The following is a 144,179-nucleotide window of genomic DNA, read 5'->3' as shown; positions in this document are numbered from 1 at the left end:
CATGTCCCCGCATGAGGAGCTGGAGCTGATAGAGGGAGATTGTCTGGATAGAGGGTGACTGTCAGGAAAACTATCAATAGCATTCAGTTGAAATAGTTTTGTGTCACATTTAAATAAATGTCTTACTGATACTTTAAAAACCATAATGGCATAAATTTGGGGACTATGTGTTTTTATAATAGCAAGATCATCTTCGTGGAAAGCACTTTACCAAATAGTTATGGTCACTCTTTTTTTAATTGCTGCAGCATCATGTGTCAATGAGTTCCATTGAACAATTACATACTGTGTGGAGAGAGAAAAAATCGTCAGCTTCCAATATTGCACACAACCCCACCTCATTCCGAAAGCGAAACCTTTAAGAGTGTTTCAACAAGACAGATGGTATGGGATGGATGTGAATTGATTTGTACTGTGAGCAATTGATTTTGTACTGTGAACTGTTAGGGCAGTTAGTGATGGGGAAATCACATCAACAGCAAAAGTGGATCAAAATGCAACAAGCACCTACTGTTTGATGTACACATTCTGATTACATTGTGTATGTGCTATTTCAGTTTCCAGTCCCAGTTTAAAGGGTTAGTTTTAAAGGGCACAAATAGCCTTAGAACAGAGTATCACAAGGGGCATCTCTTTGAGCCTGTCTGTAGGGAAACCAAAGCCTTCTCGACTGTCCCTGAGATTTATGGCTGGGGGAAAAGCAAAATAGGACTGTAGTGTCAGAGCCAGATTTCCCAAACCTGATGCCCTCCAGATGTGCTGTACTGTAGATACTACAATTTCATGTTGGTTGGGGATGATGGAATTTGCAGTCTTATAGATTTGTTTGGCACCATTTTGATAAAATCCTGCATAGACATCCATGTAGCTAGCTAATCTTAGAACATGGACACCAAGGACTTAGGGGACTCCCTGACAGATGACAATGTGAATTATTTCACTTTCTACTTCTTCATGCTAGAGAATGAATCCACTTTAAATCGGGTTTCTGTCTCCTGCAGAATTCTGGGGTTTGTAGTTTACTGAAGCTGTTAAAGTTTCCTGTCTAAACTACAAACCCCAGAATTCTGCAGGAAGCAGAAACCCAATTTAAAGTGGATTCATTCTCTAGTGTGATGAGGTCATTGGTGAAGTATACAACTAACACCCATCTTTTCCCTTCCAAGTTGTTGTTGTTTATCTTCAGATCATTCATTACAAATGGTGACCCTGGGTTTGTTCAGAGTGTTTGCATTGATTTCCTCTGAGCCTATAAGAGTGTCCAGAGTCACCCACTGAATTGAACTTCCACGGATTAATGTGTTTTAGTCCACAAGTTTTAGTCCACAAGTCAAACCATTTGGAGTGTTCTGTGCTCTCAATTTGCTTTCACATTCCTGATAGAGCAATGAGCAGAAAATAATTAGCTACCTGAGATTTTTTTTTTTTTGGAAGCAGAAACATAAATATATACTCTGAGTTTCTCATAGTCACAATGGTGTTGATTTTCCAACACCATTGTGACTATGAGAATATAATGAAGCCTGATTCTACTAATTTGGTGATAAACACATATATCTGAGAATGATAATGATATGGTAAGGGTAATAGATTTTTTTTTCTAATACTCATAATAAAAATGTGCATCTGTCCCCATGTTTGTTCCTGCCCAACCACTCCTTGACAATCAAGATTTGGGTGTTGCTGTTTCTTTTAAAAACGACAGAAAAGATGCTGCAATGAACAGACTCACTCCCATTGGGCGCTGGGATGCGGAAAGGCTGATGCTAGGCTTGTATGTCATTCCCTCTATGTGTAGGGAGCTTTGATGCCAATCTATAGGCCTCAGGCCCAATTTCCAGTCTTAACTGCATTACTACAATTGAGTTATCAGTACTATTTCCCTGGACTTGAAAACATTGTGTCTTTACAACTGCACATAATGACTCTATATGATTTGTCCGCTTACGTCAGTATTATCTATTAATATCTCTTTCACTTATTGATTCTTTGGATTTACAGATTGTATTTTTTCTTTCTCTTGGAGCAAAGTGCCATAACTCAGTGGCAGAGCACATGTCTTGACATAAAAAAAGTCCAAGATTCAATTACTGCTTGTAATTCTAGGCAAAATTAGATAAGATTCTCAATGAAGACCAGGGTGGGCAAATGTGTGGGAACAGGACCTTGTTTCTGTCAGTATTTTAGCTGAGAGTGTAATGACGTTAGGGCAGGATTCATATAATAAGGCAGTGGTTCCCAACCTTTTTTTGACCAGGGACCACTTGACTAGGGACCACTTTGACCAGGGACCACTTTCCAACATTAGTACCAAAAGGGTTACGAATTAGTTTTTGGTTAACTTTAGATTCGATGTGGTTATTTGGGGTGCTGATTCAGAAAATTGCATTGGATTGACCACATCAGCTCTAGTTTCTGATACAGAACATAGGCCATCCAGTAGTCACCATCTGCTTGCCCACAGATAACCATATTCAATAATCTAGAGCTGATGTGGTTGTAGTAATATTTTGTGGGCAGTCAGTCTCTCCCCTCCTGACACCCCCATTGCCTTGGCACTGTAAGAGGGGTTTTGCAAGACCAGTCGCTCTAGTTGCTGCATGGATTTGAGGCAATGATGTAGTAATGGTGAGGCCGTGGACCATTTTTCCATTCTTGTGGACCACTGGTGGTCCATGGGCCACAGGTTGGGAACCACTCTATTAGTGACATTGTCGGTTGGGAGATCTTCAAACTGCCTCATTTGCCAAAAGCCTTGATTTAAAATTTGGACAAGGTGGGTGGTTTGGAGGTCACCAGGGCTGCTTCAGGGGTAGGATTGCCAGATTTAGCCCCAGGTCTCCATTTTTCATGGGTCATTTCCAGACAGGAGGTGAAGATGCAAATTCTCTAGTTTTGTTAGCATCCGCTCTGGGCAAGAAAAAAGGGCCATGTGCAAATCTCCAGCTTAGATAGGAAAACAGCAGCTTGCTACCATTGATCTATGTAGTTCCTTAATTGGCATCTTCCTTCCTTTCCCACTGTTGTGAAACTGGGGTTCACTCTCCACTCTTCTCCACATCCACTTGCTGGCTGCAAAAATGTGGGCTAGACTGAATATTACTTAACTTGTCACCCAAAGTAAACAAGAAGGGATAATCCACTCACTTCACTTTGATCTGGGGAAAGCCTTTTAATTAAGATTTCCAGATAGGAAAATAGGTTTCTTCTTTCTGTTTGGATGATGGTTTGCACATAATGCTTAATGACATCAACAGGGTCCTTCCCTATGTCTCCAGTTTTGGCTCATCAGTATTGGAGCCTGGGATTATCCTGGCAACCCTATTCAAGAGCCACAAAAATACATAGCCAAAGAGCCGTATTTTTCCTCTTTCCTTATGCAGATGGATAGAGATAGTGTAATCTCTGTTGTTCAAGTGATCATAAATTAACCTAACTTTTTTTCTGGCAGGATTTCCCCAGAGGAAGGTTTGTATTTGCTTTTCTCTTAGGGTGAGAGGGTATGATGCCCAAGGTCAACAGTGGGTTTTCATGGCAAAGTGACTTCTCCAGGGCCATGGTTCAGTGCTCGAACTGCTACAGCATTCTGGCCTTTTGTCAATCTCTGAATAGCTATATAATTTTCAACATTTCAGTATAAGCTGCCTTCAAGATCATCGATGTGAAGACAGGATAAAGATGTTCTAATTAACTAACTAATTAATTATCACCCATCCCTTTCTTTGCTCAAATTGCCTTGCAGAGAACTGCAGGAAATTCAAAACTCTGTTTCATAAGCAGAAGGAAATTGTAATCTTACCTGCCTTCTGCCTTTTCTTGTCAGAGATACATATGCAAAATTGTGCCCAACCAAAGTAATAACAACTGGCACTCCCAATGAGCTGTTCAGCCACTAGTTGGAGGACCACAATTCTATTCAGCTTAATAGATCTATAGCAGAGAAATAGTGACTAATCCTCTTGGGTGCTCCTTCCTTCCCTCCCAGACATGCACTGACATTTGCTTTAGAAATCAACTCAAATAAACAAATGCAAAGTTCAGAATAACACAATACAGGATATGTTGGGCCTCTGGGGAGATGTTTCTTCCTTCCTAAAACACTTGCAGAAGTAAAATTAGAATCACAAGTTTCAGTCTCTTGTTTACCTACAGATTTATGCATGGGTGGCTCATCTAGCTTTCTCATTAAAAAGTACCCAAAGAATGATGTTTAGCCTCCTGTAAGTCTGTACCAAGGGCTGGGAAAGCAGAGGATTTCAACTCTTGAACTATATTTCTTATCAGCTCTAGTAGAGCCTTTGATAGTACAATGGTTAAACCCTTGCGCTGGCAGGACTGCTGATCAAAAGGTCAGCAGTTCGAATCTGGGGAGCGGGGTGAGCTCCTGTTTGTCATCTCCAGCTTCTCATGTGTTGAAATGAAAGCAGCCTTCCACAAGATGGTAAAACTGTTGGGTGAGTGGGCTTATCAACAAAGACCTTCCTCATAAATGCACAGCAGAGTAACTTATCAGCAGCAGTGTGACCCAGTACCAGTAACCAAAAGTGATAAAACACCCAAAAACACACAGACCAAAGTTATATCTTCCTTAGGAGGCTTTTCTTTATAGCAAAATAATATGGTTGCACTATTTACAAGAACAAGGTTTCCACGACACAAATAAAGTTCAACCTTCACACTGGAGCTTCACACATGAGGCCTTCTCATACTGAGGCTTACCTGACACACAACCTTCTCTCATAGACTAAGGCCTCCCTCACACTGTGAGGCCTTCTCACAGACTGAGACCTTTTTCTCACGGAGGCATGCTAACAGAGGATATTGGAAATTTTTTATAGTGAAAAATATCCAGAGCTGGATAGTACAGAAAAGGCTGTTTTGGGAAATAACCCTTTTCTTCTTCATATAAGAGTACACAATGAGGATGAGGCAAGTATTTATCTATGCACAGTGTTCCCTCACTTATCGCAGGGGTTACGTTCCACCCGCGATATGTGAAAAACCGCAATGTAGGGATGCTATACTGTATATGTATAGTATAGCTCTGCCCACTCCTCTCCCCCCTCCCCTTCTCTCTCTTTCACTCACTCAATCCCTCTTTCCTCTCCTCCTTCCCCCTCCCTTCCTCCCTCCTTCCCCTCTTGCTACTTGTATTTTTAATTCATTTTTTAAAAAACCTGCGAAACAGCAAGTCTGCATGGAGTGAACCGCGGAACAGTGAGGGAACACTGTATTTCCTTATTAAAACATTTATATTGTTACCTTATATCTGAGGATCTCAAGGTGGTATACAATTAAATCAATGTCACATTTTAAATGACTAGAAATATTGCAAAATATTTCTAAAAGCAAAAGAATTTAAAACTAATTAAAACAATGAATGTTTGCCATGTGTATGCTGTGCTCCACCCTGAGTCCCCTTCGGGGTGAGAAGGGTGGAATATAAATGTTTTAAACAAACAAACAAACAAACAAATGTAAACTATAGTGCATGTGTAAACTGGATAAAATTAATTAGTGTAGATATTGAAGGCTTTATTAATTACATGTTTTGACATGATGCTGGAATGACACGAGAGTTGATGCCAAATGGACCTGTGAGAGGAGCATATTCCATGATTGTGGTGCCACAACAAAGAACACCTTCTCCTATCTCTTCCAACATTGGTGGGATACAAGAAAAGAACTTTCAAACATATCTCAATTCTTAGGCAACTGTATAGATAGAGAGGTATTTCCTTAAGTACTGAGGTCTCAAGGGCCTTCAATGTTATTATTGACACCTAGAAGTATACCAGCAGCCAGTGTAATTTCTTTAAAACCACTGATAGATATTTTCTATAATGGGCACGGGCAAACTTTGGCCCTCCAGGTGTTTTGGACTTCAATTCCCAACAGGTGATAAGCTGCCTGAGAATTATGTGAGTTGAAATCCAAAACACCTGGAGGGCCAAAGTTTGCCCATGTCTGTAATCTATAGGATGTTCCTGTTAGGAATCTAAATGCGGCATCTTGCACCAGTTGTAGCTTCTGAGTCACCTTCAAGAGCAGCCCCAGATAGAGTGCACTGAAGTAGTGTAATCATGACTTTTCTAGTACATGGAATACTGTGACTAAATTAACCATATCCAAGAAAGGCTGTAGCTGGTGAACTAGGCAAACACTCCAAATCAGAGTCCAAGACAGATCCAAGATGATACCCAATGAATATAACTGCTCCTTCAAGTCATCAAAATATTAAGAATTAGCAAGAAGATATATGTATGTACATTACAAGCCACTGGAAGCAGTCTCTGCTTTTAAAATGGGGGAGAAAACACATGAAAGGCGAGATGTGGAACAGATCCCAGCTTGAAGCAGACAGTTCCAAGACCAGTTTGGAGCCCATTGATCACAAGCTAATTCTATATTCATACCATGCAAGTAGTGACAGCAAGCAAGAATAGCCCTGAGCTAAATTTACTCTGTGCTGCTGCAACCAGAAGAAAAAAAACTGCCATGTCTGCACAGATGCTGATATGTTCACTTTCTGCTTCTTGTCATTCTAAGATGCCAGTGATGAGATAGTCTGATCCTAAAGGACAGGAGAAATAAATGCTTGATGCATTAGGAGAGCATACAATCAGAGAACCATAGGCAGAAGATACTGGAGTGAGTTTGCAAAAGTTCCTTTGGGTTGTTGTAAGTTTTTTGGGATATATGGCCATGTTCTAGAAGCATTCTCTCCTGACGTTTCACCTGCATCTATGGCGAGCATCCTAAGAGGTTGTGACCTCACAACCTCTGAGGATGCTTGCCATAAATGCAGGCGAAACATCAGGAGATAATGCTTCTAGAACATAGCCATATAGCCCAAAAAACCTACAACAACCCAGTGATTCCAGCCATGAAAGCCTTCGACAATACAAAAGTTCCTTTTTTTCGACAGCAACTCTTGGAATTCCCCACTGCTGGCTAGGGGATTCTGGGCATCATAGTCAAAGGAATATGTTTGCCAAGCTCTGCAATGCCTTAATAAACAAGAAAAAACCCATACTGGTAGAATGAAAGGCTTTCTTGCACAGGAGGGAAGCAATCTGAATAGAGAAGCTACAGACAGGGGTTGCCAACCATTCAGCCCAGTGGGGTTCCTGGGTCTCAGAAAGTTGCTTGAAAGACAGTAAGGCAGCAGGAAACAGAGAGGCAATGATTTGTATAAACACAGTTATTTTCTCTACTAATGACCCTTCCTTGCTCTGTAATATTTGTGGATGTTGGCAATGCATAAGTGCAACCAAGCATGGCCATAAAGCTGACCTTTACCATTTTCCAAGAGTAAAATGTTCAATAAATACTTGGGGGCTAAGACTGCCGCTTTGTTGCAGTGAAACCACCACATTATTCTCTTTCACTCTCTCAAAAAGAAATCCTTCATTGTCTTTTGGGTTGAGAGTCACAATTTTCATGCCACAAAACCTAGAAGTGAGCCAGCCATTACATCCTTAAAACTGTGCCCCTCAAAAGCCATGTGCCCATAAGTTCAGCTTGAAAAGAAAACTTTTTGGGACAATAAACTCACAGAATTTCCCAGCTAGCACATCCTAAAAAGAAAAGTTGCTTTTTTTCTTCCTTACAATATTGCTATCTTGTTCTCTATTGTGAGAATTAAAGCTTTATAAACAGCTTAAAATAATTCCAGATAAAAACAACAAATAAGTTAAATGTGACAAAAGCATATTAAATAAATCACCAGGTCAATATGATAGAAAAGGTTTAAGCCATTAAATCCATATTATTTATTTACCGTGTCAGAAGTGAGTTGAGGGTAGAGTTAAAGTGCATTTAAAAACACAAACAAAGTTAAAATAACTCAGCATTATGCTAAATGTCCTTTGACCAGAAGCTGGCCACTTAGAGTGCTTTTGGAGTCGCTGTGACAAGGTCCTCCATTGTGCACGTGGCAGGACTCAGGTTGCATTGTAGTAAGTGGTCTGTGGTTTGCTCTTCTCTGCACTCACATGTTGTGGACTTCACTTTGTAGCCTCATTTCTTAAGGTTAGTTCTGAATCTTGTGGTGCCAGAGCCTTCCAGTTCACCCAATCTTCTGTGTGCCGAGGAGGGAGTTTCTCATCTGGCTTCAGCCACTGATTAAGGTGCTGGGTTTTAACCTGCCATGTTAAGATTTGGTTTAAAGGACTAATAAGAAACCATGTTTTAACTCTGTGCTAAAAGAGAACAGTATTGGTACCAATTGGACATTCAAGGAGAAGGCCTGCCATAAATGATACAGGTGTGTATCCAAAATACTCAGAACCAGAAGTGTTTTAGATTTTGGAATGCCAGTGTTTGTATATCAAGGCATATCCATCCATCTTGGAAAAGGGATCCAAGTCTAGACAAAACATTCATCTATGTTTCTTATACTCTCTCTCTCTCTATGTGTGTGTGTGTGTGTGTGTGATGTTTTGTAGACTATATATTGCTAATTTTGTTCATGAAATGAAGTTTTGCAAACACTGAGAATGGGAAAACGTCACTACTGCACCCTGTCATGTGGACAATTTTGGAATATTTTGGATTTAGGAATTCTGGATTAGGAATGCTCTGTAGCATAGCAGATAAGGTCTTCTCCTAAGTCCTTGCATGAAATATCATTCCCACTATTGAGACGGAGGGCAGAGACCACAATGTTTTGATTATGGCTCTGCAATTCCTCTATCCAAAATGGCAGGGAGATGCTGGAGACTATCCCTCCCAAAACAGATTTGCAAACTCTGTCCACCTATGTTCCTCTGAATAAAGGATCCACATCCTGTTTAAAGATAGTGAACTACATGCATTTTCAAGTTATGGTTTCTTCCCCAATCAAAACTCGGACACAGCTTCAGCATCTAGGCACACAGGCAACTTTGTCACTGTCAGATGTATTGTGTTCCCAGTTGAAGTGTAATCATACTTTCTCTCAAAATTTGCATCTCCAATAGTATATACAAATTCTATGCAAATCTGTGTCCTCTTTTGTCTCTTTTTTTGCTGATGCAAGAGTGGGCACCATCAATTAAACTCGAAAAGATTCAAAGCAAATACATACGGAAAAATAACTAATCTATTAAAGGTCTTCCATGTATAGCTTTGATTTAGCTAATGGTGGCTGCAGGGCAAGGCAGGGAGGGGAGCACCAGCTCTCCCTCTTCATGCTCTGGCGAGGGCCTAACACAACAGCTAGTATATTTCTCCAGGCTAATGGCACACAAGCATGGTAAGGGGCAGTGAAGTCTCTCCCCCCCCCCCCAAATAATACAGGCGGTGACAGCTCTAGTATGGAAAACAATATAATGGCACAATAGAAGGGGCAAGCCGTCTTGTGTGCATGAAGTGTTGTAGAAATTATCATCTCTGGTAATTTCTTCCAACCTAGAGATCTCCATTTTTATTGACCACTACATTGCCCACTATCCTACCCATTGCTAATAGGCGATAGTGTTATTTGTAGTCTGACACATCTAGGGAGTACCAGGTGGATGATGGCTGCTGTACAGTGTATGAGGGTGATGCAAGGCAGGGCAAATTATTTTTAAGGGAAATACATGCCTTCCTTCACCCATCTGCAGTGCTTCTTTGGTGAATCATCATAATGACTGAACCAATGACTAGTTACTACTCCAATTCTGGGGTTTCTACGGCTACTCCAGGCCTTTGTCTATGCAATGTTTTTGAAACTCTGCTCTTCCATTAGTTCTGGTCATTGGCCTAGACAGCTGAGATTTCTGGAAATTAAAGTTAAGAAGTCCTGGAGGACTAGAGTGATATAGAGGCTCTTTCTAGCTTCATATAAAATGTTGTCTTTCTCTTGGTAGACTACAGACCAAATCTCATGGTTGTGCAATAGCACTGGACTACCTTTGTCCCAAGTTTGGAAACTCCAGTTGGTTAGGAGCCAGGTTGGTTACAGGAACATCCAAGAGTGAGCATATTACACCTATCGTAAAGTCACTTCACTGGCTGCCAATTAGTTTCCTGGCAAAGTATGAAGTGTTGGTTTTGACCTTCAAAGCCTTATATGATTTGGGTCCAGGTTGCCTACATGATCACCTTCTAATATACAATCCTCAGCACACACTTAGGTCCTCTGGGAGGTGGCTACTTCAACCAACCAGAACCTGACTAGTCACCTTCCTCCAGAGGACCTTTTCATTGGCTGCCCATGACTGTGGAAGATATGGTAAAGTCACTCCACTGGCTGCCAATTAGTTTCCTGGCAAAGTATGAAGTGTTTTTTTTGACCTTCAAAGACTTGCATGATTTGGGTCCAGGTTGCCTACAGGATCACCTTCTCATGTACAATCCTCAGCATACACTTAGGTCCTCTGGGAGGTGACTACTCCAACCAACCAGAACCTGACTAGTCACCTTCTTCCAGAGGACCTTTCCATTGGCCACCCATGACTGTGGAATGACCTGTCGGAAGATATTCGACAGCTAAACAAGGTGTTGGAATTTAAGATGTAATTGAAGACCAATCTCTTGCAGCAGTCCTTCCTAGTCAGTTTAAGGACATCTTCACATAGCCCAAAGAGGCCGTGCTGTTTCGCTGGTGTAAAGGAAAGTGGATGGGGTTGCTCATGGTGCCCCGCGCACCCTCCCTCCTCCCCTCATCACACGGAGGGATGGGGGGAGGATCCTTTGGTACCCTTTCCCACTCCTCATCATATGGGAGAAAGGGCAGCAATGCGCATTACCCTGCCACCCTTTCAGCCCCATGTGAAGAGATACCTAATCATGAATTTTAAACTCGCGTCTTGTGTTCACTACATTTTAACCTTTGTTCTGTGTATTTCAATATATGTATTTGTAAAAAATATATTTTACTGTGTGTATGTTATAATGTTTATGACAATTATGTGTTTTTAGCAATGTTGTAACTTGCTTTTTGTGGGCAAGGCAAGGAGCCCACAGTGGGTTAAAGTGCTGTATTGCTGAACTTGCTGACTGAAAGATTGCAAGTTCGAATCTGGGAACAGCGTGAGCTCCTGCTGTTAGCCCCAGCTTCTGCCAACCTAGTAGTTCTAAAACATGCAAATGTGAGTAGATCAATAGGTACCATTCCTGTGGAAGGTAACGGCGCTCCTTGCTGTCATGCTGGCCACATGACCTTGGAGGTGTCTATGGACAATGCTGGCTCTTTGGCTTAGAAATTGAGATTAGCACCAACCACCAGAGTCAGTCATGAGTCATTTTGAAAGAATATGCCATCTGTCTTTTAAATTTTACAGTGTGAAAGCAATTTTGCAAGCAAAAAGAATATAAATAAATGTTAATATGCAAAATACTGGTAAATTTGTCATGGTGTGGAGTAGTATGAAATGGTTTCTTCTCTCTTCAAAAGAAAAAAAAGCAAAGCATGTTACTAGAACAAGGAGTTGGGGAGAAACAAACACATAGCAAAGACGTTTGTACTAGAAGGGTGTGTGGGAAAAGAATGCAACCAATCGTGCTTGATATTTTCAGTCATAGGAATCTGCTCTGCAAACACGACCACAGAATTCCACAAAAGTCACCCATTTTCATTAAATCTTTGTCAGGAAGACCTGCCCGATTTCCCCAACTCCCACCTGCTTGCGTTTCTTTATTCATTTTCTTGAAAATGGAAACAGTGCCAATAATGGCAACACTTCTTTTGGAGGCTACACTGGAGAATCTGCAGTTGCCTTCACACAGATGTACGTAAGGTCCAAAGACAACCCTAACTCATGGCATCATTGCCATGACCGTCCAAGTATACAGAGTGCATCTTCAATGTAGAATTAATGCAGTTTGACACCCACCTGAAATACTGTGTCCAATTCTGGGCACCACAATTGAAGGGAGATGTTGACAGGCTGGAATGTGTTCAGAGGAGGGTGACTCAAATGACGAAGGGTCTGAAGAGCAAGCCCTATGAGGAGTGGCTTAAAGAGCTGGGCATGTTTAGCCTGCAGAAGAGAAGACTGAGAGCAGATGTGACGGCCATATATAAATATGTGAGGGGAAGTCATAGGGAGGAGGGAGCAAGCTTGTTTTCTGCTGCTCTGGAGACTAGGATGCAGAACAATGGCTTCAAACTACAGGAAAGGAGATTCCACCTGAACAATAGGAAGAAGTTCCTGACTGTGAGAGCCGTTCAGCAGCGGAACTCTCTGCCCCGGAGTGTGGTGGAGGCTCCTTTTTTGGAGGCTTTTAAACAAAGGCATCTGTCAGGATGCTTTGAATGCAATTTTCCTGCTTCTTGGTAGGGGATTGGACTGGATGGCCCACAAGGACTCTTCCAACTCAGTGATTCTATGATGCTATGACACTACCTTAACTGCTATGGCTCAATGCTATGGAATCCTAAGAGTTTTAGTTTGGTGAGGCATCCATTCTCTTTGGTACAGAAGGCAAATAAACCTTGTAATTCTACAACTCCCAGGTTTCCATAGCATTCAGCCATGGCAGTTAAAGTGGCCTCATTCCACAGTATAACTGCACCCACAGAGGGAAGTAGACGAAGGTGCCAGGTCTGGGACGTTACCCTAGCCTTAATTGGAATCTTCTGGTATTAAAACAAGCAAGCAAACATCCTCCTTTCCTGAGTTCAAAAAGTCAAAGTTAGTCCTGGAAATGTCAAAATACACCAGAAAAATAAAGTTGAATGGTATGTTAGAATATATCCCTCATCATTGTTGTGGATCTTTAGGCCCTTGGTCTAAATCTGACCTTTAAGATATTTCAGTGCAGTTTTGGTTAGGGGTTATCTCCATATGTTACCTTGCATTCTGCTAAGAATAATTGAATTTGAACCTAGGAACCAAATGTCACCTTTCCTAGCCTTCTTGGAAGAAGATACCGCATGGTCTCCAGAACCTAGCAAGTTAACAACTAATTAAAATATGTAAAACCTGCTTCTGAATGTTAAGATTTTGCCTATAAAACTGATATAATTGCATGATTTGACTTAGGATATGAGTGAGGTTGAACCAAAGTCAGTCAATAGGGACAGTGTAAATTTGCTCCCTAAGAAAGTAGGTAACTTTGTCAGAAAGACTGCATGTCATTATCCAGGTTTAGAGTATTACAGAAATAAAACACAATAATAATTAGTTCAAAGAGTGTTGATGATTTCATATTAATTATTGAGTAATGGTCTTTTTGGTGTCTACCATGCAGCTCCTAGTGGTGCAGTGGGTTAAACCACTGAGCTGCTGAACTTGCTGACCAAAATGTCACCAGTTCGAATCTGGGGAGCAAGGTGAGCTCCTGCTGTTAGCCCCAGCTTCTGTCAACCTAGTAGTTTGAAAAGATTCAAATGTGAGTAGATCAATAGGTACTGCTTTGGTGGGAAGGCAACAGTGCTTCATACAGTCATGCCAGCCACAACACCTACAGAAAACGCCGGCTCTTTGGCTTAGAAATGGAGATGAGCACCACCCTGCAGCGTCAGACACAACTAGACTTAATGCCAAGGGGAAACCTTTACCTTTTACCATGCAGCTTTGCATCTTCCAATTTTCGTTCCTCGACTCTGAAGCAAATCTGCCTAGAAAAATCTTATTTATGAAAAATTTAACTCACGTAATTACATTTTTTTCAAATGACAGTCTGGACTATTTTCTTCTTATCAGAGTTTTATTCAAGCTTAGCATTGCTTTATTCAAGCCTGGCATTTAGTAATAAAAAACAGCACTTCTCCTGATTGCACTAAATCAGCTTTAAAGGTCTCACTGAAACTGGGGCATCCGTCTCCTGCAGCATTGCCTTAAAAATCAGGAGAAATTGTCCCAAATTAACCTTATTTCCCCCCCCCCCCCCAAATATATTATACTGAATGTATTTCAATACAAATTGTTTCAAGGTTGAATAGAACTGCTGCCTTCCTAGTGGGACGAATTACAGTGATTGCTTTTTTGTGATTGCTGTTTATTTTGAATATGCTTAGGATTTAACTGCACATTGGTCCAACACAGATCAGTTTAAAGATGTTGGCCACAAAAAAGGCACCTGGGGTGGAAGGATAGTAATCCTAGACTGTTTTGGTATTTTCCCATGTAATCAGCAGTTTGTACCAACTAAGTATATCCGATTTCTAGGCAGGAACTCAAAAAGATGCTTGTTTGAAAGCTGTAACTCAAAAGGATACTGGAATAACTCAAATTCCATGTCATAAAGTGATGACTTTAGAGATACTGTACACAGCAAGGGTCAAAGCTCATCTAGATTATGGAGGAATGTGGAGACACTAGGGAAACGTGCAATGAAGAAGTCATCAGATTTCCACATTCCACTTAAAAAGTAATGCAGATATGAGTTCTCACATAACATTTGCAAGTATTTTTTGTTCTTTCTATCTCACCCTCCTCTTCAACTCATGGAGTTCTTTACTTTCCCCTCACCAAATCTGAAGTATAATATTAACATAAAAATTAAAATAGTTTGATACCATCTTAACTGGCTCAGTCTGATGGACTTCTGGTATTTGTAGAATTCTTTGCTAGACCATCATAGAGCTGTAATACAGGGCAATGGACTAGAGCTTTCTAGAAGAAAAGTCTAACAACCTCATCAGAGAGCCGCTGGAGGCACTCCGCTTCGTAGATGAGCATGGGGAACCCAGTGCCCCACTCCTTGCATCTGTTGAAACCTGGTCAGATTCTGAGTGCTCAGAAGATGAGGAAGGGGATGCTGGGGTAGATTAAGAGGGCTCAGAGTAGGGTAGAAGTGGCCTAGAGAGAGTTGTTTTGGGATCTCCTGGTAGTTCCCATGAGACTGGAGAAAGCAATATCCATTCTCATGAGAACCTTCCAGAAGTGCAGTCTGAGCGAGATGTGGGAGGAAAATGTTCGTCTAGGTCAAGGCACTTGGAACTGCAGAGACAAAGCATGCAACAAAGACAGACTTGCTTTTCCCAGAGGTTTAGAGATAATGACAGGAAAAGCAGGTGTGTGAGAAATGATGTTATGGGAGGGACAGAAGCCTTTTAAAGTGGTTCGTGCTGGTACAATCCTTTGTGAGAACAATGTTGCATTCAGGTGAAGAGCTCATGGTTTTTGGGTCCTATGTTCTTGGAATTCATGTATTCAAGTTTCTAAGTTTGTTCTTGCTTCGAGTTCATATGTAGCATAAGTTGCCTGCCTTGGATTCATTCTAACTTGTTCATGGATATTTTGGGGGATAGACTCTGAACACTGTATTTAAAAGGATTTTGGATTCTCAGCTATCATGGAAATAACCATTTGAACTTTTGAATTTTCTCATTTTGATATACTCTTCTTTAAATAAACTTTTACTTACTGGATTATCTGGACAGAGTGTGGTTTATGGTGAAAAGGTGTTTCAAGGCTCTAGTGCAACAGCATCACTGAGCTCCAGCTGAGGGAGATCAGATGTAGGGAAGCGTGAGCATGCATGGTGCATGTGACTTCCCCCCATGCATTCCGATGGCAACACAGGCAACACAGGAATCCTCCTGTGTTGCCCTGGCAGCGGCATGTGCTAGTTCTGCCCTCTTTCATCCACAGAGCTGTGCCAGTGTCATCTGATGGAAGTTGGCCGGCTTGGTCAGTGACTGGGGCTAAATTGGTGTGTGCTGCCGAATTTAGCCCCATGTAAAGAGGTTGTAAATAACGAACTAAACTTCAAATCCCAAGATTCCATAGGATGGAGTCGTGGCATTAAAACTGATAACAGACTGTTGTAAGTGTGTAATATAGGTTTACTCTTGTTCTACTTTCCCTTTGCACAAAGCCCTGTCTCTGAAAAGGAGGATGTCTTATGACGATGGTCATCCTCCTGTCAGAACCCAGAAGCCTTTAAACATGCCAGACACAGTTCAAAGGTTCAAACACAGCTTTATTGTCAACAAAAAGTCTTGAAAAGCACTTAACTGCAGTGCTTAAGTCTGCTGGAGCAGTTTGGCACCAAAACCAAGTCAATAGAAGAAACTAAAATATAATCTGGATTATAGCGCTGCCTCTTAATCCGGATTAAACTAAAAATGAAGCAAATTGCTTAAAAATCAAAATGTAGCAAGAACACAGACTATAAAGTTGAAAGAACATTGTTTCAAAACTGAAAGTTGTTAAAGTCACAAAGATATTAACAAACGAAGTCCAGAAGTCTAAAAGCGAAGTCAAACCAGTCCGTAGTCAATTCCGTGTTGAAGCAAAGCAGGAACGTTGAAGTCACTCAGGAAACAGGAGCACAGGAACACACGAGGCTATAGCCCAGGACCCAAGGTGAAAGTTGGCAGATACAAAGACTTATGTCCCCAAGAAGACACTTTGCCTTCTGCAACTTGCAATTCAAACTGAACCCCCTTATATCTTACAATTTGTCGTCGGAGCTTGATGAGCTCCCCACCCTCTCATCATCACTCCCAGCTGCTTCCAAGCCTGCAGCTGAATGCCCATCCCTCCACCTCTGCCAACGAGTATCAGGATTCAGATCCTGCCAAGAGTCCCCTGGCTGCCAATCTTCAGTGAACCCTTCAAATTCCTCACTAGAGGTGGGCTGGTTACAGATATCCCTTATGTTTTGCACATGGGTCCAATTTAACTCTTCATCCTCATCCATGTCACTCCCAGTCCCAGAACTCCTTTCAAACCCAAAGAAATCTTCATCCTCTGTTGGTGCACAAAGTATTTCCCGAATATGCTTCCTTTGTAATTCCCCTTCAGACTCTGGCTCTCGAGCAGCCCTCTTTACACCTCTGCTCCCTTCCCCATCCCCCATTTCCCAATCAGCGAAACCTGGGAACGTGTCAGTATCGCTTGGAGCCATAATGATTTCTCTAATGTGCTGATGCTGCTGTTCCCCTTCTGACTCTAAAGGAGACCCGTTCTCCCTGCTACTAGGAGTAGCAACTTGATCAATATGCTGAACTACAACATCTCCTGTAAAGTTTGCTTGTAATTTATTAGGAGTAATTTGTTCGAATGACTCATTGCAAACTTTGAAAAGTAATTTATTATTCCTCATCACAATGTTCAAAAATAGTAATTGCATTGCTTGTTGCCCATGCTCATTAGTTTTCTGTTGCTTTCATTGTTGTGGAGAAAAACACATAAAGTTAGGATTGAATAGAGAATGGCCCAAAACTTGGAATGCTGTCAAAATGCTTCTAAATATGCACACAGTGGTCCTTAAAGGTATCTTCTGAAAGTCACTAGAAGAGTTACTCATTGCATTTATACAGCACAATGAGCCTTTTGTGTCTGCTGGGATTGGTTCCACAACCCTCCATGGCCGCCAAAAACTGTGGATGCTCAAGTCCCACTGCATCTCGTGGTGTTGTAAAATTCTGCCCCTTGTATAAAATGGCAAAATCCAGGTTTGCTTTTTGGATTTTTAAAAATATGTCCAAGCCAAGGATGGTAGAATCTATGGGTGCAGAATCTTATACAAAGGACTGACTGTATAATTGTGTTACCCTTGTCATGTTCCTACATCTCTGTGACTAGAGAGCCCCTGATCGCACAATGGGTTAATCCTTTGTGCCGGCAGGACTGATGACAGACAGGTCGGAGGTTCAAATCCAAGAAGAGTGGATTGAGCTCCCTCTGTCAGCTCCAGCTCCCCAAGTAGGAACATGAGAAAAGCCTCCCACAATGATGGTAAAACACCAAAATATCCGAGCATCCCCTGGGCAACATCCTTGTATATGGCCAATTCTCTCACACCAGAAGCGACTTGCAGTTTCTTAAGTCACTCCTGACATGAAAAAAAACTTCTGTGACTAAAAAAGTATATGTATTATTGTACTTGTACTTCATGCTTTCCAGTTCTGCTCTCTTATGGCTAGCTAGAGGCCAGAATGTTCCTGGACACAAAGGCAACTATACCTCTTGACATGTACTAAAGATTGATCTCTGTTCACCCACTGGCTGTTCATCTTGCTAACAGGAAGTCTTGGAGACCTGTTCACACAAGCTTGAGCATGACCTAAAGTTTTTGGATTGTTATTTTTCATCTAGTAAAGCAGACAGCAGCGCCCAGATATATCCACATAGGAGGAACAACAATCAGTGGCAACACTGCCCGAGGCAGGTAGCTGGCTCAGAAGGATGAAGATGTGACTGGCATGCAAGACGTTGCCAAAATCCTCTGGAAAAAAAAGCTGCAGATTCAAACACACGTGTGTGTTTATCATAGAAGCAGGGCATGTCTTCATTACCATCACTTTTGTACAACTCCAAAGGTGAATAAAAAGGAATGTGCGTTTTCAGTTTTATTTCTATGCAGATAAGTGGTCTGACCCAAAAGTAATGAGAATGATTTTTTTGTTGTTGCAGTGCAGAAGGGCCAGGAAAGGAAAGGAGAATTTGAGGCAAGTGGAGAGGGAACCCAGGCATACAGTTTGATCTTTCTCAGTTGAGACCGTACTTTTGTAGTAGCAGGTATGTTAGTTAAGTACGTAATAGCTTATGTGTCTTGTCATGGTTGAAAATGCAGAGGAGTCTGGAACAGCATCCTTTGACTACAAGACATGAGAACAACGTGGCTTGTGTGAAGGCTGTTCTGCATGCTTCTCCACCCGCTTTCCAATCCTGACTTGGCTCTGTATCATTTATTTCCCCAAGCTCAAAACCTACCCCCCCCCCCCAAAAGATAATTTTTGGGCCTTATTTCTGAAGATGTCTAGGCAGCTGCACAAGGGCTCTGAGCAACATCTCAAGTCAAGACTTCTGCCACTCTTATGAAGAGTGGCACCAACATTGTTCACAAGGAGCCTATTTTGAAATGAATAAACTGTATGTTCAATAAAAACATTTTAATCACTTTTGGTTTGTTTATTGTTGCTGCATGTCTTCAAGTCAACCCCAACTTCTGCCAACCTTATCCTAAAGTTTTCTTAGCAAGATCATTCAGAGAAGCTTTGCCAGTGCCTTCCTCTAAGGCTGAGAAAGTATTTCTTGCTCAAGGCTCTCCAGTGGATTTCCATGGCTGAACCCTGGCCTCCCAGAGTCCCAGTTCTACATCAAGATCACTCTACTCCACTATCTTGTGTGTATATGGTTGTACATTTAAAAGTAATGACTATAGGGTTGTTGTGTGTTTTCTGAGCTCTGTGGCCATGTTCCAGAAGCATTCTCTCCTGATGTTATGCCTGCATCTATGGCAGGCATCCTCAGAGGTTGTGAGGTCTGTTGAAAACTAGGAAAGTGGGGTTTATATATCTGTGGAATGTCCAGGGTTGGAGAAATAATTCTTTGTCTGTTTGAGGCAAGTGTGAATGTTAAAATCATAGAATGATAGAGTTGAAAGAGACCTCATGGGCCATCCAGCCCAACTCCCCACCAAGAAGGAGTAAGATTGCATTCAAAGCACCCCCGACAGATGGCCAACCAGCCTCTGTTTAAAAGCCTCGAAAGAAGGAGCTTCCACCACCTTGATTAGCTATGTTTTGCAAGGCTAGTGAATGTTGCAATTGACCATCTTGATTGCAATTGAATTGCCTTGCAGCTTCAAGGGTTAGGGTTTGGGTTAGGGTTAGGTTCCATGACTCCCATTTCAAAAGGGTGGGTGATGTACTCTCTCTGTGTGTTTTCCCATAAAAAAGATGCACATGTCTAACTCCTGCCAAGGCTGCCTACCTACAAGCAGAAGCACTGCAGCCACAGCCCATCTGTTAACCAACCTCCATGCCAGGAGGGTATCTTTGGTGCCTTGGTGCCAAGCCTGCAGTATTATCTAGGCAGAGAAAAGCAACTCACCTGTGTTGCTATGAGTTTTCTGAGCTGTATGGCCATGTTCCAGAAGCATTCTCTCCTGACATTTTGACTGCATCTATGGCAGGCATCCTCAGAGGTTGTGAGGCCTTTTGGAAACTCGGAAAGTTGGGTTTATATAACTGTGGAATGTCCAGGGTGGGAGAAAGAACTCTTGCCTGTTTGAGGAGGTGTTTTCAAAATCTGGCTTCTTACTGCCTCGGGGAATCCTTTGTTGGGAGGTGATTAGTTGGCCCTGATTGTTTCTTGTCTGGAATTCCCCTGTTTTTGAGTGTTGTTCTTTATTTACTGTCCTGATTTTAGAAGTTTTTTTTAAAAAACAAAAACTGGTAGTCAGATTTTGTTCCTCCTTTCTGTTGAAATTGTCCACATGCTTGAGGATTTCAATGACTTCTCTGTGTAGTCTGATATGGTTGTTGTTAGAGTGGTCCAGCATTTCTGTGTTCTCAAATAATATGCTGTGTCCAAGTTGGTTCATCAAGTTCCCTGCTATGGCTGACTTCATAGAAACGTAGAATTATAGAGTTGGAAGAGACCTTGTGGGCCATCCAGTCCAAGCCACTGCCAAGAAGCAGGACAATCACGCTCAAAGCACTCTCAACAGATGACCATCCAGTCTCTGTTTAAAAGCCTCCATAGAAGGACCTCTCTGGTTGAAGTAGTTTGCAGTGCCTTTCATGTTCCTTGATTCGTGTTTTGGTGCTGCATTTGTGGTATAATGACTATAATTTCAATAGAAATACAATTGAGGTTTCCAACAGTGGTGGCTTCTGTGCTAGTGGAGTCTGCTGTTTCCATTGTTGATAGGTAATGATGTAGCCTTCCTACAGCTCCCAGTAGCTTTCATCTGCATAACCACTAACAAAGAATGATGGGAGCTGTGATTTGTCAACACCTGGATGAAATACAAAATTCTCATCTCTGTTCTGCATCCTGGAACCAGGACAGGCCTAAACAGTGCTTCCAGTAAGGACAGTTCTCGAAAAGCTCTTTAAATAGAGGACTGCTTCACTCTACATGTAGTCATCCTACAGCCCCTTTTCTCCTCATATCATAAAACACACTGCGCTGAGTGCATTGCCCTGATCAATAAAGAAGAATTGATTGTTCCTGTCCCAAAGATAAGATTTATGAGATTGTTCTGACAGACCAACTAAGTGTATAAAATTAGGTACACATTTCCAGGTTCCACGTAATACTTCATAAGCTGGAATCAGAAAGGAAGAGAGTTTTATGTATATTCTAAGGCATGAGTCAGAAAACATTTACATTACCAACGATGAGCATTTTATAAAAGCGGACAAGCAGCCTACATCCATAGAATATTTGCAAAGCTGGGTCACCTGGGACGTGCTGATGATAGTGGATATTTTACAAGATGTTCAGAATTTGCCAACACCAAAGCAGAAATAGTCCCAGTGACCCAGAAATACCTGTTCTTGAATTAAACCTTTGTCTTTAGCAAGGTCACAAAGAGCTGACTTCAGCTTTGAAGTGGTTTTTAAGCATCTCTCTCTCTCTCTCTTGGTTGAGCTAATGAAAAAATAGCTAATAATGTATGGAAAATAATGGAATTACAGTTAAGTGTCTTGCATTAGAAGGGATATAGAGCCAATTTTATGGACAAGTTGGCATGCATTGCTTCTGATCAGGCTAAATCTATCTAAATAAAAATGTAATGTTCGTTCGTGGGATTAACATAACTCAAAAACCACTGGACAAATTGCAGCTAAATTTGGCCACAAGACACCTACTAACCCAGGAGTGAGCATCACTCAAAAATGATTTTGTCATTTGGGAGTTGTAGTTGCTGGAATTTATAGTTTACTTACAATCAAAGAGCATTCAGAACTTCACCAATGATGGAATTGAACAAAACGTGGCACACAGGACTCCCATAGCCAACAGAAAATGCTAGAAGGGTTTGGTGGGCATTGACCTTGAGTTTGGGACTTGTAGTTCACCTACATCCAGAGAGCACTGTGGACTCAAACAATTATGGATCTGGACCAAACTTGGCACAAATATTCCATATACCCAAATATGAAGACAGATGGAGTTTGGGGGAAATAGACCTTGGCATTTGGGAGTTGTAGTTACTGGGATTTATAGTTCACCTACAATCAAAGACCATGCTGTACCCCACCAATGACAGAATTGGGGCAAACTTCCCACACAGAACCCCCATACTTAAGGCCATCCAGTCCAAGTCCCTTCACCAGGGCAAAAAAATGTAATCAAAGCCCTCCTGACAAAGAGCCATCCAGCCATAGGTATAGATAGATATATATGATTCACACACACAGAGATATAGTATCCTAGATTTGAAAGGGACCCCTAAAGAAGGGCAATTATATGTTGCATGTTCCAGAGTAGGCAAACCAGACAATCTCCACATCGACACTGACAAAGAAACAGCAAGAAATACTGTTTACTCGCAAGCATAAAGATATTACATATATTAGAAACCAACACTTTCTCATTACTTTATTTTCCAGATCACCAGACTGGGCCACAGCAACGCGTGGCAGGGGACCACTAGTACGGTATAAAGAGTATGTCAAGATGGCTGTGCATTCTAGAAAACAGTCCTCTTTGGTAGGACTGTCCAATCCAATCGTTAAAGACAAAAAACGGTAAAAAGGGAGAAGAGACAGTGGCTTTGAATAGTCAGCAATCTGAGCTGACACAGAGCCACCTAGTCAAGGTCTTCCATCCTAAGCTGCTTTAGGAAATTCAGCCATTGCATAAAGCTGTTGTTCAGGGTTTTAAAAAAAAGTTTGGCTTAGGAGCAGTGAGACAGAGTTGTGGGAGGAATATTACAGTAAAAAATGATGAAACACTTCCAAAGAATTTGCATCGCTTCCTTTATGCACACAAAACAAACCAGTTGAGATCACTTAAAATAACTTGGGAACATAAAGAGCTGAATGGTTTCCTGTCAAACAACCCAGTGAGACCCCAAAACATGGCAAAATTGTCCTCTGGCCCCTCTAGGGTGGGTTGGGTTGTTAGTAAAAACATATTTTTAATCTCTTAAAAACAATGTATAGCCTTCCAAGGCCTTCCAAGGTCCTATAAAAGGCCAAATTTATTTATTTATTATTTATTTCTTGCACTTATTGACCGCCACTCTCAGCCCTAGGGGCGACTCGTGGCGGTGAACAACAACATAGAAAAGACAGTGTACAGAAAATCACGACAATACATACCAAACTACTACTACATAACATATACTTATGCTAAAAATCCGCTTCGTCCAATCCTGGGGTCATAGTCGATTTCGTAGTCATAGTCCATTCCAGAGTCGTTCCAATGATAACACTCAGTTGAAGGCCTGCTCGAAGAGCCATGTTTTCAGGCTCCTACGAAAGGCCATCAAGGAGGGCGCCTGTCTAACTTCAGCAGGGTGGGTGTTCCACAACCGGGGGGCCACCACCGAGAAGGCCCGCTCTCTCGTCCCCGCCAGACGTGCCTGTGAGGCAGGCGGGACCGAGAGAAGGGCCTCCCCGGATGATCTCAAGGTCCTCATGGGCTCATAGGCCGAGATGCGGTCTGCAAGGTATTTTGGGCCGGAACCGTTTAGGGCTTTGTAGGATAACACCAGCACCTTAAATTGGGCCCGGTAGCAAATCGGCAGCCAGTGGAGCTGGGACAGCAGGGGCGTTGTATGCTCTCTGCGCCCTGCTCCTGTTAACAACATGGCTGCCGCGCGTTGGACTAGCTGAAGCTTCCGGGCCGTCTTCAAGGGCAGCACCACGTAGAGAGCGTTGCAGTAGTCGAGGCGGGATGTGACCAAAGCGTGTACCACCGTGGCCAAGTCAGACTTCCCAAGATACGGGCGCAGCTGGCGCACGAGCCTAAGCTGTGCAAATGCTCCCCTGGTCACCGCTGAAACCTGGGGCTCCAGGCTCAGCGATGAATCCAGGATCACACCCAAGCTGCGAACCTGCGCCTTCAAGGGGAGTGCGACCCCGTCCAGCACAGGCCGTAACCCTATACCCTGCTCGGCCTTGCGACTGACCAGGAGTACCTCTGTCTTGTCTGGATTTAGTTTCAGTTTGTTCGCCCTCATCCAGACCATTACAGTGGCCAGGCACCGGTTCAGGACTTCGACGGCCTCCTTAGTAGCAGGTGGGAAGGAGTAACAGAGTTGGACGTCATCTGCGTACAGGTGACACCGCACCCCGAAACTCCGGATGATCTCACCCAGCGGCTTCATGTAGATGTTAAACAGCAAATTGGATACTGATACTCATCATTTGCTCTCCCGATTCCAAATCCTTACTGTTTTGGAAACCTATAAAGTGAGCAAATGTAATTCAGAATGCATTGTAATTTTTGTAAATTTTGTTGTTATCTTTCATGTGTCCTGAAAGAGATTCATGTAGCACCGGGACTGTGGCGCAGCTGGCTGGGAGTCAGCTGCATTAAGATCACTACTGACCGAAAGGTCATGAGTTCGAAGCCAGCCCAGGTCGGAGTGAGCTTCTGACCAATTTGTGTAGCGTGTTGTCGACCTTTGCAACCCAAAAGACAGTTGCCTCTGTCACGTAGGAAATTTAGGTACCGCTTATGTGAGGAGGCTAATTTAACTAAATTTACGACACCATAAAAATCTCAAGGAAGCATGCAAAGAATGAGGAAGTACTTCATCAGTGTCACAAATGGACAGTGAAGCGACAGCTCCCTTGGTGGCCAGAATACCCTCAGGAAAAAGGTGGAATGTTAAATAGCCTCTGTGTGTCTGTCTATATGTGGTGTGTCTATGGCACAGAATGTTTGCCATGTATTGTAATCTGCCCTGAGTCCCCTATGGGGTGAGATGGGCGGAATATAAATACTGCAAATAAATGAATAAATAAATAAACTTGACTTACTATCTTATAATGCTATCACCTTTCTCTCTCTCTCTCTCTCTCTCTATATATATATATATATATGAGAGCCCCCAGTGATGCAATGGGTTAAACCTTTGTGTTGGCAGGACTGCTGACAAAAGGTTGGTGGTTCGAATCCGGGGAGTGGGGTGAGCTTGCATGTGTCAGCTCCAGCTTCTCATGCAGGAACATGTGAGGAGCCTCCCATAGGATGGTAGGCAGTTTGAATCTGGGAAGCGGGTTTTTAAAAAAATATATTTTATGAAATACTAGACATCCCCTGCCACGCATTGCTGTGGCCCAGTCTGGTGAACTGGAAAATAAAGTAATGGGAAAGTGTTGATTTCTAATATATATATAATTTGTTTCTGCTTGTGGGTAAGCAGTATTTCTTGCTGTTTCTTTGACAGTGTTGATGTGGAGATTGTCTGATTTGCCTACTCTGGAACATGCAACATATAATTGTCCTTCTTTAGGGGTCCTTTTTGAATCTAGGATACTATATCTGTATGTGTGTGCGAATCATATATACTGATCTATATCTATGGCTGGATGGCTCTTTGTCAGGAGGGCTTTGATTACATTTTTTTGCCCTGGTGAAGGGAGTTGGACTGGTTGGGCTTAAATATTTTCTGTTGATCATGGAGGTTCTGTATGGGAAGTTTGCCCCAATTCTGTCATTGGTGGGGTTCAGAATACTTTGATTGCAGGTCAACTATAAATCCCAGTAACTACAAATCCCAAATGTCAAGGTCTATTTCCCCCAAACTCCATTTGTGTGCATATTTGAGTGTATAGAATATTCATGCCAAGTTTGGTCCAGATCCATAATTGTTTGAGTCCACAGTGCTCTCTGGATGTAGGTGAACTACAACTCCAAAACTCAAGGTCAACACCCTGCAAACCTTTCTAGTGTTTTCTGTTGATCATGGGAGTCCTGTGTGCCACATTTGGTTCAATTCCATAATTGGTGGAGTTCAGAATGCTCTTTGATTGTAGGTGTACTATAAATCCCAGCAACTACAACTCCCAAATGACAAAATCAATTTTTGAGTCATGTTCACTCCTTGGGTTAGTAGGTGTCTTGTGGCCAAATTTGGCAGCAATTCGTCCAGTGGTTTTTGAGTTATGTTAATCCCACAAACAAACATTACATTTTTATTTATATAGGTATCAAACATGCAAATATAGAAGAACATGAACAATGTTAATTTCAATGTTACCATCTGTAAGCTCCAGCTTCCCATGCAGGGACAGGAGAGGAGCTTCTCATAGGATGGGTGGCAGTTCAAATCTGGGAAGCAGGGTAAGTTTCTGTCAGTCAGCTCCAGCTTCCCATGCAGCGATATGAGAGGAGCCTTCCCAGGATGGGAGGCGGTTCAAATCTGGGGAGCAGGGTGAACTCCCGTCTGTCAGCTCCAGCTTCCCATTTGGGAACATGAGAGAAACCTCCCACAGGATGATAAAACATGTGGGTGTCCCCTAGGCAACGTTCTTGCAGACAGCCAATTCTCTCACACCGGAAGTGACTTGCAGTTTCTCAAATCGCTCCTGACACGGAAAAAAGAACCCTATATATACGAACAAGTGGCATTAGATTGTTTTTGTATGATTGTTTTCATTTCATGGTGACTCTAAGGCAAATCTATGATGTGGTTTTCCTGGCAAGCTTTTTAGAAATGAAGATGTGCATTTGCTTCCCTGTGAGAGTGAGTGTGACCTGCCCAAAGTCACCCACTGGTCTCCAGAGCTGTACTCCAACAATCAAACCACTACACCACACTGTCTCCTGCATTTTTCCATGGAATAAAGAAGTAATAAATTATGTATACCACTTCTTTATTCCATTTTTAAAATATGCGCACAAACAGATCTTACTGATTTGCATTGCCACGTATTTTTCCAGTCTCTTTTTCTGATGTTTACATTGATATATCATTGCCATATTAACTGGTAGCATAGCTTATAGACAACATACCAGTTGCGTAATACAACAGCTAAAGGCAGAAATAAATAATGAAAATACTTTTTTTTAAAATCATACTTATCCCTCCTTACCTTTAATAGTTCTTTATGCCTTCTTCAATAATCATTTATGGATTTATGGGCTGATAAAGGTAACTGTAACTAATGTTTGTCTGTTTGTTTTTAAAGTACACAAACAGATCTGTACCTTTGCTATAGTTTATTTTGTAGTTTCTTAAAAATTGTAGGTCATATTATGGTCCGTTCTCTACAATGTTTTGTTTTAAAATGCTAAAAAAACAGTTAAACATTATAACTACTAAAATCTATCACTGATAAACATCAAAAAAGTTTTTTAAAAACAGTTTTAAGGGAAATGGCTTATTCACTCTCTTCCTGAAAGCATCCCGAGTGGGAATTGATGGCACAATCTTCTCTCAGTCTTGCTCAGCGTGCTGAGCCTATGTATTCCTAACCCATCACTTAACAGCACCATATGATGACATTTTCCCAGATAATAGGCTGAAAACATACACTGGCTCTACAGAGGCTTTCAAACAGTGGAAAGTTCTCTAGCCTTCTTAGGAATGGGTCATGAAGGGTCACTGATGCATCAACCAAGAACCCGGAAACTTGCCAGTTCTTTCCCCCCCCCCCCCCCCCCGCTGCAGCTTGTCCGCTACCACTTTCTGATGTACCCAACCTTTCCCTCTTTCCTTTTCTGAAGTCCCTCTGCCCAGTTCATCACCTCCTGCAAAAGCTTTTCCAGGCAAAGCACCAGATTTTCCTCTTTGATTTTAAAACTTCAGTAAACTATAAGACTTAGTTCAATTGATCCTTTTACTTCATGTACTCTATAGTAAAAGAGTATTACTCTATAGCAGCTGTTCTCAACCTGGGGATCAGGATCCCTGGGGGGGGGGGAGCGGGATCTGAGGGGTCACCAAAGACCATCAGAAATACATATTTCTGATGGTCTTAGGAACCACTTTGCCAGAGAAGGCTGAAGATCGTTCCACCTGTCCTTCTCTTCCTTTTTAGAATACTCCCACCAAAAGCCCTCCTCCACTGTGATTGGCCAGCCTCTCAGCTGCCCTCTCAGCCAAGGGGAGGGCTGCTTCTGAGGCTCCAAGTGAGGAGGGGAGAGCAGGCGTGCTCAGTGCATGGAAGTGTGGTGAGCATGTGCGGGCGAGGGAGAGTGTGCAAGCTGCAGGAAGGCTTGAGCCAGCAAGTCCCTTCAAGGGATGGGGGTTCTGTATGGGTTTGATCCAATTTTATCATTGGAGGGGTTCAGAATGCTTTTTGATTGTAGGTGAACTATAAATCGTTGCAACTACAACTCCCAAATTGTTTTCCCAAACTCCACCAGTGTTCACATTTGAGCATATTGAGTATTCGTGCCAAGTTTGGTCCCAATCCATCATTGATCATCTCTCTAGATGTAGGTGAAATACAACTCCAAAACTCAAAGTCAATGTCCACCAACCCCTTCTAGTGTTTTCTGTTGGCCATGGGTGTTCTGTGTGCCAAGTTTGGTTCAATTCCATTCTTAGTGGAGTTCAGAATGCTCTTTGATTGTAGGTAAACTATAAATCCCAGCAACTACAACTCCCAAATGACGAAATCAACCCCCCAACCCAACCCCACCAGTATTCAAATTTGGGCATATTGGGTATTTGGGCCAAATTTGGTCCAGTGAACGAAAATACATCCTGCATATCAGATATTTACATTACAATTAATAACAGTAGCAAAATTGCAGTTATGTAATAGCAATAAAATAATGTTGTGGTTGGGGGTCACCACAACATGAAGAACTGTGTTAAAGTGTCATGGCATTAGGAAGGTTTAGAAACACTGTGTTAGACTCTCAATCCAAAGTAAAGATGGTAGGACTGCCTGTCTTGTATGACATGTTTTGATCGATCTTCTCTGTCTGGTACTTTTACATCAGAGAGCTGTTCACTGGTCTGTGCGAAATGAATTAGTTGTCTTTTCCTCATTGCCTAATGGGATTCATGTTTCCATAACAGAAACTACCAGCACAATTAAACCTAATTGGTCCTACTTATCAACAGTCTCAGAAGAGCAGTCAAGGATTAAACAGGAAGGTCATGATGAATAAACTTCTCCTTGACCACCCCATGGTGTAGTACTAATAATGACCATGACTGAAGAGTCTATGGTCTAGTTATGAATAGAGTTTTGCAAAAATCCCTTTTTCAGACTACATATTTCTGGGACATTCTGGGGGCCCTTCCACACAGCCCTATATCCCAGATTATGAAAGACAGAAAATCTCACAATATCTGCTTTTTTATCTGAATCCACACTCAGATAATGTGGGATTTTCTGCCTTGATATCTGGGATATAGGACTGTGTGGAAGGGCCCTAGGAGTTCTTTTATCATATCCTAACTTGAGGGGGGTTTTTTTTCATGCCAGGAGTGACTTGAGAAACTGCAAATCACTTCTGGTGTGAGACAATTGGCCGTTTGCAAGGACGTTGCCCAGGGGACACCAGGATGTTTGATGTTTTAGCATCCTGTGGGAGGCTTCTCTCATGTCCCCACATGGGAAGCTAGAGCTCGACAGACGGGAGCTTACCCTGCTCCCCAGATTGGAACCACCAACCTTTTGGTCAACCAGTTGAGCCGGCACAAGGGTTTAACCCATTGTGCCACTGACGAATCCACTTAAGGAGGTGATCTCCTTGGCTAACATAAGAGGAGATGACTGTCAAGGTAACAAGTATCTGAATAGCCAAAGGAAGTTGATGATCATATTATAGCATTGGCAGAGAGTGGACCATCCCAAAAAGCATCTGAAGGTCAGGAGGAGGAAAGTGAGGCTCTTCACCTTCTGGCGCAGTGTAAATTAAAACGCCAGGAGCAAAGGGCCAGGAAATACCCTGCTTTACTTTAAATGGAAGCTGCTGAGTCAATGAGGCCAGCTGGATTGATTTACTGCTGGTTATAAATTAGTTTGACAAGGCTATTCCATTGCTGCAAACAACTACAACATATGGCATTCTGTCTGAAGTGTCCGGCTTTGTGGATCTCTGACCTTCAGCCTGTGCTTCAGAATAAATTTTCTGGCAAGTCTCCTCTTGGGTCCTTTCCACACAGCTGTATAAAATCCACATTGAAGTGGATTACATGGCAGTGTGGACTCCGATAATCCAGTACAAAGCAGTTATTGTGGGTTATCTGCCTTGATATTTTGGGTTATATGGCTGTATACTCAAGTATACTTCCAAGCCATAGCTGTATAGGAATCTGGAGTATGGTAGCATATGGAGACATATGCTTTTTTAAATTCAAAAGTCTTAGTGCAATACTTATTACCAGTGTTTCTCAGCCTTCCTAATGCCGCGACCCCTTCATCCAGTTCCTCATGTTGTGGTGACCCCCAACCATAACATTATTTTAATTGCTACTTCATACTTCATTACATTATGAATCGTAATGTAAATATCTGACATGCAGAGTGTATTTTCATTTACTGGACCAAATTGGGTACAAATGCCCGATATGTGGGTTGTGGGGATTGATTTTGTCACTTGGGAGTTGTAGTTTCTGTGATTTATAGTTCACCTATAATCAAAGAGCATTCTGAATTCCACCAACGATGGAATTGAGCCAACCTTGGCACACATGACCTACAGAAAATACTGGAAGGTTTTGGTGGGTATTGACCTTGAGTTTGGGAGTTATAGTTCACCTACATCCAGAGAGCACTGTGGGCTCAAACAATGATGGATCTGGACAAAATATTGGCACAAATACTCAATATGCCCAAATGTGAACAGTGGTGGAGTTTGGGAGAAATAGAGCTTGACATTTGGGAGTTGTAGTTGATGGGATTTATAGTTCACCTATAATCACAGAGCATTCTGAACCCCACCAACGAGAGAATTGGGCCATGCTTCCCATGCAGAACCCCAACAACCAACAGAAATATACTGTGCTTTCTGATGGTCTTTGGCGACCCCTCTGACACCCCTCGTGACCCCCCCCCAGGGTCCTGACCCCCAGGTTGAGAAACACTGTGTTAGTCTCATTTAGGCTAGGGGGTGCTGAGAGCTGTAGTCCAAATAAGTAATTTCTTAAGGGGCCTTGGTTTCAGACTCTGTTAATGAGCCTGAACTTGTACTTCCACTGAGACCCTCTATTTGCCTTTGGGATGGACTTGGTTTTCTCCTGCCAGTTCCTGCCAGTTCCTGCCAGTTCTGGCAAGTGCTTAGCAGGCACTTGCCAGATTTGGAGATGTCAGTTTTAATAATTTTTTAAAAAAACAACGTTGTCAAGTTCTGTTTGATATATGCATGGAGGATGGAATATGGGATATTGATTGTTATTTATAATAATAAAATAGCTGGACTGTGTCTATAACAGTCATAACTCACTGAGATAACAAGCTAAATAACTCAGAATTTGTTGTGCTTTTGGTAGCCAATAATGCTAGGAGTCAAGTTGATGTTCCAAATTGGGGAAGGGTAGGCAGCATTAGACACAGAAAAGGATCTGTCATAATTCATCAGAAAATCAATTCTGCACAATTCTGGTTTCACTCACAATCACTTGATTGTGTTGTTGAAAGCTTTCATGGCCAGAATCACTTGATTGATCCTTCATTGGCTCTTAAGAAGGAAAATATGTCCTTCCCACATGAAAGGTAATCTTTGACACTTCCCTATATCCTTACATCTGATCCCAGATGCGTTGGACTGGATTATATGAGTCTACACTTCCAGATAATCTGGGATAAGAAGATAATCTGGGATCAGATCCTGAGATATAGGGCAGTGTAGACCCAGCCCTAAAGGATCTCATCCACAAAGCATAATATTCTTGTGGTCATTTAAATAAGGTCTCACAATAGTTTTATACCTCTTCTTACAACATTTCTGAAGTGCTTTTGTATTATAATTTGACTTGTATCTTTTTTTTGCAGCTGAAAGAAAATAAGATGAAAAAGGAATCATTTACTGGAACAGTAATTGTTGAAAAGGTTTCAGGCATTTCTAGCCTCACAGAACTCTTATGGAAAAGAACAATGACCTCTGCCAAAGAAAAGCCACGGCTACCGCCATACGTTAAAGATAATAAACAGAGCCACTATAAATGTGAAAGAAACCAAGATTTTCAACTCTGAACTTCAAAATATGTGTTTGCGCTGATGTTTGGATTTTGATATTTAATACTTTAGAGGCATGGAAATTTATCTTAGCTCAAAAGAAATTTGTTTTTCAACCAGTTCAGTGCATCCAAAGTTCACACTGCTTTATGGGGTGATATTGTGGTGAAGCATCTTACTTGCCAGTTTTGCATACTGAGAAGAGAGGAAGTAGCAGATTCAAGTAACACAATATTTGCAAAACGTTCTTTTCTTTGCAAGGAGGACGGACTCATATTACATTTCAAAAGGAATCTAAGATGTGATAATATTAGAGGTATCAACTTCCAAAAGATGTTTTAAAGGGCATTTGCAGGCATTTTTAGGTGTTTGAAGGATTTTCCTCCCCACAAATTGCTTAAGCTTTTCTTGCTTGCTTGCTTGCCTGGTTTTTGAAAGGAAACTGGACAATACTCATGTTGCCATGGATGGACGGGGGCGTAAAGAAGAAATGCAGCAGATTAGGCAAAATCCCAATTGTCCTGGTTGTTAGATACCATACTTTAAGGCAGGAGTGGAGTTATAGGGCAGTGGGAAATGCCCTTATGTGAATTCTTCCCATATGACATTTTCAATAGCAATTACCAAATCACATTGAGCTTATTTTTGTTCAGTGTGGCCTTTACCTTCCTCTGAAGCTGGGAAAGTGTGACTTGCCCAAGTTCATCCAGTGGGTTTCCATGGTCAACACTTAAACCACCATACCACACTGACTCTCTAGACCTATAAGTACCTGCTTTGAGTATATTACCATATTCAATTTTATGCAGCCCTGTTTACTATAGTTTCAAGATATATCATTATTTGGGCAGTGGTAGTGCAGCGGGTTAAACTGCTGAGCTGCAGAACTTGCTGATTGGAAGGTCGGTGATTCAAATTCACAGATAGGGTGAGCTCCCATTGTTAGCCCCAGCTTCTGCCAACCTAGCAGTTTGAACACATGCAAATATGTGTAGATCAATAGATACCACTTCTGCAGGAAGGTAATGGCGCTCCATGCAGTCATACTGGCCACATGACCTTGGAGGTATCTATGGACAATGCCGGCTCTTTGGCTTAGAAATGGAGATGAGCACCATCCCCCAGAGTTGGACACGATTAGACTGAATGTCAAGGGGAAACCTTTACCTTTTATCATCTCTTTGGGACAATGCATATGGCAAGATTAACAGTGAACTAAATAGGTTTTATTTCAGGCTGGATTACATGTTGCACTGAATATAGTGTTTTGAATTCCATGATCTCAGCATGACCTGGATGCATAGCATAGCATTTTGTCTGAGCTTGTTTCTCTAGCCCTTGCCTTCCCTCAGCAGTGTGAACATGTTCAGAACCAGGTCATTGTGTCATCCGTTGAACACTCCTTGAAAGCACATGACATAACATTCATTTAGATACTCTTCAGTTCAAAGCATCTCAATGAATGTTATATAACGTGCCATCCAGTCAACCTAGACGTAGAACAATCCTGTGAATTTTCTTAGCAAGATCTGTTCAGATGGGGTTTGCCATTGCCTTCCTTTGAGACTGAAAAAGTGTGACTTGCCCAAAGGTCACCCAGTGGATTTTCTTGACGAAGTGGGGATTTCAACCCTGTCTCACAGAATCCTAGTTCAACTCAATCCACTACACCAGAGTTGGTCAAAAACACATGGAGGATGAGACTTTGGGAATCAATGCACTGTGCTATGCTGGCTCTTATCTAAAGGAATGCAAGAACATTGAAGGAACTAGCGGAAGTCATTTCGGAACCACTGGCAACCATCTTTGAGAGTTCTTGGAGAACGGGAGAAGTTCCAGCAGATTGGAGGAGGGCCAATGTGGTCCCAATCTTCAAGAAGGGAAAAAAGGATGACCCAAACAACTACCGTCCGGTCAGCCTCACGTCGATACCGGGCAAGATTTTGGAAAAGATTGTTAAGGAAGCGGTCTGCAAACACTTAGAAACAAATGCAGTCATCGCTAATAGTCAACATGGATTTATCAAAAACAAGTCATGCCAGACTAATCTGATCTCTTTCTTCGATAGAGTTACAAGCTGGGTAGATGTGGGGAATGCCGTGGATGTAGCGTACCTGGATTTCAGTAAGGCCTTCGACAAGGTCCCCCATGACCTTCTGGCAAGGAAACTAGTCCAATGTGGGCTAGGCAAAACTACGGTGAGGTGGATCTGTAATTGGTTAAGTGGACGAACACAGAGAGTGCTCACTAATGCTTCCTCCTCATCTTGGAAAGAAGTGACAAGTGGAGTGCCGCAGGGTTCCGTCCTGGGCCCGGTCCTGTTCAACATCTTTATTAATGACTTAGATGAAGGGCTAGAAGGCATGATCATCAAGTTTGCAGACGACACCAAATTGGGAGGGATAGCCAATAGTCCAGAGGACAGGAGCAGAATTCAAAACGATCTTGACAGATTAGAGAGATGGGCCAAAACTAACAAAATGAAGTTCAACAGTGACAAATGCAAGATACTCCACTTTGGCAGAAAAAATGAAATGCAAAGATACAGAATGGGGGACGCCTGGTTCGAGAGCAGTATGTGTGAAAAAGATCTTGGAGTCCTCGTGGACAACAAGTTAAACATGAGCCAACAATGTGATGTGGCGGCAAAAAAAGCCAATGGGATTTTGGCCTGCATCAATAGGAGCATAGTGTCTAGATCTAAGGAAGTAATGCTACCCCTCTATTCTGCTTTAGTTAGACCACATCTGGAATATTGTGTCCAATTCTGGGCACCACAGTTCAAGAGAGATATTGACAAGCTGGAATGTGTCCAGAGGAGGGCGACTAAAATGATCAAGGGTCTGGAGAACAAGCCCTATGAGGAGCGGCTTGGGGAACTGGGCATGTTTAGCCTGAAGAAGAGAAGGCTGAGAGGAAATATGATAGCCATTTATAAATATGTGAGAGGAAGCCACAGGGAGGAGGGAGCAAGCTTGTTTTCTGCTTCCTTGGAGACTAGGACGCGGAACAATGGCTTCAAACTACAAGAGAGGAGATTCCATCTGAACATTAGGAAGAACTTCCTGACTGTGAGAGCCGTTCAGCAGTGGAACTCTCTGCCCCGGAGTGTGGTGGAGGCTCCCTCTTTGGAAGCTTTTAAGCAGAGGCTGGATGGCCATCTGTCAGGGGTGATTTGAATGCAATATTCCTGCTTCTTGGCAGGGGGTTGGACTGGATGGCCCATGAGGTCTCTTCCAACTCTTTGATTCTATGATTCTATGATTCTATGATTCTAAAAGAAGGAGCGGTTGCTGTCTCAGTCATCACAACCTTTTCTTTCCTTTCCCCATTGGACTTCTGCTTTGATGTGCTTGCAACCAAGAACATCTCAACATTGCAGTGTCTTCCCTTTGGAATGAAAAGAAAAGAAGCAGAAAGTTGAAGGACTTATGGTAGTTTTGCCTTCAGAGCTTCATACCCGGTGTCAGCAAATTCTATTTGTGACTTGGCATTGCACTTCTCCTTTGTCTAGCAATTCAGAGTTCATCGGTGGCTGTATCTCAGCTTCCTCTTTTGTATTATGGCTGTAATTACACTAATTTGCTGTTACAGGAAGAATGGTAGCGAAGAGGATGGCTCCAGTCCTTCTTTACAGAGAACAGTCCTTTGTTTGAAGGGATGTCCTAATCTGAATTAATGATAAGAAAGAGTCATGAAATAATAGTGGCATTATGATCATTGTCGTCATCCTGGTTTTTCCCCTACTAAAATTGGGAGTCCATGCAACTTACTATTTAAAAGAACAAAACCATTACAAACATTAAAAAATGTGCATTAACAATAGAATCCAACAATGAGTAATACTCAAACATTTCAAACCGCACGTTGAAGAGTGAGGTACAATTAGAAATGATGAAAGCAATTCAGAATAAACTAGTTTAAAACAATGCAGCCTAGCCTGCCTGTTCTTTAAAAAACCAGTCAGAATGAAAAAAGTATATAGCCTATCAACAAAAGGATAAGAAGTAGGAGAGCATTCTGGCATGCCCAGGAAGAAAATTCAGGAGTTTAGGAGCAGCCACCAAGAAGGCCTTTTCTCAAATCTTCACTAACTATGCTTGTGAGGATGGTGGGACTGAGGGTGCATCTACACCGCAGCAGTAATGCACTTTGACACCACATTAATTGTCATGACTCAATGCTCTGGAATCCTGGGAGTTGCAGTTTGGTGGGACACCACCACTATTTGTCAAAGAAGGCTAAATATATGGTAAAACTGCAACTCCTGCAATCCCCCACCACCGAATGTTTCTGCATAAACAGCAGCAGGTGTGAATCTCTACCTATAGCTTTACTCTCCAGAACACGTGAGCAGTAGATTGTTTCTTTTTCAAGAGATGGATGTATACATTCCCAGATTTATTTATTTTGGTTTTGCCATAAACAGTGAACTAAAATGATGCTTGCCTAAAGCAGCATTAAATTGGCTTTTGAGAACCATTTTGATTTACCTTCAGAGCCATATTGCAGGCTGTTTGTATCAAATTACATTAATTCTATGATGTAGACTAGTGATTCCCAACCTTTTTTTTTTGACAGCGCCCACTTTGACCAGGGACCACTCTCCAATATTAGTACCAAAAGGGTTATGAATCACTGGATTGTTGTGAGTTTTCCAGGCTGTATGGCCATGTTCCGTACATGGCCATATTGTCCAGAAAACTCACAACAACCCAGTGATTCCAGCCGTGAAAGCCTTCAACAATATGGTTATGAATCAGTTTTTGGTCAACTTTAGATTCAGTTTGGTTATTTGGACTTCTGATTCAGAAAATTGCATTGGATAGACCACATTAGCTCTAGTGTCTGATACAGAACATATGCCATCCAGTAGTTGCCATCTGCTCACCCACAGAAAACCATATTTAATAATCTAGAGCTGATGTGGTAGTAGGAATCTTCTGTGGGTAGTCAGCCTCTCCCCTCCTAACATCCCTGTTGCCTCAGCACTATAAGAGAGTTTCACAAGACCAGTTGCTCACATTGCTGCATGGTTTCGAGGCAGCAGTGTAGTAATGGTGCGGCTGCAGACCATATTTTCATTCTTGTGGACCACTGATGGTCCATGGACCACAGGTTGGGAGCCATAGATGTAGACACACCATGGCAGAAGGGCTTCTCCTGATGATCCCAGAGCTCCAGGCCAGCTCATACAGGGAGATAAGATCTTCCTGGTAGCCTGGGCCTGAGATGTTAAAACATTATCTGGAATAAGAACCTAATAACCTGGGTCAGAGTCTTCAAGTAGACCCTACTTTGAGAACAACATGCCATTTGAATTTGGGGTCTTTTTCAAGGATCTCATATGGGAAAGACACTTAATGATAGCTTACGTTTGGCTATTCCCAGTCGTGCTCTATTTCAGGATGTTGTAATATCTTGGTAACCAGGACTCATATCAAGAATTGCTGCGTTCTCTGCATGTTCAGTAACACAGAAGCATTGAGCTAACTGTTCTGTGCTACACTGGTACCATTTCCCCTATATATACACAAACTGTGGGGTGTTTCTGAGAAAGAAAAAAGAGCTTTTGAATGATTTTTTTCACATTTTGTATCAAGATGTTTTTAATAGGACTGAAATATCAGCTCTACTATATCACTAGGTAGGATTCAAAGCTGGAATGAGACCTCAAAGTGAGTTAGGAAGGCAGACAACAAACCATAACTTTGACCAAAGGGTCCACAAGGGCTCCACACTGCTTTCAATCCAACCTATACACAGCACTGGTTTGGATAGATAAAGTTTATTCCAAGCACCAGTATTTTATAGAACTTTAGTAACACAGAAAATGACAGTGTGCATGAACAGTATTGACGGCATACATGGTAATCTTTATCTGAGGTCTATGTGACCAGTACAGAGTGGATTAAGAGCTTTTCTCATTGTCCCTCAGGATGTTTCCAGGGTCTAATATTGTATGTCATACATACTCGTCCTTGCCCCTGGGCATGTACTGTTACAGGTAGAACATTTCTAACAGCACAAATGACAGAGCCAGCAAACAATACACGCCATGGGGAGATATCAGTTCTTGTCAAGATGGAGCTGATCAGGCTCATTAAACAGATCACCATACAGCTGAACCTTTAATTCTTATTTTTCACCAACAGTTTAATCAGTAATCTTGACGCACATAGGCCTAAACTCTTCTGAATAAACAAAGTTTACGTATTGACACACCATTCAACAATTGCTTCCATGGGTTTACTCTAGTTGGGACTAACCACCATTGTGCTGGTAAATAAAGAGAGGATTCATCCAGAAAATGAATGCTAAGTGCAAATTTTGAGAAGAAGAACCCAGTTAGCCAAATCTGCCTTCAGCAAGACAGTCGAAGAAGTCTCATTGGAGACATATCTTTACTATCTTGGGCTACAGTGTTGAAAAAGACTTATGAACTGCAAACCTATATGCACATTTCTGGGAATAAGCCACACTAGTGGATCACCCTATTCAATAAACACACAGCATCCCGTTAGTGGTCTATTCAGGTGTAGAGTTTCATTTTCAGGTACAGCAGAGGATGGCATTATTTCCTTCAATACTGAACAGCTATAGCCACCCCTGATTTTCCATACTGTCTCTGAAGCCCTCTCCATTGCCATCCTTGTGGGGAGCAAGCAAGCTTGGAGAAGCATGGCTATGATGACATGATTGTGTGGATGCAGAGATTTCTGGAGGGCCCCAGAACTCAGCACTGATGTAACCATTTTGCATCTGGCTACAGGGACACAGCCAGACATTTCTCCAGGCCATACCCCACAAGACAAAGAGGGGGACTTCAGAGGCTGTGTAGTAAATCCAGGGGCAGGGGTAATATTTAATTCCACCAGTGTTGGCCAGCACGCAGAACTACAATGTGAAGTTGAGCCAAACTGGATTGCAGCCATATGATTATTTTATTAGGCTACAACTTGACACCCATATATCCAAGAGGAAGCCTTATTGCTGAGTTGTGCTTACTAAGGCTGGATCTACACTGCCATATAATGCAGTTTGAACTGCATTATATGGTCAGTGTAGAGTCATATAATGCAGTCCACACTGCATTATATAGCAGTGTAGATCCAGCCTTAGTTCTCATGTACATTGTCATATAACACAGCTTGAAACTTCATTATATGTTCAGTGTAGACTCATACGATGTAGTTTAACTGCATTGAGCTGCATTATATGAATCTACACTGACCATAAAATACAGTTTCACACTATAGGAGCCCCCAGTGGTGCAATGAGTTAAACCCTTGTTAAACCCTTGTGCTGGCAAGACTGCTGACCAAATTTGGCAAGCAGGGTGAGCTCCTGTCTGTCACTCCATGCAGGGACATGAGAGAAGCCTCCTATATTATGATAAAACATTTTGGCATCCCCTGGGTAACGTCCTTGCAGATGGCCAATTCTCTCATACCAGAAGCTACTTGTAGTTTCTTAAGTTGTTCCTGACATGAAAAAAGGTAGTGTAGATGGGACCTAAGGAACCATATATAACACTGTAGCCCAGAAGAAGCCCATTAATTGATAATAACATTAAGGATATATTATTTTTATACCAGTCTTTAATAATACTGCAGATCCCAAGCAGCATATCAGGAGACATGTTCCCTTTGTTTGATTTACCAACTTTTGCATGCATGCACTCACCAACTGCTAGTTACCTGTTTGTATGCTTTTCCAAATTGTCTTCCTGCATGCTATTTTTTTCTCTTTCCTTTTCACAAGATTATGTTTTTTATTATGAACAAGTAATTTGGAAAGAAAGCTTTTATATGCTTAACAGAACAAACAAAGCTTATTCATTTCCTCTGATAGATTCTAAGGGCTGGGCATGAGACTTTATTGCCTAGCATCTGCTTTGCCTCTTGAATACTCTGCTTGAGAGATCCCATACTGTTTCTCACAACACTCATCACACAGAATCCTAAGTCCAACTGATAAGCTAAAGAACCCCCACTGAATTAACTGCCAAATGGTAAATCAATACTTAAGTTAGTCTCAATAATTTACTAGGTCAACTCTGGTTGGGACTTGCAATTAGATTAATCTTTTGAGAATCTTGTGGACTTTGCCACTCAGTCTGAGTCTTGGATTTATTGTGTCCTATTTCATTAACCCAGATACTTTTAGGATTGCTGATTATTTGCTTTAGAACTGCCAACTGTTTTGAAAGAATGCACAGAAGTAGTTTAATTTAAGGTACTTCACTTTAAAATGCTTTTCAATCACACAATAAAGCACCATTTTGTTATCCATGCTAAAGTTTTGTGCATTTTGTGTCTCAGTGATGTAGTCTGGGAATTTTTAATTCAATAGTTATTGAACATTTGCATCATTTTCAGGCCTAACATTATTGCATATATAGCAAATGATTGTATAAATATGTATTTATGATACTATAAATATGTATTTAAACTATCATATGCACTGAAAAGGTTTTAAAAAGACTGATTTGTTTTAAGGTGATAATTCACAGCAACTCAGTGATTCCTGCCATGAAAGCCTTCGACAACATATTTCACATGTGTTGGACTACAACTCCCACGCCCTACACGTCTGGGGAGCATCATGTTTGAGTAAGCTGCAGCAAAGGGTTGTACTAGATATTCTTTAAGTTTTTTTCTCTTTTTTAATGCATTCCCTCCAGTAGTTCTGATCTGGCAGAGACATTCCCAGGCCCTTCCATAGCTGAATAAAATCCCACATTTTCTGCTTTGAACGGAGATATCTGGTAGTGTGGAATCAGATAGCCCAGTTCAAAGCAGATATTGTGGGATTTTCTGCCTTGAAATTCTGGGTTATATGGCTGTGTGAAGGGGCCCCCAATGAATCTTCTGCTGTCCCAGCTGCTTTTGAAATGTCCTAGTTTATTTCTTTCCTTCTTTGTCCTTGACTTATTTCCGTTGGTGTAAACTGAATTCATTTTGTGAAAGTAGTTTCGATAGTTTGTTCTCAGTGTATTTATTTATGGTGTCAGAAGCCAATTGAGAATACAGTTATAATGTATAAAAAACACAAACAAAGTTAAAAACTTGGTATTATGCTAAATTTCCTTTGATAAGAAGCTGACCACTTGGAGAGCCTCTGGTGGCACTGTAAGAAGGTCCTCCATTGCGCATGCAGCAGAGCTCAGACTGCATTATAATAGGTGGTCTGTGGTTTGCTCTTTCCACATTCACATGTCGTGGACTCCACTTTGTAACCCCATTTCTTAAGATTGGCTCTGCATCTCATGGTGCCAGAACACAGTCTGTTCAGCATCTTTTAAGTTGTCCAGTCTTCTGTGTGTCCAGGAGGGAGTTTCTCATTCGGCCTCAGCTACTGATTGTGGTTCTGGGTTTTAACCTGCCACTTTTAGACTCTCACTTGCTGAGGTGCTCCTGCGGGTATCTCTGTAGATTGTAGGAAGCTGTTTCTTGATTTAAGTCATTGGCATGCTGACTGATATCCAAAAAGAGGATGAGCCAGAGATGTACTCAGTTCACTCAGTGGAGATGCCAGCAGAGACTTGCCTTTCTTCAATGACAGAAAAGTGATTGCCTGAATGTGCTCCCTCCCCTAAAAAAAGTTTACCATCTTGGCAACATTCTGTTGTTGCTTAGCCACATGTCCCAGATTTCATCTAGGAAATGTTGGAAAGTGTGGCAATAATGGCTAGAGCTAAAATTCTTCTAAACTGAATGCTCAGGCTACAGAAAGGGAAATATTTCTTTACACAACATGTAAGCTAAATTATAGAATTCACTAGTACAAGATGTTGCAATGAATGTCAACTGGGTCAGCTTTAAAAGCGGATTGGATGGATTCATGGTGGTCAGGACCATCAGTGCCTGAAAGTCAAGATGCTGAAAAGGATAATTTCTGCCTCCTTCTCCTCTGTTTCTTCCTCTTCCTCCTCTTCAAGATCTCATGATATATCAAGGATGTCAGGGCAGCGTAGAACAAAATGAATTTGAGCCATTCATTTATTTATTAAACATTTTATATTCTACCCTCCATCATATTTCAAACAGTAGGAATGATTTAAACAGACTAAAAACCTATTGAACAGTTTAAAAAGCTAAAACAATACTATGAAGTGCATGCATATGTGTAAAGTTGGATGAAATCAGTTAGGTCCACAAAGCTTTAGTTAAAAGTCCATATACTTTAACATTTCACAAATGAAAACCCGGAAGCATGTGGCCAAGCAATATCCAGGTGTGGCAAAAGCTGTTAATGCAGACACACAAGTTTAGAGTGACTGTAACAGCTTGCTTTTGCCTGGACTTACTGGGAAAGGCAATATTTTACCTGCTCTTCTCCTCCCTTTCCTGTTTGAGTTGATTGGGAACAAACTACTTTTGCACTTTGATCCCCATTTGCAGCAAGTGAAATAAGCTAAGAACAAAGAGAGAGCAGGACTAAGAAATAGAGATGAAAACAGCTGAAATGTGGGACAAAAGAGGATTACTCATGACTGAAATGCCAAATTGGGATTGTTGGAGGGTAAGAAAGTAATATTTCTTCTTGGTGCTGGGATTACTCTACTAGAGTACCACCTCTTTATCCACAGACTTAGGTCCTCTTCATATGGGGCATTTTTGCTCTGTTTTGCCGCTTTTATACATGGCTTGGACAGGGTCTGGTGTGTACCATCACATGATGCATGGCAGGCCCCTCCTACATACCTCCCAAAGTGAGGTAGAAGAACCAAAAGGTGCTTCATCCACCACTACAAGGAGGAAAGTGTTGTTTGGTTAGCTCCAATGGATTTTGGCTGAAAAGGTGGCGGGTTAATGCACGTTGCCACATGTTGCTGTCTTTTCTGCCATCTGATGGGGAAGGGGGGGGGGAGGGTGCCTTTCTTGTCCCCACCATGCGATGAAGGGAGGAGGGAGGGTACATGGGGTATCACGAGTCACCCCATGCACCTTCTCTTTAGTGATGCAATGGCATGGCCCAAAAGGGCAGTCTGTAGAAGTGGAAAATATGCATGATTTCACTTATCCACACTCCAAAATACCCCCCCCCCAATTTTTAAAAAAAGTGTTTGCAGGCTTCTGTGGGTCCTTCACTTTTATTCTATTGTATATTTTTTCCAAAGTATAGTCAAAATAGAGACTTTGCAAATATTTATGGTTTTCTATATCCATGGGGGATCTTAGAATGTATCCTCTGTGCATGTGGGTATCCTAATATATTGTGTGTCAGCTGGGCTTCTAAGGCTCCATGTATGCTGTCATTATAAAGCAGATTGAACTGCATTATATAGTCAGTATAGATTCATATAATTCCAGTATTCCAGATGTAGTGAATGATTTTAGCTAGGCAGACCCGTAGCCAGGATTTTGATTCGGGGGGGGGGGGGGGGGGGGCTGAGTCTGAGTGAAAGAGGGTCTACCCTAGCAAACCTTTTGTATCGTTACCCCAATGCCCCCATGCAGATGAGATATGTTGAGCATGGTGATCAGATCATGATATGAATAAACATAACAGTCTAAATAATGTACCAGTAAGGCCTTCTTGCAGACCACCATGAGAATTTCGGGGGGGGGGGGGGGCTGAAGCCCCCAAAGCACCCCCCCCCCCCCCCGGCTACATGCCTGCAGCTAGGAGTGCAATTAGTCTGTGCCCAGCAAGCCAAAGAGGTTAATTATGGTTCAGTTGAAAATCATGTAAATATAAGCAATTTGCTTCAAAAGGAACAAGTATAAGCGTACAGAGAAATGCACAACATCTTATACGGTTCTGATGGCTATTCAAACCTCCTGCTCCCTCCCCTGATTGGCTGAAAAAGAGGTAGGCTAGAATCTGCTCCTGATTTGGCTGAGGGTTCCCTTGATTTAAAAGTCTGCAGAATGAGTTTTCCAGGATAGGAAAAATGACAACTGGGGATTGGTCTGTTCAAGGAAACAATCCCTTAAGGAAACAATTCTTCACACCCTGGGAGGGCACAGTCCACAAGGAAACAATGATGTGGATATGCAGATGAGCCTCTGATTAACTCAAGTGCCTGGTGCCACGTGAGACAAAGGTGTAAAGCCTAAAAGACAAAAGTGTTGGATTTAAACAATCAAGGAATTGACTGCCGGCATAGAAAATTAATGAATGCACATCTACTAACTTCACTCTTCCATGGGAGCGGCAGACTCTCGGGCTCAGGTTAAATCGACAAACATCCCGAGCTTATTTTGTTGGTAAAATGTTTGATAGTTATCTGCCTTGGGAAATAGCAGTAGAGATCCTGTTCACAGTCCCCTTTCTCAAGAGATTATGCAAAAAGGGGACATGAAGAGGTTGTTGCCTTCAAGTCACATTTTGATACATAAATTAGAAACAGTTTATACACATCATATAAGGAATTGGCACAATGCATAAAAGATACAAGTTATACAAAATCATCAAATTGATACATTTTATTAAAGGGTTTGGAGTTGATAGAGTTTGTAGGGTACAGTTCCAGAACTTATAACATTCAGAATTTCACAACCTTGGATCTCTGAAAAAGGTTTTTAATAAAAAAGGAGGGAAAATCATATGTTTGCTTGTAGTCTCTTGATGAACTATTAATCTTTCAGGGGGTGGGGGGTATTGTGGCTTGATAACAAAAACATGTACCATGGCGAATATGGTCCTCTCACAATATATTGCCCCCATTAAGTAGCACAGCTCTAAATCTCAGTTGTTAAGGAATGTGTGATGGAAATGCTATGGCTGCCTTCACCTTCTGGTGAGCTTCTGGCATGCAAGTGCTTGGCCACTGTCTGGAAAAACCCTGGATCAGATTGGCCTTTGATCTGACCCTGCCCAGCTCTTTTTATTTTCTTATGTTTCGGTGTTTCATGACAGGTACAAATGAGCAAATGTTTCAGTGGCTAGAGTTTCATTTTCCTCTTAGATTACAGAACTGAAAGGGAGAAAAGTCAAAAAAAGAGAAAAAGGGGGAAAAAAGAAAAGAAAAAAGCTACTCCACGGGAGGGATGAATATTTACAGCTCTTAGCCCAGTCTTGCTGCTGTCAGTCTTTGCCATTCTTTCACAGCCTGGAAGAAACAGGACCTTCCCAACTGGGATATGAACACAATATTTTCATGTCTAGCCACCACAATCTTAGTACACTTTGTTAAATAAAGTACATTTGGGAATGCTAATAGAAAGTACATGACATTTTTGGAGACCCTTCTATTTTCATATATACGTAGTTTTTCTAAACATATCCTTCACTCTTCTATATAAATAAAATGTAATGTTCGTTTGTGGGATTTACATAACTGAAAAACCTCTGGACAAATTGACACCAAATTTGGACATTACACCCTTAACAGACCAATGAGTGACTATCACTCATAACCCACCCACCCCCAAAAAAACAGTAGAAAAGACTTAAAAATAAACAAAAAAAAGCTAAATGGCAATACAGTACATATTTCCATTTTATGATTGCTGGATCGCAACTCTCAGCAATCCTCCAGATAGACAAGATAGATAAATTACATAGAGATAGCTAGGTAGATCAGGAGGACTGTTGGGAGTTGCAATCCAAGAATAGATAGAGAAGGAAGAAAGGAGAGAAAGAAAAAAGGGAAAGATATAGGGAGAGGAAGGAAGGAAAGAGGTAGAGAAGGAAGGAAGACAAGAAGGAGAGAAAAAAGAGAAGGAAGAAAGGAGAGAAAGGGGGAGGGAAGGTTGGGCATAGCAACACATGGTGGGCACAGCTAGTGAATAATATCCAAACAGGACAAGAATTAAGCCATTACGTAACTTAAACAAAAGGTTTTGAATCATTAAAGGCAAGAGTGTTGACTTAGTTTTGTTTAGGAAAACTATAAGAGGATGTAAGACCAGAAAATAGATACAAGAATAGCAGACATATTGTTTAAGCTTATGTGTTCAAGGGCAGGGAGATTTGCATTGACAGAGTCCTAAATGAGATTTGAATCATTAGAATTACTCTTTGCTGTCTCGAAAGGCAAATGTGAGACCCACCCACAATATATGACTGTTGGAAGTCCAGTGAATTTGAGACTGTAGAAATTAAGAAAAATAGCAGCCAGCTAGGAAGACTGCGAACATAGTATAATGATCTAAGCATTGAACTGACAGCTGTCAAAACTCTCAGAACTACAACTCTGGAGACCAAGGTTCAAATTAGTTCTCAGCCATAGAAATGCACTGGATTAGCCTCAGACCCCATCTACACTGACCATATAATCCAGTTTCTGAATGCATATCATCGGCTTTAATCTGGATTATATGAGTCTATACTGCCGTATAATCCAGTTTAAATCAGATAATCTGCATTCAGAAACTGGATTATATGGCAGTTTAAATGGAGCCTCAGAGGAAGGCCATGGTAATCCCTTTCTGAATGAATCTTGTCAAAAAAATCTTTACAACAGGGTTGGCATAAGTCAGAAACAACTTGAAGACACACAACAACAGCAAAATAGATAACTCCATGAAGGAACCTTGAAAAATAACATCATTGTTCTACCAATAAAATAAAATAAATCCATGTCATGCTGAATTCATAGTGATTATCAAAAGGTAAGCTCAGGCAACCCTACTACAAAAAACCACCAATCATGGTGGTAGTCACAGTGACAGGGACAGTCTTCAAAACCCAAGGAGAAATATATCAAGATTTTGAGCTTCTGTAGATCTATGTGGAAGAGACTGCACTTTTCCACCTTCTAAACTGATTGCAGGGGAACTTCCAAATGCAACTTCCAAATGACACGATCAACCCCCCCCCCCCCCGCATGCCATCAGCATTCAAATTTGGGTGTATTAGGTATTTGTGCCAAATTTGGTCCAGTGAATAAAAATACATCCTGCATATCAGATATTTAGATTACAATTCATAACCATAGCAAAATTACAGTTATGAAGTAGCAACGAAAATAATTTTATGGTTAGGGGTCACCACAACGTGAGGAGCTGTATGAATGGGTCGTGGCATTAGGAAGGTTGAGAACCACTGATGTAGAGATTCCTAGAGATTCCTAGAGATTCACTTTAAGAATCTCTAAATCCTCCAGTGTGTGTCTATGGTAATCTTCTGTTGAAGGCAAACATAGAGTTACAGTGCAGAATTAATGCTGTTTGAAAGCACTTTAACTGTCATGGCACAATGCTAGGGAATCCTTGGAGCTAATCCTTTAGAGAAAGCTAAAGACCTTGTAAACCTACAACTCTCAATGATTCCATAGCGCTGAGATAGTTAAATTGTTAAACTGCATTCATTCTACAGCGTAGTTGCACTTTTAGACATTTTAATCAAATCTGTGAATAATCAAATCTCCAAAGGTCAAACTCACAAATGCTGAGTGCCAACTGTATAACCTTTCCTTCTCTCTTCCTTAAAAAGACATTTCTCTTATAATGACATTTCATTTTTCCGCAAAGCATTCTATTCAGTAGCTTGAAATGTACAATTTTCCTCAAAGCTGATGTTTCCATTGTGACTGGAAGCATTCTCTAAGAGGCGGCTGCTTTAATGTCCTGAATTTCTACATCACCTTTAGCTCCTCCTGTCCCTTTGCTGCCAGAGCATTTCAAAACTCTTTCCCAAGTTCTTTTCTATAGATTAATTCCTTTATGTTGGAGACCATGTTCTTTCCCAATGTAGCTGCAGCTGCAGCTGCTTAATGAGCTGCCGCTGACGAAGGTGCAAAAAACGGCAACCCAATTGAAGCAGGAATGTAGCTTGGGGGAGGGAGCAATAATGGGGGCATTGCCCTTCAAATAAGAATTCTGCCCTACCCCATCAGATTCTCCTTCAGTTCCCAAATTTCTAGCACTGGAAAGAAGGAGGCCTTGAAAATCATTCACATCTTTCATTTTTATATTTGCCATGTTGACATTCCCTTGGTAATTGTGCTTGCTCCTTTCTTTGGAAGCATTTCTCAGTGCTCCACTGACACTATAAATGACTGTAATTGTAGAACTTTAGGAACTGAAGAAACATTTCATGGGGGTCAGAATTCTCAGTTGGGAGGGGCAATGCTCACATTTTGCTCCATAGCTACATGGCCTCACATGATGAAAAATGGCAATTTTGGGAACTGCATGCAAACAAGTAGCAACAGTCAGAACAGACCACGGAACAACAGACTGGTTCAAGATTGGGAAAGGAGTACGGCAGGGTTGTATACTCTCATCCAACCTATTCAACTTGTATGTAGAACACATCATGCGATGTGTGGGGATTGACAAATCCAAGGCAAGTGCAAATGCAAGGTTGCAGTTAAACATAAAAAAACCCAAAAACAAAACAATATTATAGCCACCTGACTGATTGATAACTGGCAACAAGAGGAGAAAACATGGAGGCAGTGACTGACTTTGTATTTCTAGGCACAAAGATTACTACAGATACAGACTGCAGCCAGGAAATCAGAAGACGTTTACTTCTTGGGAGGAGAGCAATGACCAATCTTGATAAAATAGTTAAGAGTAAAGACATCACACTGGCAATGAAGGTCCGCATAGTTAAAGCAATGGTATTCCCCATAGTAACTTATGGATGTGAGAGCTGTACCCTAAGGAAGGCTGAGCAAAGGATGATAGACACTTTTGAACTGTGGTGCTGGAGGAAAATTCTTACCTTAGACTGCAAGAAGATCAAACCAGTCCATACTCCAGGAAATAATACCCGACTGTTCACTGCAGGGAAGGATATTAGAGGCAAAGATGAAGTACTTTGGTCACATAATGAGAAGACAGGAAATCTTGGAGAAGATAATGATGCTGGGGGAAATGGAAGGAGAAAGGAAGAGGGGCAGACCAAGAGCAAAACAGATGGATGCTATCCTTGAAGTGACTGGCTTGACCTTGAAGGAGCTGAGGGTGGTGACGGCTGACAGAGAGCTCTGGTGTGGGCTGGTCCATGAGGTCATGAAGAGTTAGAATTGACTGAACAAATAGACAATAACATGCAGCAGCATCTTGTGGCACCATTGAGACTGTTAGAAAGAAATGTCCTAGTCTCCAGGACTGCTGCCCTGGAGACTAGGACATGGAGCAATGGCTTCAAACTACGTACAAGAAAGGAGATTCCATTTGAACATTAGGAAGAACTTCCTGACTGTGATAGCTGTTAAGCAGTGGAACTCTCTGCCCCAAGAGTGTGGTGGAGGCTCCTTCTTTGGAGGCTTTTAAACAGAGGTTGGATGGCCATCTGTCAGGGGTGCTTTGAATGCAATTTTCCTGCTTCTTGGCAGGGGGTTGGACTGGATGGCCCATTAGGTCTCTTCCAACTCTATGATTCTCTGATTCTATGACTGCAGTTTGATATCACTTTAACTGCTATGGCTCAAGACTGTGGAATCATGGGTGTAGTTTTCCAATGTACTTAGCCTTGATTGCCAAAAAGTGCTCGTGCCTCACCAACCTACAAATCTCAGGATTATATAGCATTGAGCCATGACAGTTCAAGCACTGTTGAACTGCATTAATTCTACAAAATAGATGCACCCTTACTCTACTGCCTCAATTGGCATCTGAGGGAGCAGACTTCAGTTGATGAAAACTTATGGTACATTTTCCTCTGTTTTAGTAGTGCTACACAACCCGTGTAACTTGATCCAGACTAATGCAGCTATGTCTTTGAATCTGGATGACACTTTGATTTAGACAAATGAGAGAGACATTTTTCTCACCCAGAGCAGTTATTGTGATATTCCCCTCTACTAGATGTAGTGATGTCTAATGGATGGTTTTAAAAAGTTGACAGTGGACTGGTTAAGACTGTCATGAGATACTGGACAGGATGGCTATTATCTCCATTATCCTGAAGATTACATGACCTTATCACATTACCTTCTATTATGTTTCTCAACACCAGTTGCTGTGTTATATAAAGAGAGTGCTGTTGCTGATGGTCAGCTTCTCATAAGCATCTGGTTGGCCACTGCATGAACAGATTGTCAAACTAGATCAGCCCTTGATTGATTGAAATATTTTTATCTTCCTGCTAACAAAGTTATGCCTGTCCTTTGCAGTCATAACCCATTGTTTTATGGACTTGTCCGATATGGGAAATTGTTTTATATTACACTCTATCTAGAATTGCCAGAGTGAAAGAACATATCCAGCCCTTGGTCATAAATGGAGACCAAGTGGAGCAGATGGCCAATTTTAAGTTCCTGGGTGTCACTGTTAAGAAGGATCTGACCTGGGGCACCTATATGGCAGCGTTGGTTAAGAGGGTCCAGCAGAGATTGTACTACCTGAGACTTCTAAAGAACCAACAATGGAATGAAAAACTTCTGGTGACTTTCTATCGCTGTGTTATATAGTGTCCTAACCAACTGCATCTACCCATGGTTTGGTAACTGCACAGTGCCATATAGGAAGGTGCTCCAAAAAGTTGCCATTACTGTCCAAAGAATAATTAGTTGCTCTCTCTCCTCTTTGGAAGAACTTTATAAGTCCCACAGCCTTAAGAAAGCTCAGTACATTCTTAAGGATCCATCTCACCCAGCATATTCTTTTTTGAATTATTACCATCTGGCAAATGGTACAGGGTGACAAGGACAAACAGACTGAAAAATAGCTTTTATCCTAGAGCTGTAACTATATTGAACATGGCTTCACATTGATGTGGCATTGGGGGCTGTGTGGTGGTGGTTGGGGGTGTGGAGGGCTGGGTGTGTTGCTTTTTGATGTGTGTTGGGAAAAGCATTTTATTTCATTGTACAATGTACAATAAAGTTATTATATTCTAAAACTGCTGAGGGCTCATTGATCTTTAATGGTTGTGGAGAAAAGGAAATTTCATCTGGTTTTGTTTATTACCTGGTTGCACGATAAGCAAAAACTGCTAAAATTCCCTCTTCTAGACTACAGCCCCCAGATATCCCAGCCATCTTACCATCTGATAGGAATTGTGGGAGCTGAAGTCCAAAACACCCGGAGGAGCATAGTTTGAGAAACACTGCACTAGAGCATAGCTTCCTAACCAGTGGTTCTCAACCTGTGGGTCCCCAGATGTTTTGGCCTTCAACTCCCAGGAATCCTAACAGCTGATAAACTGGCTGGGATTTCTGGGAGTTGTAGGCCAAAACACCTGGGGACCCACAAGTTGAGAGCCACTGTTAGACCATAGCTTCTTAAACTGTGGGTTGTGGCCCCATTTGGAGAGGGGGGGTCCTCTGACTGAATTTGGGGGCTCATGAAAAACATTGTGTTGATTGTTGGGAACATTTTAGAAAAACAGCAAAGCAGTGTCTTTTCAGAAGAACTTCCTGATGGCAAGACCTGTTCGACAGTGGAATATGCTGCCTTGAAGAGCAGTGGTGTCTCTTTCTCTGGAGACTTTTAAGGAGAAGCTGGATGGCCATCTGCTGGGAGTGCTTTGATTGTGTATGTTCCTGCACAGCAATGGGTTGGACTGGATGGCCCTTGGGTTCTCTCCCAATTCTGTGAGTCTAAGATTATGTCCTTTTGTTCATCACATTGTGGGTAGATACTGGCCATGGACTGATGGTTACTGAAAGACAGAGCTTGGAAGGACCATGTTCCCAAACAACATAGCTGAAACATAGTGAAACATTAGCCTGTGCAATAACAATGGTAAGAAGCAGCTACCTTGAGAAATCAATCCAGTGAATGAAAACAAAGCTACTTTATCAGTGGAGTGTGTTCTGTTTTTCCTTTTTAAAGGGCCTTTTTATCCCATTCTTTTGTCCATCTTGTGGTGGTATGCTATATGTGTTTAAAGCAGTAGTTCCCAACCTTCCTAATGCCGCAACCCCTTAATACAGTTCCTCATGTTGTGGTGACCCCCAACCATAAAATTATTTTTGTTGCTACTTCACAACAGTAATTTTGTTACTGTTATGAATTGGAATGTAAATATTTGATATGCAGGATGTATTTTCATTCACTAGACCAAATTTGGCAAAAATACCCAATACGCCCAAATTTGAATATTGGTGGGGTTGTGGGGGTTGATTTTGTCATTTGGGAGTTGTAGTTCCTGGGATTTATAGTTCTACAATCTACAATCAAAGAGCATTCTGAACTTCACCAATGATAGAATTGAACCAAACTTGGCACACAGAACTCCCATGACTAACATAAAATGTTGGAAGGGTTTGGTGGGCATTGACCTTGAGTTTTGGAGTAGTAGTTCACCTATATAAAGAAAGCCCTGTGGACTCAAACAATGATGGATCATGACCAAACTTGGCACAAATATTCAATATGCCCAATTACTGGTTTAAAGCAATGAAAAGTAACACCATGTTTTCTAAAATATAATGTATTTATTTTACAATATAACAAATCATGGCCATTACTGTCAGCCTTTCACATTTGCTGGAGTTAAGGGCTCGGGACACCATTTAAAGTGATTGAGAAAAGACACACCAAAAGGATATATTTTCGTAACCTGAGAAAACACCATCTAGGAACAAGAAGTTGACTACAGAGTTGTAGTGGGGGACTTGGAGATTCCTAGAGAGATCATTTTCATCAAATAAGTGAATAATCAGATTTGCAAAAGTTAAATTCACAAATGGGGAAAACTGACTGCAGTTACATTTAGAACACTATAGCAAGCAATGAAAACCAATTATATTTTGTAAAGTAACTATTCAGTCTCTGGCTAGAGACTATCTTCAAAGACATGCGTATATTTGGTGTCTCCCTTGACTAATTTATGAGTAAGCTTTCATTACTATCAACAGGGTCTTTTCAAACTACATAGTTATAGTGATATGATTCCACTTTACCTGCCATGTAAACATCCTATGGATTCTTTGGATTTGCAGTTTAGGGAAAGGTACTGGTACTTCAAAGTACACTATGTAACATGATTTTGCTTCTGGGTTATAAATGGTTCTATCACAAAACATGGGAAAAGTTTATTAAACTGCAAAAACTTTGTTTTTGTGGGACATCCTGCAGCACATTTTGCTTTTGTTTTTAATGAATATCTCATAGAGTGTCAACCAATTCAACATAATTTGTGGCAGCCAAAAAACGAAGTTTCTGGAGTATAACAACTACTTTCAAAGTACTGTTAAGTATCAGACAATTAAACAGGAAATAACACTTTAACCCAGAAACAGAAAAGTTTTCTAATTTTGTTACATAGTGTTATCTGTCAGAGTTTTAGTGTCTCCCTACACTACACATCCCTGAATTTTATTGGATGCCCTCATGGAAGTTAAAGTATAAAACATAATGCTAAAATTGTATAGTATGAGAAGGCCTGAAAGCATGTGTCACATAGAAAACAGGATTTCTTTGTTTTAGGAAGTCATAATGCCACAAGGTCACGAGTCCGTTTAGACACACTTGAACTAAAATTAACCACTTTTCAATTGTATTGATCCGAAAGGGAGAGCAAAGTATGTGTTCCACTCTCTCCCTTTTAAATGGATGGGATGGAAAAAATAAACATCCACTGGATGGCATCAGCTCTTAATCTTCTTATTTTAAAGTATTTTAATCCATCTTCATCTTCTATATGCTTTCCCAAGTGATCCCTCAAAGCCTTCTGCAGCTGCACTTTCTCTGAGTCTGTAATTGGTGTGCCATTTATGGCAGGCAATTCACATGGGAGTGAATGTCCACAATTGCATACCGGAAACACTGTAAGTGGATTGCTCTTCCCTTCAGAATTGCAAGTAATTTAGATGCTTGTCCCTCTTTTCTAGTCCCCCCCCCCCTTCATCACAGCTGTACTTCCAGTATGCAAAAGGATGTTCACACACACAGATTCATGCACATGGTCTTGGTCTAAGGTGTTCTTCCAGAAGGTAAACATAGGGAGGACCTGAGAGATTTAAACTCAAAGGGAACTCTAGTGAACCATCTCTTTTCTTCTGTGATGTTCCTGCCACTATCACATTTCCCCAACAACCACAGATGCATATGCATCTAAAAATAACAAAGCCTAATAGCATCTTAAAGATTAACGAGTACAGAAACTTATATAGATAGCATAGACCATGCCACAATGCATCAGTTTTCAAGGATAACATCTCTTCTGTGCTTGTTCTATAACAGACTCATGTGGGCTCGCTTTAGAAATCCAAATAAATTCAGGAATTTCATGTGGGGATGCTCACATCTGTAGTCCTGAAACATATTTTTGAGACAATGACACCCAATTCTCTCACACCTCAAGCAACTTGCAGTTTCTCAAGTCACTCCTGACACGAGGGGGGAAAAAGACAATTTGTGTGCATCTGTCTGCTGAGATGGAGAGTCACCATGGTGCATAGTAGTTTGAGGGTTGGATTGGGGTGCTGGGAGGCCAGGATTCAAATCTCCACTCAGCCATGGAAACTCACTGAATGATCTTGGGCAAGTCACACACTCTCAGCCTCAGAGGAAGGCAATGGCAAATCATTTCTAAACCTTGCCTGTAACAGGGTTACCATAACTCAGAGCTGATTTGAAGAAATCTGGCAATAATAAGCAACCTGCTAAGATTGTGGTGTGCATTTCCATCCAAGAACTTCACATGTATTTATACATTTCTATCTCTTGCTTCTGCAAACTGAGTTCAAAGCAGTGCAAGATCTAAGAGGCTGAACAATGCAGCAACATATAGGCCATATTGATACGAGATCTGTTTATGACTGCCAGGATATGCCTCTGAAAACCAGTTGTCAGGGAAAAACAGGGAAAAGATAGCTTATATCTTGCTTATAGGATTCCCAGGAGGCTTCTCGTTGTCCACTGCGAAAAACAGGATGCTGACCAGATAGGCCTTGGCTCAGATCCAGCAAGACATTTCATATGAAGACTGATCCATGTGAGAAACAAATGGGGGAAATGCCACTAATCAGTCCCTACAGTGACTACTACTCATGCACACTTACACAATTCTCCAGATCATCCAGTTCAGAGCTCAGAAAAGTTACTTGGGCAAGGATTCCTAGGCAGCCCATCTAATGTCCATAAACAGTTGCAGTCCCCAAAATAATGTTTCCAACAAGTATACCATTCATTTTCCTTGAGCTGTGTGTCTTTGTGTCCAATTCTGGGCACCATAATTCAAGAGAGATATTGACAAGCTGGAATGTGTCCAGAGGAGGGCGGCTAAAATGATCAAGGGTCTGGAGAACAAGCCCTACGAGGAGCAGCTTAAGGAGCTGGGCATGTTTAGCCTGAAGAAGAGAAGGCTGAGAGGAGATATGATAGCCATGTATAAATATGTGAGAGGAAGCCACAGGGAGGAGGGAGCAAGCTTGTTTTCTGCTTCCTTGGAGACTAGGACATGGAACAATGGCTTCAAACTACAAGAGAGGAGATTCCATCTGAACATGAGGAAGAACTTCCTGACTGTGAGAGCCATTCAGCAGTGGAACTCTCTGCCCCGGAGTGTGGTGGAGGCTCCTTCTTTGGAAGCTTTTAAACAGAGGCTGGATGGCCATCTGTCAGGGGTGATTTGAATGCTTCTTGGCAGGGGGTTGGACTGGATGGCGCATGAGGTCTCTTCCAACTCTTTGATTCTATGATTCTATGATTATCAATGTATGATGATACATCATATGATTTTCTTAGGTGAGGGATATTCAGAGGTGGTTTTGCCAGTTCCCCTTTTTTTCATGTCAGGAGTGACTTGAGACTCAAGTTGCTTCTGGTGTGAGAGAATTGGCCATCTGCAAGGACGTTGCCCAGGGGACGGCTGGATGCTTTGATGCTTTACCACCCTTGTGTGAGGCTTCTCTCATGTCCCCACATGGGGAGCCGGAGGTAACAGATGGAGCTCATCCACGCTGTCTCCGGATTCGAACTTGTCTTCAGTCCTACCAGTACAAGAGTTTAACCCATTGTGCAACCAGAGGCTCCACAATTCCTTCCTCCGAAATGCAGCCTACAGTAACAGTTATTCATTGTTGATTTCCCATCCCAGTACTAACCAGGCCTGAGGTTGCTGAACTTCTAGGATCATACAAGATCTGTGTTGTAGTTCAGCCCATGATTGTGCCTGGTACTCATGTTAATTTGGATGTAGGCAATGGGGATTCTTGGCCTGCGAGCCATCATCAGATTTTAAGTCCTGAAAATGAGCAGTCTGTGTTTCCTACAGTCAGTTAAGATCACATTCCACAAGGTGCAGAGGAACTGTTCTCTAAGGAAAAGAGCAGAGGCTGAAATCCCAGGTGTAGAAAATAATGAGCTGATAAATAATGAGCTAGTAGATCGGAGACTTTGTTTTCGTAAACTTTGGGCTACTCAGCAGAACCTCTGAAGGTAACAGTGCCTCTTACAGAAGAAACCCATAGCAGAAACTCACGGGAGGAGGCATGACTTCATGTCTTTATTAGAGAGGCCAAGATCATTTCTTGGACAGTCTGGTCAACATTGGTAATTGAGACGACAGCTCATGTCAAGTCCTGGTCAAGCTTTCTGGGGGAATTTTAGTTTCATGTCTTTGCTCCTGTTTCATGCTTCCAAGTTTGAAGGATTGTTCCTGGATTTTTGTATTGAATTTTATGCTGCCTTGTATTTTTTGGTTTTCTCGCATTCCTGTGCGGGATGTCCTGCTTTTTTGGGATTTTGGATTACTCTTGTACCTTGAACCTTGTGGACTATTTTACACATATAGACTTTGAAGTTTTTATTATTTTTGCTGAAGTAGTTTTTATATAATCTTTAATAAATTGCTTTGCTGATATAACTTTCAGTAGAGTATGGTGCTTAAGTACAGGGGTGTTTCCTGGCATGAAGTGCAATAACCTGGTATTTATCATGTCAGAAACAAATTGAGGGTACAGTTATAATGTATTTTAACATGCAAACAAAGTTAAAAACTTGGCATTATATTAAATTTCCTTTGACCAGAAGCTGGCCACTTGGAGTGCCTCTGGTGTTGCTGTAAGAAGGTCCTCCACTGTGCAAGGCTCAGACTGCATTGTAGTAAGTGGTCTGTGGTTTCCTCTTCTCCATGCTTACATGTCGTGGACTCAACTGTGTAGCTCCATTTCTGAATATTGGCTTTATATCTTTTGGTGACAGAACACAGTCTGTTCAGTGCCTCCCAAGTTGCCCAGTCTTCTGTGTGCTCGGGAGAGTCTGGGGACATGTGAGAAGCCTCCCTGCAGGATCGTAATATATCCGTGCATCCCCTGGGCAATGTCTTTGTAGACAGCTGATTCTCTCTCACCATAAGCTACTTGCAGCATGTAACCAAACAAACAGGATCTAGCAGTGGTTCTCAACCTGTGGGTCCCCAGATGTTTTGGCCTACAACTCCCAGAAATCCTAACAGCTGGTGAACTGGCTGGGATTTCTGGGAGTTGTAGGCCAAAACATCTGGGGACCCACAGGTTGAGAACCACTGATACTGCTTTTAGGATATTCAACTTATCTTCCTTATATTGTGTGTGTGTGTGTGTGTTATAAAGCAATTCACACTTTGTCCCTTAGGCACTCTCCTATTTATGTAATTTAAAGATTAAAATAAGAAAAGTGTGAGTGCATTCAAAGTTCTCAAACTATAACAACTTCCTAGGTCAGGAGTGATGAACTTCTGGTCCTCAGGTGTTGTTTGGCGTAAACTCCTATCCACGGTAGCTAACATAGTCAATATTAAGGAATGATGGGTGTTGCTGTACAAAAATGTCTAAGTCAGTGGTTCCCAACCTGTGTGTCCCCAGATGTTTTGGCCTACAACTCCCAGAATTTCCAGCCAGTTTACCAGCTGTTAGGATTTCTGGGAGCTGAAGGCCAAAACATTTGGAGATCCACAGGTTGAGAATCACTGGTCTTGGTGGTCCCATACTCTCCCACCCTTTCAAAACAGCCACACTTATGTGGGAGTAACTAAATAAATGAAAATAAAAACTAGTCGGAAATTTGCTTCTGGGTTGCATGGAGTGATTTTCTTAAAGGAAAAAAAAACAAATACTTTTAGCTTTGAACAATAAAGTGGGGAACTTCCCAACTTCATAAGAGCAATCAATGCATCAATTAATCTTAATGGCAAAATCTAGTGGTGAAGGAATTGGCCTTTATCATTTGTGAAGTCACACAAGCCTTGCCCAGTAAGTGCAGAGCCATAAAACCTATGCATTACATATAATGGTCTTTGACATTAAAAAAAAATATTAAACCTTCCCCCAAGTTTTATATTCCCAGTAGACAAATGATGCACTTTGAGAGTATGAGAGGTTTTTAAAAGATAGATTATTACTGCAAAGGGTGGGGCAGGGAATTCTATTTGGAATGAAAAATGAAAAGCAACAATTCCTCTTTGATGGCCTGGAGACACAGAGAATCTACTGGGAAAACCCCTTGAAAATGTTTTCATAACAGAGTTGTTGGCTGATGCTTGAGCAGAAAATGTGGAGGTTGTCTCCAAAATCATTGCACCTTCAGCCAACATTTATGCCTCAACCTGCTGGGACATGGTCCATTTCATAGGATCAGAGATGTGAAAAAGCCACGCAGTTACATAATCAAAGCATCCCTGACAGATGGACATCTAGCTTCTGTTTAAAAACCTCCAGAAAAGGCTCCATCAGGTGGCATATACCACTGTTGAACACCTCTTACCACCAGGAAGTTCTTTCTCACATTTAGGTTTAATCTCTTTTTCTTTAATTTGAATCCATTGCTTTGTGTCCTAGGGTCTTTCCACACAGCCCTATATCCCAGAATATCAAGCCTGAAAATCTTACATTATCTGAGTGTGGAGTCAGATAACCCAGTTCAAAGCAGATATTGTTGGATTTTCCTCCTTAATATTCTAGGATATAGGGTTGTGTGGAAGGGCCCCCAATCTCCAGAGCAGTAGAAAACACACTTAGAATCATAGAGTTGGAAGAGACCTCATGGGCCATCAAGTCCAACCCCCTGCCAAGAGGTAGAAAAATCGCATTCAAAGCACCCCCCAACAGATGGCCATCCAGCCTCTGTTTAAAAGCCTCCATAGAAGGAGCCTCCAGCACAGTCTGGGGCAGAGAGTTCCACTGCTGAACAGCTCTCACAGTTAGGAAGTCCTTCCTAATGTTCAGGTGGAATCTCCTTTCCTGTAATTTGAAGCCATTGCTCTGCTTCCTAGTCTCCAGGGCAGCAGAAAACAAGCTTGCTCCCTCCTCCCTATGACTCCCCCTCACATATTTATACATGGCCCTCATCATGTCTCCTCTCAGCCTTCTCTTCTGCAGGCTAAACATGCTCAGCTTTTTAAGCTGCTCCTCATAGAGCTTGTTCTCCAGACCCTTGATCATTTTATTTGCCCTCCTCTGGAAACATTCCAGCTTGCCCCTTCCTCAATGTGACATCTGCCTTTCCGATATCCCTTCTTAACCTTCTCCTCTCCATACTAAACATACCCAGATTCATAACCACTCCTCATAAGACTTGGTTTCCAAACATTTGGTCATTTTGATTGCCCTCCTCTTGTCCATCTCCTTCTTGAAGGACACAATATTCCAGGTGACCTACTGGACACCATATTCCAGGTGAGATCTGAACAATGCAGAATAGGATAGGACTACGACTTCCCTCCATCTAGACACTATATTCCTATTGTTGCAGTCAAAAAAATCACTGGCCGCTGCCTCACACTGTTGACTCATGTTCAGTTTGTGGTCTACTAAGACTCCTAAATCTCTTTCAAATGTACTCAGGTGTCACCCATCTTATATCTATGGATTTCATTTTTTACGCCTTTGTGTAGTGCCTTAACTTTTCCCCTGCTGTTAGTTTTGGCTCAGTTCTCTAATCTGTTAAGATCATTTCAGATTCTGATCCTGTCCTTTGGTGTCACCTGCAAATCTAGTAAGTATGAGGGTGGGTCAAAAAGTAATGCCTCCATCGCTCCAACTTTTATTTCTTTCACAGCTACTGGATTATCTATGCATGATATGATAGAGATAACTTTACTCTACTGATATAGTATTTTCTTTTTCTAATTGACTGATTTAGAACCATGTATCTGAAGCTAAAAGAAAGAGCTGTCATTGAATTTCTGGCCAAAGAAGGTTGTACACCTTAAGGAAATAAATAATCGCTTGAAGAATGTTTATGATTTGACCCCTTCTGACCTTTACCGGTTTGGACCTCTGAAAGGCAACATATGTGGTTTCAGATTCAATTACTTGAATGACATTAAAATAGCTTTAAAATAATAAGTAACAAAGTAAAACCTTGATTTTTTTCCAAAATAGTTTTGCTGCCTTGGTTAAACAATGGTGCAAATGTGTATACATTGATGGTGACTATGTTGAAAGATAGTTTTGCATAGACGACATTTCAGTCTATGACAGTGTTTCTCAATCTGGGGGTCGTAAGGGGGTGTCAGAGGGGTTGACAAAGACCATTGGATAACACCATATTTTCTGTTGGTGATGGGGATTCTGTGTGGGAAATTTTGCCCAGTTCTATGGTTAGTGGGGTTCAGAATGCTCTTTGATTATAGGTGAACTATATATCCCAGCAACTACAACTCCCAAATGTCAAGGTCTATTTCCCCCAAACTCCACCAGTGTTCACATTTGGGCATATTGAGTATTCATACCAAGTTTGGTCCAGATCCATCATTGTTTGAGTTCACAAAGCTCTCTGGACATAGGTGAACTACAACTCCCAAAGTCAAAGTCAATGCCCACCAAACCCTTCCAATCTTTTCTGTTTGTCATGGGAGTTCTGTGTGCCAAATTGGTTCAATTCCATCATTGGTGGAGTTTAGAATGCTCTTTGTTTGTAGGCTAACTATAAATCCCAGCAACTACAACTCCCAAATGGCAAAAGCAACCCCCCCCCCCCAACCCCACCAGTATTCAAATGTGGGGATATCAGGTATTTGTGCCTAATTTGATCCAGTGAATGAAAATACATCCTGCATCTCAGATATTTACATTATAATTCATAACAGTAGCAAAATTAGGGTTATGAAGTAGCAACGAAAATAATTTTATGCTGGGGGGGGGGGATTACTGCAACATGAGAAATTATTAAAAGGTCACAGCATTAGGAAGGTTGAGAATCACTGATCTGTAGCAACTTCTGCTATTCTATATCTATTCATAACGTTTTAATGACGCAGGAGGCAAAACGTTTTGACCCATTGCGTATGTTCTTTATTTAAGTCATTGTTAAGATTACAATAATATCCTCCTGTGGCACCCAGAACTGGAAAAAGCATTCCAGGCAAGGTTTGATCAAAGCAGAACAGACTGGTACTATGAGTTCACTCAATGGAGGCAGTTAGTATACTACTAACCTAGAATCGCATTGGCTGCATTGAGTGCTGCATCACACTGTGGGCCCACGTTCAGCTTGCAGGTCGACTAAGACTCCGAGATGCATTCCATTGCACATGGCCAGGTGTCACTCAGTCATATAGGAGCCCCCTGGCACAATGGGTGCCTGGCAGGACTGAAAATCAACAGGTTGGAGATTCCAATCTGAAGAGAATGCAGATGAGCTCCCTCTGTCAGCTCCAGCTCCCTATGTGGGGACATGAGAGAAGCCTCCCACAAGGATGGGAAAACATCAAAACATCTGGGTGTCCCCTGGACAATGTCTTGCAGACAGCCAATTTTCTCACACTAGAAGTGAATTGCAATTTCATAAGAGAAGCCTGCATCTATGGCCTGGAGGCCCCAGTGGCACAGTGGGTTAAACCCTTGTGCCAGCAGGATTGAAGACTGACAGGTTGCAGTTTCGAATCTGGGGAGAGCATGGATGAGCTCCCTCTGTCAGCTCCAGCTCCTCATGCAGGGACATGAGAGAAGCCTCCCACAAAGATGATAACACATCAAAAAACATCTGGGTGTCCCCTGGGCAACGTCCTTGCAGACGGCCAATTCTCTCACACCAAAAGCGACTTGCAGTTTCTCAAGTTGCCCCTGACACAACTAATAATAATAATAATAATAATAATAATAAATTTATAACCTGCATCCCTGTGGTGCAATGGGTTTCTAACCCTTGTGCCAAAAGGACTGATGACCACCAGGTCCATGCTTCGAATCCGAGGAGAGTGGGTTGAGCTCCCTCTGTCAGCTCCAGCTCCCCAAGTGGGGACATGAGAGAATGGTAAAACATCTGGGCGTCCCCTGGGCAACGTCCTTGCAAACAGCCAATTCTCTCACACCAGAAGTGACTTGGAGTTTGACACAGAAAACAAAAACCACTCAGCCATGTCTCGATTTCACAGATAAGGATTGGACAGAGGAGTTGAGAGATCTGCAGAGATTTGAACCCAGGCCTTCCCTGGCCAAGTGTCCTTTGCTCAGTCCTTTGAGGAGAGGGCTGAGCCTGGTGCGGGTTCGCTTCCCTTCCGTTGGCCCGACTCAGAGGCTCTCCCTTCCCCTCCCCTCCCTTTTCTCCCCCTCCCCTCTCTGCAAACACAAGGCGCCCCTTTGTACCTCCTCCTCCTTCCCAGGGCAGAACAGAAGCGCTGTGTGCGCGCCCGGCGAGGAAGCCGCCTATTGCTCGGGCCCCCCACGCACGCACGCTCCACAACACACCTCGGGCGGGCGGGATCCTCAGGAGGAGCACCACGGGAATTGTTTGCTTTCCACCTTCAATCTGGGGGAGGCAGGAGTGGGCTCTGGAGGGTCCCACCCGGAGAGATGTAGGATGTGGCTCCTGGTGTGATGCGGCTGCTGAGAGGACAAAACCCCCCTTCCCCCCTTTTTTTGTGTATCTAAGGAGCGACTTGAGAAACTGCAAGCCACTTCTGGTATGAGAGAATTGTCAGTCTGCAAGGACGTTGCCCAGGAGGACGCCTGGATGTATTTCATATTTTGCCATCCTTATGGGAGGCTTCTCCCCCCTTTTTGTGTGTGTGTTAGGAGTGACTTGAGAAACTGCAAGTCGCTTCTGGTGTGAGAGAGTTGGCCGTCTGCAAGGACGTTCCCTAGGGGACGCCTGGATCTTTTTGATATTTTACCATCCTCATGGGAGACTTCTCCCTCCTTTTCTGTGTGTGGCAGGAGCGACTTGAGAAACTGCAAGTGGCTTCTGGTGTGAGAGAATTGGCCGTCTGCAAGGACGTTCCCCCAGGGGACGCCTGGATGCTTTTGATGTCTTTACCATCCTTGTGATGGTAAAGCCTCTTACAAGGATGGTAAAAACATCAAAACATCCAGGCGTCCCTGGGTAACGTCCTTGCAGAGGGCCATTAGAAGCGGCTTGGCTCCTGACAGGACAAAAATAAAACAAACCATCCTTGTGGGAGGCTTCTCTCATGTCCCCGCATGGGAAGCTGGAGCTGACAGAGGGAGCTCATCCGCGCTGTCCCCGGATTTAAACCTCTGACCTGTCAGTCTTCAGTCCTGTGGGCATAAGAGTTTAACCCATTGCTCCAGGGGGAGCTCACCCCCTCCCAGAGAGAGAGAGAGAGAGAGAGAGACTCATACACACACACATACAAATACCCTCCTTCCCGGCTTGCTCTCCCTCTCCCTCCGTCTCCCTCTCCTCCATCCCTCCACTTTTGTTGTTGTCGCTGCCTCTGCCTCTGCGTCTGGGGGTGGAAGGGATATTTTTAACCCAAAGGAGGCGGGAGGGAGGCTTTGGAGGAGGGGGAGGGGGAGATCTTTTGGAGGGAGAAAGGGGAACCCCGAGACTGACCCAAGGCCCGAAGCAGTGGGGTGAGGACATGGAGAGGCCGCCGGTCCTCCCAACCTGCTCTCTCTGAGCATCTGGCTCTTTCCTTTTGCCTGCCGCAAGGCTTGGAGGAGGAGGAGGAGGAGGAGGAGGAGGAGCCTTGCTCGCGTTATTATCAGAAATATTAGTGTTTGATTCTCCTTTGGGGAGAGGGAGGGGGGAGAGAGGAGAGAGAGGCGATTCCCCCCTCCCTTCCCCTCCCCTCCCTCTCCTCTCGCTTCCCTCTCGCCCCTCCTCTCGCCAGTCCCTATTTCTCCTGGCTTCCCAGGGCCGCCTCGCCAATCTCATTCTCTCTTTCTCTCTCTTTCCTCCGCATTTTCTCTGCTCTCCCGCATCAGATCCGCACCCGGCTTGGTGGGCTGCTGGCTCGCCCCCTCCCTCCCCTGCAGAGGAGGAGGAAGAGGAGGGAGGAGGAGGAGGAGGAGGAGGAGGAGGAGGGTATTCTGCTGCTGCTGCTGCTTGTGGGGGCGAAGCGTCGGGGGCGGAGGGTTCTTCTCCCGGGCTGAGCCATGCCGGGGGGCGGCCCAGGCTGCAGGGAGCCGGGATGGGGCGAGACGATGCCGCTGCTGTGGCTGCTCCGGATCCCAGCATCGCCTCACCGCGGGCCCAGGAGGCAGAGGAGCCGGCGACGCCGACGACGCTGCTGCTGCTGAAAGGCGACGAGCCATGGGTGAGTGAGTGAGTGAGTGAGTGGGAGAAGCCTCCCCACACCTTCCTCAATAGACCCCCAAGGATGGCATCTCCGGCCCTGCCTGCTTTTTCCTTTCCCTCGCCCTCCTGCTCCCATCTTTCCCCATCTCTCCATCCATCTTCCCTTTTGTCTCGGATTTCCACCCCCCCCCCATCCTCTCCCTCCTTTGGTACCCCCTTTCTCCATCCTCAGGCTCTCCCTCCAACCCTCTTTGTATTAGATTGATGCTCTTTGCCTACCGGGAGGGAGAAGGGGATGTTGGTTGGGGAATTGTTTGAAGGCTGGGGCTGCTCCAGCTTGTTTGTAGGGCTGGGAGGATAGAACAGGAAGGATGCTCAACCCTCCTCTAATCCCCCATTGGTCAATCCCGGTCCCTGGAGCTCCTCAACCACATCGCTGCAAGCATTGCCTTTCTTCAACACACACACACACAGTTGATGCTGTCTGCCTAAGTCTCAAAGGGAAGTCAAAGTGGGGAGACAAGTGCATCTGAAGATGTTCCTCCTGACTGAAGGGGTGATGTGGTGCCTGGTCCTAGTTGGGGCTGCTAAAGCTTGTTTGTAGGGTTGGGGGGATAAGACGGTCCTTGGCATTGTCTTTCTTTAACACACACACACACACACACAGACAGACACAGTTGATGTTTCCTGCCCAAGTCTCAAAGGGAAGTCACAGTGGACAGACAAGTGCATCTGGAGATGTTCCTCCTGACAGAAGAGGTGATGTGGTGCCTGGTCCAAGCTGAGGTTGCTAAAGCTTGTTTATAGGGTTGGGGGGGATAGAGGGTCCTTGGCATTGCTTCTCCTCAACACACACAGTTGATGCTGCCTTCCCAAGTCTCAAAGGGAAGTCAAAGTGGAGAGCCAAGTGCACCTGGAGATGTTCCTCCTGACTGAAGGGGTGATGTGGTGCCTGGTCCTAGCTGGGGCTGCTAAAGCTTGTTTGTAGGGTTGGAAGGATAGAGCAAGAAGGATGCTCAACCTTCCTCTAACCCCCCATTGGTCAATCCCTGTCCCTGGAGCTCCTGAACCACATCGCTGCAAGCAGGGTCCTTGGCATTGCCTTTCTTCAATACACACACAAATCTCAAAGGGAAGTCAGAGTGGAGAGACAAGTGCACCTGGAGATGTTCCTCCTGACTGAAGGGGTGATGTAGTGCTTGATCTTCCAGGGACACAGACTGACCAATTGGGGATTAGAGGAGGGGAAAGCATCCTTCCTCCTCTATCCCCCCAACCCTACAAGCAAGCTTTAGCAGCCCCAGCTAGGACAAGGCACCACATCAACCCTTCAGTCAGGAGGAACATCTCCAGATGCACTTGTCCCTGGAGCCCCTGAACCACATCGCTGCAAGCAGGGTCCTTGGCATTGCCTTTCTTCAATACACACACACACACACAGTTGATGCTGCCTGCCCAAGTCTTAAAGGGAAGTCAGAGTGGAGAGACAAGTGCATCTGGAGATGTTCCTCCAGACAGAAGGGGTGATGTGGTGCCTGGTCCTCCAGGGACACGGACTGACCAGTGGGGGATTAGAGGAGGGCAGAGCATCCTTCCTCCTCTATCCCCCCAACCCTACAAACAAGCTTTAGCAGCCCCAGCTAGGACCAGGCACCACACCACCCCTTCCGTCAACAAGAACATCTCCATATTGACTTATCTCTTCACTCTGACTTCCCTTGGAGGCTTGGGCAGCATTAAGTGTGTGTGTTGAAGAAAGGCAATGCCAAGGACCCTGCCTGCAGCCGCTGCAACAGCAACTGCTTATGTAGTTCAGGAGCTCAGGGAGAAGAAGGGATTGAATCCAAGTGGCTTCTCGTGCTCAGCAGCAGCCAGGGAGAAGCAACCCACCTGCGTTGCTATGAGTTTTCCAAGCTGTATGGCCATGTTCCAGAAGCATTCTCTCCTGACGTTTCTCCTGCATCTATGGCCGGCATCCTCAGACGTTGTGAGGTCTATCAGAAACTAGGACAAGGGGAGTTTATATATCTGTGGAATGTCCAGGGTGGGAGAAAGAACTCTTTGTCTGTTTGAGGCAGGTGTGAATGTTAGAATCATAGAATCACTGAGTTGGAAGAGACCTCATGGGCCATCCAGTCCAACCCCCTGCCAAGATGCAGGAAAATTGCATTCAAAGCACCCTTCCCCCCACCCCGACAGATGACCATCCAGCCTCTCTTTAAAAGCCTCCAAAGGAGTAGCCTCCACCACTTTGATTAGCCTTGTCTTGCAAGGCTATTCAATGTTGCAATTGACCGCCTTGCTTAGCATTAAATAGCTTTGCAGCTTCAAGGTCTGGTTTCTTGCTGCCTGGGGGAATCCTTTGTTGGGAGGTGCACTTGTATGAATAGTATTGGGGGGGGGGGAAGGGAGCACCTGGATGGAGCCAAAGATGTTCCTCCATCCCCAAGGGAAGGCCCCATCACTCCCATTTCAAAAGGGTGGGTGATGTATTCCCTCTATTTTCCCACAAAAAAAGAGATACAAACATCTACCTCCTGCCAAGGCTGCCTACCTACAAGCAGAAGCACTGCAGCCACAGCCCATCTGTTACCCGACCTCCATGCCAGGAGGGTATCTTTGGTGCATTGGTGCCAAGCCTGCAGTATTATCTAGGCAGTAAAGAGGGTAAAAGGCGAGGAGCTGCTTTTGAACCCCAGCCTTGGTCTGAAATGCACACAAATAAGAAGGTGGCCCCTTCTGCCCTCCACCCTTTGTTTGAATATCCAGATTTTTGAAAATACACTGATCAAATCAGATTTTAGGAGCCAGAGTTGTGCTATTTTCTTTCCAGTGGTAATGTAACACCACCGGCCAGCTTTGCTCGATTGAGCCATCCATCTCTCGCAGGGGTGGCACTAACCACCTCCTTCAGCTCCATCCCTGGGATATGTGACTGTCTGCATGAACACAGTAAAGGTGTTATGGTGCCGAGTAGGAGAGCTAGCGCTGCAGCTGCAGACCTGCATTTAGACAGTATTCAGCCTCAGCGGAAGGCAACAGAAAGCCTCTTCTGCCAAGAAACCCCTATGATATGATGCCTTAGGGTTGCCATAGGTCAGAAATTACTTCAAGGCACACGGCAATAACAGCAACAGAGACCAAATAAGAGAGCAGAGAGCAAGCAAGGAGGAAGGGAAGACTAGAAAAGCAGGGCTGCCTCCTTCACTTTGTTTCCTCAAGGTTTTGGGGGATACCCATTGAGATAATTTTAGTCAATGCCTCTCAGTGCCTTAAGGAGACCTGCAGAAACTTGACAGGGATGCAATGCTCCAAACTTAAATTATAGGTGAAACTAACTGTTTCATTATCAGCAAGGATACAGAGTAGGCATGGGGAAACTTTGGCCCTCCGAGTGTTTTGGACTTCAACTCCCACAATTCCTAACAGCCTCAGGCCCTTTCTGAGGGGCCTGAGGCTGTTAGTGGCCTGAGGCTGTTAGGAATTGTGGGAGTTGAAGTCCAAAACACCCAGAGGGCCAAAGTTTCCCCATGCCTGATATAGAGCTTTTTAATGATCAGAGCAAATTAAATATGTTATGCCTGTAATCTTTAAAATGGTTGTGAAATGTAGGCCAGCCTTATTATTTCTGCGTTGTGGAAGCGATGTTGCAACTATGTATTAGTGGCTTTTCAAATGTGTTTGGGGTTTAGTTGAATTATGATGGAACTGGTTTAACTCTACCTCTGGGCGAGTTTACATAGAGATGTATCTCACATCAGTCTAGCCTTGATGACTTGGGAGGTGAATACACGAACTGCAAAAGTATCACCTTCGGGTTGGAACCTTCAGTGAGTTTAAAGTTTTTATCTGCGGTGTTTGATTTGAACTGACTCATTCGCTCAAGCCTGCCTTTGCTTGAAAGTGTGGTTATCTGGGGATGACTGACTTGAGTGAATAAGTGCAAGTGTGAATCAGACTTTAATCTTCCGCAAATGCTACATGGTGCACCAAGAAACCTCATCTCCAGGAGGTTGAGTAGCCTTATAGTTCCCCCACATGTACCCACACTCACTGGGGAGAAGGGAGGGGATGGATTCGTCTTTCAAAATCCCAACATAACCTACCCACATGCATGCTCAGAAGCAGAAACTGAGTCATGCAAAAACTGTACCACTTTGTACAACAAAACTTGGAGCATCAAGAAGCTGAAATTCTCAAACAAATTCCCGTGTCTTTCCCTTAACACTCAATCCATGTTGCCTGTCCCTGCTGCTGTTATGAATAACTTCTCAAAAACTTTCAAACATAGGTTCTTTTTATTGCAATTTTCCAGTAAGAGAAATGGTATCACAACTTCTGTAGAACAATGTTTAGACAAAGAACAGCATAAGACATACAGACATACAGATTCTATGTAACTACACTGGCTTTACAAACAATTTACAGTTATATTGGCTGACAAACAAACAATGGGGGGTTCCATTTTTCCTCAGTATTCATCCACATATACATGCATCCATCACAATTTTTCCTCCATGAAGAACATCTCTTCGGACAGACTGCTTCCTTGCAAATCTGCCAACACATAGTTCCAAAACTTTCATAATGCCAAAACTCATCCTTTCCCTAAGCACAATGGCAAGGATCAAATCTGTGTTTTCACTACAGCAGAAACTGACTACCTGCACAAAATCCAAGACTCCAAAATCACACTCCTTCCTCTTCCCTTGAGAAAAGGAGGCATACACAATCTCTGTCCTTCTCATGGACCAGAGCAGTGGTTCCCAACCTTTTTTTGACCAGGGACCACTTTGACCAGGGACCCCTCTGCAACTTTAGTACCAAAAGGGTTACGAATTAGTTTTTAGTCAACTTTAAATTCGGTTTGGGGTGGTGATTCAGAAAATTGCATTAGATAGACCACATCAGCTCTAGTTTCTAATACAGATCATATGCCATGGTCAGTGACAGGAAAGGAGTGGCAGGCGGCACAAAAGGAGCAGGTATAAATAAAATAAAATAAAATAAAATAAATAAAGAGGAAGGAGGCTCGTGGACTAGATTTTCATCCTTGCGGCCCATAGGTGATCCGTGGCCCACAGGTTAAGAATCCCTGGTACAGAGCATGGCAGGTGAGCCAGACTCCTGGTCTGCCACAAGTTTTGGATTGTAATAAGGTCTATTATAAAACAATGTTTCTGCTGACGTTGTTTCAAAGATGTAAATTACTTACCAGTTGAAATTATCTTGAGTCTTCTCCCGACATATATGTTTGTCTTCAGGTAACGAACCATTGTGTTCTAGGTTTGACTTGAAAGAGCATTAGTCTTTGACTATTGTAAACAAAGATCATTTCCTTTAGAGTTAATCCAGTTTCTGGTCAGCAAATGTTGACAGATGTAAACATTTATCTTATCACTGTCACAGTTCTTATCACAGTTTACTATGGCAGGTCAACCATTTCAGTTCTCATTACCAACTTTTAACTACAGCCCAGCAAGCAGGTATTAAATAAATTAGAATGGTGTCTTCAGCCAAATTAGGTTCCATCCATACACCTTTCATAAAGTTGCATTCAAACCGTACATCATATTTTTTTTATTCAGCACACTGCTCCTGCTATCTTTCCCATATTTTGAAAAATAAACCTCAGGCAATTTCTCTGCATTTCCCTACCCTAATGTCACTGCTAGCTGTGAGAATCAAGGTGTTGTCCAAAAGTAGTGTTTCCAAGCTCTGTTCCTCATATAGGGCCCATACAAAAAAAAATTAGGAGCAGATCTGAAGTCCACAAAGAAGTCGCCAACCTGAGTGGGCACCTTTCTTAAAGCAGCAATCCCAAACCTTTTATCACTTTGTGACAAGTAGAAATTTACCTAGTGAAGATTTTCCTATTCTTGCTTGTCCCATAGCGACACCATAGGGTTGCTTGCCTACAGGTAAAGATATATAGTTTTCCTATCCCATTGGTATTTGGTCAAACAGGTTTTATTGTTTACTAAATCTAAAAGACTTATTTGATCCAGTAACCATTACGAAATGAGGACAAAATGAATGTGCAGGTAGCTCTCTCTTATATCACTTTTAGATCTCTGAAGGTTTGGTAGTTGGTGGTTGCCTGAGTGGAGCAAGAGAAGAAAAATACATCCAAGCAACATCTCCAGAGTAATTCCAATTCTAAAAACAAAAATAACAGTTGGATAATCTGCCTCACATTCACTGGATGAGAAAATAAACTAGATCTAGAGAAATGACACCCTTCAGTGACTTTTTGAGGGTGGAAAAGGTTATGCTTGGGTTATAATTCCCTGAGTTCCTGATGGCTAGGGGGTTCTGGGAGGTGTGATCCCCTCTGAAAAGTAAGAGTTTCATGCACTGAGAAAATTCCAGGTCTTTCTTACATTGCCCTTTGAGACTCCTTGAGTCTCTGCAGTGAAGTCTTGTACACAGTAAACTTGGAAAGGAGCCTGAGATTATCACAGGTCATGGCAAAGCTCCAAATTAGCTTCAGGACCTTTCTATTGAAGGCGGGTTTGCAGTAGAGATGGGGCATCAGATTCAGGTGTGCCTGTCATATAGCTACATCCCTTGTTGTGGAATCCTAGATCTAACTGGATGTGGAGTATAAATGGCCAGCTGCAATGAAGGAACTTTGCTCAGCTCAGCTGAGAAGGCCTTTGCTTCCAGATCAGTGTTGTTCAAGCAAGTGCTTCTAATACAATCATGTTTCTTTGGGTCTGTGATGCCTGCGTGAAATGCCATGATCTCCCTAGAGCACTTTTGGCTGCTTTGTGGACATGCGATGGCCTCTTCCTTATGTAAAATGTCAGAAAGAGTAGAGTGCCCTGGGTTTTGGGGAGGAAAAATGGGAGGTCTAATTTTATTTTATAAGCTTAGAAATCAGTTGGTGCAATCATTACACTTGGGAAATGAATAATCTCTCTGTGTTCAAAGTTCATATGATAATTGTACATGTTAGGCTACCCCACCTCTGCTTGTGTTTACATTTTATGCCATTATACATATGGCAATTGACTTATGGTTGTCAACTTTTGCAAGGCTCCTCCATCTTCTATGGCTACGGGAAAGCTGCAAATTGTGGAGCTTCCTCACTCCCAATTTCTGCATCTCTGTGCTGGAAGATGTTTCACCTGCTGAATTTCTGTTTGCTACACATCTATTAAAGGACAGAAAAATTGGCAACCCTCAAAATAGCAGTGGCAAAGAGGCTGCTTCAGGAACTTCCTTTCTTGGAGGTTTTAAAAACAGGAACTGGGAGGAAAAGCCAAATTTGGTGTGTGAAGGCTTATTCACACAAGTTTTAGTTACAACCTGCAAGTCTTCCTCAGTTGCACCATGTATGTTTATAGTGGTAGAAGTGTTGTAAGAGCCAGAATAAGTAAGGCTTACTTCTTCCACCATCTGACTCTGCTATCCCATCATGTGGCAATTAAAGGCATTGCTCCCTTCCTTGCTTGAACCTGGGAAGGTATTATTTTCATGCTCCTGTAAGGAACTGCAACTGTCCACGTTAGCTAGGGTATTCTGGGAGTGGAATAAAATACATTTATTGTACTCAGATAATTTTGGGTGTTGTGCCATTTAAAAATAACCTTTTCCAAGCTTTGTTTCTTGCTTGGCCATTGTTTTTGTAGGTTATACCCTATGTACTAGGAATGGGGAGTGTGTTTCCTCATTCCATTTGTTGGGCTGCAACTCTCGTCCTTCCTTCCCTATATCAGCTGTTCAGGGCTGAGGGGAGTTGCAGACAAACAGTATTTAAAGGGTTGCACATCGTCCAGCTCTAGTATACCAGCTATTCTTCCAACACATTTTTAGTCCTAAAGGAAGTGGATGTAGTAACAGAACGGATGAATAAACATTTGAATAAACCAGGTGCCATCTCTTCTTGGAAGCTAAGGAAGGTCATTCCTGGTTAGTACTTGGATGGGAGACCTCAAACAAATGTCATCTGCTGTATGTTATCTTCTGCTGTATGTTTAGGGCAGTGCTTCCTAAAATTTACTCCTCCAGTTATTTCAGAAGGAGCCCCCAGTGCAACCTAGAATTGCATTGGCCATATTGGGTGCTGCATCACACTGCAGGCCCACGTTTGGCTTGCAGGTCGACTAAGACTCCAAGACCCTTTCCATTCTACATGGCCAGGTGTCACTCAGTCATATAGGAGCCCCCCTGGTGCAATGGGTTAAACCAAAGTGCTGGCAGGACTGAAGACCAACAGCTCAGACATTTGAATCCGGGAAGAGTGCGAATGAGTTCCTTCCGTCAGATCTAGCTCCCCATGCGGGGACATGAGAGAAACCTCCCGCAAAGATGGGAAAACATCAAAACATCCAGGTATCCCCTGGGCAACATCTTTACAGACGGCCAATTTTGTCACACCAGAAGTGACTTGCAGTTTCTCAAGTCACTCCTGACTTGCACACAAAAAAAGTTATTTCAGACTCAACTCCTAGAATAACCAGATAACTTTGCAAACAATCCAGAAGTTTGGGAGCCAAGTCCAACACATGGAAGATCAACATTTGGGAAACACTGTTTTAGAAGAAGGAACTCACAAAACCACCTCAGAGTATTCCTTGCCTAAGAAAACCTAATGACATCTACGAGATTACCGTATCAGCAGGTGGTTTGAAGGCACAAATAAACATATATACTCAAGATATGGGCATGTAATGAGTACTTGCATAACCTGTTGATGTCCTCTCACCCACATAGCTATGTGCTGCTGATACACCAATCAAGGAATGAAATTATACACAGGGCTATAATTCTCCTTGAGTTATTATTGTTCACTAGGTTCTCTCTTCAAAGGGTCCCTAAGAATTGTGTTCAGAAAGTGAAAGGCCCCTGGCTGCCTCTCTTCGCAGTTTCACATTGGATGCCAGGTAAAGCAAACAAAGGCAGAAGGCACAGAGGGTAGAGTGGGAAGATAGTGGGCACATGCCAGACGATAGCATCCACCAGGAACATTCCCCTCCATAAGGGGCTGATTAAAATGAATGGGAGCAGTGGGCCAAGCATTCTGGGAGGGCTGCATGACTAACATTTGCCAAGGCTTGAAATCGGATGGTTTGCTCTGAAACAGAGTCTTTGTATATTGTTGAAAATGCTGAGCCAGTCAGAATGGGCAATGGATTTGAAAAGGATGAGGTGGTGGCGATAGTGGTGCTGATAAAGGCTGGTACAGCTTCACTACCGTAGTGCCAGGATGTGCAAGGAATGCTAATCAGGAACAAGGGATATTGTCTGGCAATTAGGCTTGCCTTATAGCTCTGGTTCAGAACATCTCCCAGTTTACGTTCGTAATATATTGACTGTAATTGCCCATTTCCAGTTCTTTTCTCTCCTCATACTGCTAATGCTGAGCACAAAGGCAAAAGAAAATTGAGGTGCACTTGCATTACACAGTCATATCAGTTTGGTGCCACTTTAACGGTCATGGCTCCCTGCTATAAAATCCCAGGATTTGTAATTTAGAATTATCTGCTGAGGAAAATGAGCCACTGTTTCCAAGAAGACAGAGAGCTTTCCAAAACACTCTGAGAACAAAGACTGTACCTTGAAGGCTTTATAGAGTACCTTGGGAGTGCATTAGAGCAGTGGTTTTCTGTCTTTGGACTTCACCTCCTAGCCAGTTTGACCAATGGTCAGGGATCTGGAGTCCAAAAATCCAGAAGACTAAAGATTAAAAACAACTGCACAAAAGCTCTCTAACAGAGGGTTCTAACTACATCTTTAAAATACAAATTTCATGATTTGCATAGATTAAGCCATGACAGTTAAAGTGGTAGCAAACCGATACTGTCACAGAGCATGGGTACAGGCTCATTTCAGCATAGAGAGCAGGTAGGAGGGAGTAATTGTGTTCATAAGTATATGTGTGCCAGGACGTGCCAGTTTTATCTAACTTACCTTTAAGGTCATAATGAGAGGAATAAGTAAGGTGTACTTTGGAATCATTCATCAGGCATGGTGCAGCTTGGAAAAACTGTCCTTGCTCAACCCTTAATACCATACTGATGCTAGCATGGTAGTCTCTCCAGACACAGTGGAGTAGATCAGGAACTTTTGGACTTCAGTCTAAAGCAGTGATCCTCAACCTGCGGGTCCCCAAATGTTTTGGCCTTCAACTCCCAGAAATCTTAACAGCTGGTAAACAGACTGGGATTTCTGTGAGTTGTAGGCCAAAGCATCTGGGGACCCACTAGTCTAAGGTCAACTGATTTATAATAAGAGAATCACGTGCTGGGGGTGGTGGTTACACTGTTCAAAGTTGAAAGAGTTTAGGTTTGTGCTGGGCAACTGTGCTCTTCATTTCTTGGCCTACAGCTCCCATATGATAAAGGAAATACAGTAGAGTCTTGCTTATCCAACCTTTGCTTATCCAATGTTCTGTATTATTCAACACAGTCTGCCTCCCTCCCGGATCCATAACTGTTTCAATACATTGCAATATTTTGGTGCTAAATTTGTAAATACAGTATAAGTACTATAGAATGTTACTGCGTATTGAACTGCTTTTTCTGTTGATTTGTAGTAAAACATTATGTTTTGGTGCTTTATTGGATGTTTAATAGGCTTTTCCTTAATCCCTCCTTATTATCCAACGTTTGAGCTTATCCAACATTCTGCTGTCCTGTTTATGTTAGATAAGTGAGACTCTACTGTAGATTGCAGTCAATATCTGGAAGACTCTCAATTGCCTATCCCTATTCTAAGCATTCTCTAGGGCAGGCATGGGCAAACTTTGTCCCTCCAGGTGTTTTGGACTTCAACTCCCACAATTCCTAACAGCCTCAGGCCCCTTCCTTTTCCTCCTCAGCCATGCCTGCTCTAGGCTGTCCTTCCAACAGTCAGCAGCCTTTAAGTGTGTTAAGATGATAACTTCCATGATTCTCAATAGTCCAAACAGAAGATGCCAGCTTTCTCTGAAAGCTACAAGCAGTGATATCCCAGACTCACCTGAAGGTAATTTGGCATAATACCTTTAAAAAACCCCCCACTTTTTTAGGATTTTAGAAAAATGTTTTGAGTTGTGATTTTTTTTTACAGGACTCATATAATGTGCTGGCATGCTTGGTTATTATTGTCTGTTCTTTTATCAAATTACTAACTTGGAGACCCGGTGGTGCACAAATTATTTGAAAAAGGCACTGTTTGTTTTGGGGTGTTAGGTAATATCAGTTCAGTAATTTGTAGCTTTATTTCTTAGAAAAAATCAGTATTGTTGTTTTTTTAATTAATGCTCCCATTAGAAAATGTATAAGGATGTGGGTGAACTGCAGTTCCCTTAATCATAGGTCATTTACCCTAAACCCCAGCAGTATTCAAAGTTGGCCATGTTGGGTCTGTGTGCCAGGTTTGGTTCAGATCTGATGTCGGCTGCGTTCAGTGCTCTCTGGATAAGGGTGAACTACAACTTGCAAATCCAAGGACAGTCACCCCCAAACCCCACCTCTATATACAGTTGGTCATCTTGGGTCTGTGTGCCAAGTTTGGTCCAGATCCATTGTTGGTTGGGTTCAGTGTAAGGGTGAACTACAACTCCCAGGTCCAAGGTCATTCACCCCGAAACCAGGCCTGTATCTACAGTTGGCTATTTTGGGTCTGAATTCCTACTTGCTGTGTCCCATAGGAAATGGTAGGATATGGTTATGGGAGAGGCAGTGGCCAGGGCCATGCTAAGTCCACACCCATGGAGAGAGAAAGGAACCCTTGGATGTCCATTCTGGAGGATAAACAGAAAATCTAGGGTGAAATTGTCCTCAAATGAAAGCCTTCACTTGGGTGGTGGATGTTATGGTGTTTGGGAAGGGCATTGGCAGGGGTTGGGAGACATGTTCATGGCTCCCGCTACAACCTGACATGTTCTTGGAGGGAGTGCTTTTGGTGGCTCCTCAGCACTGTGGGTTAAAGCTGTTTGTGAAGACAGGAGCCTGTTTGTGCCAGTGGACACCTCCACCACATATACATACATACGTATTATTATGTGTATAGATAGGTATTTAAGTATATGGTATGAAAGGCATAGGAATCTTGTGGTCTTCCAACTCCCAGAATTCCTGCCCTTTGGGATTGTCAGATGAAGCTGCTGGGTTTTATAATCTGACAAAATCTGGAAGATTGTATGATTGTGCACCTGGCATACGCTTTTTGAATAAGTAGCTAGTAGTGATATTCAGAGAGGTAGCCCCATTTAGTAGAAATATCCAGAGGGGTAGTTCATTTATTTGTGGGAAAACACAACAAAGAGACTCATGGCACCTTAAAGATCAATGGATTTAGTGGACTAAAGCTCACTTTATTAAAAACAACCATGCACACAATAAATGTCTTAGTCTTTTAAGACACGGAGAAGCTCTGTTTTCAGTCTGTGTAATACTTAGCAGCTCTTGGAAAGGGAGAAGAAACTTTCTAGGATAATAGGCTTTTGTAGGAAGGAGAAGTGAAGAAAAACATTATGAAGTCGCAGGTCAAGGCTATAATTGTTTCTGGGCTCTTTTTAAAGTGCTAGCGTGAACCTTTAAAGAGGGAGAGAGGGAGCTGTGGCCTTCCAGATGTTGCTGTTCTGCCTCACCAGAGTTAGAGTCCCTCAACATTTAGAAGACTAACTATTGCTCAAGTCTCTCTCCTTTTGAACTGAAGAATTCAATAATGCCTCCCATTTCACTGCTGGGAAAATGCGGAAATATTGCACCAAGTCAGTGTTGTATAGTGCGGTGTTCCCCAAGTATTTTTCTCTAGTGTGCCAGTGACCAGCACCAAATTATTTCCAATTTATAATGTTTATTTATTTATTTATTTATTTGCTTTATTTCTATACTGCATTTTTCAGCCCTTAACAGGCAACTCAATGCGGTTTACATGGTACAATTATCAACCAGTGTCAGTGCAATTAAAACATAACAATGCAACAAACAGGATCAACAGCATCAATCCACAACAGTTAACAATCAACAAGACAGATCAACAAAACAGACATAACGCCTCAGTTGAAATCAGATCCGTTCTCATAATCCTTGTGCCATTCCTATGTTCCATTTACCGTCCATTTATGTTCCATTTATGTTATGGAAACTCACTGTGGACTAGCAGGCAAACTGTCACTGATCCATGAGCATTGAGTAGCACAGGCACAGTAAAAACAAGGTCCAGTCCTGGGTGCATCTATACCACAGAATTAATGGAGTTTAACACCACTATAACAACCATGGAACCCTGGAAGTTGTAGTTTGGTAAGGCACCAGCATTCTTTGGTACATAAGGCTAAAAACAGTGTAGAACTAAATCCCATGATTGCCTAATATTGAGTAATGGCAATTAAAGTGGTGTCAAATGGCATTAATTCTACACCCTTCGACATGCAGTAAGTAGAGCACAGTTCAAATGAGTGCTTAGCATTTGATAGTTTAGGAGCAATCATTATTTCTTTATTTATTTATTTACTTCACTTGTATACTGCTTTTCTCACCCCAGCGGGAGATTCAAAGTGATTTCTAACATAATTATGGCAAAATTTAATGCCTCACATACAGAAACCTAACATAACAATAATAACATACAATTTTCAATTAAATCATAAAACATGACATCATTTAACATTAAAAATATGGAATTAAAACATATCAATGTAAGCATTAAAATCACATAATCCAATAATTGTAATTCAAGCCGTTCCAAATATCATATCTATTGCAATTGATTCCTTGTATTGCTTATTGCCCAAGGGTTTGGTCTCATAGCCAAGTTTTACTTTTCTTTTGAAGTCCAGGAGGGAGGGCATTGATTTAATTTTGTTGGGGAGGGAGTTCCATGGCCGAGGAGTGTGTATTGTCTCCACCAATCGTGCTGGCGAGGAAGGTGGAACCGAGAGCAGGTCCTCCTCGGATGATCTTAATCTCTGAGATGGTTCATACAGGAGATATGCTCAGACAGGTAAATTGGGCCAGAATTCTTTAGGGCTTGGTAACAGGCTGGCAGCCGGTGGATCTGGCCTAACAGGGGGGTTGTATGCTCCCTGTACCTCGCTCCAGTGAGTAATTTGACTGCTGGCCATTGGATCACTTGAAGCTTCTTAACAGTCTTCACAGGCAACTCCATGTAGAGCTCATTGCAGTAGTCTATACAGAATGTAACCAGAGCATGGACTGCCATGGCCAAATTTGACTTCACTTGGTCTATTCATACTGTACAATCAAAAAGCTGTTTCTCTTCAACCACCTTGGTTCCATCCAGTGGAATCAGGGACTGATAGTCTGAGACAGTGCCGGATTTAGGACTAACGAGGCCCTGTGCTAGTTAAGATACGAGGCTCCTTAATTGGGCCTGAATGGGGTAGGCCTGGTAGGTCTACACTGCCTGTTTTGTGTAGTTCTACCGACTTCATCACATGGGTTTTCTTACCCATTCAAACATAGGCCCTGGACAGAGTCCTGTGCTGGAAGTGTCCTATGAGGAAACCCCTACAACCTTTGAGAACTGCTAATTTGATAGGAAGTGATGCTCCCCCCCCCCCCCCGCCCCATGGGATGGGGAACAAGGTGATATGGGTGGTGGGATGAGAGGTTCCCATGCTGCCCGCCGCCCTACAGATGCACCCACTTTCCCCCAGTTTCAGGACCTCAATGTGATGAGGTCCATATACTATCAACTCTATATGTCTGGAATTGCTCCGAAATGCTTTCAAATTTAGAATTGTACAACATAAGCAAAGTCAATTGTAAACGTATTGTTTTGCGGGGCAGAAAAATGCCCCCCCCCCCCCCAGGCAATGGGGCCCTGTGCTTGGTAAATCCGGCACTGGAAACACGAGAACTCTGACTGGGAATTAAAAACGGCTCACCCAAAACTTCCAACTCCAGGACATAACCATGACACTTAAAGTGGAATCATAGCACTATAATTGTATAGTCTAAATGGGTTCACTTCCTCTCTGCTTAACACTGAGCTTCTATAAGGATAAAGAATGGAAAATGCCATGTTGATTACTCTGAGTTCCTTGAGGGCAAAGGTGAAATGAGAAGGGGATAAACAAAGACTAAAGCATTCAAAGAAATGGGCATCAAAGCCCCCAAGCCTTATGAGGACTGAACAGTTCTCTGAAATGAAGCCAGAGTCTTAATGCGAGAGGGTGATTGGGGGGTGGGTGGGGGGATACGTAGTATTCCATCAATATTGTCTACAAAAGCATCTTATTTGGCTTGCCCTTAACTGCCCTTGACCTTGACTAATGACTCAGAGTTTCCAGATGGAAAGGCTTACATCAGTCAAGAGAGTCTGTGTACAATGATACCCCTTTCTCCTCTTTGAGGAACAATCACTGTATTTGGCAGCTTAAGAATCTGGGCAGCATCCAACACTAGGATATGTCCTTTTGCATCATTTATAGCACTCATCCTTCGATTCCCGACTATTTGTCATCTTTCTATAATCACAAATGGGATTTTCCCCTTTTCCCCATTTTTTTCTGCTGGGAAAAAGCTTGTAGTTCCTCACTGATAGAGGAGAAAACACACTTCCTATTCTTGAGGGGGAGATTTCACATTCAATTTCTTGGTCCTGGAAATAGATTCTGTGGTTGAATCTGGAGGAGGATTAAACCCTAATATTTGCCGTTAGAGCTGGAGGCAAGACAAGGCAGATCTAGCTGGGACCATCGTTCTTGGGCGTTGTCAAAGGTTGCAGGTTCAGGCAGTTGATGTGCCTCAGATTGGCTCAGATTTTATCTGTTTTAATTGCTGTAAGATGCCTGGAGTCCCAGATTCCCCCCCCCCCCCCCACTGATTTATTAGTCCCACTTGGATTCATTGCTGGAGTAATTACTACTACAAGCAGTCCCTATGTTCCAAACAAGATAGGTTCTGTAGGTTTGTTCTTAAGTTGAATTTGTATATAAGTCAGAACAGGTACATTTTTAAGTATCACTCCAGCCAAAAATATAGATTTTTAAGCTTCGGATAGCATAGGGACTGTGGTGCTGGAGGAAAATTCTGAGAGTGCCTTGGACCGCAAGAAGATCCAATCAGTCCATACTTCAGGAAATAAAGCCTGCTCATTGGAGGGAAGGATATTAGGCAAAGATGAAGTACTTTGGCCACATGATGAGAAGACAGGAAATCTTAGAGAAGACACTGATGCTGGGGAAAATGGAAGGAAAAAGGAAGAGGGGCCAACAAAGGGCAAGATGGATGGATGGTGTCCTTGAAGTGACTGGCTTGACTCTGAAGGAGCTGGGGGTGGCCATGGCCGACAGGGAGCTCTGGCATGAGCTGGTCCATGAGGTCACGAAATGCCAGAAGTGACTGAATTAATAAACAACAAGCATAGGGAAGGATTAACACTCCTGTGGTGTTTGTTTTGCTGGCTGTGCCCCTATTAAGAAGATTTGACTTCACTTTCTGTCCCTGTGATAATTGGATTTTGAAAAAAATGGCTTTTTGTGGGAACAAAGATTGGTGATAAAGTTTCAGTTGAGATATCTTTTCCCCCCATGATAACTCAGGAGTGAATTTTCCTTCTTAAGGGTAGATTCCTTTCACTTCCTGTTGTCCTTTCACTTCCTGTTGTCTCATCCCCCTATGAGTCATTTGTGAGGCAGATTGGGGATTGCTTGAACTGTTACTACTACTCCTATCGGTTGAACATGGCCCATTTGGAATTCTTAACTACAAAATACTACAAAATAGAAAAGTTTCCACATGGCTGACTGAGATAGTGACACCTTTGCTTTCAATGTACGCAAACCTTTTTCATGCACAAAATTACTAAAAGTAAAAGTTTAAAGTTATCTTCATTGTGTCTAGGATATGTATGTATGAAACATGAATGAATGTCATATTTATCTAAGACAGTGTTTTTCAACCTGGGGGTCGGAACCCCTGGGAGGGTCGCGAGGAAATGTCAGAGGGGTCACCAAAGACCATCAGAAAACACAGTATCATGAGGGTCCCATGTGGGAAGTATGGCCCAATTCTATCGTTGGTGGGGTTCAGAATGCTCTTTGACTGTAGGTGAACTATAAATCCCAGCAACTACAACTCCCAAATGTCAAGGTCTATTTTCCCCCAAAAATCCACCAGTGTTCACATTTGAGCATATCGAGTATCCATGCCAGTTTGGACCAGATCTATCATTGTTTGAGTCCACAGTGCTCTCTGGATGTAGGTGAACTACAACTCCAAAACTCAAGGTCAATGCCCACCAAACCCTTCCAGTATTTTCTCTTGGTCATGGGAGTTCTGTGTGCCAAGTTTGCTTCAAGTCCCTCATTGGTGGAGGTCAGAATGCTCTTTGATTGTAGGTGAACTATACATCCCAGGAACTACAACTCCCAAATAACAAAATCGATTATCCACCCCCTCGCCCCAACCCCACCGGTATTCAAATTTGGGCATATCACGTATTTGTATCAAATCCATCCTGCATATATTTACATATTGATTCATAACAGTAGCAAATTACAGTTGTGAAGTAGCAACGAAAATAATGTTATGGTTGGGGATCACCACAACATGAACAATTGTATTAAGGGGTCGTGGCATTAGGAAGGTTGAGAAACACTGATCTAAGATATCTCATTATGTATATGCAAGTATTTGAAAATGGGAACACTTCTAGTCTCTAGCATTTTGATAAGGGATATCCCATCTGTATTATTCATCATGCTGCCAAAGGAAATCCTCTGCATTGATTTCCATCACTCTTAATGGCCACAAAGATGCACTCAGATGAAAGGCTGAGAAGAATTGCCCAAAGTGTAACAATGTGGCTTCTGCTTTCTGGGTCTACCTGCCTTCCTTTTATGCAGTTCAATTCTAGTTGAGTGTTAAGTATCCTGCTAGCTTAGCTGCAGTCAACAGAACAGTTAACCATAAAAGGACTGTGGGGTTTGTGCAAGAAAGACATTTTAGACTTGTTTGTCTGTAGCAGAGGCATCTCGCTGTGTCTGAAATAAATCAGCAACCGAAATGACATTCAAGTGAGCCTAATAAATTAGGAATCCAAATGTGCTTGGGAATCTGAGTTGATGTCACATACTTTGAAAAAAGGCCACAAACATGATTACACTCTACGAGTCAGGCTATGCATTAGGACTCACAAATGAGAAAGTATACGTTTGATATGAAACTACTCCCTGCACCCAAAGTGTTGGCATTTAATGCATTTCCTGAGCACTGACAGGTAGTCCAAAGCATTTTGCTTCCTGAGGCAAAGAACAAGATGGCATCTCCTTTTCCTCATTCCCCCAAAACCATGAGCAAAAACCAACCAGGCTTACAGGTGAATCTTATGGTAATGTTACAGGTGAATCCTATGGTAATGAATGACATGGCAATTTCACCCACTGTAGTAGATTGCACTAGGATGGCTTTTGGCATAAAACATGCGGTTGGCATGATCAGTTGGCATAAAACATGCAATGCTCTTTATTCTGTGCCTTTGGCTCCTGCCATGTGATGAATCCATCCTGCTTGATCTAATGGTAGGACTGGCCTTTCACGCTAGGATCTAAGATGGCTGTGGACATCTAGATGTGAGTGCTTTTAATTGATAAATGCTCACTATTGGATGTACTTGTGAGAGCTGAGGGCAAAGGTATGCCCAAAAGATCTGTACCATTTTGTGCATTCTTTATGTAGAGCAGGTATGGGCAAACCCAGGCTCTTTTTTCAGGCCCTCCTCTTTCTTTCCATTCTATCCTTCCTTCCTTCTATCTTTCCTTCCTCCATCCCTTCCTTGGTTCCTTGGTTCCTTGGTTCCTTCCATCCATCCATCCATCCACCCATCCATCCTACCCTTTCATCCTCTGAGGGGATTTTAAGCTCTACCCAAAACTAATACAAAGGAAGTTATCTACAGTATTGGGAAAACCTATGAACAGGGGAAACCGAAGCAGAGGAGAGGAAAAGGCAGAGCCAAGACTTCGCAATGACTCTGGTGGAGGAAACACGTAAAATCTAGGATGAAATTGTCCCCGAATGAAAGCATTTCTTGGGCGGTGGGGAGTATGGTGTTTGAGGATGACATTAGCAGGGGTTGGGCTACATGTTCATGGCACTCGCTATAACCTGAAATATCATTGGAGGGAGGCCTTTTGGTGGCTCCTCAGCACTGTGGGTTAAAGCTGTTTGTGGAAATTGGAGCTTGTCTGTGGAAGAGAGCACCCCCGCCACATATACACATACATATTTTCACTTTTATAAGGTATATAGATGAGATATAGATTTACCTCTTCAATTTAGCTTTAACTGAGGTCATAATTAGCTTTTAGTTTAGGGTGCCCTTCCAAATGACACAGTTACACGTCTTTACTTTGTACTTTAATTGTCATGGCAACACATTGTCAAATCCTGAGGTTTCTAGGTTGGTGAAGCACTAGGCTGCTCTGGGTGAAAATTGTTTAGGAATTACTATGATTATATTTATTATTATGTTTATTTATACCCTGCTTTTGCTCTCCACAAAGGCGGCTCAAAGTGACTAACATTAAAAGCATTTCAATACAATTTGAAATTTACAAATATACAAATATTGAAACAGAATTAAAAATCAAAGTTGTTTAAAAATTCACAGTTAAAATCCATACAAACTGATTAAAAACATATTTAAAGCTAAAGCCACAGCATCCCCTGACAACCCCTCCCTAATTATCAAAAAGCATGACAGTTACGGTGGAATCATAGTGTTATACTTATGTACTGGAATCATAGTGCTATAGTGGTATACTTATGTAGTTTGAAAGGGCCCAAGGATAGCTTTTCAGTCTTTGCTATATGCTATATGTTAATACCACTTTGGTTTTGTGTGATACTAAGAGAGATCAACTACAGGAGAGGAGATTCCACCTGAACATTAGGAAGAACTTCCTGATTGTGAGAGCTGTTCAGCAGTGGAACTCTCTGCCCCAGAATGTGGTGGAGGCTCCTTCTTTGGAGGCTTTTAAACAGAGGTTGGATAGCCATCTGTCAAGGGTGCTTTGAGTGTGATTTTCCTCCTTTTTGGCAGAGGGTTAGACTGAATTCTATTATTCAATGATCTAAAAAGTAACTAAAATTACTTTAAATAAATAAACACACTTCTAAGTCTGGTATTCTGCTGATTACAGATTTTTCTACTCCTTTAAAAATCTTTATTATCATTTTTATTGTCTTTGAGATTTGCCATAAGCTGCTGTGTGGAGTTAAATAAGAGGAGTATACATATCTTCAGTAAATAGGACTTGAAAACCAGTTTGCCCCAATCAGCCATAGATAGATGATTTTCTTTCTCCCTTGGAAGTATGTTGATGGTAAGATCAAGCAAATAATAACCAATGATCTGGCAAGGAAAGTCAGAGGAACTTGAATATTTTTGCGTAAATCCCTATGAGTATAGACTTGTTCTCTGTGGGGAATTAATAAGCATGCACCAAGGAAAGATAATTAATTAAGTTTGAAGCCAATTTGTATCAGCTGTTCCCAGGGGAAGGAAGTAATGATGCGACCATTTTACAGAATAAGGAGTAGAGGGGCAATATGAAATGAAGTGACTACTTTTCTATAGAAGACCATAAAAAAACAAGGAACAAAATCTGATAGGTTACTGAGATTTGAGTAATGGCCTTATCGAAGAAGCAGAAAAATGTCTCTGTGGGTGGGTAAGAAAATAAGAAGTGGGCACTGCTCCACACTAATCTTCTGACTATTTTAATTACTCCTCTGCCTATTAGAAAGAGTCCTCTTCCTGATCCCTTTCAGGATCATACCAGGGGCATATAAACAAACACAAGGTGAAACCAAGGGCCATGCTCTAGGGCAGTGGGATCAACGCAAAGTCACTAGCAAGCTTCGGTTTTTCATTTTTGGTCTTTGTAAATCCTTTCTTTTTTAATGAGTAGATATGTGGTCAACAACATCCATGCAATATCTTAGAAAGCTTATTTTTAAAATGCAGTTTTCAGAATCACTAAGCCAATGGTTCTCAACCTTCCTAATGCCGCGACCCCTTACAATTCCTCATGTTGACGTAATCCCCAACCATAACATTATTTTTGTTGCTACTTCACAACAGTAATTTTGCTACTGTTAATATGTAAATATCTGATATGCAGGACGTATTTTCATTCACTGGACCAAATTTGGCACAAATACATGATATGCCCAAATTTGAATACTGGTGGGGTTGGGGGGAATTGATTTTGTCATTTGGGAGTTATAGTTGCTGGGTTTATAGTTCACCTAAAATCAAAGAGCACTCTGGACTCCACCAATGAGGGAATTGAACCAAACTTGGCACACAGAACTCCTGTTACCAAGAGAAAATACTGGAAGGGTTTGGTGGGCACTGACCTTGAGTTTTGGAGTTGTAGTTCACCTACAGCCAGAGAGCACTGTGGACTCAAACAATGATAGATCTGGACCAAACTTGACACAAATCCTCAATATACCCAAATGTGGACACTAATGGAGTTTGGGGAAAATAGACCTTGACATTTGAGAGCTGAAGTTGCTGGGATTTATAGTTCGCCTACAATCAAAGCACATTTTGAACCCTACCAATGATAGAATTGGAGGGGTTCTAAACTTCCCACACAAAACCCCCATGACCAACAAAAATACTGAGTTTTCTGATGGTCTTTGGTGACCTCTCTGTCACTCCACTCATGACCCCCCCCCTTCCCACTCAGGAATCCTGACCCCCAGAGAACCAGTGCAGGATTTTCCATTGCACATTGGTGTGCTTAAAAATATGACAGATTTTGCTTATGTGGTGCAATTCTAAATTTGAAGCATTTCTGTTTCAGAGTGATTCCAGGTCACAGGACTCTATCCCATGGGGTTGGGGTGGGGGGAAGTGTCATATTACCGTGATGTTATGTCCCACAGTATTATGGAGGACATCCTTCTGTTTCTCATTCCTTTTCACGTGTCTTGCAGGTTTTACTGAAATTATCAGCTTTCAGATTTATCCCACGAGCCAGTGTAGTCACTGTCTGAATGCCATTGAATTTATAAAGACTTACTACCCAATAAAGGAGAAAACTGTTAAGTCTCTGTCCTGCATATTTTTAAGCTACACAATAAACTTTTATTAAGAAGGAACAATATTTTGCAAGTTGGTGGAGAAGTCTGGAATGTTTTGTTTTTGAAGGAACCTGATGTTTAAACAACTTGCAGGAATATAAACTCTCTTTTAAAAAGCATCCTGTGCTTTGAAGAGATACAGAATAAGCTGAAACAAAAGAACTGTTAAGATTTAGGAGTTTTCTCTGCCAGAAATAATCCTAGAGTTTTATTCCCTCCATCATTTCACAGATGAAAGCTTCAACATGTGGACCAAACAACCTCAGAATGTGATCAAGATGCCAACTCTCTGCCTTGGAGTGTGGTGGAGGCTCCTTCTTTGGAGGCTTTTAAACAGAGGCTGGATGGCCATCTGTCAGGGGTGCTTTGAATGCAATATTCCTGCTTCTTGGCAGGGGGTTGGACTGGAAGCCCATGATTCTATGATTCTGTGAAAGGTACTAATGGGTGTGATGGCACGCCCAAGCCTTTGAGAAAACTACATGTTCTGGCTTTACTCGAGGGCTATCTGATACCTTCCGATAAGATTAAGACCCTTAGCAGACAGAGGCACTTTGAGGCAAAGTGAAAAGATAACCAAATGAGTTTACTGAAACAAGAATAAAGGGTTAAATTCACCCGGGACAATCATAAGATAACTTAAAAAACTACATTACAAAAGGAGAATTTGCTGGTTGCAGTCATCCTTCTGGGGTCTTTGAAAGTCTCGCTTGCCTCTGGTGCCAAGCAATGGCTATAAACTGTCTTAATCTTCTTTTCTGTGAAGCTTAGGCTCACCAAAAGCTTCAGTTGTTTTTTGGACTGTTGGTATAAAATACTGCTAAATGCAGCAGCAGAAGATGCTCAGAATGCTTGTTTTGGATTTCTAGGCCTAGGATTCCAGACAATATCCAAGCCTCTAAAAGACTGTAGTTCTACTGTAGAAAGAAGGATGAATCCAGCAAAGAGCTTTGTCCAGGGAAATGGAATAGACCAACTTAGATTGGCTTCTGGGGGGATTTTAAGCTCCACCCAAAAACTAATACAAAGAAAGTTATCTACTCTATTGGGAAGGCCTGTAAACAGGAGGAACTAAAGCAGAGGAGAGGAAAAGACAGAGCCAAGACTTCACAGTGGGAAAAAACACACAAGCTAGGAAAGATTGCAGAGGTTTACGTTTGCCTGGAACTACAGGAAAAGGCAAAACTTTGTCCCATCCACTTACCACAATGGCATAAAAAGACCTGGAGGTGCAAAAGTTAAGAATCTCTGATTTAGTCCCAGCCTCTGTTGATATAGTGAATCCATTGTGTAGAATCATAGTCTGAGGTGTTAGCAAATATCGGAGTTCTAGTGTGGGGGGGGGGGGGGGGGAGAGAGTTAACTATGGATGTTATTCAGTTTCCTTGATTTCTCTCTCTCTGCTCTTTGTCTTTGTGTATGTGAGTAAGTCTGGATTTTAGATTCAAAAGGCATTTTTGAAACCTGAACTCATTCTCTCACCTTTGTTCGTTGAAATGTAAGGAAGTTCTTCTGGCTTCCATCAAACAAAACTATGTTCACAGTCCAGGACGCACATGTGCAGTCAACACCTGCACAGATGCAGCTAAATTCAGTAAAATGCATGAGTTTAGGTAGAACCTGATCTGCATACAGTCAAGCTCTTAGAAGTCAGTTCTGTGCATTTAGGAGTACAGAAAGATTGCTTGACATGCACTTGTTAGTGAGAAAGACACCCTTTAAAGTCTCCTCTTTCACAAAATCACTTGCTAGGCTGCAGTCTTCTTGGTGTAATTGCTGTGTTGGGTTTGGTTTGGTTAAGATACTTATTATAGCATTAAAAGTAATTAGGACTGAACTGTAAACAGGGTTATATGAAGACAGCATTCTTGCATACACAATGGTGCTTCGAAAAGCTGTTTGAATCCCATTACACTAGTTCGGTTTTCATAGAATCATAGAGTTGGAAGAGACCTCGTGGGCCATCCAGTACAACCCCCTGCCAAGAAGTAGGAAAATCGCATTCAAAGCACCCTTGACAGATGACCATCCAGCCTCTGCTTAAAAGCCTCCAAAGAAAGACCCTCCACCACACTCTGGGGCAGAGAATTCCACTGCTGAACAGTTCTCACAGTCAGGAAGTTCTTCCTAATGTTCTGGGGGGAATCTCCTTTCTTGTAGTTTGAGGCCATCATTGCATGTCCTAGACTCTAGCTACCTCCTCCCTATGACTTTCCTTCACATATTTATACATAACACTTTTATAGTGAATATCAGGATTCTCTCCATTTGTACCTGTATTGTTAATAACATCTTAACTTCATGTTTTACCTCAAAGAGACCGGGCAATAGTACAGTGTCCCAACAGTGTTAGGGATCTTTTTCTCTCCTGGTAGAAATATTTCTGTGATTGGAAAGTTGTTACTCAAACTGATTTATGGTGATAATCTACACTGAGGTATTCAGGAGTGGCCCGGATAGGATTATTGGGATCAAGTAGGGGTGAAATTCCTGGTTCATGATATGGTTGAAGAAGACAAGTGCAACATGAAATAGCAGGGAAGATACCTGAAAATCACAAGGTAGCATTACATTAATAAAAATGATCTGAACAGCTTAAATCTTGCTGAATTAATTGGTACATTCTCTCTCTATCCTACCCCTTTTTTCTGACATATAACTGTTCCATCATTACAGCAATCTTTGAGGTATCTTGAGCCTCAACTACAGTAGAGTCTCACTTATCCAACCTTTGCTCATCCAATGTTCTGTATTATCCAACGCAGTCTGCCTCCTGCCCAGATCCATAACTGTTTCAATACATTGCGATGTTTTGGTGCTAAATTTGTAAATACTGTAATTACTACATAACACTACCATGTATTGAACTGCTATTTCTGTCATTTGTTGTAAAACATGATGTTTTGGTGCTTAATTTACAAAATCATAACATAATTTGACATTTAATAGGCTTTTCCTTAATACCTCCTTATTATCCAACATTTTCGCTTATCCAATGTTCTTCTGGCCCGTTTATATTGGATAAGCGAGACTCTACTGTACTATTATCCCCAGAATGGGAGCCCCCGGTGGCGCAGTGGGTTAAACCCCTGTGCCAGCAGGACTGAAGACCAACAGGTCGCAGGTTCGAATCCAGGGAGAGTGCAGATGAGCTCCCTCTGTCAGCTTCAGCTCCCCATGCGGGGGCATGAGAGAAGCCTCCCACAAGGGTGGTAAAACATCAAAACATCCGGGCGTCCCCTGGGCAAGTTCTTTGCAGACGGCCAGTTCTCTCACACCAAAGCGACTTGCAGTTTCTCAAGTCGCTCCTGAGATGACCAAAAAACCCCCCAAACAGAATAGTAATGGGCATGTTAGTTGGAAGTGATGGAAACTTTAATCCAACAAAGTACATAAGGAAAATGTTGAACTGGAGATGGGTGGTCTAGAGAAGAGAGATTCTGAACTTTTTTGGTCTTCCGTGATTTTCAAGTCTCAGAACGCCTGCTATTGGTGGCTGTAACGTCTGCAAGTTGGAAGCCTAAAATACCTATAGGAGAATCACTCCTCCACAGCCTGAGATGGGTGAAAGTATGGAGAAGCAAAAGCTGGCAGCTTGAGAGAGGTCTGTTCTTCTTTGGAGTAGATTTCATAGCAAAAAGCTGTCAGCAAATTAAGCTGAATGTCAAGGTATCCTTTTTCTGGCTTCTCGGCTTAAAAGTTATGTAGACTTGAACATATCTCATGGTTAAATTTGTCATACTGCTGGTATAACTTAACTAACAAGATGAGAAGCCCAGAGATGAAACATACTCTTGCTGAAGTAATGACAGATATTTTTGAGAGTGGCCAAAGAGACAGCCATGTATTTATTTATTTATTTACGACATTTATATGCCGCCCTTCTCACCCCAAAGGGGACCCAGGGCGGCTTACAAGTCATATGTACATACAACATATTATATTGTTAGCATAGTAGTAATAAATCAGTCATAATATTAGTATTACATAATAATATATTGTTGCTGGGGGAGGGGCTCTGATGTCACAGGAGACAAGATGGAACTGTCTTCTTGGCTCCCTTCTTTACTCTGACCCCAGACTGGCCGTTGATGCTGGGGGAATTGGATAAGCGAGACTCTACTGTACTATTATCCCCAGAATAGTAACCTACTTGGAAGGGTTCTGATGTGATTTTTGAAGAAAGGGCAACAGTTTTTGTTTGTTTACCTGTCTTAAAGTGATGGAGCCAATATCATAAAGCAGCCTCATGATATAACATCAGGGATTCTGGGGTGTTCTATCTTTTATAACCCAAAGGCAATATAATTAGAGGCACATTATTGTTAATTAACAGCCTTGTTAGATGTTCCCCTTTCTTTCTTCTTTACCTTACACCGCTAGGGCTTCATCTATTGCATGAAAGACAAAAGCTGTAGCTCATCAGCTATTGGCTCTGCTATCATACAATGGTGAAAAACTGTGCTTTAGTTGACATTCCTGAATATCTGTAACTTTCAGAAAGGTACAGAAGACCTTGTCCATACTGAACCCACAAACCTACTTGGAAATCCAAACAAAGCATCCAGTTTTAGAAGCCTTGTGATTTAGCAATGAGACTTGTATAATGGACTTTTGCAGCCTTACAGTGTGAGGAATCCATGGGTAGTAACATTTTTTTGGTGTGGATACAATTATTAGTCACTCCCTGAGTAGTTCTTGCAAAAGTAACATCTTAACACATCAGCCCATAGTTTAGCACATAGAAGTATTTTGAGTTTTTTTTATAGAATTAGCATGCACAGAACCAAAAACAGTGTTCAGGTGCCCAAGTGGCTTAGACAAAATAGCAGATATAAAAGGTAGAATAACGATACACCTAGGAATCACTGCTGGCAAAGCTGTAATGAAGCAGGTCATTTCCTGGATGTCCTTGAAGCAGTGCTAACAATAAGTGTCCCCTTATATAATGGATGAAGTAAGCCTGAGGAGTTGTCCTTCTCTCCTGTCTGATAAGTGCCGATTTGTTAGGATTGAGGCATGCACACACCACTTGAAGCTAAAGAAGCTGGGATTTCCAGCAAAAGTCATTGGTATAAGAACATTATAGGAGTGGAGATAGTTTGATGCTACATGCTCTACGTGGGGTTGCCTTTGAAGATTGTTTGGAAGCTTCAAGAAGTCCAATGGGCAGCAGCCAAGTTTCTAACTGGAGTGGGACACGGAGCACACAATTCCTCTGTTGCACCAGCTCATCTGGCTGTCAGTCTGCTATCGAACACAATTCAAAGTGCTGGCTTTAGCCTATAAAGCTCTAAATGGTTCTGGCACAGTTTACCTGTCCGAACGTATCCTCCCCCCCCCCCCCAATGAACCATCTTGGAGATTAAGATCGTCCCTGCTCTCGATCCCATCCCGCTCACAGGTGCGACTGGTGGGGACGAGAGACAGTGCCTTCTCGGTGGTGGCCCCTTGGCTATGGATCTCCCTCTCCAGGGACATTAGATCAGCCCCCTACCTCTTGCCCTTCAGGAAGAAAGGTAAAATCTGATTGTGGGAACAAGCATTTGCAAAGTAACTCCCAGTGCAATAATTGATATCTAAGTGTAATAATGAACAATACAGATGACAATTGTATATGTTTTTGGATTCTGTGATTTTAACTAATTGTTTTAATTGATATCTTTTGATTATGTGATTTTAATGTATATGTTGTTATGTTAATATGTGTTCAAGGCATCGAACTGTGCTTTTGTTGTGAGCCGCCCTGAGTGCCCTTCGGTGAGAAGGGTGGGAGATAAATTATATATATATATAAATAAATGCATACCTAGGGCACATTAGATTTGATTTTAAACATGTTTTCTAATTGTATACTGGTCAAAGGTTGTGTATCAGTCCTAATATGAGGTCATGGTGGTGTTTTTACCTATTGCTTTATGGTTCCAGATCTTGAGGCCTGAACCCTTCTTTCCAGGGCAAGAGGGAGCAGTATCAGGGCAAGTGCATTGCCTTGTTGAATGTGTGTGTGTGTGTCCATATTCTTCTTTAGTCAATTAAAAATAAACATTTGAATTATATATTCTGAGCAACCATGCTTGACGGTTACTGAAATAAGGTTTGGGCCTTGAAATTTCAGTACAGTATTAACCTAGCAACTCTGCTTTGTTCCATGATGCCCTTCATAGGTTGAAAGAATTTTGGGGTTAGAGAATTGTAGTCCAGAAAAGTACATTTTCCAAACTTTGCATTTATCCTTGCTGGCTGCCCCACTTTTAAAAATAACAATAATTGTGGGCTCTATCCCAAAAGAAGAAACTGGCTAAACAATCTCTGAGTATTCCTTGCCTAAGAAATCCTGATGAAACTGTAAGCTGACAAATGACTTGAAGACACACACACACAGACAGACAATCTATTTGTTGCATTAATGATGCAGTCTGTGATGCCATCCCACTAGCTCCTGCAGTTCTTTTTGTCCACAGCTGCATTTGGCATGGCCTGCAGGTCTATGGGATGGCTTTTGCATAATTTACGAATGGTTTGCATTATTTATTGGCTATTTGTGCAGTGGAACAGCATCTTCTAATTTCCTGTAAATACTGGAGATAGTGTTGTTTAGTGCTTGCGATATATATCTGAGCAGGTGAAATCATGGTGGATTGTTTATCTGTCTGCATCTTTGACCTCTACCTGTCTTGATGATGACAGGAGATGCTCTTCAAAGACTTACCATGCTGGATAAATCATGTCGTAATCAAGTAACTATAATATGCTTCCTGGAGGAGTAATCATTACATTTGAGGAATGGAGTGTGCTTCTGGGAGGTCACATAGAAAAATTGTGTGCCCTGCTTTGTTGCCATATCCTACCACTTTCACTGGTCAAAGTGCATTATAAAAAGTTGCGGACTTCCATCACCAAAATAATTCACCTCCTCTCCCAAAATCAAAAAAGGAAGAGGGGCCAACCACGGGCAAGATGGATGGATGGTATCCTTGAAGTGACTGGCTTGACCTTGAAGGAGCTGGAGGTGGTGCCAGCCGACAGGGAGCTCTGGTGTGGGCTGGTCCATGAGGTCACGAAGAGTCGGAAGCGACTGAATGAATGAACAACAACAACCCAAAATCCTATTACAGATGCTTATGGCTTCCAGCTCCTTCCTTCTCTTTCGTCTTGGTTCCTTCCTATCTCACTTCCTGTCTTCTCCTCTCTTTGGACCACAAAGAGCTGCTGCAATGGCCACTGAAATTCTAGGGTAGAGTCAGCATCTGCAAATTTCAGTAGGAAACTCAATGGCAAAGTGACATCTGTTAATCTTAAAATTAGTCATTGTGAATAAAACTGATTTCTGTCATGTTTATTTTTGTGTTAGTATTCTATACTGGCTAAATTGAATACATTATTTGGAACTGATTCTTAAAACTTAGTTTTTCTACTTATTTTGATGAAAATGCCATCAAATTAAATACACAGTATTGCTTTCTTTCAGAGTGAGGTCCCAGCAACAGGTGTTTGGATTTAGTTTGTTTGTTTGCTTGCTTGTTTGACTAATTTGCTACACTGGACACTCATTTCTTCTGCGTGGTACTGTGAAATCCACACCTGTGGTATTTCCCTGCGTCCACGCAGCTGACTTGGATCTTTCTTGAAAGCTTTTCCTAATTAGGGACTCCAGCCCCGCCTTTTGTCCGCAAAAGCAGCAACAACTCGGTGTTCTCTCCTAAAACAACTATTGGTTTGACTCAAGGACTCCAGTTTGACTACTCTAACAGACAGCAATTCCAACTTATGTTCTGGGACCTTTGTTTGTTTATTCTTGTTTATGCTAGAAGACAGGTTTCTGAATTTGCATTCATTAGCTCTTTGAGTCTGGCAGAAGCCATACATCCATGCCAGGGATGTCCAGTGCCTTTTGGGACACATGGCATTCACCACAGCTGCAACTCCTTTCTCCTGTTTGCACCTTCGGCCTCTCCAGAATTGTTTTTTTTCGGGCATTTCATCCCATGCAGGATGAGCCCAATGAATGTCTCATTGTCCCTTTACCCATCCACAGGTCTCTCAGCTAGTGGCCTCATCACTCCAATCTCTTTGTGGGCAATGTTAGCAACAGACACTTCCCTCTCAGGATGGTGAGCTCACCTCAAGGGTCACACCACTCATGGTCCTTGGGCGGCCATAGAGGGCACAGAGCACATCAACTATTTGGAGTTACTCGCAGTAGAAATGGCACTGCACCTTTTCTGTCATTTGCTCATGGACAGTATTGTCCAGCTTACCACCACCACCACGATTGTGATATTCTATATCAACAAATAGGGCGGGATGCACTATCGCACTTTGCTTGCCCTCATCATCAGAATCTGGGACTGGTATATAGCCAAAACCATAACCATCAGTGCCATTCATCAAGAACTCTCTTGCTGGCTCCCTCAGTCAGACAGTTTATACTGACCACTAATGGTCCCTTCATCCTTCCCAGGCATGGGAACTCTTTGTCAGATGGCAAACTTCCCTTGTGGACTTGTTTGCCTCTCCCGCCAACATGAAGTGCCAGTTCTTTGGAGCACATCTTACCACCACCAGACAGGCTGTTTGGGAGATGCCTTCCTCCTGGATTGGACATCCGCCTTCCTGTATATCTTTCCACTACTGCCACTGCTGTCCAGAGTGGTCTCTCGTCTTCAAGCAGAGCAGGTCGATTGCATTCTCATCACACCATGGTGGCTCCGCCAGCCATGGTTTGTCAGTGCTCCAACTTGCAGGCAGCTATTACATTCAGTTGCCACTCAGACCGGACTTGCTGACTGTGGGCAACAGTCCAGTCCTGTACTCCCAGGTCACTCAGTTCCAGTTGACGGCATGGCAGATCCAGCCTCAGCCCTCTCTAAACCAGTAAAGGGCATTTTGGACCTTACTCTGAGACCTGCCACTAAACATTCTTACATTTGTAAGTGGTGTCATTTTTGCATTTTTTCACAAAAGCATGGGATTCAGCCTCTGTCTGCTTCCACTTCCCTCCTCCTGGATTTTTTTGATTTTTCTGTCAGATTCAGGACTCTCATTATCATTCTTGAAGGTCAATCTGGCAACTATAGATTCGTTTAGAAGTGAGCATTCTCTTCCCTCTCCTTTATCCGATCCTCTTGTAAAGAGATTTCTGCAAGGCTTTAGAAATTTCTGGCCCCAAGTAGGCCTGTGCCCCCCTTTTGGAGGTTGGAGGTTGTTCTTTCTGCCCTTACGAAACCACCATTTGAACCAATGGCCACTTCTGACATGTTCCATCTATCATGGAAAACAGCATTTTTAGGGCCTATTACTTTTGCTCGTCGCGCTAGTGAGCTTATGGCTCTTGAGTCGATAGTCCTTACCTGAAATTTCATTAGGATAAGGTCATGCTGGGCACAAACATTTCCTTCTTACCTAAGATAGCATCATAGTTTCATATGTCTCAGGACATTGTCCTTCCAACCTTATTTCCAAATCCTTCTACTCCCCTGGAGTGGTCTTTGCACCTTCTTGATGTGCGGAGGGCTCTTGCTTTTTATGTCCACCGCACAGCTCCATTACGGAAGTCACTATGACTTTTTGTTAAGTACCGTAGGGATACTGTGGGCCTTCCTGTTTCTACCCAGAGGTTGGCGGCCTGGATAGTTGCAGCTATCCAGCTAGCTTATAAAATGGCAGGACTGGACTTACCTGTTCAGATCCATGCTCATTCCACTACAGCATTGGCAGCCTCTACGGCTTTTTTGCACGGTGTGCCTCTGGATGATATCTGTCAGGTGGCCAAATGGTCAACACGGCATACTTTTGTCTCCCATTATAAATTGGACTTAGCTGCCAAGAAGGAGATGGCTTTTGGGAGAGCAGTACTTTTTTCTGCACTAGCATGACACCGACCATCCGTGGGACTGTGAAATTCACACAACCCGCCCATCCTCCCCACATTCTGTCATGCCTTTTATCTCCGACTGTCTTTCGCGGTACGGAACTAAGGCTCCAAGCCCCACTGCCTGGCTTTATTAGGAGTAGATGGGCAGGGCTCGAGTCCCTAATTAGGAAAAGCTTTCAAGAAAGATCCGAGTCAGCTGCGTGGACGCAGGGAAATACCACAGGTGTGAATTTCACAGTTAACCACTAGAAGAAACATGGTTACAGGTATGCAAGCTTACTTTCCTACCAATATTTGTATATCTGAAAATAAGTAAGCACGTGTCCAAAAGCTGCAATTTCATTGAGGCTCCTGGGTGTTTTCAGACAAACAGATGTTTCTAACCACTGAAAGTCTTATCTGCTGGCTGTATTGTACACCACTCTCTTAGTTACTCTGATGCATTTGGTAGGTTGTGAATTCATTGTAGAAATGTACATGCAGCAGAAATCCTTTCATGTTCCAGATTACAATCCCCTGTTACAAATTGTCCATTGCTTGAAAGTAGAATTAAAATAGAAAGTCTACACTAGCACTTTAACACAGCACCCCATAGTCTCCCGTGTTTGCTAACAAAGAAATCCCATGGAGGAAATTTTCACAGAAATAGTGGTTAGTGTCTAAGGTAGTTAGCACTAGGCTTCATAGACAAATGAATGCTCTGGGTGCTTTTTGCTAACCTAAGTAGGGTTTATGCCAATATAACTACATTTTGTGAAGTTGCATAAGGACATGGGGCATATCTACTTGCACAAGTTTTATCAGGTTGTGCCTTTCCACAAAAATTGGGATTCAAAACAACCAACCAAAAGATATTTGAAAAGATACAAATAAAAATCCCAGTAAATTGTAAAAATAAAATGCAAATATGGTAAACATCTATATGTTTAATGTGTTGTAGAAGGCTTTCATGGCCGGAATCACTCAGTTCTTGTGGGTTTTTTCGGGCTATATGGCCATGTTCTAGAGGCATTTCTCCTGACGTTTCGCCTGCATCTATGGCAGGCTTCCTCAGAGGTCTGCTGGAGCTGGGAAAAAGGGGTTTATATATCTGTGGACTGACCAGGGTGAGACAAAAGGCTTTTGTAAGTTGGGCTAGGTGTGAATCTTTTCAACTGACCACCTTGATTAGCATACAATGGGCTGACTGTGCCTGGAGCAAACTCTTAATGAAAGGTGCTTAGAAGTCCCTGCCTGTTTTTCTCTCTGCTGTTTTAATTTTAGAATTTTTTTTTAATACTGGTAGCCAGATTTTGTTCATTTTCATGGTTTCTTCCTTTCTGTTGAAATTGTCCACATGTTTGTGGATTTCAATGGCTTCTCTGTGTAGTCTGACATGGTGGTTGTGAGAGTGGTCCAGCATTTTTGTGTTCTCAAATAAAATGCTGTGTCCAGGTTGGTTCATCAGGTGCTCTGCTATGGCTGATTTCTCTGGTTGGAGTAGTCTGCAGTGCCTTTCATGTTCCTGGATTCTTGTTTGGGCGCTGCGTTTGGTGGTCCCTATGTAGACTTGTCCACAGCTGCATGGTATACGGTAGACTCCTGCAGAGGTGAGAGGATCCCTCTTGTCCTTTGCTGAACGTAGCATTTGTTGGATTTTCTTGGTGGGTTTGTAGATTGTTTGTATGTTGTGTTTCCTCATCAGCTTTCCTATGCGATCAGTGGTTCCCTTGATGTATGGCAGGAACACTTTTCCTCTGGGTGGATCTTCATCTTTACTCTTGTGGCTTGTTCTTGGTCTTGCAGCTCTTCTGATGTCTGAGGTGGAGTATCCATTGGCCTGGAGAGCCCAGTTGAGGTGGTTCAGTTCATCTTGGAGGAGGTGGGGTTCGCAGATTCTTTTTGCACGGTCTGCCAAGGCTTTAATGGTGCTTCTTTTTTGACTTGGGTGATGGTTGGAGTTTTTATGTAGATATCTATCTGTGTGTGTGGGTTTTCTGTAAACGGTGTGACCCAATTGTTGATCTGGTTTACGGATGACTAGGACATCTAGAAAAGGCAATCTTCCTTCCTTTTCTTTTTCCATAGTGAACTGGATGTTAGGGTGGATGCTGTTAAGATGTTCCAGGAACCTGTTGAGTTCTTCTTCTCCATGGCTCCAAATGGTGAAAGTGTCATCCACATATCTGAACCATATAGTGGGCTTTTTGGTTGCTGTTTCAAGAGCTTGTTTTTCAAATTGTTCCATGTAGAAGTTAGCTATGACTGGGCTGAGAGGGCTCCCCATAGCTACTCCATCTTTCTGTTCGTAGAATTCATTGTCCCACTGAAAATAGCTGGTGGTGAGGCAATGGTGAAACAGCGCCGTGATGTCTTCTGGGAACCTCTGGTTGATGAGTGCCATGGTGTCTGCAACTGGGACCATGGTAAATAGAGACACCACATCGAAGCTGATCAGTATGTCATTTGTATTTAGCTTGATATTGCTGATTTTTTCAATGAAGTGGGCTGAGTCCTTGATGTAGTGTGTTGTGGGCTGAGTCCTTGATGTAGTGCCTTTTCTAGATGTCCTAGTCATCCGTAAACCAGATCAACAATTGGGTCACACCGTTTACAGAAAACCCACACACACAGATAGATATCTACATAAAAACTCCAACCATCACCCAAGTCAAAAAAGAAGCACCATTAAAGCCTTGGCAGACCGTGCAAAAATAATCTGTGAACCCCACCTCCTCCAGGATGAACTGAACCACCTCAACTGGGCTCTACAGGCCAATGGATATTCCACCTCAGACATCAGAAGGGCTGAAAGACCAAGAACAAGCCACAAGAGTAAAGATGAAGATCCACCCAGAGGAAAAGTGTTCCTGCCATACATCAAGGGAACCACTGATCGCATAGGAAAGCTGATGAGGAAACACAACATACAAACAATCTACAAACCCACCAAGAAAATCCAACAAATGCTACGTTCAGCAAAGGACAAGAGGGATCCTCTCACCTCTGCAGGAGTCTACCGTATACCATGCAGCTGTGGACAAGTCTACATAGGGACCACCAAACGCAGCGCCCAAACAAGAATCCAGGAACATGAAAGGCACTGCAGACTACTCCAACCAGAGAAATCAGCCATAGCAGAGCACCTGATGAACCAACCTGGACACAGCATTTTATTTGAGAACACAAAAATGCTGGACCACTCTCACAACCACCATGTCAGACTACACAGAGAAGCCATTGAAATCCACAAACATGTGGACAATTTCAACAGAAAGGAAGAAACCATGAAAATGAACAAAATCTGGCTACCAGTATTTAAAAAAAAATTCTAAAATTAAAACAGCAGAGAGAAAAACAGGCAGGGACTTCTAAGCACCTTTCATTAAGAGTTTGCTCCAGGCACAGTCAGCCCATTGTATGCTAATCAAGATGGTCAGTTGAAAAGATTCACACCTAGCCCAACTTACAAAAGCCTTTTGTCTCACCCTGGTCAGTCCACAGATATATAAACCCCTTTTTCCCAGCTCCAGCAGACCTCTGAGGAAGCCTGCCATAGATGCAGGCGAAACGTCAGGAGAAATGCCTCTAGAACATGGCCATATAGCCCGAAAAAAACCCACAAGAACTGAGATCTATATGTTTACTTTCATTTTATTGTTATAATCAGCTCTGATTTATAGTGGCTGTCCTCAGTTTCTGAAAAGAGTCTTTGGCACCATTACTGGAGGGTGAACCAGAAATGTTTTGCTTGCAAAATTCATTCTCAGGTATGTCTCTTGGAAGCTTCATATTTTCCACTGGCAGAGCTGGGCATCTTTGGGTTCACTGTTTGAAGCATCATCTCCATGAACGATTGCCCTAGGAAGTGGTTTAGTGCAATGCACATATCCAGTATCCTGCTCTACCCTACCAGTGAAAAAGCCTTGCAGAGAAGGCAAGTGCATGTATTGTAGAAAATCTGTATGCACACATTTTCTTCCCTTGAAATACACTTCAATGTATCTCCTAAACTTTTGTGGGATGGTAAAGCTTTAAGATCACCTTGCAACCAGGGTGGCCTTTTGTATGAAACCAGGTCTGTCAGTTTTCATGCATATTACTAGAGAGTTATGTCTGAGGGCAAAACCTGATATCATTGGAATCAAGTTATAACATCTTCCTGATGTGATCAAATATAGTGTGCTGAGAATGTAGATCTAAGGCAGTGTTTCTCAACCTGGGGTTTGTGAGGGGGGTGTCAGAGGGATTGCCAAAGACAACACAATATTTTCTGTTGGGGATTCTGTGTTTGGGCCAATTCTATCATTGGTGGGATTCAGAATGCTATTTGATTGTAGGTGAACTATAAATCCCAGCAACTACAACTCTCAAATGTCAAGTTCCATTTTCTCCACCAGTCTTCACATTTGGGTATATTGAGAATTTGTGCCAAGTTTGGTCCAGATCCATCATTGTTTGAGTCCACAGTGCTCTCTGGATTTGGGTGAACTACAACTCTCAAACTCAAGGTCAATGCCCACCTGACCTCCCAGTATTTTCCGTTTGTCATGGGAGTTCTGTGTACTGAGTTTGGTTCAATTCCATCATTAGTAAAGTTCAGAATGCTCTTTGATTTTAACTATAAAGTCCAGCAACTACAACTTTCAAATGACAAAATCAACCTTCCCCCAACCCTAACAGTTTTTAAATTTGGGCGTATCAGGAATTTGTTCCAAATTTGGTCCAGTGAATACAAATACATCCTGCATATCAGATATTTACATTATGATTCATAATAGTAACAAAATAACAGTTATGAAGTAGCAACGAAAATGTTATGGTTGTGGGCCATGACAACATGAGGGGTCTTTGCATTAGAAAGGTTGAGAAACACTAATCTAAGTTAATCGTTGCCAAATATGCACTATGGGTACAGCAACTTCTTGAAAACAAGGTCCAAGTCATTTTGATTACATAAGAGAGTAAACCTGGGGTCTTTCCTTCTTCTACACATTGCAGGATTCTTTAAAACTTGGGTGGGAGAGAATCTATATATATATGACGTCAGCATGGAGCCTGAGGCGATTGCCAGGATCTTGCCAGAGCTAAAGAAGAGGAAATGGAGAACAAAAGAAGGCTGGAAAAATAAATACATACGGCACGTTTTGGATCAAGTGAAACTCCCTTGAGCAAAAATCAAGCGTTCTGGAGGGGGTTTGTGGTCTCCTGCTGAATTTAGATAATGATTGGAGGAAAAGCAAAGAAAGGAAAGCGCTCCTCTCCATATACACACAAAGATTAAAATGTGGAGTCAGGTTTCCCTTTTTCTCTGTAGTGAATAAGCCGGGGTTGGGGGAGCAGGAGGCAGAGGGAATGCTTTTTGCGTAGGATTGGCTTATCACCAAACATCCACTAAAGAATTAGAGGAGATGCCTGCTGCCAAGTTGGGACTCCTGTGTACCCAAAGGGAGGGGGCGTAGGAGGGGGGCAGTGCTCTCTTCCAAGACAGTAATAGAGCTGCTACTGTGGGAAAGTGAGCCTGTTGCCAAACCTCAAGTGAAGGGACAATCAGAGTGTTGGCGTATGTTTTTGTGCATCCAGTCCCGACATCTCACTTAGCTTCTACCTTAGTTTTTTTTTAGCAGTAATCCTGCCCTTGGGATTTTGCAATTCAAGTACCTTCCTCTTTCTAAGACCATTGTTCAGAAACTTGCCCAGGACCCAAAAAAAGGGGGTGGGGTGGCAGAGAGAAGTTAAGGAAAAGAAAACAACACTGCTTTAGTTTCTTAGAACTGCACTGCCTTACAGTTGTGTTGGGCTATGAATCCCACCATACAATTTCTGGCAAAGTTGATGAGAGTTGTAATCCAATGTATATCTGACCGATTTGGAGAAGGCGTCGTAAGGAAATCATTTGGTTGGGCAGAAATGATTATGAAGCTCAGCTCCGAAAACCATTCCAATGCCTTATATCGTTCTGTGTCTCCCACTCAGAAGCCTTCTTTGTAACCTTTGAGAAGCTATACCAAAGAAGGCTCTTCTTACATCATTGTTTCTCAACCTGGGGGGTTATGAGGGGGCTTTCAGAGGGGTCACCAAAGACCATCAGAAAACACATATTTCTGATGGTTTTAGGAATCCCTTTGGCAGAGAAGACTGAAGATCTGTCCGCCTGCCCTTCTCTTCCTTTTGGATGTTGGTGAACAACAACTCCCAGCATTCAAAGACAGCTCAATCCCACCAGTATTCAATGTTGTCCATGTAGTTAGTGTGCCAAGTTCGGTGCAGAACCATTGTGGGCTGGGTTCAGAGTGCTCTTTGATTGTGGGTTAATTATAAATCCCAGCAACTACAACTCCCAAATGTCAAGGTCTGTCTTTTCCAAACTCCACCAGTATTCACATTTGGGTATATATTGGCTTTAAGATCACCTTGAAACCAGGCTGGCCTTTTGTATGAAACCTGGTCTGTCTGTTTTTATGCATATTACTAGAGATTTATGTCTGAGGGCAAAAACTGATATCACTGGAATCAAGTTATAACATCTTGTTGATGTGACCAAATGTTGTGTGCTGAGAATGTAGATCTAAGGCAGTGTTTCTCAACCTGAGGGTCATGAGAGGATGTCAGAGGGGTCACCTAAGACCATCAGAAAATTCAGTATTTTCTGTTGGGGATTCTGTGTTTGGGCCAATTCTCTTGTTGGTGGGGTTCAAAATGCACTTTGATTGTAGGTGAACTATAAATCCCAGCAACTACAACTCTCAAATGTCAAGGTCCATTTTCTCCACCAGTGTTCACATTTGGGTATATTGAGAATTTGTGCTAAGTTTGGTCCAGATCCATCAGTGTTTGAATCTACAGTGCTCTCTGGATGTAGGTGAACTACAACTCCAAAACGCAAGTTCAGTGCCCACCAAACCCTTTAAGTATTTTCTTTTGGTCATGTGTGCCAACATTGGTTCAATTCCGTCATTGGTGGAGTTCAGAATGCTCTTTGGTTGTAGGCTAACTATAGATCCCAGCAACTACAATTCCCAAATAACAAGATCAATTCCCACCCCCAACCCCACCAGTATTAAAAATTTGGGCATATTGGGTATTTGTGCCAAATTTGGTCCAGTGAATGAAAATGCATCCTGCATATCAGATATTTACATTACGATTCATAACAGTAGCAAAATTATAGTGACGAAGTAGCAACGAAAATAATTTTATGGTTAGAGGTCACCACAACATGAGGAACTGTATTAAGGGTCGTGGCATTAGGAAGGTTGAGAACCACTGTCCTACAGCAATATTGAAATAGCCTTATGTGGTTATACACAGCATAATCCATTAAAGCCAACCTGATCGCCTTTGTACTAATATATCTTTGTGAGCATTCATTAATGTAGGGCTTTAAAAAGCAAGGACAGCTAACTCCCTGTTTAGTCTTAAGACTTTTTTTTTTTAAAAAAAAAATTGAATCTGGCAATGAGACCCAATATTTCAAATACAACTAAACATTCTGTGCCAACGAAGAAGTATATGGCCCCATTAAGTCCATAGACTAGTCCATCAAATGTGGATTAAAAATAAACTGTGTACATATGGAAAAGAAACAGTAAAATAAAGGGTGTACTTGTCCTGAATTGACCTGCCAAGATTACACAGTTCAGCTAGAGATGAAGAACTGAAGATGAAGCAAAGGAAAAATGTGTAATAGAGAACAGGATTGAATTGTAATAGGTCACACAGAGAGAAGTGTATGGACAGATGGGACTGATACAAATGATTGCAATTCCTCTTTAATCAAAATGAAGTACCATTGGGGATGTAAATCTTTGTGTTCTTCATCTTTTCAGCCAAATGAGCAATTCCTTCAGTATTCTCCCTTATTAATTTATCGTGTCAGACACAAGCTGAGGGTACAGTTAAAACGCATTTAAAAACACATTTTTTAAATAAAAAGAACTTGACATTATACTAACTGTCCTTTGACCAGAAGCTGGCCACTTGGAGGGCCTCTGGTGTTGCTGTGAGAAGGTCTTCCATTGTGCATGTGGCAGGGCTCAGGTTGCATTGTGGTAGTTGGTTTGTGGTTTGCTCTTCTCCACACTTACATGTCATGGACTCCACTTTGCTGTGCCATTTCTTAAGGTTAGCTCTGCATCTCGTGGTGCCAGAGTGCAGCCTATTCAGTGCCTTCGAGGTCATCCATTCTTCTGTGCACCCAGAAGGGGGTTTCTCATCTGGTCTCAGCCACTGATTGAGGTGCTGGGTTTTAGCCTGCCACTTTTGGACTCTTGCTTGCTGAGGTGTTCCTGCAAGTATCCCTGTAGATCTTAGGAAGCTGTTTCTTGATTTAAGGCACTAGCATGCTGGCTGATATACAAACAGAGGATGGGCCAAAGATGTCAATATCTTGGTCCTTTCATTGCTGGATGCTACTTCCCGGCGGATGTCAGGTGGTGCGAAACCAGCTAAACAATGTAATTTTTCCAGTGGTGTGGGGAGTGCATTTCTTGATGCTACTCAAGTATTTGTTCCTGAATGCATTTCCTGCATGGAAATGCAGATTTTATTTTTTGTTCTGAAAACATAATTTCTGAGCAGAAATACATATTTTTCTATGGCAAAATCACCTTTCTATTTAGAGAAACACCATGGAGAAAAATACTTCCCAAAGTATATAAAAAAGAAAGAAAATAAACCCTCACATCAGTCATGAGGCTGCTGATACTCTTCCCTTTCCTGAGTGTCACAATAGAGCAGTTTACAGGTACCTAGATAAAAAAATAACATCAAGCCTTTTCATACTTTGTATTCCCAGGTTGTCCAAAGCACAGCTGAAGGGCTGTGTCAGTAATTGCTGGTCTGTTTGAATCAAAGAGTCCATCCAGTTTGCTTAACTTTTTTTTATGTTCTCGATGTGAGTCCAGGGTGATATAAATCACTTGATATTCTAAATAAAACAGCAGGTCCTGGGCAAGAGAAAGGAATCTCTAGTGTATCCTGCAGCTGGCTCCAGTTCCTTACTGCCTGGGACAATAGCTGTATGTGCAGGCTTAGAATAACTCAGATCTGAAAAACGATGATTCCTTGTGCATCTTATAAACTAGAGACTACATAGTTGTCCCAGATTACAGAATTTTTAGTACAGGAATAGATTACAGATCTATCCAATTTAGGTGATAACTGGAAGATATTATCTCTCTGTTGGAAAGTTTTTAGAGAATAGGAACAAGCAAAAAACTTGTCATGACAAATAGGAAAGAATAATCGACATACTACAAGAGCAGTTCTTAGTGGGGTCTTCACATTACAACATCTTACAGACACTTACCTCCAGTGATGAGCCCCCCCATTGTGCCGGCAAGACTGCTGAACGAAAGGATGGTGGTTCAAACTTGGGGAGCAGGGTGAGCTCCCGTCTATCAGCTCCAGCTTCTCATGTGGTGTCATGAGAGAAGCTTCCCACAGGATGGTAAAACATCCGGGCGTTCCCTGGGCAATGTCTTTGCAGATGGCCAATTATCTCACATCAGAAGTGACTTGCAATTTCTCAACTTGCTCCTGACACACTGACACACACACACACAAAACCTCCAGTGATGATGCCACTTTGAAAATACGGTTCACAGGATGTACAGATTGTGTTTGGAAGGCTTATTATGCTTGCAGGAGAGAGTGCTATTATCCTGGAAAACAAGTAACAACAATACTTTACCTATTCCTCTGCAATATAATTTATTGGTAATCCAGTATTTAAAGATTTCTTAAAGGGGAAATAGATGGCCATCTGACTACTGGTTACTGTACAGGCAGTCCCCAAGTTATGAACAAGATAGGTTCTATAGGTTTGTTCTTAAGTTGAATTTGCTTGTAAGTTGGGACAGGAACATTTTTTAAGTGTAATTCCAACCACTCAAGATACATCTATGTCAACATCTACATCTCTTCCGAACAGGGATTTAGATAGCAAAACAAACACTGCAGGAGTGTTAACCCTTCCCTGTGATAACTAAATCATATGCTTTTGCTATCATAGGGAAGGGTTAACAGCCCTGTGGTGTTTGTTTGGATGTTTATGTCCCTGTTCGGAAGATTTTATCTCATTTTCTGTCCCCGTATTACCTGGATTGTTGTGGATACAAGGTTTGGTGAGAAAGCTTCAGTTGAGACACCTTTTCCCCATGATAACTCTTTCAAGAATGTTGGCTTCCAACTACAAGAAAGGAAATTCCATCTGAACATTAGGAAGAACTTCCTGACTGTGAGAGCTGTTCAGCAGTGGAACTCCCTGCCCCGGAGTGTGGTGGAGGCTCCTTCTTTGGAGGCTTTTAAGCAGAGGCTGGATGGCCATCTGTCAGGGGTGCTTTGAATGCGATTTTCCTGCTTCATGGCAGGGGGTTGGACTGGATGGCCCGCAAGGTCTCTTCCAGCTCTATGATTCTATGAATTTGTCTTCTTAGAGAAAGATTTCTCTCACTTCCAGTTGTCTCACCTCCATTCTTAACTATAAGTCACTGATGTTTGTAACTCGGGGACTGGCTGTAAGTAAATATTCATGTATAAATGAACTTCATAAATTGAGAGTCAGTTTTAGAGCCAAAATTATGGATTATGGATCCCCCGCCACTGCTGCTGCTATTTCCCCATCACATTCAAGAAAGCCAGAAACTGCACCATGGCAGAGAGAGTAAGGCCCCTTCTATACTGCCATATAATTTAGGTTATCAAAACAGATAATCCACATTATCTGCTTTGAACTGGATTATATGAGTCTACACTGCCATATAATCCACTTCAAAGCAGATAATCTGGATTTTATGTGGCATTGTAGAAGGGGCCTTAAAGGGTGTTCATGCTTGTGTTAGGTTCTCTCAGGAGCCTAAGCTCTTGCCTTTTACCACTTTACTCAGATAAGGGGGTGGTTCCTTTTTTTTGGTAAAGTATAGCACTCATATTGACCTTCAAATTACAGGAAAGGAGATTCCACCTGAACATAAGGAAGAACTTCCTGACTGTGAGAGCTGTTCAGCAGTGGAACTCTCTGCTCCGGAGTGTGGTGAAGGCTCCTTCTTTGGATGCTCTTAAATAGAGGCTGGATGGCCATCTGTTGGGGGTGTTTTGAAGGCGATTTTCCTGCTTCTTGGCAGGGGGTTGGACTGGATGGCCCATGAGGTCTCTTCTAACTCTGATTCTATGGTGCATAAGAAGGGAGTATTTGCTTGCTGTGTAAACTGCTGGTGAAATTCCAATTTCAAAATTTCTTTTGCATCTGGCCATCCTATAAAGCTCTGCTCTGAGGTTATTCCAGGATCTTACTCCACTCCAGTGCCTTTCCCAGAATCTCAGGCTGTAGGCAGTGTTGGAAAAGATTGGGGAAGCAATTTGTGTGCATCTGTCTCTCCCATCAGTTTTCAACTGTGTAAATATATATATGGAATCTGGCTGCTTCTGGTTTATGTAGAAGTTTTCTTTTGTGGGATATCTCTGGAAAGTCTCTGCTCTTAACTGTTGCCTTCCTTACCTTCTGTGAATTGGGTCAGGTTGGTTGGTTGTTGATTAATTGCTAAGGGAGCAGAAATGTTGCTTGCTTCACCTGATGAACCATGGCCTCAAGCAACTATGCTCCCAAAGTATTTCTTGCACAGTAATCTCTTTCAGATAAAATAATAAAGGAAAACGGGAGATAAAGTTTTAGAGTGTAATCACTTATGAAGCAACAAACACCAGATTTTTGGCTGTGAAGAATTTATTGACAATTTGATGCCTCAATCCATCAATGTTCCCTTTTGCACCAGAACTCATTAGCCAACCAACATAATGTAGAGAACTGAGCAGACAAGGGAGCTGTTCACATTACACAATTATAGTCATAGTTTGTTTATTTTAGTGGTTCTCAGCCTTCTTAATGCTGCGGCCCTCATGTTGTGTTGACCCACAACCATTAAATTATTTCCATTGCTACTGCATAAATGTAATTTTTCAACTGTTATGTATCAGCATATGAATATCTGATATGCAGGATGTATTTTAATTCACTGGACCAAATTTGGCACACATACCCAACATGCCCAAATTTGAATACTGGTTGGGTTAGAGGGGTTGATTTTGTCATTTGGGAGTTGTAGTTGCTGGGATTTATAGTTAACCTTCAATCAAAGAGCATTCCGGACTCCACCAATGATGGAATTGAACCAAACTTGGCACACAGAACTCCCATGACCAAGAGAAAATACTGGAAGGGTTTGGCGGGCACTGACCTTGAGTTTTGGAGTTATAGTTCACCTACATCCAGAGAGCACTGTGGACTCAAACAATGATTTATCTGGACCAAACTTGGCACAAATACTCAATATGCCCAAATGTGAACACTAGTAGATTTTGGAGGAAATAGACTTTGACATTTGGGAGTTGTAGCTGCTGGGATGTATAGTTCACCTACAATCAAATAATATTCTAAACCTCACCCACGATAGAATTGGGCCAGACTTCCCACACAGAACCCCCATGACCAACAGAAAATACTGTGCTTTCTGATGGCCCTCTGACACACCCTTGTGACCCCCCTTGGGGTCCCGACCCCCAGGTTGAGAACCACTGGTTTATTTGTGTCAGGAGCATCTTGAGAAACTGCAAGTCACTTCTGGTGTGAGAGAATTAGCCATCTGCAAGGATGTTGCCCAGGAGGCACATGGATGTTTTATCATCCTGTGGGAGGCTTCTCTCATGTCCCCGCAAGCGAAGCTAGAGCTGACAGATGGGAACTCACCTCCTCCCTGGATTCGAACCATTGACCTTTTGGTCAGCAGTCTTGCTGGCATAAGGGTTTAACCCATTGTGCCACCAGAGGCTCATAGTTGAGGGAGGAGCATTTAAAATTCTCAGCCAGAGTCTGTGCGTCCCCACACCACAACCCCCAGAATGGAAACATGGCAATTTAAGTGTGCTACAACTTAATGTTGAGTGGAACAGAGACACAGGAATGGCTACACTTCTATTTTTCCATGACAGGACTTGGTCTAGAAAATGTTTGTGAGTGTCAGAACAGACATCTGAAGCATTACAAGGGAGTATCTGGGCATGTATAGACTATTAAGAGCAACCATCTGCCATGTGCACGTGGGAATTGAGATAAGGCTAGACTTCAAAGTTTTGTGGATTTTGTTATAAATTAAAAGTTTAAAGAGGCATCATTTTGGCTGCTAAAGGTTGTAGTTAGTTGGCTTGGTGCCCTGTACACCTGCCGTACTTGTGGGAGGAAAGATATTAGCAGTGCGTGGAACAGAGAGAATTAAAAATTAACAATGGGTATGGGGCATAAGGGTGTGTGTAATGAACAGTGCAAGGAAACTTGGCAGTTTCAAAGACAAGTACGTGGATTCTACTGCTGTTGTGACTAAATGGAAGTTTTCTTCGGTGACTGGTAAGAGTGGCTTTGCTTGCTTCTCTATTTCAAAATATCTGTTGGTATGTTTAATATGTAATTATTTATTTACAGTATTCATATTACTATTTACAGTATTTATATTCTGCCCTTCTCTCCCCACAGGGGAATCAGGGCAGATTACAATGCACATATACATAGCAAACATTCAATGCCATTTAGACATACAACATATATAGACAGACGCAGGTGCAGTTTAACATTCCAGCTTTTTCTGGCTTAATTAGGGTATGCTTGGTTCCGGCCACAGGGGGAGCTGCCAGTTCACCATCCACTTGTGACACTGGGTCCTTTGGTGCAGTACTTCCTTATTCGTCTGCACACTGCTGGAAGGTTTTATGGCATCGTTAATTAGTTAAATTAGCCTCCTCCATAAAGCAGTACCTACATTTACTACTTGACAGATGCAACTGTCTTTCGGGCTACATAGGTCAACAACAACAGTAGCTTTCTCCAACCCGGGCTGGCCTCAAACTCATGACCACTTGGTCAGTAGTGATTTAATGCAGCTGGCTACTAACTAGCTGCACCACAGCCCGGGAACATATGGACTGCAGTATACCGTCCAACATTTCGCAAATTAAAACTGGACCATGTTTAGGCAAGCAATGTGTAATTTTTACACAAATGGGGCATGTGGCACCTGGTCCTTTGATGGAGTATTTCCTCATTTTTCTGCACACTGGTGGCATCATAAATTAGTTAAATTAGCCTTCCTGCAAGCAATGTGTAATTTTTACACAAATAGGGAAGGTGGAATTTCTACATCCTTGAATAGCAGTGTTTAAGTTCATTGGGACAATACACAGAATAATAAAAGTAAAGTAACTAAATTGAGATAGGCTTATTGTTTATTCTGCACTGTCCCCATTTGGTAGGAATAGTACCAATTAATCCTAAGCCAGTGGTTCTCAACCTTCCTAATGCCACGACCCCTTAATACAGTTCCTCATGTTGTGGTGACCCCCAACCATAAAATTATTTTCATTGCTACTTCCTAACTGTAATTTTGCTACTGTTGTGAATTGTAACGTAAATATCTGATATGCAAGCTGTATTCTCATTCACTGGACTAAATTTGATACAAATACCCGATACACCCCAATTTGAATACTGGTGGGCGTGGGGGAGGGGTTGACTTTTGTCATTTGGGAGTTGTAGTTGCTGAGATTTATAGTTCACCTACAATCAAAGACCATTTTGTATTCCACCAACAATGGAATTGAACCAAACTTGGCACACAGAACTCCCATGACTAACATAAAATACTAGAAGAGTTTGATGGGCATTGGCCTTGAGTTTTGGAGTTGTAGTTCACCTATATCCAGAGAACACTGTGGACTCAAACAATGATGGATCTGGACCAAACTTGGCACAAATACTCAATATGCCCAAATGTGAACACTGGTGGAGTTTAGGGAAAATAGACCTTGAAATTTGGGATTTGTGGTTGCTGGGATTTATAATTCACCTATAATCAAAGGGCATTCTGAATCCCATAAACGATAGATTTGGGCCAAATTTCCCACACAGAACCCCCATGACCAACAAAAATACTGTTTTTTCTGATGGTCTTTGGTGACCCCTCTGACACCCCCTCGGGACCCCCCCCCCAGGGGTCCCGACCCCCAGGTTGAGCAACACTGCCCTAAGCCATTTAAAGCTATGTGCATGGTCCATGTGTTTTATCTTGTTTCTTCAGCACTTTATGAGCCACAATGCTGACATAAAAATATTTCAGAATACTGTCCAGAATAAATACAAGCATGAAATAAAACCAGAAAATACAACCTCTGAAACATTTGGACAACTTAATGCTCATCTCCTCTTCCACGAATTGTAAGAAGTTTCCTCTTCCTGAATTTAATCTGTTCTCAATTTGAAGTGCGGCAAAAACAAATGTCCCTACGGCATACCCTACTCATAGTTTGACATTTGATTAGCAATCATGTAAGGTTCTCTATATTATCTAAATGTTTTGGGAGATATTATCGCCTTTCAAAAGGACAATGTTAAATCTATGTAATTTTTCCAAGGTCTTCTGTTTGATTACGCTGCTATGGCCTGCAATGCCGATTGCACAGAAGGAACTTATGCATTTTGATGATGTACTCTGTCCATTGATATATCCTGTTTTTATATGCTGCTGCAATCATTCAGAATTATCGCCTTCTAAATAAATAAAATTCAGTTTGATAGTAGGTTCCCTTCAGGTATTTTTTTTATCGTGCTTTACTTTTAAACCACAATGTTTTAAATGCTTCATAAATGTATTTTAGTAAGATCTTTCATGTTTTTCTGAGTTCTAATAACATTTGTGACTCACCTGCTTTGGATCTTTTTTGGATCAATATCATTAATTGATTCACATTTTAACATAAAAGAGAAGAAAGGATTGGAATTTTTGAACCATGTACAATTTAAAATAAATTTTGTTCATTCAGGCTAGCCAGGTTAAGTGGCCTCTTGAGTCTCTACATTATTATTTGACATTGTGCTGAGATTATTTAATTAATTGCATAATTTTATATTTAGCTAGAACTAATTATAATTGGAATAACATACTGCAGTTCAGAACCATTTGGGTGCTCTGCACCACAAGTACTATAAAGGCAGTCCCTGAGTTACAGTCATCAGACTTACAAATGACTCAAAAGTTAAGAACAGGGGTGAGACAACAAGAAGTGAGAGAAATCAACTCCTTGGAAGGGAAATTCACTCTTAAAGAATCATAGAATCGTAGAGTTGGAAGAGATCTCATGAGCCATCCAGTCCAACCGCCTGCCAAGAAGCAGGAAAATCGCATTCAAAGCACCCACAACAGATGGCCATCCAGCCTCTGTTTAAAAGACTCCAACGAAGGAAGGAGCCTCCATCACACTCTGGGGCATAGAGTTCAACTGCTGAACAGCTCTCACAGTTAGGAATCTCCTTTCCTGTAGTTTGAAGCCATTGTTCCACGTTCTAGTCTCCAGGGCAGGAGAAACCCCCTTCACTATGACTTCCCCTCACATATTTATACGTGGCCATTATGTCTCCTCTCAGCCTTCTCTTCTGAAGGCTAAACATGTCCAGCTCTTTAAGCTGCTCCTCATAGGGATTGTTCTCCAGACCCTTGGTCATTTTAGTTGCCCTTCTCTGGACACATTCCAGCTTGTCAATATCTCCCTTAAATTGTGGTGCCCAGAATTGGACACAGTATTCCAGGTGTGGTATGACCAAGGCAGAATAGAGGGTCTAGGCACTATACTCCTATGTATGCTGGCAAAAATCCCATTGGCTTTTTTTGCCACCGTATCACATTGTTGGCTCATGTTTAGCTTGTTGTCCACGAAGACTCCATGATCTTTTTCACACATACAGCTGTCGAACCGGACTTCCCCCATTCTGTATCTTTGCATTTCATTTTTTTCTGCTGAAGTAAAAAAGTTATCATGGGGAAAAGGTGTCTGCACTGAAGCTTTATCACTGATCTTCGTTTCCACAACAAGCCAATTTTTTCAAAATCAAATTATTACAGAAACAGAAAGTGAGGTGAAATCTTCTGAAATGGGGTACAGGGGTTTTAACCCTATCCTGTACTATCCAAAGCTTATAAAAATGTACCTGTTCCAGCTTACACACAAATTCAATATAAGAACAAACCTACAGTACTAAGAACTTGTCATTGTTCAAGGCATGGTGATCAAGGTTATGACCTTACAGCTATAGCAGCTGTTTGCCACCACACATGTGTATAGGAATAAACTAGAATTAACTCAGTGGTGTCTCATTTCTGAAGACAATCACAAGATAACACTGCTAATCGGACTAACTACATGAAATGAAGTTAGTGAAATCTCCCCATTCCTGCCCCATATAGCAAAGTTAGCTACATTCTTAATTCTAATTTTTCTGTAATGTGTCAGTTTAATTTGTATCAGGGAATATTAATGTGGAGCCCCTGGTTGGCGCAATGGGTTAAACCCTTGTGCCAGCAGGACTGAAGACCCGACAGGTCAGAGGTTTGAATCTGGGGAGAGCACATATGAGCTCCCTCTGTCAGCTCCAGTTCCCCATGCGGGGACATGAGAGAAGCCTCCCACAAGGATGGTAAAACATCAAAACATCCGGGCATCCCCCGGGCAATGTCCTTGCAGAAGGCCAATTCTCTCACACCAGAAGCAATTTGCAGTTTCTCAAGTCACTCCTGGCACAAAAACCAAAACAAAAAAGGAGAGTATGCATTTATTTAAAATATCACCAATTACTCATTTACCTTTTGTATAAGCTGCTTAAGTTTTGTTCTTTCTAGTCACCTAACTTTGTATGCACCCTCAACAGAACTGTTTAATTTACAGTGGAATTTCTTGCTGATATTGATACTGATGGTGAGATCCCACCAGTTTCTCATGGGAGTGTTAGATTCTTGGCAGCCTAGAAATTTCAGTATATGTTTGGACATTCCCATCAAAAGAGGCGTGGGAAACTCTCAAGTAAAGCAGAGGGTCTCAGCTGTGAAATGTCATTAATGAGCCTCCTTTGGAGAGAAAAAAACAAGAAACACTGGCTGTTAAATTGTGCGTAGTCCCTTCATTACAACTTTTTTCACTCTTTGACTGAAGGTTCAGGCGAACACCTGGAGCGTCTGTTTCAACCATCAATATTATTGCTGTGTGGGAGTTGTGCCATGTTTGTCATGCCATGAAACTTTGCATGGGTGCTATGTAGGTAGGTTTTCTCGACATTAAGTCTAGCTGTCTCTGGGGGTTGGTGCTTATCTCCATTTCTAAGCCTAAAAGCCAATATTGTCCGTAGATGACTCCAAGGCTGGCATGACTACATGGAGTGGTACCTATTGATCTACTCACATTTGCATGTTTACAAACTGCTAGGTTGGCAGAAGCTGGGGCTAACAGCAGGAACTCACCCTGCTTCCTGGATTTGAACCACCGACCTTTCGGTCAGCAAGTTCAACAGCTCAGAGGTTTAACCCGCTGCACCATTAGGAGCTGCGGCTTCTAGTTCGCATTATTTTTAAGTTGGGTCGCATTTTGGATCAGGAAGGGGAGCTTTGATCTTTAACTGCCCTACCACAGTATCAAACTGAAACCTCTGTCCCATTGTGAGCCACATTTCTTTCCCTAAACTTAGGGGAGGGGGGGGGGTTAAAAATTGCAATAACTGTCTTTTATTTTAATAAACAGCAGTTACATAGGAACTCATGCTATAATCAAGAATAACACATTGATTTGACCCTTAGAAAGGCCTCCCCGGTACTCTCCCACCTGACTCTCCAGTTTACTCAAAACACAGCCTGCTCAAGCACTCAGTGGCACTGAAGAAATTAAAAGACGATCGTAAATAAAACTAGCTGTTCTGCATCAAACCAGGAGTGCTGGCAGGAAAAGGTAAAATCAAGTTGTAGCATACCATGTATTTCCAAAACCAGACAACAACTTAGTAACTACAGTGGATTTAAAGCATCTTTGAAATGGAATGGTTGCCATGATGCATACTGAGAGGGTCAAGATCTTCTTATCAGTGGCGTTCAGTTGTAAATAGGGTTAATCACCATAGTACCTGAGGCACTCCCAAATTAATGAATTTATGACAGGGTGAAGGAAAGACAGATGGGTGGGAGGAGAGAGAGAGAGAGAGAGAGAGAGAAGGAAGGGGAAAAAAGATATTAGTGTGTGGATTTGCAAATATTCTACTGCTGGTAGAGCCAGATAGATCAAAATCATAGTATCACAGAGTTAGAAGAGATCTTGTGGGCCATCGAGTCCAACTCCCTGCCAAGAAGCAGGAAAATTGCACTCAAAGCACCCCTGACAGATGGATATCCAGCCTCTGCTTAAAAGCCTCCAAAGAAGGAGCCTCCAATCTTTAAGCTTTACTGAGATGGTCAGTGGCACACCACTGTGGATGCTTCTATGATTAGGATGAAGCCATTCAATTATGCTCCTGAAGTGCTACAGAGTAACTGCTTCCCAAGAGCCAAACTACAATACCAAGGCTGTTGATGCCTTCCATTGGAAGTCTGCTTGAGCCTTAACAACCTGGGTCAAACTGCCTTCTTTATCAGCAAATCCTTCATTGGTGAGTTGTCCTATCCAGTATTATGACAATCATAGTTGTAGTTTTGAAAGACAGGCGTCAATCATGCTCATGATGTTTCAGATGAAAATCATTTTCAGGGTAATACTTGATCATCTCTCTGTGTCAAGAGTGACAACAGAGCGAAACAATAAACATCACCTGGTAGCACATATTTACAATTTCATTTACAGAACAGATGAGTGACATGTTTGCAGCCTTGTTAGCTTTGGGGCAATCTGAGAACAGAAGTCCAGAGAATGAACTTTTGCAAGCTCTTTGTGTATGTGTGTGTGTTCAAAACATCAGCATATGATAAGGTTTTGCTTCTATTATAAAACAACAGCTCTGAAAAGCTGCCATTTTCTTCTAACTTCTTGGTCACAAAAGGATCTGGTAGCACCTTTGAGACTAACTCAGAGAATGAAGTTTATGAGGAACCGTGGCATGATCAGGATCTTCAAATACCTGGAGGGCTGTTACCTGGAGGATGAGGCTGACTAATTATCAGCTACTCAAGAGGATGATTAAAACCAGTGAGTAGAAGGCATGGAGAAACTGATTCTAGCTAAACATTAGGAGAAACTCCTGAATGGACAGAGGTTTCAGACACTGGAAGCAACTGCTTTGGGAGATGGTGGGCCTCTCTTTTGCTGAAGGTATTTTAAAACAGAGGTTGGGTAGTAATCTGTTACTGATGCAGATGCATCCAGCTTTTTAAACTTACTTACTTAGGCGATCCCTTGTAACCTGAGGATGATGGTCCTCCAAGTGTAGTGTCTTGGTGGTGGGTCTGTTGGTGGGTGTGGAGCCCTTTTCTTAATCTGCATGTTCTTCCGCATTAAGGACATTAGTTTCCAGGTGGAAAGTGGTCCCAGTCAGGGTTGTTGGCTTGATGCACCTTCCTCTTGGCACATTTCTCCCTTTTGCCCTCCTCCATTCATGCATCTTTGAATTCTGCAGCACTTCTGGACACAGCTGACCTCCAGTTAGAGTACTCAAGGGCCAGGGCTTCGCAGTTCTCAGTGTATTTAAGGGTGGCTTTAAACCCATATTTAAATCTCCTTTGCTGTCCACCAACATTACATTTCCCATTTTGAGTTGGGAGTATAGTAGCTGTTTTGCTATTCATCCTGCATTGGGGATTGGATTAATTGATGTCCAAGATCCCTTCTTATTGTGATTCTGTGGTTTTGTGAATTGCATCTCTGATACTAATATTCTGGAAGAAAAGGACAAGAATGAAGGCTTCTTAGCAGAGCATATATTGATCAAGTTTGATGGTGATAGCAAAATAAGAGGAACTGCAGATTCGGCAGAGAATAGGGTTAAAATTTGAAATTTTAATCAGGCTATTATGAAATAACGTTAACAAAAACTGACATTAAAATATTGTACCACAGAACAGAAAAAACAACTACAATAAATTAACAGAATTATCATTCAGGACAGAAAGACCAATTTTACAAGGGACAGATTGCTGCATGTCCCCCTCCTTCCTTGGGGGACATGCAGCAATCCTTCCTTGTGATAGCAGTGTCATTTTGCATTTCTACTTGAACGAAAAATACAGGGGAAGCAATTCTGTGACTCTGTAGTTTTGAAAGAAGAGATATAGGGGCATGATTCCCAAAGAGGGTGCATGGGTGGGAGTACTTTAGCACCACGGCACTACCGCTATAATAGTATGTGTATTCAGAAACTGTAGCTACAGTATCCATATGGGATACATTCTTAGACTTTGCATAGACACTGAAACTGTGAATAATAGGGAACTCTAATGAAATGAAGGCCATCTAGACTAAATAATACAATAGAGTTGCACTGGAGGATCTAGAAAATCCCTAAAAAAGACATAATTTTGTCAAATGTAGATAAATGAACATGGGTATGGGGGTTGTATTACACTTCCCATTCATCATCTGCGGCCTGTGGAGGGTAGAGGAGAGGACAAGAAGACTCACAAGTTGGGGTGCAGGCTCCCTCTGCCAAGCTTCCAAAAACAACCCCCTCCCCATGTGCCAAATCCAATAGGATATCTGATCACACAGAGCCAGGACTATATCAGTGGTTCTCAACCTGTGGGTCCCAATGTGTTTTGGCCTACAACTCCCAGAAATCCTTACCAGTTTACCAGCTGTTAGGATTTATGGGGTTTGAGAGCCAAAATATCTGGGGACCCACAGGTTGAGAACCACTGGATTAGATTAAATGAACCCCTTCCTCAGCTGAGAGAAGGACAACTGGACTTGGCACCCAGGAGAGGGCTACTTTCAGGAACTCAGCTCAAACAACCTGGTCTTCGTACATGGAGGGAAAGTTTGTGTATAGCCAAAACTGTGTAACACAATGTATGTAATATGTGGCCCTACTGCATATCTTAGAGTTTGGGGCTAAAATGTGTCTCTAGTATAAATACAGAAGGGGGGGCAGGGGAACTGGTGCACTAAAATCTCAATGTGAGTCAGCAGTAATGTGAAGCCGTTCATTAAAGAAACTCCGACTAGAAGACCGGCACACCTTTGCTGCAGCCTTTCATCTACTATGGTCAGCAGATTGACATTGTGGGAAAAGTTCCAAGGAGATGCAACAAAATGAATGATTCTTATATTAGACTTTTATAGCTTGCCTTTTCTTTCGGAAGCCAATACAGCCTTATGTGGGATTCATAGGGTATTAGAGGAAGATCTCATGAAATATTCTTGCCACCATGGGGCAGATGGATGAAACCAAGATGGTCTTTTGACATATGTGTTGTCAAAGGCTTTCATGGCTGGAATCACTGAGTTGTTGTGAGTTTTCCAGGCAATATAGCCATTTTCCCCGAAGCATTATCTCCTGACATTTCGCACACATCTGTGGCAGGCATTCTTAGAGGGTGTGAGGTCTTTGACATAGCTGGAATATGATCTGCAGCAAGCAACATGGAACTCAGCAGAGACCAGTGAAAAGTTCTACCTTTAGGTAGACTGTAGAAATCACTTGAGGTAGACTGTAGAAATCACTTGTTAAAAAAGTACACTCTAAAGTACAACTAAGTAGTAATAGGATTATTCTTTGGAGCCCACAACAAAGAAGAATAGGATGTTTAACCAATACCCAACCAAGACCTGTTCCTCACTCCTGTGTACACCTGCACAAGAATGAGCACCCTGAAATCTCTCTTGATAAAGCTGTGCATTGTCTTTTCTGCCTTGCCTCTGGCTTACAGTTCATGTAAATGACTCCTTCTGTAAGTGTGGCAATATCTAAAACTGCCTTTCCTCCATTTGAGAAGTGTTTATCCTTTTGAAAATGAACAAGAATTCTACCTCTAATACCCTCAAGAGTTCAAAACAAATTGTGTATTGTACTTTGTGTATTACTCATACACAAAGTATAACAAATTTCCAAATCCACAAAACAGCAGTACTTTTATTGAACTAACTAAGAAGCAAGAAATGCACCATGCAAGATTTTGAAGCTCCGTTGGCGTCTTTATAAGGCAAAAGTGTTAAAAATCGTACAGAAGAAAAATGGACATTGTTAGAGTCACAAGCCTGCATTTTGTCTTGAGATGTTACTTTTTCTCAGTTGAGATGGTCAAGAGGTATATCAATATGTGCAGAGGCCTCTCCCTTCTATTGCCAGATGGGAATTGAGAAACAAGGAGCCATAAAACTGAGGCAATACAATTTCAATAAGCAACAGGATAAGTAACTTCCCTTGAGATCCTGGTTGTTTGTGTCCTGTGTGAGCTACTAGTCCCTTTCGTAGGCAGAGAACATTGAGAATATCTGCCAATGTCAGCATTCAAGCTATTAATAGTAATGAAGCCGCCTTCTACTAAAACATATAGAGAAAACAACAATGCCTGCACATACATAGACACATTAGAACATTTACATAATTACTGGCATCTACATATTTTCCCTCTCCAACCTACATCTCTAACTAAATGTAAACCTTAAATACAAATATATATACATTAATTAATTTTAAAAGAGGGTTTACCATTTGTCTTCTACCTTATACCCAGAAAGTTATTTAGTTCTGCTTGTTTTTATGTTCACAAAGATATATCCCAAAGATTTGTATCTCCTTCCACTGTTTTTTGTTGCTTTCCCCAAACTGAAACAAAGTTGTTTGCAGTCAAGGGAGAAAAGAAGCAAAAATATGGACAGATTGAAAAATTCAACAGTAGTCAAGTTCAATATGTTTCAGCAGCAGGAATTACAAACAAAACTTCCAAGTAGTCAATGTCACTGGCTGGAAGTCTAATCCCTTATCTGTGGCACCCAGTTCCCTTTGCTGGAGTTGTGAAGAGCCCGCCCTATGCCTGAATTGAATGAGAGAGAGAGAAAAACCATCACTTACAGGGAAGTAATAGATACTAAGACCAAAGCTGTCCCTGAAGAACAAGGCTTGTCTGGCTTTCTAAAAGGCTAGGGAAATTAGGATTCCTTAGGAGGTATGCCACAAAACTGGCACCACAACTGCGTGCTGAGCTTCAGTTGTCCTATGGATCAGGCCCTCATGTGTTGAATATGGCAGCCAAGGGAAACATAGTTCTTACTGTTCCAACCTATTCAGGGGTTCGAAAATAAGAAATAGCACCTTGGCTGGAATCGAGGGAGAGATAAAATTAGAATTAGTCCATAAACTGACTGTAAAGCTGATTGTAGGATCTCAGTACTTTTCAGTTCAGTTCCATGTAGACCATGTTATAATTGTCAAGGTTTTTGCTAAAGAGCATGAAAAGATAAACATTGTGGTATCACTATTTCTTGATCTAATAATAATAGGAAGCAGATGAAACAGTAGATCACATCCTCAGCTGCTGCAAGAAGATCCTGCAGACAGACTATAAGCAGAGGCATAACACCATTGCTCAGATGATTCATTGGAACTTGTGCCACAAATACCATCTGCCTGCGACAAAGAACTGATGGGATCACAAGCCTGAAAAAGCTACAGAAAATGAACACATCAAACTACTCTGGGACTCCTGAATTCAGACAGACAGAATTTTGGAGCACAATATTCCTGACCTCACAATCATGTTAAAAAACAAAATATGTGTCATCGATGTTGCAATCCCAGGCGACAGCAGGATTGAAGAGAAACAACTGGAAAAGCTGACACGATATGAGGATTTAAAGATCGAACTACAAAGACTCTGGCACAACCCAGTAAAGGTGGTCTCAGTGGTGATCGGCACACTGGGTGCAGTGTCTAAAGACCTTGGCCTGCACTTAAACACAATAGGTACTGACAAATTTACCATCTACCAGCTGCAAAAGGCCACCTTACTGGGATCTGCACGCATTATTCACCGATACAGCACACAGTTCTAGCCGCTTGGGAAGTGTCCAACGTGTGATTCAATACAATCTCCAGCAGAGTGATTTTGTTTGCTGTGGACTCATCTTGTTGTGTTTCTAATAATCATCATCATCATCATCATCATCATCATCATCTTTATTTATATCCCGCCCCATCTCCCTAAAAGGACTCAGGTCAGCTTACAGTATAAATAAATACAATAAATAATATATACAATATAATGACAAATTAATAAAAAGAGAAAACAAATTAAAACAAAATAGACAGATTTAGCATGGATGTAGCATATCTGAATTTCAGTAAGGCCATTGACAAGGTCTTCCATGACCCTCTGGCAAACAAACTGGTCAAAATTATGGTTAGGTGGATCTGTAATTGGTTAAGTGAACGAACCCAGAGGGTGCTCACCAATGCTTCCTCTTCATCCTGGAAAGAAGTAACAAGCGGAGTGTCACAGGGTTCCGTCCTGGGTCTGGTTCTGTTCAACATCTTTATTAATGACTTAGATGAAGGGTTAGAAGGCATGATCATCAAGTTTGCAGATGACACCAAATTGGAAGGGATAGCCAATACTCCAGAAGACAAAAGCAGATTCAAAACGATCTTAACAGATTGGAGAGATGGACCAAAACTAACAAAAAGAAGTTCAACAGTGACAAATGCAAGATACTCCACTTAGGCAGAAAAAATGAAAGGGAAAGATACAGAATGGAGGGTGCATGGCTCAAGAGAAGTATGTGTGAAAAAGATCTTGGGATCCTCATGGACAACAAGTTAAACATGAGCCAACAATGTGATGCGGTGGCAAAAAAGGCCAATGGGATTTTGGCCTGCATCAATAAGAATATAGTCTAGATCCAGGGAAGTAATTCTACCCCTCTATTCTGCCTTGGTCAGATGACACCAGAAATACTGTGTCCAGTTCTGGGTACTGCAATTGAAGACAGATGTGGACAAGCTGGAATGTGTCCAGAGGAGGGTGATTAAAATTATCAAGGGTCTGGAGAACAAGCCCTATGAGGAGTGGCTTAAAGATCTTAACATATTTAACATTCAGAAGAAAGGCTGAGAGGAGACATGTATAAATGTGTGAGTGGAAGTCATGGTGAGGGAGAAGCAAGCTTGTTTTCTGCTGCCCTGAAGACTAGGATGTGGAGCAATGGCCTCAGACTACAGGAAAGGAGGTGCCACCTTAACACGAGGAAGAACTGCCTAACTGTGAGAGCTGTTCAGCAGTGGAACTCTCTGCCCTGGAGTGTGGTGGAGGCTTCTTCTTTGGATTCTTTTAAACAGAGACTGGATGGCCATCTGTCAGGGGTGCTTTGAATACGATTTTCCTGCCTTTTTGACAGGGGATTGGACTGGATGGTCCACGAAGTCTCTTCCAACTCAGTGATTCTATGATTAGACAACAAACAGTATAAAACATTAGTTAAACACACAGTAATCCCAATAAGTTGAATAAAATATAGTTAAGCTCCCTCTCACTACCTTGTCTGTGTACAATGTACTTGTACACCTTTTGGACCAAGACACCAAAGGGCAATACACGATTTAGAAAACATTCATGCACAGCAGAATTAATCATGATGAAAATCCCCTTTTATAGACATCAAGGTCCTATAGAGTTCTGCTTGCCTTTGAGTTGTAGTTCCCCATGTTGCCATAATTTGTGGGCATATGGTTATAATTCCAGTATTTGGTGCTATTTTACTATGTCACGTTGCTCCTTTTTTCACGTGCAAAATGCAATATGCAAACCTGTTTGTTTGTCTATCTGTATGTTTGATATTCTACCTTTCTCCCAATACGAGATGCAAGATGGGATAAAATGTGTTAAAAATAAAACAGCCCAAGTCAACCAATAATACAAACATTATTAAAACCCATTTCATAAACAATCCAATTAAAACAACGATTTAATGTAGTTTGAAAACATGATATAAAAATACATCACATGCCATTAAAAACCCCTTTTAAGATGAATTTCAGGATTACTCTTTTTAATCTTGAGCTATAAAATCCATTTTAATCTTAAAAATCTGACCCCATGCTGTCTTTTACTGAAATATTAATGGATTGCCCTGCTGCGTTTTTGAGACTGTGATGGGACGGATCCCTTTCTGAGGAATCCTTAGTTTGAGAAGCCTAGATAGAGACACCCGTTACTTTTTAAAGTGGCATCAATAAGAGCCAGAAACTTTGAAATTGTGAATTGACCATACAAATAGTGGTCAATATAACGTGCAGTTTGAGGTTATTTTGGCACAGTTCTGCTATCAGTGGGTTGGTTAAGAAGAATACAAAAATGTGTTGTTGTGTACCTTTAACTATTTCCAACTTATGGCTACCCAATTACAGGGATTTCTTGACAGGATTTGTTCAGAGGAGGTTTGCCTTTGCCTTTCTTTGGGGCTGAGGAAGAGAGATTTGCCCAAGGTCACCCATTGGCTTTCCATGGTCAGACTGGGATTTAATTTGGTCTCCAGAGTTGTTGTCCCACGCTCAAAAAACTACAGCATGGTGGTATAGCAATGCATGCCCGTTGTACCAGGATCAAAGCCATTTAAGCATGTAAATAATAGCTGTTGTTTGGTATATAGTATTTTTCTAAATAATTGTATGCATTAGTTTACACTTTAGCTTTGTTATATGCTGGCCATTTTCCATGTAATTATTGACGATTTCAGATATTTTTTTATTCTTGCTAATTATTCTGTTGATCTTTGTACATATGGAAATAAGTCTATTTAGTGAAAATAACATTCTTTATCATCATCTTCCCCTTTTGTAACAAATACAATTTTTTTCAGGCCTTCATTCTTTTGTGTGATACTCTTCTGGTAATCAAAACCCAAGTCCAGTTGCTCTTCCCATGGAGAGTAGCTGAACGTTTGACTACAATTCTGTGTATCCCATCGAGTCAATTGGTCTGTTCTAGCTGGTACTAACAATGTCCCAGTGGAACAACACTGAATTTAACATAAATAGTTGATTAAGATCGTCTCTTTTAGTGAAGTTGGCTTGGATCATGGATACCCTTTTGGGTGAACACTGGTTTTACTAAGATAGTTTCTTACTGCGGGAGAAAACTCAAGTTCAGATACATAGATTTGGGAGTGTTGGGCAGGCTCATAACTGGTCCAAATCTATGGGTCTGAAACTGAGTTTTCTCTTGTCCTCAGGGCAAGGACGAGGAAGTTCAGGATGTGAACAATGTGTTCAGAAGCATATGTATATGTATATGTTCTCTACTAAACCTTGGACCACGAGAAGATCCAACCAGTCCAAACTTCAGGAAATAAAGCCCGGGAAGGATATTAGAGACAAAGATGAAGCACTTTGGCCACATCATGAGAAGACAGGAAAGCTTATAGAAGACAATGATGCTGGGGAAAATGGAAGTGGGGCTGACCAAGGGCAAGATGGATAAATGAAGTGACTAGTTTGGGGGTGGTGACGGCCAACAGGGAGCTCTGGCTTGGACTGGTCCTTGAGGGCCTGAAGAGTCAGAAGCAACTGAACGAATAAACAACAATAACTAAACATTTTAAATTAATTGTATATTCTTATCAACTGTGAAGAAAGTTTGATCTTCTGCTACCAGCTTCAGCTGCTATCATGCTTAATGATCTCACTAGAGACTATTTATTTATGACATTTATATGCCGCCCTTCTCACCCCGAAGGGGATTCAGAGCAGCTTACAAGTAATATGTAAATACAATATATTATACAATTAGCATAGCACAATATTTGTACCATACATTCCCATATTGTACTGCACCACTATACTGTAATATTATTAGTAATATTACCTGTGATATGAAATATATAATTATAATATCGTATTATGATTAGGAGTAGTATTATATTGTATCACATTATAATATTATCAATATTATATGTATAGATATTATATTATATTATATTATATTATATTATATTATATTATAAGCACAGTGCAGGAGACAAGGTGGAACTGTCTTCCTGGCCCCTCTCATCACTAGAGACTACTCTTGGTATCTGATTTTGGCTTTGACACATCAGGACTTGGGATGCTACTAACTTGGCAAAACTACTTTTGACTCAAACTACATTTCATTTAAACTCCATAATGCTTAAGTGGGAAACTTGAGAGTGGTGGGGAGGATCAGACTGAACTACTCCAGAATCCTTCAGGGGCACATTTGCAGCTGAAATTTGGTGACTCCATAGTACAAGACAGAACTGGGCATTCATTCTCCTACGCCAGGGAGTCTGCGAGATCACAAGACACAAGTGTGTCTTTTTCTCCTTTCTGAAGTGGCAGAAAAAGAAAGCAGGTAGTAGTCCTCTGAGTTGGTAGTGGCATCAACAAGGAAGTCATTGAGCTGTAAAAAAGGATAAAAAGGACTTATTGTTGCCTCTCAAGGTCTATATAGAGCTGATATGATTATAGGCAGTTCCTGAGTTACAAACATCAGACGAGAGTGAGGCAAAAGGAAGTGAGAGAGAAAATACTTCTCAGAAGGGAAATTCATTCTTGAAAGAGTTATCATGGGAGGAAAGGTGTTTCCAATTATCCCAGGGACAGAAAGTGAGGGGAAATCTAAACAGGGGCACAGACAGCACAACAAACACAACAGTAGTGTGAACCTTTCCCTGTTCCGAATTACATACATTACATACAGATTCAGCTTAAGAACAAACCTACAGAACCTATCTTGTTCATAACTTGTGATATTTGAAATTAAATATATGGCCTCTGCCAAGGATCAGCACTACCATGTGCACAAAGGTGATGTTTAAACTTAGGGTTTTTTAAATCCCTGATGCTGCAGGTAACTCTTACATATGGTGAGCGTGGAAACAAATTTCAGGAGTAAAAGACTAAACCATTAAAAAAGCTAACCTGCTATATAAGGGGGCAGATTCCTTAGTATTCCCTATACACAGTAGTCTGGATCAGGGACAAATGTATTTCCTTTTGAGTAAAAGGAAACAAGAGGGAGCTACTTACCAAGGAATCAATATAACCAGTAGTTTGACTCTGTCTCAACTTCCTTTTCCTCTTTTGCACTCCTGTTACCCGATTACTATGGCTTGGCTTCTGAGCTGCACACTTAACTGTTATATCAAGCTCTATCGATCAACTCTAACCTACCAAACTATCTGTACTACTAGTGAAAGGACTGCATACAGTATTGGTCAATATTGAATGCCTTGGTACTAAGCCAAGCAAGTCCAAAATTGCCCGGTTCTATTCCTGAAGGAAGGTGTGGTATAATGATGAATTGATGAAGTGAATCCCACTGGCTTCCACTGAACATACTGCAAAGGAAGAAGACTTAAGCACTTAAACTATAGTCCACATACCTTACCATGAGTAAGCAGAAGTTTAAACTTTCATAGAATCAGAGAGTTGGAAGAGATCTCATGGGCTATCCAGTCCAACCCCCTGCCAAGAAGCAGAAAAATCACATTTTTTTTCTTTCTTCTCCTGGAAATCTCCCATTATGCCTGAAAATCTCCCATTACTTGTCAATTTTTACACTACTGCTCCTTTCCTATGTTGGATATATTAAGGGATCTTTGCAGGAGTAGGTGTGGAAAGGGTTAAACACCCCCTTCTCCCCCATGAGTGCCCCTATTAATTTATGTTATCTTAAGACATCATACTTTGGAAGTACTCCTTTGCTGAGGTTGTGTATACTTCTTCCCATAGATGGAACAGAGATGCCATCAAGGCAAGATTTTGGGGCAGAAGTCCAGGGTCCCATTCAGCAGAATGAACAGGAGGGCCCCCAAACACAGCAGGGCTGCCATACATCAAAATGTGGTAAGTGAATTTGGTAAGTAATGTAATATATATCACCATCTAAAGAGGGTGGGGTTGTAAGAGCTTGGTCATTTATGGCCACTGTATATACTGGCTGGGGGAGTGTGAGAGTTACAATTTGGAAAGTAACTTTGGAAAGTCTGAATTTACCCACCTGTGCCATTTAGATGGAGCCTTGTAAAAGGGCACAATCTGTGTGGTGTTGCTTTTTTGTTTGGAGCCTTTGAAATAGTATGTACCATAAATGCATACACAGTGGCACTGAGTCATGTTAGGCTTTCTGGAGTGTGATTTATCTTGGAAGCCACTAGAGTTGGTGGAGGGGATGACAGGCAAGGCAATGTTGCATTACTGTGTATTGTTATTGCTTGATTAATATCCTGCCTTGTCCATGAACTTAAGGTTCAAATTCAGGCCAGTTTCTAACACCAGTTAGCTTTCCTCATCACCCCCCCCCCTCCTTTAAACTAATAATTTTATTTATTTTGTATCAAAAGCATTGCATAAATTAGTATAAAACTGATAAAAATAGAAGGAGCACAAGCAGCTAAATATCTTTTGACCAAAAACGGGCAACAGCAATGGCATTGTGTGTAGCCTCCAACAGTTCTTCCTCTGTACGTGAGGCAGGGCATAGTGCAAGCATTCAGATGCAGAGTTGTCTGTTCTGCTCCACAGTCACACAAGGTGGAGGATTCTTTTAGGTAGTGACATTTTGTCAGGTTGTCTTTTGATCTGCCCACTCCACCTCTGACTCTGTTCAGGGACTTCCAAGTCGCCCATTCTTGGTTTGCCCCTGGAGGAAGGCCCATGTTGGGGGGGGGGGGGGGGGCGGCATCCAATTGGGATTTTTTGGTTTAGCTGCCCAGAGGGATACTCTTGCTATTGCTGGGGGGATTTTAAGAGGAGTGGTGATTCTCATGAAGGTTTTCCTTGATTTAAGTCTACTGGGAGGAGGCTGATAGTTCAGTGGATGACTTTCACAGCGTTCAGCCTTATTTCTCTCACAGTTAGCAGCAACTTCCTGTCACACATTATTCTGCATGTTTCATTCAATGCTAAGTTCACCTGCTTTGCATGGGCAGACTTGTGCCAAACAGGGCAGGCATACTTGGCAGTTGAGTAAGACAAGGCTAGGGCTGATGTTCTTATTAATTTTGGACCTTCACCCCATGTGCTGCCAGTAAGTTTCAACAGGATGTTATTGCATGCAGCTACTTCATATTTGGTGTTCATGCAGTGTTTCCTATATGTTAGTGTTAGTGTTCAATATAAGGTGACACCAAGATATTTAGGATGGAATACCTAAAAACCCCAAACCAATAATGAAATAATTCTTGCAGGCTAATAAGTGTTTTAACCTTTTTCGCTCTTTTCTCCCTCTCCCCTCACTCCTGACCCACAAATGTAGGATGAAGATGAGACGCCACAAGCTCTTTTTGACTCTGTGCATGGCTGGTCTTTGCCTCATCTCTTTCCTTCACTTCTTGAAGGCCCTCTCCTATGTTACGTTTCCAAGAGAACTGGCATCGCTTAGCCCCAACCTGGTCTCTAACTTTTTTTGGAACAATGCACCTGTCACCCCCCAGGTCAGTCCTGAACCTGGGGGTCCAGAGTTCTTTCGAACGCCATTGTACTCCCACTCTCCCCTACTCCAACCTTTGTCTCCAAGCAGGGCCAGTGAGGAGCTGTACAAAGTGGAGTTTGTGCTGCCTGAGGACATAGCAGAATACTTTGTGCACACTAAAGCTGGTGGTGTTTGCTTCAAGCCTGGCACCAAGGTGTTGGAGAAGCCACCAGCAGGGAGGCCAGATGAGAAAATAGAAGGTGCTGCTTCAGGGCGCATAAGCCGGAAACCTCTGGGCACCAATGGGACAAAGCGGCGTAAGTGGGTGGAGTGTGTGTGCCTGCCTGGTTGGCATGGGCCTAGCTGTGGGGTGCCCACTGTGGTGCAGTACTCAAACCTCCCCACTAAGGATCGTCTGACCCCACGGGAGGTACCCCGGAGAGTAATTAATGCCATCAATGTGAATCATGAATTTGATCTCCTCGATGTGCGTTTCCATGAGCTGGGTGACGTGGTGGATGTTTTTGTGGTCTGCGAGTCCAATTTCACTGCTTACGGTGAGCCACGTCCTCTCAAGTTCCGTGAAATGTTGCTCAACGGCTCTTATGACTACATCCGCCACAAAGTGCTCTACGTATTCCTGGACCACTTCCCTCCCGGTGGGCGCCAGGATGGATGGATTGCTGATGACTATCTGCGCACTTTCCTCACTCGGGATGGCATCTCCCGGCTCCGCAATTTGCGTCCTGATGATGTTTTCATCATTGATGATGCAGATGAGATCCCAGCCCGCGATGGTGTGCTCTTTCTCAAACTCTATGACGGTTGGACAGAACCCTTTGCATTCCACATGCGCAAGTCTCTTTATGGGTTCTTTTGGAAGCAGCCGGGCACTTTGGAGGTGGTTTCTGGTTGCACAGTGGGCATGCTCCAAACAGTTTATGCCACAGATGGGATTCGCCTGCGCCGGAGAGAATACTATACCATGTCGGGCTTTCGGCAGTATGAAAACAACACAGGTCACATCCTGGTACAGTGGTCACTAGGCAGTCCACTCCACTTTGCTGGCTGGCACTGTTCTTGGTGTTTTACACCTGAGGGAATCTACTTCAAACTGGTATCAGCCCAGAACGGTGATTTCCCTCGCTGGGGTGACTATGAGGATAAGCGTGACCTTAATTACATCCGGGATCTAATCCGGACTGGGGGATGGTTTGATGGTACCACCCAAGAGTACCCTCCTGCGGACCCCAAAGAACAAATGTATGCCCCCAAATATCTGTTGAAGAACTACCAGCGGTTTTCTTACTTACTAGAAAACCCCTACCAGAAGGCAGAGGGGGCTGGGTGAAGGGAGTGGGGCTTGCATGAGCAAATGGGATCTTATGGAAAAACGGGACAGTGAGGTGTTTCTTTTGTTTTTCCTTCCTTCCCTGACCCATTCCTGCTGGGAAGCGTGTGTTCTCTCCAGGCTCTATCTGCCCCATTTCTGAAAAGAGACTTGGATGTGGGTATGTGAGGGGAATTCATAGTCATGTGAATGAGGACCAGAGGAAGTGGGAACTGGCCCCAAGAAGTAGCAGGAGATTGGTCTCCTTCACCTCTCATGTAGGATGGAAGAAAAGTTCTGATGCAGAAAGCACCTCTCTGTATGACAGGTGAACACATAGGAGCATGCAGCTGGATGAGTGAGAGTGTGAATGTGTGAGCCTATAAAGCTGTGGCAGCTGAGATAAGGATGGTACTGAATCTCCCTTTTAAAAGCCAGTTTGATTCTGAGTCATTTGAAATCAGTGACTCTTCCATAGATACTGTTCTCCTTTAACATATGGCCATCCATTTGGCTCATAGAAACTGCAGAAAGTATACAAATCTTCTTGCTTTGGTAGTTTCACAGTTTGGCCAAAGAACACACTGACCCTGTTACAGCGTTCTTATTTATAGCTGCAACAGATGATTGGCAACTTAGTAAAACCGGGGTGTGTGGGTATGTAAGTGTGAGAGAATTTTTGTAGTTGACAACAGGAGTTGTGCTCATCTTGGATATGTATATTTTTGCCATGTGTGTTTTGTAACCCACTGGTGTAAGAATGGGCGCGCACAAAAAAAATAGGAGCATGGTAGCACCAAAGAACTCTGCTTTCCTTCTCATATTTATGGACATTCAGGGAAATTCTGCAAACTGGCAGGGTATGAATATTGAAAAGCGATTTTGCTCAGTAAATGGATGTTTGTGGTAGCCAACCTCTGGTGTGGAAGTAAGGGGGCTGCAATTCACAAGGGATAGATCCATTTGAGATATATTTCCCTTTTCCGCCACAACAAAATGTCATGTTTACATTTTTGTCTGAAATGGGGTGCATGTAAATGCTTCAAATTGCTTCTAAGGAAAGGAGACATTGAGATACTGGTGCTCTCATGTCCATCCTACTACTTCTGGAACAGGAGAGGTGTAAAGGTACTTGGCTCTATGATGCCGCCATTTTGAGGAGAATGCTATATTGTTAGTCTAGCTTTTGCATACCCAATAAGAGGAAGGAGGTTGTATGTTTGATGGGACTGATATGAAACCCATGGTTACATCCTGATGCCAAGTGCTTAACATTCAGCAGTTGTTTGCACCCTTTCTCCTTCTGTAAAATTCCTCCAAAGTGACTTCAAATCACTTTATGCAGTTTGTGTCTTTTCAGTCTTTTCAGGGTAAAAGGTATTGTAAACCCCACAAACCCCATGAAAAGTTTGCTGCTAAAGGAATATATGAAACAATGAGCCGCTGCAAAAATTGCAAGAAATGGTGATAGCTCCATCCTTCAAAAAAGTGTCGTTGTTTTTACCAGTGGAAGAGTGTGTTTACTTTGAGATCCTCCTGTTTTGCCATCCCTCGGATTTCACCTTCTTTCCTTCCTTTATACATGGTCCTTGATCCCTCTAAAAGACACAGGAAGCTGCATTTCTCAACCCCAAAATTAGTCTTTTGTCCATAATAAAGATTGATTACATTTCCATAGGCGTGAAACCAATGTCAGGTTGGAACCAAGGGTTTTCCAGTAGTATAAAATTCAGCCTCTGTTTGCCCCCAAAAACAATGACTGGTGACCAACGTTATACACTTATTCTTGAACAATGACTTACATGGGATACTCATTTTCTCATATACATGTCTTTTTGGGAATCTTTTAATGCTCTGGTCTATTGTAGATTCATCTTAAACTTTCAAGTTGAGCAGTAGAAGTGACCTCTGCTCCCAAAGGATGCTGGAGATGATTGTGAATTCAGATGTGTTTGGATAGAAAGAGGGCCCACTTGCAAATTGGCATGAATGTTCCACCCTATTGCCTTGTATTACAGCTATCGTTGTCCCCAGCTGTGCTCCACCATACCTGATGTTTGGATTTCATGAAGTTTGACCATACCAATTGCAACAAAGATAGGACTCATACCATCTTCCAGACATTACTGGTCTACAGCTCCCAGCATTTTCCAGCATTGGCTGTGTTGGTTAGAGATGCTGGGACTTATAGTTCAGCTACAGCCAGAGATTATATGATTCACACTCTTGAATTAAAGTATGTTCCTTTACTCCTAGTATGTTTGGGGAGATGGGAGCAGTCCTCAAACTTCGGTGTCATGGAAAGTGGGTGTATTTGTTACCCAGCAGGGCTTAGTTTTGAGCTGGGACTTCTGATGCTGTAAGTCAGAGGTTCTCAAACTGTGGGTCTCCGGGTATTTTGGCCTACAATTCCTAGAAATCCCAGCCAGTTTACCAGCTGTTAGGATTTATGGGACTTGAAGGCCAAAACATCTGGGGACCCACAGGTTGAAAACCACTGCTCTAAGTTGAAATGGTAGAAAAGCAACCGTTAAGACATGACAAAACTTCACCATATCCTCTGTACTGGGCTATTTCTTTACCAGAGTGCACTCTGTCTTTCTTTGCTCCAGCTCAGCTGACTAACATTTTGGTCCCTGCACTTGCTGGACAGGGGGTGCTTTGTGTGTGCCTCTAGGGCTGGCCTTCACAATCACGGCTCATGAATTCTTAATACTCCCATCAGCACAGCCTCTAGGCTCCATCTGTCTCTGCCGCCCAACACAGTGAGGCAATTCCTAGCCTGGCCTTTATTCTTTCTGCAACTCCATAGCCCCCTCCCCTCCCAGCTCTCTTTTCCCACTTCCTCGGGTTTTCTCCCCTCCTCCACCGCTATATGCAAGGAACAGATCCCATTGTAACTGGGTAAGTTAGCACTGAATTCCTTTGGGACTCTGAAAGGACCCTTTGTTCGGCTTTTCTTCTTTGACTCCATCAAAGTGAAACTTGAAACTGACCTCTGTTGGGGAAGAAAAAGGAGAACTTACAGTAAAAGCTTTGCTTCTTCTTCTTTCTTTCTTTCTTTTTTTTTTGAAAGTTTCCATTTGCATAGGGTGGTGACAACCACCTCCTCATCTCTTCTCCTTCTTCTTCTAAAAGAACCCAATTCCACTTAAGGACTGCCTATTTAATTACCTGTATTTATTATGTAGCTAGAACATAGACCCCTAGAGTTGACACTGAGGAACTTTGCACTATTCTTTTTTTTTTTTCAAACTACTTTTGGCAGAGGGGTGGGTGGGTGGATAGCAGGTAGTGGTTACAAAGAGAAACGACTTTGGGAAAATATCATCCCTTCTCAGGGCACTTAATCCGGCCCCTCACTCTTAGGAGCAAATGGAACTGGCTTGCTGTGTTAATCATAAACACAGTATTCAGCCTGAAAGGGAGGTACTGCGAATGAGTGAGTCACATCATCTTGTGACAGGTAGAAGAGGCAAACATTATCTCATCAGCCTTAGGGGTAGAGACCTTTGATGATTTAAGAGCTGGAAGGCACACAGACACACCAACATTGAGGAGGCCTACACAAGTAGCTAAACATCAGAGCGCACGTGGCTGACACCTCATAGTGAGTCAGTTGTATCTGTGTGCCATACAAAGCTGCTGATACTCTTGCACATCTCTATTGAAAGAATGCATTGTGGGCTGGTGCTGATGAGCAGAGTGGCTCCACATTTGGTGTGGATCAGTGCCTGCCTACAGAACAGAAGTTGCTGCTGCTTGAAGCAATGTTATGGATATCTGCCCCTGTTTCTACACTGCATGATAAATCCCCCTGCTGCTACACTGCGGGCTCTTGGCTTTCATTTGAAATCAATGTAAATGCATGCATGCAATTTGTGTGCGATATTCATTGAAGCTGCAGCGAATGATGGCCTGAATCATATGGTCAGTCCTAAGTAGTGCAGACACATCGAATCAATGGGATTCACCTATATGTTGATTCACAATTCAGCAATGGATTCAGTGGCTCTGCTCTAGTTGAAAACAATCGATTGATGCAGGCTTGTTTTGAACACACCAATAGGTTTTTGAAGGGGGAAGGAGCTTTTAAAACCTCACTTGTCACTTTAATGCAACAATAGCAGGTTGACCAAATGACTTAGCAGAGGTCTTTCCCTACTGCGCAGAATAGTGTTGTGTTTGCTGACTTGTAAATGTACTGAAGGTGCTGTGTCTACAACAGTGTCCTATACGCATAAAGATTGCATTTCTTTCTAGTGCTGGCTTGCCAGTTGAAGATCTTGAATCCAACTTTGTACTCCTCTCTTTCACATTCCATGAGAAGCTGAAGAGGGTTGAGGAGTACCTCTTGTGGTTGTGTAGCAACAACAGGGCTGGTTTGCTTTGTCTTTGCTTCCCACTCCCACCCCACTCTTTCTTAGCAAATCTCCAGGAGCGTTTAATTGTGAGGTCAAAGCCAGGGACATTAGTTGTATCTAGTAACTGGAAACTCTCAAGAGTTTGTTTTGTAGGAGAGTAATTTTGGGTTGCGACCCCAGAATCCAGCATCCATCATAACCACCTACTCATGTCTACTGGTTATCCTGATCTTTCCAACATCCAAAGCTTATCTTCCCATTTGTTCAAAAAAGCCTCTCCTTTACAATTCCATTTAGCCCCTTCTTTTGAAACTGATGCCAGTGAAAATTGCAGAATTGTTCCTGGTCTGTATCTTTTTTCAGTTGCAATGTACTTCTTCCCTACTTTAAAACAAGCGACATTTTCTCAGATAGAGAAGTAAGAGAGAATTCCCACCTTCTTTGGGAGAGGAGCCACAGCCAAGGCGACTATAATGTCTAATAGTTTTGTGTCTGGAGACACTCTCTTTTCCCCTATATCTCCTCATACGGTCCCTTCCTTGCAGAGGGAAGTAGTCCAGGATGGAGACACTAGGCATTGGAGAACAGTACCATACTTTTTCTCTTGACTACTTTTTCACCTTCCATCTCTTGTACATTGCAAGCTAGCAAGATATATAATTTCTGGCATTGACAATTCTCTGAAAGTAATCTATTTGGATTAATTCTCACTTATGGCCATGGGAAGTCTGCAATTTTGAGGACTTTTCTCACCTTATCCAGTTTGATGAGACAAAATTGGTATTGTGCCGAGGACTGGATTTGGTACAGAACTGAGAGTTCCTCTCCTAGGGACATTTTTATTCCTTCACCCCTTCATCTCTCTATTGTCTTCCCCAATATCTGCCTTAAAGCTAAGTGTTCAATTGCTTAACAAGAAATCATAACTTATTTTCTGTAGCAGGCACAGAAGAATGCTTGCTATGAGTCATTTAAGTGGAAACCATGATTATTACTATTATTTTTTAAAATTGCAACTGCATAGAGCTCAGCCTGGAACGAACAATTGCCTGTTCCTAGTGCACTGAGTTATTCGGTTTCACTTATCTATCTTCTCTGACATCTGCTAATGCAGATCAGACCTGTAGTGGCTATTCTCTAGATTACAAGGGAACACGATGCTATATAGACCTTAAGCTAAGCAATTTGAAAAGGAGGGGGAAGGACTCCACACACCTGCATTTATGTCAGCATCTAAAGTGCTTTTGTGACCTTCGGGGTGAACTTTAAAAAGGGAAAGTATAGAGGTAGCGAATTGTGGTGTGTGGACAGAAGCAGAGAGAGGAATTTGAAGGCACAGTATGAAAAAAAAAACAGAAAAAATAATGATATGCCAGCCTCCATCAACATGGTGCCCTCCATATGTGTTTCATCACACTAGAGAATTAATCCACTAAAAATCCAGTTTATTTCGGTTGCTTCTACCTCGCCCTTTTCACTCCGGGGGGGACTCAGGGTGGCTCCTGCAGAATTCTGGGGTTTGTAGTTTAGGAGGCTGTTAAAATTTAGTGAGGATGTGATGAATTAACTATTACTTTAGATCCAGTTGCTGCCTCCTGCAGAATTCTGGGATTTGTAGTTTAGGGAAGAGCTCTTAACAGCTTCACTAAATTACAAACCCCAGAATTCTGCAGGAGGCAGAAACCAGATTCAAAGTGGATTCGTTCTCTAATGTGATGAAGTCATCGTCTAAATCATGTTGCATTTCCTATCCTGTCTAATACTTGCGGGGATGATGGAAATGGAGTTCAGCACTTACAAAAGGCAATAGGTTGGGCAAGCTATTTTACACCTTCACTGAAAATACCAGGGCTGGTCTATCTACATAAAAAAGGGATATGTTGAAAAATGATCCACAAGGGTGTACTACCACTGTCCAGTGCAATTCCTGCGGCAACAACTGAGCAATATTCTGCAGGGAAGAGTCAAGAAATGGGAGCTCCGTTTCTCAAGGAAAGGCTATACACGATACAGGGGCTTTCTCCTACTGTACTAGCAAACCGTAATCGCTTTTTGTGCCCCCCTGTTGGCTAAGGAGTATGTGGGACTTGCCAAATAAGTAGAAGAAGCCCTTTAAAATCTAATTTATAAATAACTTTTGTAAGGATAAATCAAAGTGTACATACTGAAATCATTTTCTCTGTAAATGGTTGGATTTCATTTCACCCTTAAAGGGATGTTTAAAGGAAGAAATAAAACAAATTACAAACCGTGAAAGGGGAACTGGCACTTGTGACATTCTTTATTTCCTCCCAAATGGAATGGCATTCATTAGAAGGGAGGGGGGAAGGCTCACTTGTCTCTTTCAGCTTGGAACTGAGTATATTTGTATATCCATTCCCTTTTGCCTGGCAGAGCAATGCCCATTCGACTGAAGGATTGTATGCACAGTTAAGAAATGTTTGTGTTGCTTTCATAATAGGACAGTACAATATGTCATCAACCATTTTAATCACTCATATTATTTCCATTTGGAGCTGTATTTTTTCACGATGGTTTATTCCACACAGAATTGTCTATTTATTTATTTATCGTGTCAGGAGCAACCAGACAGTTGTATTACATTTTTAACAAAAATGATCGTGCCATTACTGCTCAAGCAGAATTGTCTATTGAACAACAGTTCAATAGACAATGGTTCAACGAATCCATCTCTAGACCCTAAAAAAGGAGCAGCGATGGCATGACAGTCAAAACATGGCTTAGTGTCACTAATGCTAAATTTCCATTGATGAGTCTGTTATGAGTGTTAATGTTACAAGTAACTCAATTCGTACATAGGTTGGTAAGTCATGGAAATCTTATGCAACATCATAGAATTAGTTCATAAACTTACAACACATAAGTACTCTTCTTCCTCCTTGCACAGCTTTGGTAGGAACAAATTTCATCTCTATGCCCTCAGTCTGGAACAAATTTGCATGATACATATTTGGTAGCGCACAGAATGAACTTGGTCCTAATAAATATTATGGGCTGGGCTTAGCATTGTGAGTTAAACCACCAAGGTGCAGAAAATCTTGCCAATCGAAAGGTTGGCAGTTCAAGCTCGGGTCGGGATAAGCACCCGCCGTCAGCCCCAGCTTCTGCTCACTTAGCAGATTGAACAGATTGGGAGTAAATTGGTACCGCTTTAAGTGGGGAGGTAATAAAAATGGCACCCATAAGGACATGCTGGCAATTCGATCGGGAGGATGTCTATGGATGACAAAAGCTCCACAAGATAGAGGATGGAGCAACAGCACCTCCCCTGGCCAGAGTCGAGCACAGTCTCCAGATGCCAGAGATGGGAAAAAATGGGAAAAGCCTTTGCCTCTGTTTATGCATTGTGTGTCCTTTGTTAATCGTATAGCAGCATTGAATGTTTGCCATATATGTGTTCAGTAATTTGCCCAGTCCCCTCAAGGAGATAAGAGTGGAATATAAATGAAGTATATTATTTATTATTACTTTAACTGCCTGGCTCAATGCTATGGAATTGTGGGAGTTGTAGTTTGGGAAAGCATCTGCATTATTTAGTAGAGAAGGCTACAGACCATGCAAAATTACAGCTCCCCTATGTCTACAGCATTGAGTCATCAGTGGTATCAAACTGCATTAGTTTGACAGTGTAGATCCAGCTTGGTTAGGAGCCCCTTCAACCTTCTTAGGGGCCTCTAACATTCTGGATTTCTTTTCTGGCGAATCCCATTTTATATGTTAGCTTTTTTGATAGTGCCATACACCATTCTCTGTTTATCCACTTTTGTATTGAAAGATCCTCTCATTTGAGCTTAGGCCCAGGCTCCCCAGTTACAAGAACCCTAATTCTGGCACTGAAAAGAACAATCATATGTTCAATTCACTGATAGTAACATGTGATATGAATTGCCTTGTGTCTTCGTGAACCAGCTTTTTCTTCTTGCTAGTATGAATTTACTCCCCATGTCCCTAGAATGAATGCTAAACTTGCAAAATTATTCAACCATAGCCCACTTAACAAAACCTCTGAGAAAAGAAGCTACTTTTTACCCTTTTTATGCCAGCCAGGCCCCCTTTTCCTGTCTAGTTGGATGCTTTTTAAAAAGTAGCATCAAGCTTTGGTAGGACACTGAAGGAGGAGCAGAGATACACAGACTTTCAATGTCAGGTTGCTGCAGTGTGTTTGTGGTAAACAATGCAATAAACCTTGAGATGGGAAAGAATGGGATTCTGCTCTTAATTCATCTCACTCTAGCTGTGTTTGCCTACTTTCAAAAAGCAATGTGGACAGTAGCTGTCCCCAAATTCCCTTCCTGAGCATTCACAAACAGCAAAGCAGAGAGAAAAGCAAGCACAGGTAAGCCTGCCAATCAACTATCTCCAACATGTTAAAAAAACAGATGGCTACCAAAATGGAAATCATAAGAAAAAAAACTCTGGTGAAATAACAATAAAATTAGAATAAATTTGGAGTAATTTTTGAGGTGGTTTCTAGAAGGTTCAAAATATTTTGCTTATGTGACCTGGTTATTTCATTTCATGTCTTCGTATTGTCAGTTTTGGCTAAAAGGTTTACTGAAAGATACAGAAATATTATTTTCCCCCACAAAATATAGGGTGGATTGAGTGGATTGAGTAGTGGATTGAGTGTTGGACTTTGACTTTGGATACCAGGGTTCAAAGCCCTGCTCAGTCAGGGATACCAAAGGAGGCTCAATCTGCACTCCCATATAATGCATTTCCAGAATGCAGATTAACTGCACTGATCTGGATTTTGTGGCAGTGTAGATTCATATAATCCAGTTCAATGCAGTTAATCTGCATTCCAAAACTGCATTATATCACAGTTTGGAACCTGCCTGAGTGACCTTGGGCAAATCATACTCAGCCTCAGACCCCTTCTACACAACTATATTAAATCCACACTGAACTGGATTATATGGCAGTGAGAACTCAGATAATCCAGTTCAAAGCAGATATTGTGGAGGATCTGCCTTAATATTCTGGATTATATGGCTGTGAGGAAGAGCTGTTAGAGGAAGACAAAGGTAAACCTCCTCGGAACAAATTTTGCCAAGAAAGGTGCTTATGATGCTTTCCCACAAACTAGGCAGCTCTTGTCCATCAATATGTAGCCTATCAGTGGGATAGAATCATAGAATCATAGAGTTGGAAGAGACCTCATGGGCCATCCAGTCCAACCCCCTGCCAAGAAGCAGGAAAATTGCATTCAAAGTACCCCTGACAGATGGCCATCCAGCCTCTGTTTAAAAGCTTCCAAAGAAGGAGCCTGCACCACACTCCGGGGCAGAGAGTTCCACTGCTGAATGGCTCTCACAGTCAGGAAGTTCATCCTAATGTTCAGATGGAATCTCCTTATTATTATCTAAGTGAAGTTCAAGCTTTTCCTCAATATTTGTATTTATATTTAGGGTATTTACACCTTTTCCTCTCCAGCTCAAAGGTGCATCAGTGTAGATGCATCTACAAACGTCACCACTTTGGCTGCCACGGCTCAATACTGTGGAATCCTGGGCCTTGTAGTTTGCCAAGGCACCAGCACGCTTTGGCAGAGAAGGCTAAAGACTTTGTAAAACTACAACTCCCATGATTCCATAGCATTGAGCCTAGGCAGTTACAGTGGTGTCAAACTGCATTAATTCTACAATGTAGATGCACCCATAGGCTGTAGTATGAGGAACGCAACCAAAAGATGAAACTATGACTTGCAGCGTGGGTTTTATCCCCCTATTAACAAGATCATTTATAGCAGGTAACACAACCCAACAAGTAAAAACAATAATACTACCATTATTCTAGGCTTGATTTCACATACCTGATAATTCAGGTAAAAATTTATAGAACTACCAGAGTACAGGGAAGGTTGGACTGACGTCAGTTTAATTTTACCACCTTTTTAACCCAAGCTGAACTCAGATATTTAGACCGATACCCAGTTTAGTTCAAATGCTCTCTTCTCTCTTTCTTTTTTCGTTGCTCTGCTTTGGATTATAAGGCTTGCTGTTTTGCTTTAGGTCTGCACTCTGCAGATAAAGGCTCTCTATAAAATAAAGAGAAATGATTTGATACTCCTTTCTTTCATGTCTAAATATTCTCCTTGATACTGATGGCCCTCTTTCTGCGGTGAAGCTTTGAAAAGCTGGGAGCTTAATTGCATTTTAAACTTTGTGCTATGCAATTATTCCTTTATTAAATAAAATAAGCTCAAGATTTTTACTCAAAAAAGGTGTTAGGGATTTCAGTATCACTCGGCATTTAGAAAAATAATTAAAGAAATCATAGGTTTCCGTTCTATGCTGGAAAACAGCCAAAGTGATTATTACTACCCTATTTAGGATAATACTCCAGGAGCTGATACAGCAGGTAAAGCTTGAACTGGCTTACTACTGAAGTCACCAATGCCTTTCATTTAGCTTGAGGCTTCTCAGAAGAAACAACAAAGAGTTTCAGGTCAGAATACATGAGGGGTGGAGGACTCCATCCACCTCCAAGCTATATATACCGTAGATATCTCCAGGTGAATTGCATTGAGTACTGCCAATCAGAAAACATTGTGTAGTTGCTCCATTAGCTATTATAATCACCTGCATAATGGAGCCCCTGGTTGTGCAGTGGGTTAAACCCTTGTGACAGCAGGACTGAAGACTGACAGGTCAGGGAGAGCATGGGTGAACTCCTTATGTCAGCTCCAGCTCCTCATATGGGGACATGAGAGAAGCATCTCACAAGGATGGTAAAACATCAAAACATCCGAGCGTCCTCTGGGCAACATCCTTGTAGACAGCCAATTCTCTCACATTAGAAGCAACTTGCAATTTCTCGTCGCTCCTGACATGAAAAAAAATAACATATTTTTTAAAGGTGAAAAAGATCAGTAAAGAACATGGGAAGGTTATGAATGGAGGGTAATAGTTTCTGAACCACCCACATCATTCTGCAAATGTGGCTTTGTTGACTCTGTAATTTTTCAAATTTCACATTCATTCTAAGGAAAGGGAAATTATGGGAAACACGACTTCTGTGGGAGCATACCAACCAGTTGCTGGTTATGGGCAGTGCATCATCAAGAGGTGAGTCCAACTACAGCCTCCCTTTCACATTCTCCAGTAAGTGACAGGAAGATGACCACTTCTGGTACAAGAGGACCTATATATTCATTATGAATAGAAGTCATTAATAGCCCCGTCCTTCATGAAACACAGAAGACTTCCCAAAAGTGTGGGAGGAAAAGGCTCTCTATTTATCAAAACCCTAACTAGCTCCACCACATTTCAGAAGTAGAAAAAATATTCCATCTCTAAAATCACTTCAGCTGATGGTCTTCCCATTAGTCTCATAAGGAAACCAAAGGGGAAAGGTATGCCCAAGGGAAATGTATCAACTAACATGGACATTTGGAGCTAATGTCAATTTTATTTATTCATAGTATCAGGAGTGAACCAAATCAGGAGTTGTTACTGTATTTTAAAAAAGAGAAAAAACCCCACAAAGTTTGAAAACTTGGCATTCTATTAAATGTCCTTTGACCAGTAGCTGGCCACTTGGGAGTGCCTCTGGTGTTGTTATGAGAAGGTCCTCCATTGTGCATGTGGTGGGGCTCAGACTGCATTGTAGTAGGTGGTCTGTGGTTTGCTCTTCTCCACACTCGCATGTCATGGACTCCACTTTGTAGCCCCATTTCTTGAGGTTGGCTCTGCATCTTATGGTGCAAGAATGCAGTCTGTTCAACATCTTCCAAGGCACCCAGTATTCTGTGTGTCCAGGAGGGGGTCTCTCATTTGGTATCAGCCATTGATTGAGATTCTGGGATTGAGCCTGCCACTTTTGGACTCTCGCTTGCTGAGGTGTTCCAGCAAGTGTCTTTGTAGATCTTAGAAAACTATTTCTTGATTTAAGTCGTTGGCATGCTGGCTGATAACCGAACAAGGGATGGCCCGGAGATGTCACTGCCTTTCCTTTCGCTATTGGTTGCTACTTCCTGGCTGATGTCAGCTGGTTCAATACCAGCTAAACAGTATAATTGCTCCAGTGGTGTAGGGCGCAGACACATCATTGTTCTGGGTCTCACAAAATTCTACCAGGAAGTGTTCTCAGTGTTTCCTTTAGTTTAAAAAAATTGATTAGCTATATGTCTGGATAATGCTTTTATAGGTCCAAACCCAAAAGTCACAAATACCTGTCCCACTTTTCAAGATAATTAGAATGTTTTGCCAAGCAGGATGATTCAAGAAGGATGAAAATATATCTAAACAGTCTGAATCTAGATGGCTATGAGTTCTACCAAAGCTTCAGACTTTTATTCAGATTTCATTCGGGGGAAAAACAATTTCAGATGTTTATCAGAATGTTCCCATTTCTGCAGGCAGAGCCATCAGTCTGGAAGTACCATTAGTATGTGCACAAATTTCCAACACGATACACAAAAAGAAATTGGAGAGCCAGTGAGAGAGAGAACTCCCTCCCTCCTGTATTCTGAATAATCAGAGGGAGTCTGGTTTTCATCTGGTTGGATACTAAGAGCTCTCCTTAATACTATATCCCATCACACTCATTCTGCCAAAAATTGAAATAAATAGGCTTATATCATATGAGCTATTGACTGGATATATTCGGAGTATGGAACTAAACACCCTAAAAATAACCCAACCTTTCCCCCCTAAAAATACTTTGTAATTCTGCGAGCCAAAAGAGAGTCTTGTAAAGATACGCAAAGCAGTATTAACACTCACCTCTAAGCCAGTCAATAAAGTGCAAAATAAAAACAAGCCCACGCACTGGCAGGCTTAAGGATTTTTTAGCCCAGCAGTGGGATCGCTCAAGTGCACGAAGTTAAGCGCATACCCAAAAGGCTTTGCTGAATTTGGGCTGTACACACTGCCGGGAACATTATGATCTGCAGCACTAAATATAACTTTATAAAGAGGAATGTAAAGAGCTGGAAAGATTGTGTCAATAAGGAAGAGACCTTCACATTTATGAGATTTCCATGTTCTTAGTAAAATCCTGGGCCATGAAATTATGTTTGGGCGTTCCACCAGTCCCCTTCGATTAGCAGCAACAACATCTACTAAAAACTTTAAAAAGCAGCAATAGAGTTCTTGATTGGACTACTGGTGAAAGCAATTTTCCAGTTGTTTATTTTACTGAACCACAATTTTTTGTTAAGCGTTCCATTCTGGGAAATGAAACCTCAACTCATCAGGAAAAATGTGGTTCTTGGGCTATAAGTGTTGATTCTAGATTGAATCAAGCCTTGATTCCCCCTCGATGGATTGTCATCTTGTCATGGTAAGGGGGCTTGCATGTTCCAATGAACCTGTGGGCATAACCCTCAAAGTAATGTATTCCCAGGAGGTGACATAGACCAAGCATAATTCAAAGACCTCAATGGTAGATCAGTTGGAAGACAACATGGTACATGTAACAACAGCTATGAAAGCTGAAGAAGGTTGCAATGGGTTGAGAAGCCACCATCATTATGTTAACCATGCCACTTCTTAGAACCCTCATTCTGTGAAGACTGTGTGTTGTTCATCTGTGTACCAACCTCCACATATTAAAAAAACTCATGCACAGGTGTCTTCCAAGTTAACACTTGGAAGGCCATCATACTCGGTCAATGAGGGACTGCCTAAGAAAATCTAGATGTTTTATACTAAGTGGAGACACAATAATAAAACTGGTTGTTGTAGGTTTTTTGGGGGACTATATGGCCATGTTTTAGGAGCATTGTCTCCTGACGTTTCACCTGCATCTATGGCAGGCATCCTCAGAGGTTGTGAACCTACAACAACCAGTTTTATCAGTTCTCCGGTCTTCCACATCTCTCTCCTAGCCATGTGTGAATGGGACAGTAGCTCTATCAAGTGAAGAAAAAGAAAGGTGATCTAACTAGTGCATGAAGATACTTCAAGAGCCTCAGGGAAAGACGAACAGGATAGAAGGAAGAACAATATCTGCTGGACTTGCTATGGGTTTGGAACACTAGAGGCAACACAGGACCTTCTATAGAAGTGAGGAGACAGAATTGACCTGGAATTGAATTTTGCCATTCTGAATCCTACTAAGAGTTTAATTATGGGGATATGCAGCTAAAAGATTCTGCCACCCTGCTTAGAACAATTAAGTGTTTATTTGTTGAAGGGATTCTTAATACTGTTAACTATAGTAAGAAGAAAAGCTGGTAAAGTTTGGTCCAAAATTGATAATGCTCTGAATAGCTCTATTAGAAACAGTGAGATAAGTCAGTCATTGTTAATTGGACTTCCATTTAATTCTACCAGTTGACACTGACATTTTCTGACAATTTGGCAACAGAATTTAACATATAGTAAGCAAGCTAAGAGGGATAGAAATTGT

General features: G+C 42.1%; 1 protein-coding gene across 2 annotated transcripts; it reads left to right on the top strand.

Annotated features, from left to right (window-relative positions):
- Positions 1-63,415: 63,415 nt before the first annotated feature.
- MGAT3 (beta-1,4-mannosyl-glycoprotein 4-beta-N-acetylglucosaminyltransferase) lies at positions 63,416-136,055 on the top strand. 2 transcript variants are annotated; one of them, XM_060777081.2, is made up of 3 exons: positions 63,416-63,991; positions 126,425-126,551; positions 127,950-136,055. In XM_060777081.2, the coding sequence occupies exon 3, from the start codon at positions 127,951-127,953 to the stop codon at positions 129,454-129,456; it is 1,506 nt and encodes a 501-aa protein (XP_060633064.2). In that variant the 5' UTR covers positions 63,416-63,991; positions 126,425-126,551; position 127,950; the 3' UTR covers positions 129,457-136,055. The 2 variants fall into 2 exon arrangements, with proteins under 2 accessions (XP_060633064.2, XP_060633062.2); XM_060777079.2 differs by having other exon boundaries at positions 63,424-63,991; positions 126,425-126,538.
- Positions 136,056-144,179: the final 8,124 nt, after the last annotated feature.

The sequence above is a fragment of the Anolis sagrei genome, chromosome 5, assembly GCF_037176765.1.
Source record: "Anolis sagrei isolate rAnoSag1 chromosome 5, rAnoSag1.mat, whole genome shotgun sequence".
In the NCBI taxonomy this organism is placed as follows: Eukaryota; Metazoa; Chordata; class Lepidosauria; order Squamata; family Dactyloidae; genus Anolis; species Anolis sagrei.
This window is presented reverse-complemented; position numbering and strand designations above follow the sequence as displayed.